This window comes from Diabrotica virgifera, chromosome 5, assembly GCF_917563875.1.
Source record: "Diabrotica virgifera virgifera chromosome 5, PGI_DIABVI_V3a".
Classification (NCBI taxonomy): Eukaryota; Metazoa; Arthropoda; class Insecta; order Coleoptera; family Chrysomelidae; genus Diabrotica; species Diabrotica virgifera.
Genome location: NC_065447.1, coordinates 248,896,086 through 249,016,305, shown reverse-complemented (window position 1 = coordinate 249,016,305; position 120,220 = coordinate 248,896,086). Strand labels below are relative to the sequence as shown.

Here is a 120,220-nt window from a genome sequence, read left to right as displayed (position 1 = left end):
GCTTATTAAGGCTGTCTAGTCGGACAAACTTTGATATATGCGAACACTGGAACAGGGGAAGTTTTAATTGTGGAACAGGTTAAAAATTTGGAACGGTCAGACCACGAAAACGTCACATGTATTTCGTCCTACAGAACTTCCAATTGATTTGTTACCCTTTCATTAAACTCTCATGCAAAAATCAGACTGCTATTTATCACCTGTCATAATTCCTGTCATTTGACATGTTATACGTGTTCCACTCATTATAATGCCCATTTGGTGATAAATAGCAGACTGATTTTTGCATGAGAGTTTAATGAAACGGTAACAGATCAATTGGAAGTTCTGTCGGACAAAATACATGTGACTTTTCCGGGGTCTGACCATTCCAAATTTTTAACCTGTTCCACAATTAAAAATTCCCCTGTTTCAGTGTTCCCATATATCAAAGTTTGTCCGACTAGACACTCTTAGCTATTAACAAATTTTCAGCTTGCTTTTAATCAACTTTTTGTTCATACACGGGATCCAGACCTACTAATATTGTTGATGGAAGGTATATTGAGCAGACTGTATCCTACACTAGGTTCGCTTTCAAGATGCAGTAGAAATAAACAAACCAAGACACGTTAAATGCTACTAGGAGCACTCCCGAATCATAATTTACAATGTATAAACGTTGGAAATCATGATTTGGGATTTACAATGTATACACATTGTAAATTATTATTCGGTTGTGCTCCTGGTGGCATTTAACGTGTTTATTTCTACTGCATCTTGAAAGCGAACCTAGTGTATATATGTAGTAAAGAGAAATTCTAAGAAATTCGGTTGCTAAGAGATAACCAACCAGGCATGTGAGCTCCCACATGTCTCATAGGATTAGCCTGGACAGCGTTTGGTAAATTAAACTATGAATTTAAATCGTACCTACCCATATATTTCAAAAAAAAAATCTTTGACCATTGTGTCTTTTAGGTACCTGGTGAAACATTAAAACCCACAAAAAGGAAAATTAGTAAGATTCGCATGACTCAGAGGGCTATAGATCACCACATGTTGGGTGTCTCTGTGAGTGATCGAATTCCAAATGAAGAAATACGTCGTAGAACAATATCAACAGACACCATCGAAAAAATCGCATCGCTAAAATGGAATTACGCAGGGCACGTCGCCAGATTATCAGACAACCAATGGACAAAAGCACCATCACCAAGCTCAAATAGAACTGGGCAGGACACGTCGCCAGGCTGAAGGACTTAGATGGACACTAAAGCTAGTGGAATGAAGACAAAGAGAAGATATACGCAGTAAAAGAAGGCCGCGTACACGATAGACTGGATAGACATATGATATCAGGCGGATTAGTAAAAACTGGCAACAATCAGCACAAAACCGTGAAGTGTAGAAACAATTGGGGGAGACCTTGTCCAGCAGTGGACGTAAATTGGTTGGATGATGGTGATGGACAAAACGTATCGTCGAGTGGACTGACGACCTGAAACGTGTTAGCAGTAACTTAATACGAGACAGATGAAAAAAGCTATGAGTGACCTATGTCCAGGAGTGCAACCATACATGTTGATGCTGATGATGATCTAGCTGGCTCGCTAGTACTTATGATAAAAAATTATTTTGAGTGTAATAAAACTGCTTATTATCATTTATATTTATTTAATATTTGTTTTATCGAAAGCTTTTGGTAATAGTGACACGAATGATCCTTAAAAGAATAAAATACAAATTGGTCTCTTCAATGGTTTTTAAACCTACTTAAAATCTTATATTGTCTATCTATATCTGTATAAATATATAAATTGTTGATGTTATAAATATGCCAAAGTTTTGACCAAAGAAATAATTTCATTGACACCTTCCAAGGAAGAATAATATAATTCATTATAGTATTCATTATGTTATATTCATTATTATATTATTATGACCAGGGACGTATTTAGGGGTTGGCGAAAGAGGCGCCCGCCAAGGGCGCAAGAGTGAGGGGGCGCAAAATTAGTGGAAGAAAAACTTTTAGGAAATCCAAGATTTTAATTTTATAAACTTGGCATTTTTCATACTTTAGATGAAAAAAAAATGATGCCGTATTCTAGCAAAATTAAAAAGATAAGAGACTACATAAATACCGGTACGGTGTCAGTAATAGTATAAAAATAATTGTAATATGTAGGTATATAAAGGGTTTTAAGCTTCAAAACTTAACTTTGACGATGGCATAAATGAATTCGCATCTATTAAAGCACGCAAAGTGAAATTTTAACAATAATAAAAGATACCAGGTTAATTCAACAAAATTAAATTGACTAAAAATTTAAATTTTAAATCAAAACTTCATGAACTGTTGTAGGCTATTATTTATTATTATATATGTATCAATATGTTTTCGCTTAAAGTAATGTAACATAAGTGCATAGTTATGATAGTTTATTTACCTAAGTATGTAAGTACATTTTGTCATGAATGTAACATATTCACAAATTGTGAATCACAATATTACATGTAAAGTAGTAGTGAGTAAAATAATTTTATAAGTAAGTAAAATAAATAATGTTTCAAAAATACCTCCTTTATTGTTATTGTTTTTTGAACCCATAGCCCGATCAGAGAACACACAATTTTACGAAAACCTCCAAAAAATAAAGGAAGGATGAAAATTTGGGAATAGGTAGTTGAAATTGTCTATTATTATATAAGAAAAAGTTTACAATTCTACATCCCCTCCATTTTACAAAAATTGGGAAATACGGGGTGAAAAATATTTTCTCGGGGGTGAAAAAATATACGTTCAAAATAAGTTTGAAATTGTATAAAATGACTAATTCCAAGTAACTTTTATTCTATAGAGTTTTTTTCACTAAGTTAATACTTTTCGAGTTATTTGCGAGTGAATATGTTCATTTTTGACAAAAAAAAACATGTTTTTGGACGATTTTTCGCAGATAACTTAAAAAGTAAGTACCTATTGTAGCGAAAAAAAATTTTCAGCAAAAATATAGCTTGAAAAAAACTGAAAAAAATGGTGTATGCATGAGGTCTGTAGACCCAGCAGGAGCAGAGTTGTAGCTAATGAAAAATAGGTTCTTCTTCGTCAAATTCCAAATCAAATATTTCAATTTGAAATAACGCAAAAACGGAGCTCTTTTCGGGGAAAATTCATTACAACTTTTTTAAAGTGGTTAAAAAAATGTTTATTTGTGTTTTCTAAAAAAAACTTCTAACATTATAAGTAAGTGAGTTACGCTTAAAATATTGCTGGTCTTTTTTATTTTTTGCTAAAAAAATCGCGAAAATCACCCCTTAATTAGCTTCTCAAATAAAATTAATCGTTACCGCTTCACAAGTTACGTTACTTATGTATTTTTTATATTTCTACCTATAAGTTTCATTGTTTCAAAGTACATACTCATTTTTGAAAAAAAATGGGTTTAAAATAAAACATTTTTTTAATGTTGAAAAAAATTGAATTTTTTATGGAATTAACTTAAAAATTATTAGTAATACCAAAAATCTTAAAGAGTAATAAAATGTTCGTCTTGCTTTTCTGAATATTTTTGATTTTTTGTTTTCTTGCTAGACAAAAATTGGATATGCTATGGCTGTTCAAAATTTGCCTAAACTCGTGATTAGTTACTCGTTTAAGCCATTTTAACAACAGCTTTTTCAAAAATAAGCACTTTGAACCGATGAAACTTACAGATCATATAAATAATACATAAGCAAAGTAACTTGTCAAGTGGTAATGATAAAATTTATTTCTGATGCTAATTAGGGGGCGATTTTCGCGATTTTTTTTTACCAAAAAATAAAAGGGACCAACAATATTTTGAGCGTAACTCACTTACTTTTAATGTTAGAAGTTTTTTTAGAAAACAAAAGTAAACCTTTTTTTAACCACTTTAAAAAAGTTCACATGAATTATCCCCGAAGAGTGCTCCGTTTTTTGAGTTATTTCACATTGAAATATTCGATTTGAAATTTGACGAAGAAGAACCTACTTTTCATTAGCTGCAACTCTGCTTCTACTTTGTCTACCGACCTCATGCATACACCGGTTTTTCAATTTTTTATAATCTATGTTTTTGCTATGAATATAGTTTGGCGAGAAAACTCTATAGAACAAAAGTTGTTTTGAATTAGTCATTTTATTCAATTCCGGTTTTATTTTGAATGTATATTTTTCACCTTCGAGAGGGGGTATTCCCCTCAATTTTTGTAAAATGGAGGGGATGTAGAATTGTAAACTTTTTCTTATATATAATAATAGACAATTTCAACTACCTATTGCCAAATTTTCATCCTTTCTTTATTTTTTTGGGGGTCAGATTGTTCTTTGATCGGGCTACCAGGCCTAATATATTTTAAAGTAGTAGTTGTAGTAATTTGCCTACAACTATTGAAAAATTATTACATTACAGTCCTGTGAATTGTGGTTGCAATTAATTGGAGTCTCGTTTTATGTGGGAAGGGTGGGGGGGCGGGGGCATTGAATTTCGCCAAGGACGCAGGAATGGCAAGATACGTCCCTGATTATGACCAGAACTAAAGAGGTATGTACCATAAATTCTTATAGTTTAATATTATTCGTGAACAATATATCAGAACTAGAGAGCTATTAAAAAATTAAAATCGTGTAGAACAATATAAAGAGGTATTTTCAGAATTCCAGAAGAAATAGGTAGTCTGGGCCTTCGAATAAATAAAGAGAAGACGAAATACATGCTCGTAACCAAAAATCCAAGACTAAGAGTTAGGCAGAACATACATAACTATTAATGACCACAACTTCGAAGTAGTAAAAGACAACCACATAGAAAAAGAGGTCTCAGCAAGGATAGCTGCGGGGAATACAGCATGATTTCCATATCATCATTATTAAGATCTAAGCTGCTAAAATGAAAATCTAAATTAATACTGTGCATGTCAATTATTCTCCCAGTTGTTCCATATAGAAGTGAAAAGTAAGTGGACTCTACATCAGCGGGAAATAAATAAGCTGCTGGTATTTGGGTTCTCAGAATGATATTTGACCCTCAAAGAGATGAATTGACAGGAGAATGGAGAAGGTCCCGCAAGGCTGATGTATGGAACTGAAAATATCGTCAGACATATAGAAGCTAACCAGATAAGATGGACAGGTCATGTGGTAAGATCAGATGAAGGCATAATGCTAAAGACAGTATTTTTTGAGAGTCCAAGCGGTAGATGATCCAAGAAAAAGATGGAAGAATGATGTTGCAGCCGATTTATCTAGGATTGAAATAACACAATGATAAATGAAAGCGCAAGATTGTAGAAGATGGAGGACTATAGTGAATGCGGCGAAGTCTCGCTCCGAGTTGTAAAGCCAGTCAAAAAACAGAAAAAGAAGATAAGGCAATAAACAGTTGGAATAATTTGAGAAAAACTCATGTTCAGAACTTAACACGATCTAAAAAATCAATCTTCGAAGCGGTGCCGAACTAACACTGATTCTTCTAGAAGGAAAACGGGTGGGAACTTTACTGTTTGGAATTGAAGTGGATAAGACTTGAGCTTCTAAAATGGCTCTTATCATTCCACGAATTTGCTTATTTTCTAATTCGAGCTGTTTCTTTTCTTGCATTATCTCAGCACAGTCTACTTCGGCTCTATTATAACCAGACCAGAAGTTTTCCATCGGCTCCAATTGTTTTAGACATTGATCTATAAATCCGGAAAATAAGGGTTCTGGTTCTGGTAGTGACGTTTGTGGATGTGTGTCCAGTTCGTTGGGTTTATCCTGGACCGTTATATGTTGAAGAGTGGTTATAAGTGATTCTGGTGATACTTTTTCTGATTCTTTGGATTCTTTTTTGTTCAAATCTATAAACAAACAAAAAAATTATTGAAAAAAGTATCATAAAACAGTAGATATAGAAAAAAATTACTTGAATGAAAATACAGGTATCTTAATTCTTTTTATTTGGTGTTCTTATTTTTTAAATAGAGAAGAAATATACTCTTGAAACTTAATACATAGTTATTACACGGTTAGTTCACCATATAGGTACGTATGCAAATACACGGTATGTTATAATGTTATATTTGCTATGAAAGAATACAGTTTTTCTCTGTATGTTAGACATTTGGCACAGGCTTATTGTATTTTTCTTTTTTGGTTATTATTATTTGTGCTGTCTTTTTCTTTGCACTTTCTTGATACACTTGCATCTTCAAATGCCTTCTTATTGGAAATCCAGGCTACATTTTCATACTTTTATTTGCATTGCCATAATTATTCTGTGATTGTTCCACATTTCTGTCCAGGATCCAGTTGTCTATATTCTCTATATCACCTATACCTTTAAATGATATGAGCCTTAAATCAATTTAAAGTAAGAAAAATATTTACTTACCTAATTCTAATTGATTATTAGCAGAATCAGAGCTACCTTCTGAATTTTCGTCTAAACCTTCCAAATAATCCCCAAAAGGCATACTATCCAAGTTCTTCACATTCTTGGAAGTACCTGAAAACCATTTTGACAGCTTTTCACGGTCAGTTTCTAATTTCTTGCACGTTTTCACAAGGAACAATATCTCATTTCCTTTTCGAAGTAGATTTTCCAAATAGTCTTTGGTGCTCGAAGCTTCGTCCACAAGTAATTTTAATTTTTTATCATCGAGTTGTAAATCACGATGAAGATTGGTACGAACGTTGTTAAATTGTTTCTGTAAAACGTCTAATTCTTCGTTGAGTGTTGTTAATTGTTGTTCCTGTGCAACTTGAACCTCTTCGAGTTCTTTATTTAATTGGTCCTTTAATACCTAGAATCAAAAAAGACTGAAGAAATAAACATTTTTACTTGAAAATGAGCATGTTTTATTGGGAAAGGATCGCTACATCTTCAATGTTTTTGGCAATAATATTAAAAAACCCTGAGGACTCGGGGCAACAACTAACAATCCATTGAGATACAGCTACCTCAGGAAACAAATGCCAAACGTTTGAAACGTAATTACGTATATTACATCTACTTTTCGCATATAACCAAATCATCTTTGCACAAGACAGGGAGGAAATGAAATATTTGCTAAGGAAATTAAGGAAGGATCCTTATGTATTGGACCTGAGGTTGAAGATTTGAACTTGAGTTTAGAAGAAGAGACTATTCAAAGTTATATAGAAATGAAAATAGCACAGTAAATAGTAACGAATATTACCCTATATGAAGCGGAAATATGGCCAATGACAACATCAATACCAAATAAAATAAGAACAGCTGAATAGACCAGGGCGCATCTGTAAATATATTACTACATTTGGACGTTGAGAGGTGACTCAATTTTTTTTGCAGAAATTGCTTGAAAATAACTCAAATAATAATATTTGAGTTATCCTCCCTCCCAAAAAGGTCCGGAACATTGTTTAAATAATCAAAATGTCAAAAAATTAAGGAAAAATTCGATTTTTTTGTTCGTTTTTTGATTATAACTTTAAAAGTGTTCATTTCCGAGAAAATTTGTACTGACATAAAAGTTGCGTAATTATATTTAATATAGAATTGGTTAAAAATTTAAAAAATAGTCACCCTTGTTGCAAAATAGCAATAATTGCGAAAAAATATACAAAAACAAGTATTCGCATTTTCCATTTTTCAACCATTTATGGTACGCTTAGGACTTTCATATTTCACCCAGAAAAACTTTATGACACAGTAACATAATACTGTAAATTTCATTAAGATCGGTTCAATAGATTTTGCAAAATAAATTTTGCAATCCAGCTTTCGCAAAAAAAATTCATTTTTTCAAAATGTTACAGGACTGAACATAAAGCAGATAGCAAGTTAAAAATTTTTTTGCTAATAGAAGTGCACTGTACCTTTCATTTGCAATTTGCAAAACTAAAATCGATTAACTACCACGGCGTCAGGAATTTTTTTTAAATAAACATTAGTTATTGGTTCTACGCGCACGACAGCGGATAGTTTGCTCTGATTGGGCATTCCAATGATCGCTGATAATGATTGATACATTTCTACTAAATTTGTTTATTGCAAAATAAAAACACATACTATATCCTTTGAAATAACACTTTTTTTACCAAAAACTTTTTTTGTTCATATATTTTAACTTATAGAATAAAAGTTTATTATTTTTAAACATATGCAATTGTTTAAACAATATTTCACAAACAAAAATTAAATTAATTTGATTTTTGTGGAATTAAAATATTAAAATACAACAAAATATAGAGTAAGAAAATAATATATTAGATACATATTGGAAGAAATTTTAGTGGAAATCAACTTGTTAATAACACGTGAATCTAACACCGCTGTCCTGCGCGTAGCACCAAAAATTATTGTTTATTTAAAAAATTTCCTGACGCCGTGGTAATTAATAGATTTTAATTTTGCAAATTGCAGATGAAAGGTACAGTACACTTCTACAACCAAAAAAAAATTCAATTTGCTATCTACTTTATTTTCAGTCCTGCAACATTTTAAAAAAATTAATTTTGTTTGCGAAAGCTGGATTTCAAAATTTATTTTGCAAAATGTATTAAACCGATCTTAATGAAATTTACAGTGTTGTTTTACTATATCATAAAGTTTTTCTGTGTAAAATATGAAGGTCGTAAGTGGAGAATAAATGGTTGAAAAACGTAAAATGCGAATACTTGTTTTTGTATGGTTTTTTTCGCATTGATTGCTATTTTGGAACAAGGGTGACTATTTTTTAAATTTTTAACTAATTTTATATTGTAGAAAATTAAATTTTACAACGTTTATGTTAGAGCAACTTTTCTCAGAAATGAATAGTTTTAAAGTTATAATCAAAAAACCAATAAAAAAATCGAATTTTTCCTTCATATTTTGACATTTTGATTATTTAAACAATGTTCCGGACCATTTTGAGTGGGAGGATAACTCAAATATTATTATTTAAGATATTTTCAAGCAATTTATGCAAAAAAATTTGAGTCACCTCTCAACGTCCATCTCAAAACAGATGCGCCCTAGACTAGAACTGGACTTTATGAGAACATGTCTACAAATCATCAGAAAGGATATAATAAGAACAGAGGAAATATGGAACAGAATGGAAGTAGAATTCTCAACTACAAAAAACTTGGAAAACAGAGCCCTGCAGTGGTATGAGCATGTACAAAGAATTCTAGACCGAAGGTGGCCGAAAAGAATATTGAACTGGGACCCGCCGGGAAGAAGACTGAGGCTAAGACCTGCTACAAGGTGGAAAACGTACGACTGGGAAAATAGAGTGATGTGGGGATGAGAACAGAAAAGTCATAATGGAAAAAATCCGAGGAAGAAGAAGAAGAAATAAACTGGCAACAAACATTCATTTTAACGATTTAAAAAGGATGATAATGGTTTTACCTCTTCTTGTTGAATTCGTTCCTTATTTTGAACAACTTCGATTGCTGTTTCGGAATCCAGAATCTTCAGTTCAGCAAGATGCATCCGTCTTGGATCTGTTCTTTCGATATATTCTTGAACCATGGCTTCGATATCATTCCAAATGAAACTGCAGACCTCCTCTCGATCTTGTCGCATCTGATCTATTTTCGACTGCAGCTACAAGTAAAAAAATGTGTGAAGGTGGATTATTAACTAAAATAAGTAAAAATAGTTTAAAAATATCCAAAAATTAATTAAAACCCTTTATAAAAGGTATATAATTTATTAAAATTCTCTTAAAGGGCTACATCACATATGTAGAACGTTTTCGATTTTAATACAGATCATCATCAGTGCTGACCCTAAAATAAGTATAACCTATGAAGTTTAGGATATACTCACAGGATGCTCACATGCCAAGCTACCAAAATTGAAAATATATGGGTAAAGACCCTTTAAAATGTTGACATACATTGTTTTAAAGAACATGTATGTTTTAAATAATCCTAGATTAAAAGACCAAATTTTCAATCCAATGGCATATAAAACAACATAATGTTATTCTACATCTCACCCGACTGAAAACAATGGGAACCTTCTCTGGTTACACCTCCGAGGCTTCTACAATTTGCAAGCCATAACGGATGCTGAGACTAAGGAAGATGAGGGAATTTTAAGAAGAGGAAGATGGTACGTGAATTATAAATGGTAAAATTCCCTCATCTTCCTTAGTCTCAGCATCCGTTATGGCTTGCAAATTGTAGAAGCCTCGGAGGTGTAACCAGAGAAGGTTCCCATTGTTTTCAGTCTAGTGGGCTGTAGAATAACATTATGTTGTTTTATATGCCATTGGATTGAAAACTTAGTCTTTTGTTAGCAGTTGCCGCTAGGGCATCTATGCCATTTCGTTCGTTGCAATCCGTGACTGCACACCGGGGTTTGTTTTGGTTGGATCAGAGAGAGCAGCATATGTGCCTCCTGATGAGAGACTAATAAGTTTCGAAACCGGTAGAGGTGCTTGCTGCAGTCTCTGATTGGACTAGAATATGATGCGGCTGTATTTTCGTTTTGCAACGAAATTGAAAATGGTTTTTGGTAGCTTAGCATGTGAGTTATACTTAAGTTAGCCAATGTAACAAAAAAGAAAGCTTCTGTTGGAGTGAAAGTAAAGAGAATGATAAACTCCAACAGAAGTAAGAAAAAAGAAAAAACTAATGAGTAGCAAAATTAACAAAAATGAAAAGAGAAAGAAAACTAGATGTAACTAATGGAAGAAAAAATGAAAATAGAAAGAAAATAGCTTCTCGTTGGAGAAGCTAAAGTAACAAAATAGACAGAGGCAAACTGAATGGAGTTAGGCTAGCGATATATGTAAGAGAACGACAACTTGACACTCAAGGATGGATACGGCCAATCTGCATGCCTGTCGAAGACGGTAGCTGAAAGTAGATAGTGATGTTGACTAAGAATGGAAATATTAAGATAAGAATGATGTACTGAAGATGAATAAAGATGAATAATTGTTAATGATGAACAAATTTAATAAAATCAAACAAATCATTGGCGCTTGGAAATGATCTCCGATCACTTTCCCAGGTATCTTACACTGCTGCCAAATATTAAATATATTAAATCAGCAAATGTGAACATAAAGGAATAATAAGAATAAATGATATACAAAATAAGTAAATATTTATTAAAAATAACTACCTATACTCCGTCTACCCAACAGACGGAGTAATCACGTGAATAAATCACAATATTTCTTCCAAATACCTTAACGCACGGCCTTCTACACAATACCGATAACAAGGTATTCGGTAATTAGTGTTATCGGCATTGTGTACAAGGCCGTGAGTTAAGGTATTTTGAAGAAATATTATGATTTATTCACTTGATTACTCCGTCTGTTCGGTAGACAGAGTATAGATTTGCACAATCTCCGAGTTAAAAATTGAATAGTATGTGACTCTAACATGACAAGGTTATACTTTAACAGGATATACAATATTACAACAGTCCTGTTATAATATGTATGTTACAAAATTTAATACCTCTTACTTACATAATATAGGGTACAACTCACATGAGACTACCTGTACCAAATGGTTAAGTACGCTTGCTACGTACAACTAAATTAAATACCGACAAATATAAATAATAATATGAATAAGAAGGCACAAGCCTGACTAAGGGAAATACAATAGAATGAATTAAGCAAAGTTAATGAATAAACGTTAAATAAATTGAAGTTAAGATAAAGATACAAACGACTTAAAATGACCGAATAAATGAAGTAAAGCGAATAGACAACAAAATATCTGGGAAACAAGCAATTACTATTACAACCTAAATAAATCCGAATAAAAGCAAACAAATAAAAGCAATAATAAAGTATGAAAACCTAATTTTCTGGGCTTATTCCTTGTGCACAAGTACCTGATTACAAGTGATATTCTCCCTTTTTGTATTTGTTTTGTCTTGTTGGGTTTCTGTTATCTATATATGTATACTTTCATATCTTATAATACTTTTACACATAACACGAACTCACGGCTTAAGGGATTTCATTATTCTCCTACTCTTGCTCTTTCTTCTTCTTATTGTAGTGCTGTCTCCTTTAGTGGAGGTTAGTGACTACATTGGCAAATCTGTTTCTATCTAAACTCGGCTCTAAATAAATATCTTGCTCTTTCTTTCAAGTTCATTAAACACATATTCCAGTAGAATTAGGACCAATTTTGGTGAGATCTTATCACCGTGTTGTCCTCCGCGATTCTTTTGTATCTGTCGTATTTATTCTGAAGTTTCAAACGTATTAGTCTGTGGTTTACAAAGAAGTTGAAGGAACACCGATAGGTTCACCACTGTCACCCGTAATAGCAAAATTTTTTATATTATCTGGACACATTTAGAAGAAAATTGAACACATTCTTGCAACACATATCCACCACAAAATACAGTTTACCAAAGAACGGGAGAATAATCAAACAACTTCCATTCTTATTCCATGTATCGGAGGAAGACGAAAGCAAAGGAAGTACAGTATATCTAAAAACCACCCCATACTGGTTTTTTACTTTGGTTTTTTGTTCTTTCCTTTTGTTTAAATCTTCTGTGACAAAACTTTATCAATCGATTACACATCTATCCCTAACCTATAGTTATCCACGTGTTGGCCAACTTTACCCTATCCCATCCTAACGTTTTTACTGTTGTACGGAGTTGAGTCGTGGGCTCTCACAGACACCACCTGCAAGAAAATTGAGGCTTTCGAAATGTGGCTTTATCGTCGAATCCTAAAGGTATCTTACACCGACCACGTTACTAATCAGGGTGTCTTGCTGAGAATGCAAAAAAGAAAAAGAGCTGTTAACCACAATAAAGGCAGCCAAAATCGAATACCTCGGCCACATCATGAGAAACAGCGAAAGATATGGACTGCTGCAACTAATCTTACAAGGAAAAGTGGAAGGAAAACGAGGACCAGGAAGGCGAAGAATTTCCTGGCTGAAGAATCTACGTACCTGGTTCAACACAACAACTACAAATATTTCCAAAGTAGCAGTGTGTAAAGTACAGATTGCCATGATGGTCGCCAACATCCGAAAGATAGGCACTACAAGAAGAAGAATCCTAACGTTCTGGTAGCCCATTACTACATTGCTACGTGAATGTGTTGATCCTCTGTTGTCCTCACCAACATCCTTCTACGTTCTAGACGAAATCCTAATTATATATTAATTGGATTTCTGTAATACATTAAATGTAACAACAATAGAAGACCTTAAATTTTTAACCAATATACACAAACAGCTTAATTTAACAAGTTTAATGGAATAATGACCGGATGTATCAATATTGTATCTGAAAGAAATTGATTGACAAATTGGTCTCGCGTTCATTATCCATTCCTGATCTCATTAGTGTTTGTTTATTCTGTTAATTTGGCATAGATCCTATTATAATTGAAATAAATATCTGATAAGTGAGCTTCTTCTCACTATAAAACAAATATCTGCTCTCGTGGTTTGCATTGCACCTTTCTTGACTGTGTTGAATCATGGAATATTTTGTTGTTTTTTTAGTGTTATGTGTTGCAGGATCTTTAGAGGTAAGTAAAAAAATAAGTATAATAATCAGTGTTATACAGAGTCAGTTTTATATATGGAACGCCTCAATTAACCCAGAAACGGCTTGCAGGATTTTTATAGGTTTTAGTTAGTACGGCTCTTGCAATGCTGCCGATATTATGATGGTATTTACATTGTTGTCAGATCTTCCGTTGTTCTGGAAATCTAATGAACTTTATTTGTTTTTTACTTTTGCACGATTTTTATACGTTTTAGTTAGTACGGCTCTTGCAATGCAGCCGATATTATGATGGTATTTACATTGTTGTCAGATATTTCGTTTTTTTTTGGAAATCTAATGAACTTTCTTATTGTAAATGGAACACCCTGTAATTTTTTTTCGTTTTGAAGTCCTTAAGATACTGATTATTTGTCGTGTAATGTTCCTTATATCAAATGGAATATTGGAGGAGTTGCATGGTTACAGAAATGGATAAAATCAGAAGGGAGAAATTAAAAGGTTAATGGGGTTGACTAAGTAAAGGAGAATGTGGTAGAATGTATTCATGAAAAAAACTAAATTGGTATGGGCATGTCAGAAGAACAGATAGGAATATATGTATTTCTAAAATAACAGGTTGTGTCCAATGAGGAGAAAAAGTGGCAGACCCATGCAGGGGGTCGTGGAAGTAGAAGGGCAGAACAGAGATAGATAGCGAGAAGTCGTGAGAATGGGAAGACAGTGACAGCTGTAGAATCTTTCTTCTTTTCTTCTTCGTGCGACTAGGATTACTCCTGTTTGTCTCCCTCTTATTTTGTTTCAGTTGTTGTTGACAGTTGACGGTACATTGTCTTTTCACCTTTTCAGCGGCCTTCCAACGGGTCTTCTGCTATACAGCTTGTTGTTTTTACAGATGTTCGCTAATCTATCTGGTCCCATTCGGTTTACATGTTCGTTCAATTTTGTTTTCTTGTTTTTATCCGCCTGTTAATATTTTGAATTTTGCATTGTTTGAGTATACTTCTGTTGCTTTGTCTGTCTCTTAATGTTATGTCCACTATTGATCTTAATACTTTCATTTCGATATTGTTGATTTGTTGTTTCGTCTTTCTTGTATCGGTCCCTGTCTCCGCTGCATATGTTAGGATTGGTTTTACTGTTGTATTGTTTACTTTCATTTTGCCTTCCATGGTCAGATATTTGTTTCTCCATATAGTTTCTCGGAGGCAACCACTGACTCTTGCTGCTTTTACTGTTTGGTATCTGTTCTTATATTCCTGTCACTACTGATCTCTACTCCTAGGTGATTAAAGTTCATTACTTGTTCTACAATTTTGCCGTCTATTTCTAGTTTGCATCTACTCGGCTCTTTACTGATCACTATACATTTAGTTTTTTCTACTGATATTCTCATATTAAGTTTGTTTGCTGTGATATTAAAAGTGTGGAGCTGCCTTTGCAGGTCATTCTCATTATCAGCAATTAGTACTGCATCATCGGCATAGCATACTATCGTAATTTTATGCGCTTCCATGTGGTACTCATGTCTTTTCTTCCTTCGTGAATTATTTCATTTATCACCATATTCAATAACAATGGGCTGAACGAGTCTCGTTGGCAGATTTCTCCATTTAGTTCTATGCATTATGTTTCTCATGTTGACGTTATAACTCTGGCCTTGTTGTTCTTGTTAATTTCATTAATTATTAATTAGCTTTCTTAATTTATTATTTCAGTTATTTTTCTGTTATAAAATTTTCTCTCACAATAAAACACTGAAAAACGTTTGTTTTCTATACTTCCACAAAATTTATTACAACTATGTTATTACTACAGCTGTTTCGGCAAAGTGCCTTTCTCAAGTGAAACTTTGCCAAAACAGCTGTAGTAATAACATAGTTGTAATAAATTTTGTGGAAGTATAGAAAACAAACGTTTTTCAGTGTTTTATTGTGAGATAAAATGAACTTCCATCAAGTAACGGTCGAATCCATCAATTATAAAATTTTCTGTTCCTTCCGTAGCTTCCTTTTCTAGTTTTCCTAGATAATTTTATTGCTTTCCTTTTACTTTTTTTTTTTGGTGTCTTACTAATAAACATGTTTATGATTTCACTAACTACCTCTAATTCTAATTGTTCTCCAAACTCCTTCCCTGTTTTTTCTTTTACTTATAACACAGATTTATTAAATTTGCAATATTCGCTTTCTTCTTTTCATACATTAAAAAAAATGTTGTTCTGTAGGCTCTTAAATGTGAATTTGGAAATAACAACGGAGAGAATGTTCGGCAAGCACTAAGCCAATGTTTAAACAGTAATGAAACTGAGCATTTCTGGAAGATGGCAATGATGGATGAATCAGATGAGGGTTCGTCTGAGGAAGGTGAACATTCCATGACCAACAGCATGAACGGTAAGCTAAATCAATATTAAGAAGACTAAATATTAATTGTCTTATTGTTTCTTAAAAATATTTATTTAATGATATTTTTATGATTTAGGTTCCAACTCCAGTACAGTGGCTAAAACAAAAAGAGCTGTCGATGATAAAATGACCAAACCAGGAACTGATACAGATAGTAACACAACTGAGGAACCAGATAATGGAGATTCAAACGAAGCTTGCCTCATTCAATGTGTTTTCACTAATATGGATCTGGTAAAATATATCTTTTATTCATAAATAATAATAAATAAATAAATAATTTATTCACCTTTTGTTTCATACAAGTATGAAGGTAAGTCAATATAGAATTACATAATAAATATTACATAATAAAGCATAAAAATTTCACAAATAACTTGCACACTTAAAATACAACAAAAAAACAGAAATTATACAATACTCTCATATCCGCGACTACCCAGATGTCTCTTGGATGAATTCTTCCAAGGAATAAAATGCATTATTCAACAAAAACTCTTTCAGCTCTTTTTGAAATTTTCTTAAGTTATTTTGATTTTTTAAACTTAGCGGTAGTCTATTAAATAGAGAAGGGCCAGTATAGTGAGGGGATTTTTTAAAACCGGCATGGTTACATTTCATCAAACGAATTTTTTTTTATTTATTTATTATTCATTTACGGACCGAAGTCCATTAGTACATGATACAATTAAAATTTTTTACAATTAAAATGTCACACAAATTAGAAAAATAAGATCTAGTAGATACAAAATTGGTAAATACATAACAAACAATAATAAGAATAAACTTACTTGCTCTCATTCAACAATTGAGAGCTAGAACATTTTGAAATTGACAAATACAACTTATCCTAGAACAAAGACAATAACAGTAGTTGACAAATCAGTCTTGAAATTAGAACATTAAGTTAAGTATAAATATAATTGTGTGGAAAACGCAGTAAAGTCGTTCACAAAGAAATCAATTTGCGGAGATAATGTGTTTGCTAATTTAAGAGTTTTAGAGAGATAGGAACTTGAACTATAATTTGTGCGGTTAATGACCTCGTGGAAGGTGGTCACAGAACGGGTGGTTCTTGAAGGTACATGTAGACCAATTTTATTTAAAAGTGGGATACAGAATTTATGACCATGAATTAAGTTATATAAGAAGCAAAGATCTTTATGTTGACGACGACTCTGTAATGAGTCAAGTCGAATAATTTGCAGTAAAAACTCATAACTTTGACCAGTGAGATGCATCTTATAAGCATAATAACGTAAGAATTTACGCTGAACTTGTTCGATTTTATTAATATGACAGTTATATTGAGGTGACCAAACACATGATGCATAATCTAAATGTGGTCTAACCAAAGAACAATAAAGAAATTTTAAAGAACGACCAGTCGTAAAGTCATAGCTGCATCTTTTAACAAAGCCAAGCATCTTTAATGACTTAGAAACTATGCTATTAATGTGTAGGTTGAAATTTAAGTTAGTATCAAGAATAACACCCAGATCTATAACTGAGTCAACTAATTGTAACCTAGTGTCCCGTATAAAGTAAGAATTATTCTCAAAGTGTCTTAGTCGAGTAAAAGTTATAGCATGGCATTTGTTTGCATTTAAGTCCATACCATTAAGTGAGCACCATTCCACAAGACCATTAAGATCTGATTGCAAATTGTAGTGATCCAAATCAGAGGTAATTATGTGAAATAATTTAAGGTCATCAGCAAATAGAAGAAATTGAGCAAAATTGAAGCTTTTATTTATGTCATTTATAAATAAATTAAAAAGGATAGGTCCTAAGTGGGAGCCTTGAGGTACACCCGATGTAACTATAATTTCATTAGAGAAATAATTCTTAATACGAACTATCTGCCTTCTATCTAATAGATAATTTCGAATCCAACTAAGCAGAGGATCAGAGAAACCCAACTGTTCGATCTTATGTAACAATAACGTATGGTTGACTCTATCGAATGCCTTGGAAAAATCTGTATAAATCGCATCTACCTGTTGTTTACTTTCCAATGCTTCATTTAAGAAGGAGGTATAATTTAACAAGTTCATTTCAGTTGATCTCCCCATAACAAAACCATACTGTTGTTCAATGATTACATTTTGTATAGTAGGCTTAATTTTGTCACATATTAAACTCTCGAATAGTTTAGGTATAGTATTAAGGATACTAATAGGTCTGTAGCTCTGTACCCCGCTTCTATCTCCATTCTTGAATATCGGTGATATAAAACTAACTTTCCAAACGGGAGGGAATTCACTCGTTTGTAATGATTTTTGAAAAATAAAGAATAAGGGACGAGCAAGATTAAAACTACAGTATTTCAGTAACTTGGGTGGGATTCCATCAGGCCCTGGACCCTTATGTATGTTTAGCTGGGATAATTTGGTATATACCTCTGAAATAGATAAGTCACAACCAGTAATGTTGAAACTAGTGTTAGCCCTTGCACTATTTGGAATAGGACATTCGTCCTCACTATATACTGCAGCAAAGTACTGAGCAAACATCTTGGCTATGGTAGGACCATCGGAACTGGTTTGGCCATTATGGTTTAAAGTGTTCGGAATGCTATTATTGTTCCTTTTAGAATTTACGAACCTCCAGAAGCTTTTAATGTTACTAGGAAGTGTATGTTCAACGTTTGCTACAAACTGATTGTATGCTTGACCTGATAAGGACTTGCATATCGACCTCAATCTAGAAAATTCATTATAGTCTTGAGGTAACCTGGTCACTTTAAATTTCTTATGAGCTTTCTTTTTAGCAATGATGCAGTTTCTTAACTCTCGGGTATACCATTTAGGAAAATTGCCGGTATAAAACTTTTTCATTGGTACATAAACATCGATAGCGCCATATAAGACATCATAAAGTATATTGACCATATCATCTAAACTTTTGTCTCTGAAAATTTCATCCCAGTATATTGTGTCTAAGTAATCAGAAATACCTTGAAAATTTGCTGATTTAAAGTCGTAGAAAAAGCCTTCAGCTTTCATTTCATCAGTTAAAACATCTCCGCGGTTTAAATTAAAGCATAAAGGAGGGTGGAAACTATCGGGGTCAACTAATCCCTCATCAGCTTCTGCGACAATGCAATTTTCATCATGAACCAAAACTAGATCAAGTAATGAGTTTACATTATTATAGATGTTATTGCGTTGGAAAAGATTTTGATAGGAACATATATGATTCATAATATTTATAGCATCTTCTTCGATTAAAGGAACGTCTGGAGCAGAAATTGCCGTAGAACAAAAATTATCATGAGACCAAGTACAGTGTAGGTTGAAGTCCCCTGCAATACAGAAATGAGAGTCACAATTTTGTCACAGTTCCTCGTAAAGTGTGAATGAAGAACGCTATTTTTCTTAAACAGTTCAACCTTCTGGAAAATAAAAGTTAACAGTTTATATAATATATACACGGAAGGTACCGTAAGAATTCTTTTCTTTCTGAAAACTTCCCGACAACTGTCACGGTAATTTATGTCAAAAATTCGTCTGATAATACGCTTCTGTAAGAGAAAAATGCGCAGACTTTCGGAAGCTCTGCCCCAAATAATGATGTTCTGCGCGATACGAGAATATACCTGCGCATAGTAAACAGAGATCAATGTACTTGATGGCATATCATTTTTTAATGCCGCTATCGCAAAATACGTCTTATTAAGCTGCTTACACAAATGATCTATGTGTTTATCGAAACTTAAATTAGCGTCTATAACTGTGCCTAAAAATGTTGTATGTGTTGCTGTGCTGACTACCACATCTCTGTTACTGATTTTAAGTTCAAAAACGGGTTGGGTCGTTCTTCTCTCACCGTATGAAAAGTTTACCTATATCCCTCTAACCAGTCAAGAACTTCCATATTTTTTATCCCTCTAATCAGCCAAGAACTTCCATATTTGATCATAGTGGGTTATGTGCATTCACCTTGTTCATATTATTCGTAATTTTTTTTTAAATCAACGATAGGCCTAAGAAAATATAAATCTAAGAACTGGTTACTTTAGAGTCATTTACTACTACGTTCCTCACTCTTTATCGCTTTCCTTCTTTTTTCTTTCTCTTTCTCAATGCCAAATAAATTTTTGAGACACATTATATGAAACGTTCAATATTTAAGACATCCCAAGTAGCAATTTTACGACCTGCAACCAATTTTGTCTTAATGGGACGTTAAATTTAAGGACAAAATTGGTTCAGAATAAGCCTTAACCAAGGACAACGTCTGTTTTTCCTATGGACCAACGTTGCTGCTAATAAGTCATATAATCTGATGACCAACCGACATCGGGAATAACGACGTCAATTATTAGGATAAGGTTTGACGTTAAGCTGACGTCGGTCTTAACCTATCTGTACTATAAGTGCAATTAAGTGGCATACATCAACGACTACTCAACGTCGGGAATTACAACGTATTTTTTAGGATAGATGCCAACGTTCACAGGACGTTGGTGTTTTATCGAGTATGGTAGAGGTATTTTTCGGGAAGACGACAACGACAATCCAACGTTGAGAATACCAACGTTAATTATTAGGTTAAGGTTTAACGTTAAGCTGACGTCGGGTATAACCTCTATACTACAATGTAATTTACTGGAAGACATTTAACGACTGCTCAACGTCGGGGATTACAGAGTATTTATTAGTATCGAACCCAACGTTCAGGAGACGTCGGGTGTTTTCTCAGTAGGTATATGGTAGATTGCTGCGTGTACTTGCGGGAAGGTGAGAACGACAATACAACGTAGGTAATAACAACGTAATACTTAAGTAAAGTTGTATACGTTAACCTGAGTCAAAGTTTTTTTATAAGATACCTGTAATTTACTAAAAAACGTCGACGACTTCCAACGTCGTAAAGTAAATTTTCGACAATTGGTTGTTTAGTTTCCAACTAAAAAACGACGTAAAAATTTGCTCTTGCTGATTAGGGCCTATCTGACTTGACTTGTATGACTATAATATGACAGATATTACATTGCATAACATAACCTTACTTTTTTACACTTGGTTTTTCTAGTTTTTCTATAAACAGTATATTAACAATAACAATTTATTGAATGAAAAACCTATATAGTTAAACAATATATAGTTGTTATTTGAGAAAAAGAATGTCTCAAAATGAAGGGGAAATGCATGGAAAAAAGAAATCAAAAGCTTTTAGACATTCAACATCCTTTTACAGACAAAAAGCTAAACTTTTGAAAATGGCACATACAGAACCTGAACAGCTAATTACTCAAAATGGGACTAAAGATTTTCATGAGGTAAACATATGCAACAAATAAAAATAACCAACTATAAGTAGATTAATAAATGCATTCATAAAACCCTTTGGTGCTGCCTGATGTACATACACAAGCATCTACCACCAGATTAAGGCGTGTTCACGACGACGACCGGTCGTCGGGAGTCTGTCGTCAAGACCAGGTTGTTTGCACTTACTTTAGGACGTATTAGGTATACCAATAGGTAAATTCGAGGTGTGCAACGTAAAAATAGGTTATACTAAAGGTCGGCAGGGGGTGTCCTTGTCCAAATCAGTTAAAATGTAGTGCAATTTTGGTCGCGAGTCAAATCCGCCATTAATGAAAGATCCCCATGGTTCAGCCATTTTTTGAAACATAATGTTTGGCAAATTTTTTGCTAGATTTTAATGAATATTTGATTTTAATTAAGGAATTTTGTTTATATATAAATCAAGGATAATTTTGTATGAGTCTCGACATAATAATAGGTTTTTATAATTACGATGGTTATTTCTATTTTTACCGTTTTGTTCGATTTAACCTGTAAATTTCTGAGGCGCTTTCAGTTTTTAGCAATTTTTATACCTAGTTTAACAGTACACTTCCTTGCGTTTGTAAATTTTCGACCGCATTATGCAATGAGGCAGATGATTAATAAAATAATTATACAAGTCACTTAGGTTATATTCTGAATAGAGTAGGAACCTACTTAAATAAGTATCAACAGGCCGTCATGAATCTTAGTTTGTGATGATTTAATATCCTCCAAGATTATTAACCTATTTGGTAACAATTAGGTGTGTCGGCCGTACTTCTGTGGTAGAGAATATTATACTATTACTTTTCAAGACCAAAGTCCTAAAAAACCAACGTAATTTGACGATAAAATTTCTCGAGCTGAGAAGTCGAGAGGGGGACGTGGGACGTCGAGGCAACCCGTATTTCTATTCCCCACTTAGGTGCAAATAGCGGTTTTCTGACCGTCGTCGCAACGTCGCGTATTAACGTTGGGGCATTTAATCCAACGTTAAGACGTCGTAATATTACGTCCAATTGCTTCTTGGGATGGTTTAGAACAAAGCTGTTAAATGAATCTAGTTGCTGTACTTATATCGAAATCTTCTTTCACTCATTTTATGAATATGTGATAAAATAATAATTGTGCAGGTAACTTGTGTAATTTTTTTTTGCTTTCTTCTTAGCATATCAAATCACTTGTTTTTGTGTTTAGCGGCATATTTAGATATTATTATTGTCTTCTAACTTCCTCTATATAACCAGCTTCTAATTCAGATATTTTCTAATCTTTTAAACACAGTCAATTGTCAGAAAACTATCTACTAGAACAGAAAGAAAAACAATATACTTTGAATTGACATTGTAGGTACTTTCAAAGTATTTAAATGTGCTCTAAAGACAATATTCTTTTTGTTTTCTAAATTCAGCAATTACTAAACAATCTAAGTGCTCAATATCTATAAAAATATCATTTTTGGGAACACAAACATATCTATCTAACTCAACGTTTGTGTTGCTTAAACTTTCTTGAGTGCTAATATATTCCATTTGGTGAGACCGCTCCCGTCCGAAAAAATTACTGATTCGGTTTCTTTGTGGATTCCTATTCAAAAATGTCCCCTTTAAACAAATCTGAAGGGTGCCGGGCGGAATTTTTGGGCAGAAATTGTTTACAAAAATTTTTTAAGCAAATACAATAGATCACCTTTTTTGACCTGGAAATTAGGAAATTTTTTTAGGTTTTTTAGGTCATTCTAAACAAGAAAGTTATCTTGTGGTTTTTCTCAAAAATGGATAGTTTTCGAGTTATAGACGATTTAAAATCTGAAAAATGCTAAAATACGCATTTTCAAGGCCTAAAAACTCATATTTAAATTAGTATATTTTAGGTAGTCAAGTACTTAAATTGTAGTTTAAACATTCATTCACCGTTGTTATTTAATTGTTAATTATGCGTGTCCATCCGGATTTTTTTGCCGTTGCGGCGCGTACTATTTCCAAAAATCTTCTATTTTCCTCCAAAAAATATATTTTTTAGATTCTTTGGAACATTCTAAATAAAATAGGTTTTCTTGTCATTTTTCTCAAAAGTTAATAGTTTTAAAGTTATAAGCGATTTAAAATCCGAAAATGCGTATTTTCGCATTTTTCGAATTTTAAATCGCTTATAACTTTAAAACTATTAACTTTTGAGAAAAATAACAAAACACATATTTTATTTATAATGTCCCAAAGAATCTAAAAAATATATTTTTAGAAGGAAAATAGGAGATTTTTGAAATAGAGCGCGCCGCACCGGCAAAAAAATCGGATGGACACGCATAATTAACAACTAAAAAACGGCGGTCTAAATTAAGGTTACACCCGATAACTCTTCATTGTCTTGAAAATGAATTTTTAAACTACAATTTAAGTACCTACTGGGCAACCTCAATAGTTATTTATGATATAAGTGTTAAAAGTACACGTTTAAGACACGCATGTGAAAGTTTGCAGAATGAGCGAAAGCGAGTTCTGCAATTCACATGAGTGCCTTAAAAATGTACTTTTTAACACGCATATCATACAATATTTTTTCTACAAACGTAATTACAGGACAATATCTACAAAAACTTTTACTTGAACTTGACTGACATTCCAATTTTATATTTTTTTGACATTACATCAAAATTGCATATACGGTCAATACGAACTGCAGTGCCTTAAAAAAATTTTAAAGCACTAGTGCCTTAAAGTAGCATTTTTAACGCTCGTATGGAGTGCTAAAAATTGCATTTTTAACGCGGTTGTAGAAAAAAATACTAATTTATATAATATGAGTTTTTAAGCCCTTAAAATGCGTATTTTCGCATTTTTCAGATTTTAAATCGTCTATAACTCGAAAATTATCAATTTTTGGGGAAAACTAAAACATACCTTTCTTGTTTAGAATAGCCCAAAAAACCTAAAAAATTATTCTTCTTGTCAAAAAAGTGATATTTTGTAATTATTTAAATAAATAATTGTTTAAACAATTTCTGCCCAAAAATTCCACCCGGTACCCTTCAGATTTGTTTAAAGGGGACATTTTTGAATAGGAATCCACAAAGAAACCGAATCAGAAATTTTTCCAGATGGGAGCGGTCTCACCACATGGACTAATAAGGCTTTTAACCATATGACACTGTATTTATAATTTATTAGAGAAAATACTTTAATTTTCAGATGGACACCAACGGTATGCCAGACCATTCTAAACTTCTGGAAGGACTTTTGAAAACAGCAACGTCTCGTGAACTACGAAATTTTTTTCAAGATACAGTAGATGAATGCTATCAAGAACTAAACGAAGGTAAGTACAGAACAGAGGCTCTAAGAGTGTCAAAGAAGAATGACGTCTTGTTCTTGATGTGTCTATCCGTAACGAATGTTGGTGATCATCATAGCAATCTTCACTTTATCTGCAGCAACACGGAAAAGTTCCACAGATGTTGTGTTGAATCAGGTTCTGAGGTTCGTTAACCAGGATGGTCTTCTTCTTCCTGGACCTCGCTTTCCAAATATTTTTCCTTGAAAGATGGCTTGTAGGAGGGCATATCTGGAATTATTTCGCATAATGTGTCCAAAGTATTCCAACTTTCGAGATTTGATGGCGGTTAGTACCTCTCGGTTCTTCCCCATTCTTCTAAGGATCTCCTCATTTGTGACCCGAGCAGTCCATGGGATTTTAAGAATTCTCCGATATAGCCGTATCTCAAATGCTTTCAATTTTCGGCACACATCTTCGTTCAAGGTCCATGATTCAACACCAGGAAAAGGGACAGAGAAGAAGTACCATCTCAGCATTCTTACTTTTATACCAAGAGAAAGGTTGTGGCTCTTGAAAAAGGCCCCCATACGGTTGAAGGTTGATCTAGCTTTTCCGATGCGCGCTCTTATTTCTTGGTTATTGGTCCATTCTTCATTTATTATGGTGCCGAGGTAGTTGTAGTGCCTCACTCTTTCTACAGGTGTTCGGTTGATGTAGAGTTGACCTCACTATAAGAATGACGTGTGTGCAAAATATTATAGTTGGTGTCTGAGAACGAACAGGTGTATAGTGTGGTTTAGTGTGAAGCACCCACGTCCAGATTATTGGGCTTCTACTGTCTTATCACTTCATATTGCGAATCACTCAATATTTTCTTCCTCGTGCTTCTTTTCGTCTGGTGTGCTTTTTAGCGTTCTTTATAATTATATCTACGCTTAACACCCTCTCCAATAGTTTTAACCCCCCACTTAGGATCATCCTGGTTACGCCGTTGCATATATCTATTGCCGTATCCATTACATCTTTATAACTTACTCTTTTCTCTTATTTTAGGACTATCTTTATGTCGATAGATAGGGGAGTGCATATAGATTTTCACTTTGGAAAAAATCAAACAAGACAGAACTTTTTGTAATTTCATTAAGAAATGTTTAATAAACAACATATCAAAAAGTTCTACTCGAGAAGTGGGTGCTTCATTTTTTATTAAACAAATGAACTACGAAATTAGATGTTTTTTAAATAACTCCGAAAATATAAATTAAAAAAAAACTGACTTGACCATTGAAAAATTCAGAAAATTTTACAAAAAAAAACCTTATATAAAGAATTTTCTAAAATTAAATCTGTATCTTCTAGAACTTTTTATTTATAACGCTAAAGTCACCCTTCTCACAAACATTGGCGCACTGTAAACTAACGTACGGCGAAGTGCACGGTTGAGTTATTTTAAAGTAATTTTTTAACTAATGGATTAAATGAAATTTTATAAATTGAACATGAAAGAAGAATAATTAAGCTATCTTATGGTTATAATAGAAAGAAATAAAATGTATGGGCATAAGTACGGTGTGGGCGGAAAATGAGCCTTACATGAATTTTGTTTAAAAATTATTTAAAAATGTGTAACTAACACAATTTTTCTTATAAAACTCTCAATTTTCCACAACTTACCTTTCAAGTATCTTACTAAATGATGTTTCATTCAAAAAAAATCTCAAAAATTTAATTCAAATGATATGACGTCTCAAAAATGTGTAATTTTTGAAATCTTCGTAGTTTTATAGAATTACCAGCATTTTAAGACGGTATTACTCAAGTTTGAACAGATCTATTACAGTTTTATAAGTGCTTTTTTAAAGCTTAGGATGTAATCTTTAAAATGCACTTAATTATTTTACTTTAGAAATTAAATAAACTGTTTCCTTTTAAGAAAATTAAGAAAGACAACAAAAATGTAATACAAAAACCGAAAATTACTAGCTAAAAAAATGTTTATACAAAGTGATCAAAACTTTTTTCTGTAAAAATTACCTATAATACATTTAATAAGAAGCTTCAACAATAATAAATGTTCAGCAAAAAAATTTTTTAGCTCTTATACAGTATGTCTGCGTAACTTGGAACCTATTGATAACTTTTTTATTATCAGTTTTACGAAAAAAAGATATTCTTTATAAAATACTCTAAAAAATCTAAGATGCAATCATCAAATATCAAATTTAATTAATGTTATACGAGGTATGTCAAAAAATATGAATTTCACTCAAGAGTAAAGTACCTTTAGGTACATTTCACAATATCGAAAATTGTTATTAAAAAAAGTTGTTTGGAATTAAAAATTTTGTTTTATTGTTCAGTTACATCCTTCTAATTAAAATATTGTGAATAATAAAGCCACTTAACTCTTAATAAAAATTTATATTTTTTATATACCTCGTATAAAATTAAAAAAGTTTGAGATCTGATGGTTGTATCTTAGATTTTAGATCAGGGAGAGCATTTTATGAAGAATAACTTTTTTTCGAAAAAGTGATAATAAAATAGTTATCATAATTGTAATAAAATGATGATGCGTATCCATAATTTGAGAAAAAATTGAAAAAAAAATTTTTCGATTAGAATGATGTAATTGTATATTTAGACATAATTTCTAATTTCAAACAACTTTTCATAATAGCATTTTTTGATATTCTGGAATATAAAGGTATTTTACTCTTTAACGAAATTCATATTTTTGACATAACTCGTATAAAATTGATAAAATTTGATATCTGATGGTTGAATTTTAGATTTTTGACTATCCAGAGCATTTTATTAAGAATAACTTTTTTTGTAAAATTGATAATAAAAAAGTTTTCCATGTGGTTCCTAGCTACGCAGACACACTGTATAAGAGCTTCTGTATAAGAATTTTCAAATTGCAATGCCATATTCGGATTCAGCATAATCAAAAACAAAATAGAAACATATTTGATCAAAGTAAAATGATGAATTTAACAATATTTTTAAAATTATTTTTACAAAATAATTGTTATTCTTTAAACAATTAATAAACAATTAGCGGCCAAATCTGCGAGTAGAACTTTTTATTTTAACACGTATATAAACTAACAAAAAAAGTTTTAGAGAAATATAAGCTTGTTTGAATTTTTCCGAAACAATGCATGTTTTTGTTCTAATTGCACTCCCCTAAGATGGCTGTTGTCCTTTTCGTGGATATTGTTATATGGTTTCTTTCTTGTCTCTGCTCAAATGCTTATGCCATTGTAGTTTGAATTTCTATTTCTTCTCCTCTATTTCTTATTATTATTTTATTTGTTGTTATAGGTAATAAAATGGACAGCTGTTCTTTTTCAACGAAATTGGTCAAATGTTTGGTAGAAAAAGGAAAAGCAAATTGTGCTGATTGGCCTGCTGGAGGTTTGCCGTTTTAGTAGTTTAAATGGATCTTATAATAGGCTGATATGTATATAATTTATGTTATTGTTTTCAATAAAATTTTAAGTTCGCATCTACAAGTTATTTAAAATAAAACAGTTTCTACAATTTAGGCCGCTTACAAACGAACCACTTTTTGAAGTCGAAGTCGGCAGCAAAAAGTCAAGCGTTTGTGGTTGTCTGTCGCTACTTTAAGTCGTCATTTAACAACAATGCATAACGAATTGTCAAAACACAGGCATTTTCTCGACTGCTTACAACCTCTACGCCAGGGAAATAATGCAAAAATATACCATGTTCGAGACACTTGAGCAGCCAGATTGCAAATAGGTTTTTTGGGTACTATATACCTAATGCACTATAAATACAAAAATTCCCCTCACAGTTCAGACGAGAATTTTAGTTATTAACAAATAAGCGTCAAAAATGGCAGTTTTTTCGTTTAAATCGCTACAGGTAAAAATACGGTAATTAAATATCTTATTTATAGTATCCTCCTTTTAGTAGATGAGCAATGGTTAAAAATGACAGTTTTTGAATTTTGGTAAGATTATTTGTTGCTTCGGAAATTTCAAAATAAAACTAAAATTTCGAAAATAAAAAATTTGCTATAACTTTTGCGAAAATGGCCTTTAGACTTTCATATTGCATGAAAAGTTGAGTCAAACAGTCCATATAATGCTCAAAAAAGTTTAAGATGATTCGTCAATTACTTTAAATTTTATTTAATTTATTTATCCCAAAGAGCTTTTTTTGCAATGTGATTGTTCAGAAAATAAGAATGATATAGCAGTTCTGTGGAAACCACGTGAAGAAAGAATAGTTACGTTTTCAACGAATTTAAAAAAAATCAATAAAAAGTCATTTTTATCATTCTGAAAACATTTTACTAATGTAAAATGTTTGAATATCTTTGTTAAGATTGACTCGAGATTAAAACTACTTTAGGATTTGAAAAGCTAGTATTTTTAGACGAATTTTCAAAAAAAAAACTTTTCGTCTAAGTTAATTACGGTCAAAGTTAGCCACTTTTTGTATTTAATGCACAGCTACTTTGTTTATAACAATTAAGCAACCTAACTAGCGCCATTTTGAAGCTCAAGGTATATAGTTTATGTGTAAAAGTTTGAGTGAACTTTGAACTTCAACAAAGTGGTTAATAAAGCTTTAAAAATTACGTCCTAACGAAATCGATCCGTGGTCGGTGGAGGGGAATTAATCCGTGCACTCAAAAAATGAAATTGATTCTTCAAATATAGATATGCTGCGATTAATATCTCCGGAGCTTGTTGATGGATTTTGATCATAAGTTTGTCAATTTGTATGTACTCGTAGTTTTTTAGAGTACGGTATGTACACATATCCCCACCTAACATTACAAAAAGTTAGGGTGAACCCCCCTTATCACTCAGGGATATGAAAAATAGATTACGACCGATTCTAAGACCTACCAAATATTCATATATAATTTCATAAAAATCGGTCAAGCGGTCTCAGAGGAGTATGTCAACTAACACTGTGACAGGAGAATTTTATAGATGTAAATATATAGATGGCTATTAAAAAATGGGGGTTGGTGATAGAAGAGTGAAAATTAAGAGTTGTATGTATTTTTTAATTCTACACCATATAGAATTAAAGCAGACAATTTTTTTCAAAAAAATTTAAAAAAAGGGTCAGGGAAGCAACCCCTCTTTAAATTTATGGGTATTAAAAATATATTAAAACCTATTCTCAGTCCTACAGGATATACGTGTGAAATTTCATAAAAATTGGTCTAGCCGTTTCGGAGGAGTATGGTAACAAATACTGTTACAGGAGAATTTTATGTATATACAAGTAACTGTGAATTAAATAATAAAAGTGGCTAACTTTGACCGCATTTAACCTAGGCGAAAAGTTTTTTTTTTAAATTCGTGTAAAAATACCAGCTTGTGAAATCCCAAAGTAGATTTACTCTACAGTCAATATTAACAACTCTATTCAAATTGATTTTAAGCCAAAAATGACTGTAAATTAGGAAAATGTTTTCGGAATGATAAAAATGACTTTTGATCAATTTTTTTAAATTCTTTGAAAATATAAGTATTCTTCTTTCATGTAGTTTCCACAGAATTGCTGTATCGTTATTATTTTCTGAACAATAACATTGCAAAAAAAAAGCTCTTTATGATAAACGAATTGAATAAAATTTAAACTATTGACGAATCGTCTTTAAATTTTTTGTGCATGATACGTACTGGTCGTCTCAACTTTTAGTTCAATATTAAAGTCTTAAATTCATTTTTGCAAAAGTTATACCTAGCAAGTTGTTTATTTTCGAAATTTTAGTCTTATTTTGCAATTAGCGAAGCAACAAATGGTCGGACCAAAATTCAAAAACTGCCATTTTGAACCTTTGCTCATCTACTAAAAGATGAATGCTCTAAATAAGATATTTAATGAGCCTATTTTCCCTGTGCGATTTAAACGAAAAAAAACTGCCGTTCTTGATACTTATTTGTTAATAACTAAAATTCTCGTCCGAACTGTGATGGACATTTTTGTATTTATAATGTATTAGGTATATAGTAACCAAAAAACCCATTTGCAACCTGGCTGCTCAAGTGTCCTGACAAAAACCTTATTTCTCTGGACTACTCTTTCGCCCGTGCGAAAAGGAAATTCGTTTTGCATTGTTGTTAAAAAATGACGACTTGAAGTAGCGACAGACAACCACAAACGCTCGACTTTTTGCTGCCGACTTCGACCTCAAAAAGTGGTTCGTCTGTAAGCGGCCTAATAATAAGACGACTTACTGAGACTGAGACTACGCAGAAATAGAACAACTAAAAAAATAACAAACAATGAAAGAAAATTAATTAAATTGGATGTATATTAGATTAAAATAATTAAATCATCATCAAGGCATCTACACTCCCAGCGGAGTGATTGCCACCCTCTTTGGGAGCTTCCGATTAATTTGTGGTGGGGAATCAGTTTGCATTTAGATTTTTGTTTTACAATTGGTAATATGACTTGCAGCCTTCTATAATAATTCTCCATTTGTTCCTTTTTTTGCTTATGGTTATTCATTCTCTATGCAATACAATTTGGAGAAAAATGGCCAATATTATTAGAGAGACGGCTATTGAAATACTTGGGAAAACGTCAGGAAAGAAATTTGAGGATAAAGAGACTTGGTGGTGGTCAAATGAAGTACAAGGAAAAATAAAAGAGAAGTGAAAATTATATAAAAAGTGGCAAGAAACCAGATCGGACATAGATCTTCAAAACTATATGGCCGCCAAAAAGGAAGCGAAAGTAGCAGTAGCAAAAGCTAAAGCAGAAGCGTATTCAAACCTATACGATCAACTTGATATCAGGGAAGGCGAAGCAAAGATATACAGAGTGAGTTTTATGTAGGGAGACACTCAATTATCTCAAAAACGGCTTGGACGATTTTTATAGATTTTGGTAGGTAGGGATTTTCTAATGCGGCTGATATTATAGTGCTAATTACATTGTTGTCATATTTTCCGTTTTTCTGGAAATCTAATGAACTTTCTTATTTCAAATAGAACACCCAGTATATTTTTTGCGTTTTGTAGTCCTTAAGAAATACTAATTATTTTTCATGTTATATTCTCTATACCTAAATGCCATAATTTCGGAGTTATTGCTACATTTATTTTCAAAAAAAAAATTAAACAAATTATAAAAATCAATTTTTTTGGCCCTGGTAAACACTATTTTAGGTTCTTTGGATCATTGGGAAGAGAAAAGATCTTTTGTAAAATTGTTCTCTAAAATTAATCGTTTCCGAGTTATAAACAATTTAAAACTGAAAAAAATCGGATAATGACGATTTTTAAGGTTCAAGAACACAAGTAAAAAATATGATTTTTGAAATTACAAAGTACGTACATTCAAGCCCAACTCTTCTTCTAATGGCTTGCCATAATATTTTTTGCCTCATTTTATAGGTCTGGATCCCGCAATGAAAAAAAAGTTGATTAATAGCAAGCTGAGAATTTGTTAATAGCTTAAGGGTGTCCAGTCGAATAAACTTTGATATGTGTGAACACTGGAACAGGGGCAGTTTTAATTGTGGAACAGGTTAAAAATTTGGAATGGTCACAGCACGAAAACGGCACATTTATTTTGTCCGACAGAACAGACTTAAACTCTTCGAACAGAGATTAAACTCTCATGCAAAAATCAGACTGCTGTTTATCACCGAATGGGCGTTTTAATGAGTGGAACATGTAGAATATGTCAAATGACAGGAATTATGACAGGTAATAAATAGCAGTCTGATTTTTTCATGAGAGTTTAATCTCTGTTCGGAGAGTTTAAGTCTGTTCTGTCGGACAAAATAAATGTGCCGTTTTCGTGCTATGACCGTTCCAAATTTTTAACCTGTTTCAGTGTTCCCATATATTAAAGTTTATTTGACTAGACACCCTTAAGCTATTAACAAATTTTCAGCTTGCTATTATTCAACTTTTTTTTTCATACGCGGGATCCAGACCTATTATTCTACAATATTGCTTTTTAATTTTTAATGATGTGCATATGGGAGGACGGGCATTAACAACTAAAAAACAATGTTTTAAAATGAAACAATCTCAAATTACTTATCGGTAGCTGATAAAATAAAGCTTGAGGTTGATTTGGGTACTCCTCAGCTTCAAAAATAACATTGTTAATTTGTGTTCTTCAACCTTGAAAATCGTCATTATTCGATTTTTTTCAGTTTTAAATTGTTTATAACTCGGAAACGATTAATTTTAGAGAAAAATTAAAAAAATCTTTTTGTTCCCAATGATCCAAATAACCTAAAATAGTGTTTACCCGGGCGAAAAAAATTTATTTTTATAATTTGTTTAAAATTTTTTAAATAAATGTAGCAATAACTCCGAAATTATGACATTTAGGTATAGAGAATATAAAATGAAAAATAATCAGTATTTCTTAAGGAATTCAAAATGCAAAAAATATACAGGGTGTTCTATTTGAAATAAGAAAGTTCATTAGATTTCCAGAAAAACGGAAAATATGACAACAATGTAATTAGCACTATAATAACGGCCGCATTACCAAACCCCTACCTACCAAAACCTATAAAAATCGTGGAAGCCGTTTTCGAGATAATTGAGTGTTTCCATACATAAAACTCACTCTGTATAAAATAGCCAAACAGAGCAAAGAAAGCAAGAGATTTTAATCAGGTTAGATGTATTCGAGATGAAAATACTAATTCACGAAAAGGATGTCAAAAAGAGATGGAGAAAGTATTTTGACAGTTAATTAAATGAAGAATTTGACAGACAGCCTGTGGAGTTGACAGTAACAGCAATGGTTAGCAGAATAACAAACGAGGAAATGGCTCAAGCGCTTCAAAAATTAAAGAAAGGAAAAGCAGTCGGACCAGATGAGATTCCTGGGAAAGTATGGAGAGCATTGGGAGAGACAGGAATAATTTGGCTAGCAGGTCTGTTTAATAGAATTATGGAAGTTGGACAAATGCCAGACGAATGGAGGAGCATATTAGTACCTGTCTACAAAAACAAGAGAGACATACAATAATGTACAAACTACAGGGCTACAAAACTACTTAGCTACACCATGAAAATATGGGAGACCGTAATTGATAGATGGATACGTGAAGAAACCGAATTATCCGATAATCAATTTGGCTTTATGCAGGGCAGATCAACAACAGATGCAATTATCATTGTAAGGTAACATGGAAAAAATACAGGAATAAAGAGACAAACGCTCATATGGTAATCATTGATCTTGAGAAAGCATATGATAGAGTTCCTCGATAAATTCTGTGATGGGCACTCAATAAGAAAGAAGTCCCTGGCGAATATGTAAAGATTGTGAGAGATATGTATAAGGGAGTAACGACTAGTGTTAGGGCAGGTGTGGGAGAGACTGATAAATTTCAGGTGAAAGCAGTGGTGCAATCCTTTGCACCAAGGCTCGGTGCTTAGTCCTTATTTATTCTCATTAGTTTTGGACCAGATAACAGCGAAACTACAGGGTAGCATTCCATGGTGACTAATGTATGCTGATGATATAGTGTTAATAGGAAATAGTGAAAGAGACTTAGAACAAAAACTGGAACAGTGGAGACAAGCTCTGGAGGAAAAAGGTTTAAAACTTAGTAGGACAAAAACAGAGTATTTGGAATGTCCATTTAAAGATGGAGTTACTACAAATAAAATGGTATGTTTGGATGGCGAAATGATTGTGAAAACCAATAATTTTAAGTACCTAGGATCGATATTACAGAGTAATGTAGAAATAGATGGAGATGCATGCAGTAGAATTAGGGCTGAATGGATGAAGTGGAAAGAAGCGAGTGGTGTGTTGTGTGACAGAAAAATTCCAATAAAACTGAAAGGAAAATTCTATAAAACAGCCATTAGACCGGCTATGATGTACGGAACTGAATGGTGGGCAGTGAAAAAGAGAGAGGAACGAATGCATGTGGCGGAAATGAGAATGCTTAGATGGATGAGTGGAGTGACAAAGAAGGATAAAATTATAAATGAGTATATTAGGGGAAGTCTAGGTGTGGCACCAATTGATGCCAAAATGAGAGAGCATAGGTTAAGATGGTTTGGTCATGTTCAACGTCGAGACGTTAATCACCCAATACGAAGAATAGCTGAAGTGTAGATTCCTGGAAGGAGTAGGAAAGGAAGACCAAAGAAGACCTGGGGGGAGACGATAAGACAGGACCTGTTGATAAAGGGGATTAACATTGATATGACCCAAGATAGAATTGTGTTGAGAAATGCAATTAGGGAAACCGACCCCTCATAGGGATAAAAGGCAAAGAGAATGATGATGATGATGGTTATTCATTCTCTAATTTCCATCTTCTTGAGGTCCGTAATTATCTGGTTCTCTCATCTCGTTTTCGGTCTTCTTCGTGGTCTGCCTGATACTAGTCTCTATTTGGTGATTTTTTTGATAGCTGCTTCTGTATGTCTCCTTTTTATTAGGCTCAATCCATCTGAGTCTCTGTGTGCCTTGATAAATCTGATGATGTTTTCTCTTTTTAAGAGTTCTCTTACTTAGTAGTTTATCTGCTTCTTCTTCTTATATTAGGCCTCTTGACCTATTCTTAACCTATTTTGAGCTTGTATACGTATGTAGCTGTGATGTTGACTGCCAGCTATCTCGCCACCTTTTAAAGGGCCTTCCTGTTCAGGGCCGGTGATAGCGGGCCTGCAAGGGATGCACTGCAGGCGGGCGCCCCTGTTTGGGGGGCGCCAAAATGAGCTTTTTTCTGCGGGTGCTATACAAAATATTAATTTAAAAGAAACCGAAGGGCGCCTATGCAAGTTTTGCAGGCGGGCGCCCCTGTTTGGGGGGCGCCAAAATGAGCTTTTTTCTGCGGGTGCTATACAAAATATTAATTTAAAAGAAACCGAAGGGCGCCTATGCAAGTTTTGCAGGCGGGCGCCTTATACCCTAGCGCCGGTACTGTTCCTGTTGGTCTCTTATTAGTAGTAGTTCATCAGTTTTCTAAATTCATTATTATCTAAGTTTATTGTGTTAGTCTTCGAATGATTTTTTTCTCTAGGATCCTCAATATTTCTATCTTTTTCTGTGTCAGGCACATTACTTCATACTGTATGAACGCCATCTACCATATGTGATTAAAATAATTAATATTACTTAAATAATAACGCAAAAAAGCATTTAATATAAACTAAATAAAAAAATAGGTATGCGTTACAACCGTCATGAAATACCTACAAATATTTTAGACGTATATAGCCACAGATATAGCTATAGTTTATTTTTCCAATTTATTAAAAATACTTCAAATGTCACGTAAATGCATCAAGATAAGAAAAATTTGTATACGGAATGTTCTAGTAACGTCACGTTCGACAAACGTATGTTTATTTTTCTCGTGCAATTGCATCATTTGTCATAAATTTTGTTAAAATAATTTAACTACATGATTAAAAGAGAATTAATTGATAGTTGGTATAAATTATTAAAAAAACCTGTAGATTTTATCGATTTTAAAATTTTTCCAAATTTATTGTTTCTCAATATTGTCATTAGGAATTTTACGACACAGGCGTAGTAAAAAATTTAATTCCTAATTTAATAGTCGTTATCAATCGTTGGATCTGGGTACCACATCCGCTATCATGATTTTACTGACAATAATTCTAAATTAATAATGGATTCAGGGGATGGGTACGTATTTTCGGCTGCAATGCTATTCAAATGGGGATTCATTTTTTTCGAATCCTGAGAAAACTAATAAGTATTTTTGAAAAATTAAACGCAGAATGAAAGATTACGTTCTTACCGAGGGCAGAAAGTCCCTGAAAACTTCTCTAATGTTTATTTTAATAAATTACAGGGATGAAAAACTAAGAGAAAATGTAGTGTGATTTTTAATTTCAAATATCTCATTCAAAACAAACTTTTTATTTATTCTAAGGGACTTTCGGCCCTCGATAATAATTTAGTCTTTTTAATTTTTTTTTTAATATTTATTAGTTTTTCCAGGATTCGAAAAAATGGACACAATGTCCGTGGTGATATTTTCCAAATTGAACATTCGCTATCTTTGTCATACAACGCACTGAGTCAAATAGAAGATGATGACAAGACAGTGACAGTTTTAAATATTTGACATGACATTGGGAATATTTTGAGTTGTTGATCAAATAATATTGATAGTGTATTTGATAAATAATTGATTTAAGACGTGAACTTAATAAAAAGTTATTTATTTTTTATTATTTATTGAAGATCCAAGCAGAGAATACATCAGGATATATTCTGTGATCCAAGTATTTTTTGTTAAAGATGTTCAAAATTGTAAGCGTTCCATAGTAACAATATATTATTAAAAAATCACTTTAACACTTTTCCTCTTTTCTCGATTGAGTATTAGTTTTTGTTGTACATATAAATTATTACAATCACTGAATACATAGTTAGTGAAAAAATTATCACATTTATTAACTGAATTAATAATTTTGCAATTATAAAAAAAAACAGTTATACAAGAACATTCAAAAGCCATCTTTAAAGTTAATGATGACATTGCCAAGTAGAATGACATTCTAGTAATGTTTACATATCCATACCAGTGTGAATTTTACTACACGTAATTTGTCGTGTAAAGACAGAAAAAGTAGGGATAACCGTAAAATATTTACGAATTATGTACCGATGGCCTTAATAAATATATCTCATTTCCTATACCTTTGTGCTGTTTTAAGCCACGTTGTTCTTCTTTAGACAGGACCTAGACTAAAGATCTTTTCAGACCAAAGATCCTTGTTAGGATGGACGATAAGATGTCCAATCCTTTTTGTAGTAGGGAGTAGGGTAGGAAATATTCAATCCTCCCCTGTAGATAAAAATGAATCAAAGTAATATATGGCCCACTTTATATTCTCCAGGTTGATGCTTGTTGCGGAGGATTACCAGTTTTCTTTCCTAGGACGTTCAGACCGTTCTAGGTTTTCAGCCTGAGTCAATAATTGTTTGTGTTGTTATTGTCACTTGCTTGTTACAGTACAGTAACAAATATTTTTAAATAACTACGAAAAGGTTTTGTTGACTTGTTTGAAAAAGGCAAATAATATCAAGACAGAAGAAGTATTATTCATGAATTTCAAGATATGATTTTACCAGATATTGGTAGGGAACATTAATTAGAATAAATTAATGCTAACAATTTTGACCTATTACCAAAGCAGTTGCCCTTGAAGCTTAAGGGATTATCAAAGATATAGTGAATGTTTTACTTACCTCATGCTGATCTTCATAATACTTTTGCATATAGAGATCCGCCTCCTTTTTCATAGACTTCTCATTCAATTCTTGCCTATACAGAATCGTTTGTAAATACCTTCGTTCTTCATCTGCATTCTCTAAAATATTACTTTGTTCTTTTTCGGCGCATCTCAGCAGCTCATTTAAGTCGTCCTGATATTGATTGTTCAGTTTATCTATATAATTGTTCTGTTTGTCTAAGATGGTGTTGATGTGGTTTGAATGCGACGTATAGTTGCTTAGATAGTCATCTTCTGCTTCGTCCAGCTCTTTGACAAGTCTTGAGATTGTCTGGTTTTTATAACGTACCACTCTTTCTATCCATTTCCTTAAATGCTAAAAAAATATTGACGAGATTTGATTTATATGTAATTTCCTTGAATTTCACTAATTTTATCTTTTATACCGTATGTTTACCTCAACATTGTCTTTCATTTCTTGGCATTTTGTTCGTCTTAATATCTGATGCCAGTTTTGATTAATTTTCGCAAGATTTAGCCTTGAAAATGCTTCCTCCTTTTTTACTTTTTTCTGAAAATAAAACTCATAATTAGAAAACTAACTGATCATGACAAAAAAACTAAAATTATAAAATTTCAAAAATGTTTTAAAACATTTCTTCTTAAAAGAGTTCCAAAAACAAAAATAATGAGTTAGTACCAGACAAATACAATAATACAAAGCCATGCCATAGAAAATGTTGAATATTATATGGGTCATGCCATCAAGCTATGAAAACCAAATCAAGACGCTGAGATTTGAAATTAATAGAAGAACACAACTGACATTGGCCGCTTTCGACATAGTAACATCTATCTTGAATAACGCCTCAATTCCTATAAACTTACAGAAAAAGTTTTACTAAAAATCTTTTATAAAAGGTACATTTATTAAAAAGACCCTTTTGGGATACATCACAGAACGATTTCGGAATGGCAATTCCATCATCAGTGCTGCAAACGAGGTATGCATGGTTGAATGACTAAAAATATCTTGGTGAAAACCCTTTAAATTGTGTAAAGTTCTTATAATGTTAAATCGTTAGATAATATGTTGTGATGTTTGAACTTTTACTTGACTTTACATCATATCCCTCAAACTTTCAGATGTGGCCACCTTCAAGCCATATATTTTGGTAAAAGTGGGAAAACTGGCACGTACAGAAATACCTCCAAATATAAATTAATATATTTTATAAACAATCCTTGAGAACCATGTAGACTACAAACAATTTAGAGTAGTTATATTTTGATTAAATGCTATTTATAATTGATTAAATAAATGATAAGGATACTTGTATTTGTTTTGACAATATGTTTATTTATTTAATTCTAATCTTTTAGCTTATTCTGCTAAATTTGCTTAGATAAAATATATAGGTTTTGGAAAGTTTTAAGTATCTCGTAATTATTTTTGTACAAAAAAAAATAAATATAAAGCAAGACGAGTGTAGGACAAACCATTTGTGTATAGAAAACCTTTTTCTTCTGTTATACCGTATGCCTATTTTCAATGATCCTCCAGAATATTATTATTTCAGCATTTTCGTGGCCGTCTTTTCTGAGGAGTAATATTTCGCTGTTTTTATTACTCCGGGCGTAACCCCAAAGGGGCACCAAACCGAAGATTTGGTAAATAAGAAATATGTATTTTAAATGAGATAATCATTTTTTATATACAATTTTAATTATTTCATGAACAGCTAGAGAAATCTCAAAAATCAAATATTGCGCTATTACTGAAAAAATAATTATTCCATTCCTGAAATATTAAACTTACTCCGCCAAAAATATATCATTTTGTCATTTTGTTGTTCCTTCCTAATCTTTTTCTTTGAAGTAGATTGAACTACGCTTGGCATATCTAATCTATTTTATGTCGTAAACTAAAGCGACACACGAAATAGTCAAATAAACATCAAATCACAGTCCTTGACGAGTAGAAACATAAATTAACACCCATAAAACGCAACTTAGCAGTTTTACTCCAACAAAAACACAACTTACTGGATCAAGCAGTTTTACTCGTATAAAGTGAATCTTTTATTCGAATTTATGATCATCATCATAGTCATTAACATCTTAGTAGATGTGTTGTGGTTCATAATTGGGCTTCAGCAGCTCGGACAGTTTGATTGATAATATTTCTCCACTGGTCGCGGTCATCAGTTACATGTATTGCCTCAGTATACTGTTTGTTGAGAAGCTTTTTAGTAATGTCCGCCCATCGCTGTGGATATCTTCCGCGTTGGCGTTGAGTCTGAGGCCTTCCTTGGACCACCAACCGCTCCATTTTGTGATCACTCCGATGGATATGACCAAAGAACTTTAAAATTCTAGAGTAAACGGTACTGGAGAGACGCTGATCCGGTTTAATTTCATCCAGAACCGAGACATTTGTACGGCGAGCCGTCCATGGAATTCGAAGCAGGCGTCTCCATGTCCACATTTCAAAGGCGTCTATACGTCGTCTATCTGATTCTTTGACTGTCCATGTCTCGCATGATTAGTAAAATATGGAAAAGACCAGAGTTGAAACGAGTCTCTTTTTGTTTGTCATAGTAATGTGACGATCACGCCAGACCCCGTTTAGTTCACTCATTGCTGCTCTTGCTAGTTGAATGCGTCTTCTAATTTCGGGTTCACAACTGCCTGTGTTGTTAACTAGAGCTCCAAGATATATCATAGATGAGACTACCTCGCATCCCGCAATAGTTTGGGTTTCAGGAAACTGTTGTTGGCGATCAATAACCATGATTTTGGTTTTGTTGTAGTTAACCATAATTTATGATAATTACCCGTAAACAAATACTCTATGAATTATGATTATGTATTTGACTTGAGTATCTTTTCCCTTCTCGTCTATGCGTTTATTAGGCAAAAACATTATTTACTGTTGCTGGTGAACGGGTGGTTTCCTGCAGTGAAAGGTTTAAAATTTTATTTTATATTGGTGTTAATAATTTACCTACGACTATTATTACAATTCCGGGTTTGTTCTGCCCTGATTTTAAACTTTTTTTTTCGTGTAAAAAATATTGGACAATCTTTTTTATTTGTTGTTATTTTAAGTGGTGTGGAAATTAAATTAATTGTGAAAATGGTAAGTATCATAATCATTGCATAGAATAATAATAATTCATTTTAAACTGTTATAATAGGGTTTCCTCTAATAAAATCCACAATTTACAATTTATTTAAAAAAAAAGAAAATAATTAAGACATTGTTTCTGCGTAACTTGAAACCATATGGGAATGCAACCAAATATAAAATTGTGTCAATCTTATATTTCACAATATCGAAAATTATTATTATGAAAACATGTTTGCAATTAATTAAAAACTATGTTTTGATATGCAATTACATCCCTTTAATTGAATTTTTTCTCTCAAATTACAGATACCCGACGCACTGTTCATTTAATACGAATAATGCGATAACTCTTTTATTGTTATTGCTTAATTAATTAATAATAATAAAAGAGTTATCACATTATTTGTAATAACAGAAAAGGGCTAATTATTAATAATAAAAGACTTATCACATTATTTCTAATAAATGAGAAGGGAGTTGTTGAAAAGTAAAATGAATGTAAGATAAAAATTTCTTTCTAAAAAGTTTTGCATGGTCTAAAATCTAAGATGCAACCATCAAATCCTATCAAATTTTTTCAATTTTATATGAGATATATAAAATATGAGTTTGGATCAAAAGTAAAGTGTCTTTCTAGATCACAATATATTTCAATTAGAAGGATGTAGTTGCATATAGAAACACTGTTTTTAATGCTGAACAACTTTTCATAATAACTTTTCAATATTGTGAAACTAAACGTACTTTGCTCTTGACCGAAATTCATATTTTTTGACATACCTCGTATAAGATTCATAAAATTTTATATTTAATGGTTGCATTCTGAGTTCAATACAATGCAGAACTTTTTATGAAGAATAACTTTTTCTCGTAAAATTAATAATAAAACAGTTTCCCATATGGTTCCTAGTTCTGTAGACACCCTGTATAAAATTTGTTTGAAAACTTTGAAATGACAAAATATTATTGTTTATTTACTTAAATGTATATTTTTAATTTAATATGTAGGGTGCTTCATTGATGTTGCAAAAACTTTAAGGGGAAAGGGCAAAACGTCGGCTGTTAAAAATGTTCAATGTGTTTTAAATGTATTCATTTCTTTTTCGAATCCTGAGAAAACTAATAAGTATTTTTTAAAAATTTAAACGCACAATGAAAGATAACGTTATTGCCGAGGGCCGACAGTCCCTTAAAATAAATAAAAAGTTTATTTTGAATTAAACATTTGCAATTATTAAAAATCACACCAAGTTTTCTCTTTAATTTTCACCCCTGTAACTTATTAAAATAAACATTATAGAATTTTTCTGGAACTCTCGGCATCGGTAATAATGTAGTCTTTCATTCTGGGTTTAAATTTTTCAAAAATATTTATTAGTTTTATACATATAGTAGATTTAAAGGGCGCTAAAATATGTCCCGCACGCGGGCGCCAATCAGCTTTGCGGGGGCCATGTATTTTATCTTTTTCCTGGAGATCTCTGAATAAATATCTCATTATGTAAACTATCAACGTACCTGTTTTTGTTTATTGATTTTTTTATTGTTGACGTGTTTATTAAACTTGATTACAGTTACTTCGTACAGTTTTTATTTATCAAAGTAAATAACACACATATGCGAAGATCATCAGTTTTAATAATATAATCATTAATTTGCAAATCGCCCACGTGATATTATATAACTAATTTAAACGAACAATAACAAAATAGGTTTTTAAACGATAAAGTCTGAAAACGCTTTTGGAAATAAAAATAAAACAAAACAAATAAGTTTTAATCTGAATTGAGAAAAGTTATTGGAAATTTTATTTATTTAATTAATATTTTTCTTGTCATATAAAGAAGAATTAATTCTTCTTGTCATACCTTTTCCAGTGAGGTCTATTTTTTATCATGGCTGTTGTATTTGTCTGTTCCACTGTAATTTAGGAGGTCCTCTTTTGCTCCTTGTATTTGTTTCCATTACTACGTTCAATCGGTATTTTTATCTCATCCATCTGTCGTATGTGAAATTATGAAATCGCACTTCTCTGAGCCATATAGTGAGCAGGCTTTCACTATTGCCTTAAAGATTTATTATTTAGTTTTTACCTTGTAATATCTTTTCTATATTAATACGACCAGAAGGGATATACGGAAGTGAAACAAGGACATTGAGAAAGAAAGAAATCAATAAACTATTAGTATATAGGAACGGAAAATCCTGCGAATTCTATATGGTGCTTGCAGGGACAGAGTTACAAATAAATGGAGGAGTAGATACAACAATGAATTAGAGACTCTCTTCTAGTAGAAAAATATCGTGAGATACATAAAAGCCAATAGACTAAGATGGGTAAGCCACGTGGTACGGAGTGATGACGACAGACTGATTAGCAATGTCTTTTGGGAAAGACCAGATGGACCAGATAGAAGATGGGCAGGACGGCCTAGAAAAAGGTGGATAGATGCAGTGAGAGATGACCTGGAGAAGATGGAAATGAGACCATGGGAACAGGGCCGTAACTACCATTGGGGCAACCGGGGCAGTGCCCCGGGGCCCCAAGCTAAGAGGTTGGTTGGCCGTGCATAGATTGTAAAGAGGTCAAATAAACTTTTTAAAGTACTTTCAGTCAAGTTCTACTTCCAGTTGTCCAATTGTAATAAGTACTTATTCTTCTTCAGTGCCTTATCCGGTCCGGATGTTGGCGATCATCAAGGGTATCATTGTTTTGTTGACTGCTCTGCGAAACAGCTCCGCGGAGGTTATCCCAAACCATTGTCGGAGGTTTTTCAACCACGAGATACGACGGCGTCCCGGTCCTCTGCTGCCAAATACTGTAATAAGTAATACGTGTAATAAGTACACAGTATATTAATTCTAACCACTTCAATGATCGATTTTAACCTGCTTCACCTGCACCATTATAAAAAATTATGTCTCAAAATCTCTCCATGAAGTCACCTCATTTTCTTTGCTTTCAAACTACACAGCAGCTCCGTCTTTTAGATGGCTTTTTATAATCTATTTGCAGTCTTCAAAGTTCTGCATATGTTGGAATTTGTTTTTTAAGATTTTAATGAAAGGTACTGGATGTCGTTTTCTAATATCCCCGCTAAATTGGATTCTGCTCTCATTAGAGTTGTATACAATAATTGTAATTATTACTTCTCGACGGTCTCCTCCTTTTTGACATTTTTCTATCTCCTTCAATTTTTCTTCCATCTTTTCAATTTCGTGTATCTTCTCAGCAATCTGGCTTACCTTCTGCATTTTCTCTAAATAAACCTTTATATCTTCATATTTTTCCAACTTCCAACAAACAGTATCGTTCGTTGGGAGGCACGGAAGTCCTCATACCAACCTCAAAGAATTCCTCAAAAGTTACTCTAAAACCTCTCAATCCAATACGCTGGGCTGAAAGATTTGATGCAGTTAATACATTGGAACACAGATTTTGCGATGTTTTGAAGTGCCTTTCAAGTCTAGTTCTGACAAGTAACAAAAGAAATGAAAGAGACGAAGCAGCACAACTGAAAAATAGAAAATAGAATCATTCAAATTTGTTTTGTTACTAGTTGTGCAAAATAAAATCCTTGAAACCCTCAACATAGTCTCGAAACCATTCCAATCAAAATCTTTGGACCTTTTAAGAGCTTACAGTTTACTTGCAGAGAGTCTCTTAAAACTAACTGAAATGAGAGGATAATTTGAAACCTTCTTTGAAGTGGCTTCAAATAATACAGGGTGAGGCAGATAACAGGCCTATTAGAAATATCTCGAGAACTAAAGGCAACAGAATCATGAAATTTGGAGTACAGGGGTTTTGAAGGATGATCTATTAAATGAAAATATTTTCATCTCTTTGCAACTTCCGGTTATACCGGAAGTTGCTTATAACTTCGTTTTTTTAATGGGACACCCTGTATATTTCTACATTTTTGGATTCTCTTTGATGTCTTCTTTCTTAAAATGTGAGGTTTTGTAATGTTATACAGGGTATTTTAAAAGATAATTACGTTTTTTTATTAATTTCGTAGCAATATTCACACCCTGTAGAATTGTAGCAGTTTGACAACTAAAACTCTACTTACGTTCAAATGATTTTTAATATAGTCTACTATTGTTAAGAATCATTGGCGTATCTATATTTTCAATTTTAGTATACAGGGTTGGTCGAAACTCAGAATGAGTATTTTCTGAGTTTTCTTAAATGGAACACCCTATATTTTAGTATTGTTATGAAATGATATTTTATGGTACTTTTTTATTTCTTAAGCATTCCCTATACCTAACTGCTTTAATTTGTGCTTAATTGTTAATCACACCAATAATCTTAACTACGTAGGTATTTTGATAGCTAAACCATTATTGGTAATTTTAAGAATCAGTCTGGATTAATATGTATTTATTTCTGAAAAATTATATATAATTGAACATTTTCACGGCCAACCTAATAAAATTTTACGTATTTTTTATTGCAGTTAATGTTTAGCTTGAATCACCAATAACTCACAAATTAAAGCAGTTAGGTATAGAGAATACTTATAAAATAAAAAAGTACTATGAAATATCATTTCATTACAATACTAAAATACAGGATGTTCTATTTAAGAAAACTCAGAAAATATTCATTCCGAGTTTCGGCCAACCCTGTATACTTAAATTTCAAAATTAGCTATACTAATGATTCTTAACAATAATAGACTATGTTAAAAATCACTTGAACCTAAGCAGAGTTTTTAGTGTTAAACTATTACAATTCTACAGGGTGTGAATTTTGCTACGAAATTAATAAAAAAACGTAAATATATTTTAAAATACCCTGTATAATATTACAAAATCTCATATTTTAAGAAAGAAGATATTGAGGAGAATCCAAAAATGTAAAAATATACAGGGTGTCTCATTTAAAAAAACGAAGTTATAAGCAACTTCCGGTATAACCGGAAGTTGCAAAGAGATGAAAATATTTTCATTTAATAGATCATCCTTCAAAACCCCTTTATTCCAATTTTCATGATTCTGTTGCCTTTAGTTCTCGAGATATTTCTAATAGGCCAGTTATCTGCCTCACCCTATATATGTGTTAACGTTGGGGAATACCAGTAGGGTTCGCTTCAAAAAGAATGGAGAAGATGAAAAAACATTTCGATGAACTGTGCGAAGATGAAAGTCTTTAAGATCCCAAGTTATGATTTTGAGTAACTGTGTCTTACTCAATGATCGACACAGCATGCAATCAGCTATACACTCGCTTTCAAGGAATGAGAGGAGTGTTAGATACGTACCGAATTGTTCAACCTGATTTTATTTTGAACGCAAATGAACAAGACCTTCAAAACAAAGCAATCAACTTCGTAAATCGTTTTCCAGATGAGAGATGGGGGTTTCCCCCCTCCTCTGGGGGGTAAACCCCCGAGAGCCACCGGTAGGGGGACCAGATCACGTTTGCCCCGGGGGCCCCCAACATCGTACTTACGGCCCTGCATGGCAAATAGTAGCACAGGAACGGAACCAATGGAAGACAATAGTAAACGCGGTAATGACTCACGAAGAATTGAAAAACCCAAAAATGAGGATTGTATCTATAGCCCAGTAAATGAACGGGAAATTCGGCGATACCGTGTAATTTTCAGGGGCAACTCTGAATTGCATGAAAAGTTGGATTTAGGTTCTACTTACCCTTCGCTTTAAAGTTGAAATTGTGCCGTTGGTTGCTTTTACTTGGGGGGTCACAGTCACCCCTTCTCGGGGGTGAAAAAACATACGTGCAAGATAAGACCGGAAATGGATAAATTGACTGATTTTAAGCAACTTTTGTTCTATAGATTTTTTTACGTAAGTCAATACTTTTCGAGTTATTTGCCATTGAAAATGTTGATTTTTCGACAAAAAAACTACGTTTTCAGACGGTTTTTCGCGAATATCTCAAAAAGTAAATATTTTATCGAAAAAAATATTCTTAGCAAAAGTGTAGCTTATAAAAATCCCAAAAATGGTGTATCAGTAAAGTCTATCAATCACATACAAACAAAGTTGTAGCTCATGAAAAATACGTTCTTATTCGTCTAATTCCAAATCGAATATTTCAAGGTGAAATCACCGAAAAATTAAGCACTTTTCGGGAAAAATATATTTAAACTTTTTTAAAGTGTTTATAAAAAGCTTTGTTTTAATTGTTAACAAAAGTTTTAGCATTAAAAATAAGCAAGTTACGCTCAAAATAAAGTTGGCCCTCTTTTTTTTTGTAAAAAATCATGAAAATCTCGCCGTGTTTAGCTCCCCAAATAAAATTAATCGCTACCGCTTTACAAACAATTTACTTACCTATCTATGTTTTATATGATCTGTCAGTCCCACCGGTTTAAAGTGTTTATTTTTGAAAGGGTTATAATTGAGAAAGCTTGAATGAGTCACTAATCACTAGTGTATGCAAATTTTGAACAGCCATATCTTAACCAATTTTTGTCTTGGAGAAACAAAATAAACCAGCATATTTATAATAGCAAAACCTACATTTTTTTACTCTTTAAGATTTTTCTTATCACTAATACTTTTTAAGTTATTTTTAAAAAATGAAATTTTTCAAAAATTTTTATAATTTTTTTTACTATAAAACCAAATGTTTTTAAAAATAATCACTTCAAACCGATCAAACTTACAGATCATATAAACAATACACATACAGTTAAAATAGATGGTAAAGCCAAACGATTAATTTCATTTAGGGTGCTAAATAGAGGAAGGTTTTCACGGTTTTTTTTACCAAAAAAAGGGACCAACTTTTTTTTCAGTGTAACTCGTTTATTTTTGATGCTGTAAACTTTTGTAAAAAAACAAATAATAAGCTTTTTCTCGATACTTTAAAAAATTTTTCCCGAAAAACGCTTCTTTCTTCGGTGATTTCGCGTTGAATTATTCGATTTGGAATTAGACGAATAAGAACGTATTTTTCATGAGCTACAACTTTGCTTCTACTCAATTTGTAGACTTTTCTGGTACACCATTTTTTTCGTTTTTTTATAGGTTACACTTTTGCTGCAAATATTTTTTCGACAAAATATTTACTTTTTGAGTTATTTAGGAAAAACGGTCTGAAAACGTAGTTTTTTGTCGAAAAATCAACATTTTAAATCGCGAATAATTCGAAAAGTATTAACTTACATAAAAAACTTTATAGAACAAAAGGTGCTTAAAATAAGTCAATTTATCCATTTCCGGCCTTATTTTAAACAGGCGTTTTTCACCCCCGAGAAGGGGTAAATGTCACCCCCCAAGTAAAAGCAACCAACGGCACAAATTCAACTTTGAAGTGGAGGGTAAGTAGAATCTAAATCCAAATTTTCATGCAATTCGGAGTTGCCCCTGGAAATTACACTCCAAAAGGGTTATTTATTGGGCTACTAATATATTCGCCCCATATAGTCGAGTTTAATTGTCGTATTGTTGTCTTTCCTTTCTTTATTTTATTTATTATGTCCGTTTCATCTAATCCTGTATTTGGTAAAATTACCGTCAAGTATTTACATTCATTTGTTTGTTTTATTAAGTTGTTATTTACCTTCAGGTTTCCTGCGGTGTTTCCAATGACCATTTTATCACAATTATTAATTTCCAAACCCCAGCTTCCAAATTATTGTTCCAGCTTTTCTATCATTATAGATGATGCCGTCTTGGTCTTCTGCTAAAATTATTTGTGGATATAGTTGTCGTCAATTTTTACTCCCATCCGTCCATGTCTCTTGTGCCAATTTTTTGCTGTTTAATCTACAGAAAATTTAAATAAGGCCAGTGGTAGGCAGCATCCTTGTCGAAGAATTTAATCGACATAAAATGGTCCTGAGTAATTTTGTCCGACTTTTATTTTGCATTCATTTATCATTCTCTTTGCCTTATCCCTATGCGGGGTTGGCTTCCCTAATTGCATATCTCCACACAATTCTATCTTGGGTCATATCAATGTTAATCCCCTTTACCAACATGTCCTGTCTTATCGTCTCCCCCCAGGTCTTTTATTTTGCATTCATTGTCTTCATAAAATGATTTCACGACATTTATGTAGGTGTTATATATCTAATCAGCCCTAAACATCCATCCTTGGATATAGGCCTCCTCTTCCTTTTTCCATGCCTCTCTATCTTGGGCAATTTGCATCAATTTTGACCCAGTGTGTTTCTTCAGGTCATCTGACCATTGCATATGTGGCCTTCCCCTTTTTCGTTTGTGGTTCCACGGTCTCCAATGTATAATCATCTTAGTCCATCTTTCATCCTTCTGCCGTAGGGTGTGTCCGGCGAACTTCCATTTAAGCTTTGCTACTTGGGTAGAGACATCTTTCACTTTTATTTTGTTACGGTTCCATTCGTTTCTTTTCCTGTCTGATAGTTTAATGTTCAGCATTTGTCTTTCCATGGCTCTTTCTGTCTTTGCTATTTTTTTTTCGTATTCTCTTTTGTAAACGTTCATGTCTGAGAGCCATATATTAAAACAGGGAGTATATATTGATTGAAGACTCTTGTTTTTAGGTATTGCGGGTATTTTCTGTTCTTTTCCGACAGTTTTCCGAATGATGCCCAGGCCAATCTTATTCTTCTCTTTATTTCTTCAGTCTGATTTTCTTTATTTAATCTAGTGATTTGTTTTATCTACTCCATGATTTTCCATTGCTTTCCAAAGGTTGTTGACGGGGATACTACCAAAGGCCTTTCAAAGGTTCACGAATACAATGTGCAATTTAACGTTAAGTGCTATTGTTTTTTCTATAATCTATTTTATAGAGGTTCTTATAATGATTATTGGGGTCTTCTTTGTTTCCCTTTTTAATGGAGATAAAGTAGCCCATTTCTGAAATAATAAGGATACGATATGATAATAATCATAATCAGCAAGAACAAGGGTATGAGATTAGATGGAAATGTACGTATATATTTCAAGGCATAAAGGCATTCAGTCATAAAACGTTTCAAAATATTTTCAGGCCATAAAAATGACAAGAACTTTCTCCAATATAATAAAAATTATACTGAAATGGTGGGCATCTTCTGAGATCAACTACTCTGGAAGCAAACTGAGTCTTCTTTCGGATTTCCGAATGAGGACTATTTCAGGAATTTAGAAATTTCAGGAATTCAGGAATTTAGAAATATTGGAAGAAATCACGATCCTCAGTAATGGGGAAACGACAAGAGAGAGGTATTTCAGGAGGAACGCCATTGCAGGCTACAAAAATTAGGATAGGATCTTGGAGGTAAGAGTGTGGAGTCAGTAGATGCGCTTATCAGAAGGAGAGTACAAACTTGCATTCAAGAGATTAGTTGGAAAGGACAAATAAATGGCGAAGGGACTAGGTGAAGGATACAAATTCTGGTGTATAGGGAAAAATAACATCAAGAATAGCCCTTTCAGGGCTGAATTTTTTTTGAGTGAAAATGAAGTTTCCCTTTGAATAAATACGATATACGGTATCTAAAAAAGGTGTAAAAAATGCAGAAAAAAAAATTCATTGTTTGAATCTGTCACAAATGACATGTCACGTTCGTGCGCTCTGGGCTTATGTTCTATGAATGCAGGATCGTAAGTGTATGAAAAAATTCATTTTTATTAAACATAAAACACCATTAGGGCCAAATAAAAATTATTTTTATAATTGTCTAATATGCTATTACATATTAACTAAAATAGAACAAACATTTTTTGCTGAAATGCCATGTATTTCCATAGCCTCTTTGCTGAAGAAGAGCTCGTTGAAGGAACAGGTTCTTCATCCAATACAGGTTCTTCATCTAATACAGTTTCTTCAATATCCTTGTCATTGGTGTTATTTTTAAACATTTGAACGTCAAAAGTAACATCATTTTCGCCATCTAAATCTTCGATTTCGGACTAGTAACCATCATTTTACACCTCTAGATCCAAATCGTGCGTGAGAGGCACACCTGTAATAATTAGAAAAACTACTTTTATCATTAAAATATAGAAAAATTAATAAAAAGTCAAACCAATAAATATTTAGTATTTTAATTTCCTGCATTGAAAATTGAATGTGTGACAGAAACTCACTATCGTGCTATTCAAACATTAAGGGACAAGATCTCTACAAACAAACCAATAATTTCTTAAATCTTGTTTATTATCTTGAAGTTGAAGCTTTATCTATACCACAACCCCGTTACAATAGCATAAACACTTATAAAAAAAACAAGATATCTTTTACTTACCTTTACCGGTGTATTCTCCTCGGGCAGGACTTGGTGAAAGTGAAAGAAAAGCTTCCTATGATCAATTAGGGGACATGCTGAGTGATATTCCGTCAGAGGAGAAAGTCATAATAAGAGGTGATTCTAATGGATATGATGATATCAAGAAATACGTAGAGGACTATTTTTTGGAACTAGAAAAGAATCTGCAAATGATATGCTTGAATTAGCAACAGCATTAGATTTGAAGATTGTCAACACGTTCTTTCCAGAGAGAGAAACTCATCTTTTTATATACAAACGTGGACAAAATTATTTCCAAATAGACTTATGACAAGAAAAGAAGATATAGGTATAATACATGAATGTAAGGACTGCAAGGTAACAGTTAGTGAGACAGTAAGCCAACAACCTAAGTTTCTTTTGCTGGACATCGAAGTAAAAAGAAACAGAACCAAAATATTGAAGAAAGTTTAGGGCAAAAATAGTAGAAAAAATGTTTTGGAACTTGAAAGTAAGAAGTCCTACTATAATTTAGAAGAAGATGGCCAGTACCAGTACAGATACTGCTATTGAAATACTTGGAAAAACGCCAGGAAAGAAGTTTGAGAGTAAAAAGACCTTGTGGAGGTCAAACGAAGGTCAAGAAAAAATAAAAGAGAAGAGATAATGATAATTGCATAAATAATGACAAGAACAGGTCAAACGTAGATCTTCAAAACCATACGGTCGTCAAAAAGAAATCGAAAGTAGCAGCAGCAAATCGGGCAAAGAAAGCAAAAGATTTTTTTACTTCACAAAAAGGATATAAAAACGAGATGGAAAAGTAGGTACATTGACAGTTTATTAAATGAAAAATTTGACAGAAAACCAGATGAAATTTTTTACTTCATAACCTACCTACTTCCCACATAACAATTTCATGTTCTTAGTAGATTCATAGAACATACTTTTCAGAAAAAGTATATACTTAGAATATGCGTAATTACCATTGTGAATGTGCAGAGCATATACTGAGTATATACTACATTACAGTACTTAAACGTTCTATGTATATACTTAGAATGTACTACCGCACTTCTTTTCAGTATATACCAAGAACATACTTTTTAGAAGATTCTAAGGAGGTGCTATAAACCTTCTATTTATATACTTAGAATGTACTATCGCACATATTTTTAATATATGGGAAGAATATTCCAAGGAAGTGCTATATACCTTCTAGTTACATACTTAGAATGTACTAGGGCACATATTTTTAGTATATGGGAAGAATATTCCAAGGAAGTGCTATATACCTTCTATATATATACTTAGAATGTACTATCGCACATATTTTTAGTATATGGGAAGAATATTCCAAGGAAGTGCTATATACCTTCTAGTTACATACTTAGAATGTACTAGGGCACATATTTTTAGTATATGGGAAGAATATTCTAAGGAAGTGCTATATACCTTCTATATATATACTTAGAATGTACTATCGCACATATTTTTAGTATATGGGAAGAATATTCCAAGGATGTGCTATATTTCTCAGAAGTATGTTTTCAACATCACCCAATCTCATCCTAGGTTCTACTAATATATTATATTTACATATTCTAATTGCATATGAGAATGTATAGTTATTACATTCTACAATATTACGTAAAAAGTAAGTATAAAATATATAAACTTTAGTTAGTTATATAGGTACCTATGTATAATAAATATTATATGGGTAAGTAGCCTATATTATAAAATATAAGTAATATATTTAGTTATTATGTGCCAAATATATAATATAATATGTATGTAAATTACTAAAATTTATAGGTATCTATATACATTATACATACTTTTACTTACTAGGTATTTAGGAAATATTGAAGTACCAATATGAATTTATTATTTTCAAGCTGCTTTTTATGTTCTTAAAATGTTTTAGTCCTTGTAGCTAGAAATACAGTCGCTTCTTCCTCACAGCGTAGACATAAATGCCTTAACTGTACTGGAAACTATTTTCATATTTTGCCTTTTTGTTACTACCCCCTTCCCTTGTGCAGGTATAAAATATGCAATGCAAGGGTCAGAATAACAATGAATGGCCGTTTCCGGATTCCCGAAAATTATAGGTAAAAATATTTTTATGGTATAAACTCAAATCAAAATGGTGTATTCATTTCAATTGAAAACGAAACGAGAATTTCTCATTTTTCTTCAATAGAATTAAGTTTTAAACTTTTTTACCATACAATTAAAACGGTTTAAAAAAATGATGAATTAGATAGTTCAGTAGTACCTACCAAAATACCTAAATTTTATTAATTATTCTTAACGCGAAGTTGATAATCCATAGGCTAACATTATTCTTCTTCCTATAGGTACATACAGTATATTCTTTTTAAGATATTTTAAAAGTATATACAAGTATGTGTTAAGCATATACTTTTGCATATACTTACGCATATATTAAGAATATTCGATTAAGGTATATTCTAAGAATAAACTTTTACGAACATTCCGAGATACTACGTACACGAATGTGCTCAGTATATTCGGTGCAAGAATATTCTTCGAAGCACATGCAAAGAACATGAAATTTAGAATGTTTTTTATGGTACATGCTATGCTTGTACTACGCATATACTAAAAAGGATATACTTCGACGAATGTTGGCAGGATATGCTTAGAACATGATGCGAACATCATTGTTATGTGGGTTACAACAACTTGTTGGTTTATATTTTCCTATAATTTTTAAAATTACCCTTTTGAAAACGATTTCAAAACGATGTCAAACATTAGTTAAAAATGTAATTTTTTTGTGGTTTAATCAACAAGCATATTTATACTTTTAAGACTTTTTATGCTTATTATTTGTAAAAAAATTGTAAAAGTACATAAACTGAAATTGTAAATTATTGTAAAAATATTCATAAAATGAAAGTATTGTCATTATTATTTAATCAAAAAATAATAAAAATATTGGCAGAGTTACTGGCATACAGAAGCACCTGTAAATACAAAAAAAAACTGTTTAAAAACACAAACTGAAACAGTTCATTTGAAGGCAATTAATATTTAATTATAGGTAATCATTATGTCATTTCTTTCCAATTGCACAGTATTTTGATGTAAAAATAGAAAAATAAATGCGAGATTATTAAAAATTGACGGTTTCAACAATAACAAGATTTTATTGACATTTCACCAATAATATCTTGTTATACCCACTCATTTAGCTAATAAACAGATTATAACTGATAAACATGAAAAAACATTAATAATTAATCTAAAGGTTAGCAAAAATCCTTGACGCTTAACGATAATGTCGTCTTTGTTTGAAAATATTAATTACCTTGAAAACCAGTTCGAGGCAGTTTATTTATAGCAGTTGACAACCATTTTGTGTGTAGGTCGAAAAAAAAACAAACCAATCAATAGATTTCATTACAATTTATTGAAAAAAGTAAAAGAAAACCTTTTTAAATACCTTAACAATCTATCAATCACATATAAAAAGAGTTTTTATTGTCTCATAGAGAGAGTTTTTTTATTCTACAATGTTATTTTCGAATCCGCAATCGATTTTACCCAGAAATAAGTCCAATTGATTATTTTTTCGGCACTGTCACACTGCTGATTTCTTCTTGTTGGCTTCTGAGTTCATGAATTTGGTGGCGATTTTTCTAGAATGTCCAGAGGGGTCGAAATGGTTGGTGTGTTCACTAGCTTCTTTCTTGCTCCTTTGTTTGCCGCTATGGCTGCTTGGCATATGCTTCTCATGTTCAAAATTATAGTGTTCGTACTCATCGAAGTGTTGTTCGGACATTTTGTTAGAAACTTCACAAACTGACTTGTTTTCACGACAATTTACTTGAAAATACTAAATCAAGAACGCTGTTAATACTACTGTGATTCTATTATCCGTGGTTATTTATATTTTCCAATCAGCTGACGTCAGGTTAACGAACCAACCACATAGGCGGAGAAGTAGAAGGCGAAGGCTGGAACTGTCAATGTTGTTTTTTTTTAAAAACATAGTCGCTTCAACCTCTGAGCTTATTAGTGACATATACAGGGTGGCCTGTATATTAGGGTGGTTCGAAAAAAAAATTTATTTTAGATCGCTATAGTGCGCAAAAGTTGCCATTGGTATAGACTTGAAAAAAACACTAATTATTATTTTTTATTAATTTATCTTCCGGTCGCGCAATGCCATCGAAGTTGGCAAAAATTGTGAAAATCCTTAATTTTTCATATTTTTTTAAACAGGCCAGATGGTTTTAATTACGTTCCTATACTAAAAGTATGTAAAACTATGTAGGTATGTTAACTACTAAAAGTATGTAAAATCAATATAAAGGCACTTATTATACATTAATTTGTTTAATATCTTCCGGTCGCGCAACATAATACAAAATGAATAAAATTAGTAGTTTTTGCAAAATTTCAAAGTTTGACTGTTTGGTACAATTTAATCATACGACGTTCACGCCCGGTTCCACCAACGTGATCTAAGTAAAATCTTAGGTAAGTTTTGCTTAGTCAAAAAAATTTTTTAGTAAAAATTTGCGTTCCACCATACAAGTTTTTACTTAACTTAGCCAAGAAAAAACTTAAATTATCAGAGATACCAACTTTGCCAAATTGTCAAAAGTTCTTAACCTTTTGACTCGTTTTTAATGAAAAAAAAAAACACCAAAAAAGAAGAAAATTTGTGCCATTTTTGACATTAATGTCATTAGACATTAGAAAATGTCATTTCAATATTTATTGTAAATTGTTATTAGGTATATGATTCTTGTCATGTTCTTGTGTATTTTTCGAAATTATTTGCCCATTTAAAATTAATCTAGTTGAGAATTACTAATTAGTTTAGCATTAATTTAGTTGCTAGTTTTAAAATATAATTGATGTATGTAATATTTTTGATTTGTCAGAGTATAGAAATGGTTTATAAGAATATGAAAAAATTAAAAAAAGAGTAAACTTTTCTGATCAAAAAACGGGGAATAGGTTTCCTTGGTGTCCAAATACAAGGACATCATTGAAAATAAAAAAACCAATGGTGTGTATACCAAAGATAAAGAGACTACACTACACTATATTATATACTATAAACTATGATATACTACTTTATACCATGATACTCTTTATACTATATATTACGGTAGAATTTACAAAAAATAGGAATATATAAATCAAAATAGATCGCAAAAATGCGAGTTATCCTAACGTAATATCAACAGAAGAAATTTAACCTCACTTATTTGTCAATATATGACAGAAGATGAATTTCAATGCATGCGTCAAGTTAAAATTTTTACTTAAGTCGTCATAATAGGTGACTTAAGCTTAAGCAAAAATATTTGTTCTTAAGTAAATATTTTTCGTTGTTGGAACGAAACTCAACGGGACTTAAGTAAAAATTGTTTCTTAAGATCAAATTTTCACTTAAGTCACGTTGGTGGAACTGGGCGTTAGAGATGCCTATAATTTAATTCAATTACAATAATATATTTAAAATCCAAGCATATAAGATAAATTTTAATATTCCAGTAGAATTCGGTCGTGCAGCTTCGTCAAAAACGGCAGACTAACGAACTGCCATTTCACCACCTTTTCCAACACTTAGATGAAAATACAACAGGCCCAATAGGATATTCCGGATCAATTGGAAAGGCCCTACCTGATTGTGAAAGACTACCACTTATTGATTTTAATCCTATTGATTGTGAGATTCCAAAAGTTGACAAGCGTATTCTTAGCAAGCAACAATAATTGTACTTGCTTGAGATATCAGAAGTCATCAAGTCAGGACATTGTTCAGACGACTTTGTAGTGGGTACGTGATCCTAGCCCAACGTCACATTCAAGATGGCTTACTACTGCAAACCGAGTTTTGCGTTTCTACATCAGCGTGTCCAACCCTTCTGAAAATCTGAGAGAGATTGTCACATTCATTCTCAAATGTTATAATTTGCCTATGTGATTTGCCACAAAAATAAACCACAAATTCACAGATAAGCCTAGACATGATTACAAAATCATTGAATCTTCAAGGTACTTACCAGAAGAGCTTCTTTTTGATCCCGTTTTACAACGGAATGCTTACTTTGCCCATCCCGAAAATTTACTTTTGGCTATGGTAACTGATGAAAGAAACCATATCCGAGAGCTAAGCTTTAGGCGTATCACGAAGGAAAAGCAAGCAATATCTGAAAGTGACTCTATCAGAATCTTTAAACTACCAAACTTAAACTTTGAATATGTACATGAAACACCAGTACCTACACTGACTCCCCTCCACTGATAAGAATATTGACTAATGAAGAGATAATCCACTGATAAGAATATTGACTAATGAAGAGATAAAACAGTATGTGAGCAATGACTTCAAGTTATGAGTATAGATACTTTCCCATGCCATACACAGACAGTTGAAAGATGCGTTAAGCTAGTGACCGAAGCTTCAAGTAAAGTGTATGGACACAGTTCCAGAGACGGCTATATTAGAACCACATTATTGCACCGCTCAGCGATGCCAGCTTTGACATTGGGCCAGGATCACGTACTACAAAGTCTTCTGAACAATGTCCTAACTTGACGAATTCTCATATCTCAAGCAAGTACAACCGGTCCTTGCTATGAATACGCTTTGCAACTTTTTGAATCTCACAATCGATAAGATTAAAATCAACAACAACTGGTAGTCTTTCACAATCAGGTAGGGTCTTTCCAATCGGTCCGGATATCCTATTGTGCCTGTTGTATTTCCATCTAAGTGTTGGAAAAGGTGTGGCGGAATGGCAGTTCGTTGTAATGGAGAAGACAAATACTCCATTGTAGAGGTCTTCCCACATGCATCTCTATTTGTGGCTGCGCGCGCTTCGCTGCCATTCGTCACTTTCGCCTCGCCTCTCGGTAGTCTGCTATTTTTGAAGAAGCTGCGCGACCGAATTCCATTTGAATATCAAAATTTATCTTATATATTTGGATTTTAAATATATTATTGTAATTGAATTAAACTATAGCATCTCTAAAAGTCGTATGATTAAATTGTACTAAACAGTCAAACTTTGAAATTTTGCAAAAACTACTAATTTTACTCATTTTGTAATGTGTCTCGAGACCGTAAGATATGAAACAAATGTATAATAAAAGCATTTATATTGATTTTACATACTTTTAGTAGTTAATTCATGGTATAGGAACGCAATTAAAACCATCTGGCCTGTTTAAAAAAATATGAAAAATTAAGGTTTTTCACAATTTTTGCTAACTTCAATGGCATTGCGCGACCGGAAGACAAATTAATAAAAAAATAATAATTAGTACTTTTTTAAGTCTATTCGCAAAATTAAATTCCAACAGAAGGCGCTCAAAATTTCAAAGATGGACGACAACGCTAGGAAAACAATTCATTTTGTCATTTGAATTCACAGTTCTAAAACGTTAAATTAAAATCATTTACAGGAGTGTTTTGCCAAAGTAACCACTAAGTTTTGCAACTAAGATATCTTATAACTTAAAGACGACTCAAAATTATGTTTAATCTGTATGCATTCAATAAAATTTTATGCTAACTACTGATTTGATTTTACCTTTTTTTCATAAAAAAATCTGTCCCCCGATAATCACACAGCGTTCTAAAAATTATTAATCTATCTTAGGATTTCTAATTTTGTTTTTAATTTAATTAATAGGTGCACTACAGCTTATTTTACACCGACAGATAACAATTTTTAATTAAATAAAAGCTGGAAACTTGGAAACTAAGTAGGTGAATTTATTTTATAATAATTGTGTTCTGGAAATTACGAAGTGGTCGGGATATTTTTCATAATAATGTACATTCTATGTACAGAATATATACTACATTTTATTCATTTATTTAATTTTGCAGTCGCTTAAACATTAAAAAATACTACGTTTACTACAAACGTTAAATTAACAAAATGTGTGATTTGGCATTGGTTAATTTAGGTCTTTACGTAGAGTATAATAGGAATGAATACTGAGGAACACTGCAATAGTTTTTTTAAGTCGAAATTATTGTTAATTACAACATAAACTGACCGCAAATATGTACACAAGTTAATGGCAAAGTCAATGTTTTCCTTGAGTTGATGCTTTTCAAATTTGCCACCAGGCGTCGCCCACTTTGCGGTTCCTCGCCATTACCAATGGCAAATTTTGCGCACTATAGCGATCTGAAATAAAAAAAAAAGTTTTTTTCGAACCACCCTACTGTATATGTCACTAATTTTAATTAAAAAAAAATGTATACCACAATTATGTTTGAGAGTTATTTATTAATTAGGTATTTATTTATCTAAAACAGTGCTTTTCAATCTAAGACTTACTCGGGGGGTGGCCGACTGAAAGAAAAATTAAAACACAATTTTAGTGGGAAGGATGTGCTTGTTTTTTTTTCAAAAGTTTATCAAATTGTGGCACTATTTTTGAAAGGTTCCTAATCAAATCATTTTCTAATTGAAGTCTATTTCTCTTTTTAGTTTTAATGCCTACTATTGAAGAAAATGTCAGTTCACACAAGTATGAAGTTGCGAAATGCACTAATAATAATTTAAAAGCTTCCCTTGCCACTGTGGATATTAGTGTTTTATTTTTATCCAAAATACGTCGACACTTTGCGAATAAAATTCTATTGTAAGCATGTCATCAGCAGCTAAATCTAGAAGACATTCTTTCATTTTTTTGTTGACATCAGTCAGATCTATTGATTTGCCCAAAAAAAAAGAGTTTAGAATCCATCTACGCCTATTGTCAGCTTCAGAGTCCAACTCTGGAAAGTATGTCAAAAGTTGCTCTTGTAAATTATGCAATAGGGTAAATACACCAGTTGTTGGCCATGTGCTAGTTATTGGCCTACTAATATGTTTTGATTAGAATTAGGAAAATTTTGGTATTTTGTTAATTCTAACTACTCTTTTTAAGTTTGGAAACTTGTCTCCTAGAGTATTACACATCTAGTTTCAAGGTAACCATTACATTTTGGTCAGTATGCTATGTTGAACGAGACACTGTTCTGTGCCGCTAGTGTGCAACCGAAATTTTGTTATTTACCTAGAAAAACCTGCGTTGGTCGGTAAGTACTATATACTGCAATTCACTTTCTATTTTATCTTTCTTTCATAACGAATATAACGTTATTTATTCAAATAACGTAAATTTTAAGGTGGCCAACTACTAATGCATGAAATTATCAATGTATCAGTTATTGGCCTCGATGGCCAATAACTGAAACATTAGATTTTGTAAGAATCTAGTGATTGACATATGTTAATAACTAGTGTTTTATGTGTGGCCAATAACTAATTATTATAAATTGTTTTAGAAAATATGCGAAAACGATCTAAAACTGAAAACAATTATAAAAAAAGTATTCCGAAGACTATGTTAAAAAAGCGTTAGAGTTAATTAAAAATGGTATGAGTGAGCGAGAAGCCTTAAGAATTTTTAATATTCGCAGAGACACCATAAGTTACCGGAAAAGTGAAAAATTTCATAACAAGATAACGCATGGACCAGATCCATTTCTTTCGAAGGATGAAGAGGAACAACTGAAACGCTGAATTTTTCATTGTCAAAATAGAGGATTTCCTGTTCGTGTTGACGATATTAAGGACTCCGTTAAATCATTTTTAGAGAGTAACCCTAGAGGTAATCCATTTGTTGAAAATAGACCAGGTAGAACATGGCTATCAGCATTTCTAAAGCGCAATCCCAACATTTCGCTAAGGACTTCAGAGGAAGTGACTTTAGCAAGTTCAAACATTAATCAAATAGATATTACCAAATGGTTTGACGACATAAAATCTTAACTAGATAAAAAAAGAATTTCAGACGTTCTTCAAGACCCAACAAGAATCTTCAATGGTGACAAGACATGTTTTTATTTATGTCCCAAAAATAAAAAGTTTTGGCTATGAAGGGTTCCAGAAACGTCTATGAAATTGAATATAACCCAAAGGCTAACTTAACAGTTATGTTCACATTTTCTGCAATAGGCAATATTTTACCTCCTATGATAATTTATCCCCATAAAAGATTGCCAAATGATATATTAAGTGCTGTGCCAAATTCGTGGGGTATTGGTTTAACAGAAAATGGATGGATGGACAACAAAAACTTCTATGAATATATTGGAAATATATTTAACCCTTATTTAGATCGAAATAATATTACACGTCTGGTGATACTTTTTGTTTATGGGCATAAAACCCATTTAACTGTACAAGTCACCTTTGTACAGATTTGAAAACTATTTTAGTAGGTGGCTTTATATCCTAATGCCACGAGATTAATGAAACCAGCGGATGTGACTGCATTTAAGCCTCTGCAAAAAACATTTTGGAACAAATCTGTGCTTCAGTTTAGGAGAGACAGCCTCCAAAAAGTGTTAACGAAAGTATAGCTTGCCCCTGTTTTAAATCCAGATGTTATGAGAAGTGGGTTTAGGGCATGCGGTATATTTCCTTGGAATTCTTCTGCTCTTTACTATTCAAAATGTCTTGGGAAAGAATTTGAGAGAAAGAGATTTACCAACACTTATTGATCCAAATACAATAATTTCTTATAAACAATGTTGTGAAATAGTTGGCAAAAATTAAAAAAAGGTTTCAAAGTTTACTTTCCTATTGAAAAATATCAAGAAAAGACAAAAAAAGCATTGAAAGTGTGTTCTCCTCTAAACCAGGAAAGTAGAAGTAACAATACTGAGGTTTTTGAGCCACCACTACCTGAATTTGTCAAAGTTCCTACACCAGAATTTCATTCTCACACAAAATCATCAAGCTCTGTAAATAACCAAGATAATATTGACATTTTTAAGCATTCACCTACACCAGAAGCGGATTTGAGATTATGTCCGAAAATATTTCTCGCTCACACTAAATCTCCAAGCCCTGAGAAAAAAATTGTACCCAAACGGAAATTATTTGATGATAATACAAATCAGTCCTCAACAAAAATTACAATTTTGTCTAATAATTTATTATCAAATATTCCTTCACACTTCGAAAATCGAAACTTGGTATCAAATGTTTTTCCGCGTTTTAAAAATACATACAAACTTGGTATCAAACATTCGATCACATTTTAAAAAGCAAAAAGTTTCTAAAGGTGTGTGTTATTTATATGTGTACTATGTTACAGAGTGTAAGGAAGGCATTAGATGCCAAATGTGTCTTAGAACGTAATATCACGTAACTTGCATAACAAGATTCTATGGCGACACAGATCAAGTATATGTTTGCGAATCTTGTCAGAATAAAAGATAAAAATTTACTTTGAATTATCTTTTTTTGTGTCCACACTTAACACAAAATCCTTGCTTACCCAAACACCTACCTATCTACCTATTTTAACTTACGAATTATTTGGTAAAATATCACTTTAAAAAATGATGGTCAATCACTAACACATATGGTGTCAATAACTGGAACAGGGTGGCCAATAACTGGTTCATTTGCACATTTACAAAAGAACACATATAAAATATTTTCAGACATGAAAGATTAACATAATAAAATTTTGCAATATGTAGAAATAATAATAAAATTCCATGATGTTAAAAATAGTTATAATAGGCCACAGTGACAAAACATCTCATAGATATATTGGCGTGCTCTCCTTAAGAGGCCAATAACTGGTGCTTTTACCCTATCTGTATAATGCAAGGAATATGAGCCGATACTGCAAAACTTTGGTCTGTTGCATTATCTTCATCAATCTTCTGAACACAGAGAAAAGACTCATTGTTTTGCAGAGAGGTTGGCCACAAACGAAGTTTTGCGTGAAATACTTTTACTTTATCTTTAACTGTTAAAATATTCTCTTCTCTTCCTTGAAGGTTTCTGTTCAAATTGTTAAGGTGACTAAAAAGATCTGCCAAAATGCTAATTTCAACAGCCAATAGGGTCAGAAAAACCGTAAGCATATTTAGATTTTGCATCTTGTAAGAACATTAACAATTTCAGCCCTCAGTTCCAGAACTCTTATCAATACCTTTCTTTTGGATAGCCAACTGACCACTGTGTGATAAAGGAGATTTTTATAAGGCGGGTCCATATCTTCACAAACGATTCTGAATAGCCGGGTTTGCAAAGCTTTACCTTTGATAGAATTTACAATTTTTATTAGCTCCTTGAGCACGTTATTTATATCAGAAGGTACTACCCTAGAGCCTGTCGATGAAGAAAACAGTGTGTCTAGGATATAATTGGCATTATCGGTTTTATTTTTTCAATGAGCCCGCTATTTTTGCCATTCATAGTTTTAACGTCGTCCCTACAAATAGCGATATATTTTCCCAATCAATATTGTAGTTGCAAGTGCTTTCTAAAAACGTATCGTACAAACACTGGCCAGTAGTGTTTGCAGGAAGTGCTTGCAAAAAGAGATTTCTTCCATGATATTGTCATCTGATTCAAAGCGCACAAATACTGCAAACTGTGCACAGTCGGAAACACCTGTAGATTCTTCAAACTGAAAAGCAAAATGTTGGCTGTTCTTTAATTTTTGGCCCGCGTGAATAAAAGATAAATTTACCAAATTAGGAAAAAATTATTACCTAACGTATGTAGTTTTTAATTAAATTATTTCTTTGGCTTGCTATCACACCAGGGGGTCACCAGAATATTTCAACATCTAAAGGGGTCGAAAATTCAAAATGATTGAAAAACACTGATCTAAAACATCGGTGTCCATACCCCCATTGTCGTAACAAAACTTGATACGACACCCTGTTCGTATGTTCATCCATCTCAGCATGCCCGGAGCCACTGACGTAAAAGCTTGACGAACTCCATTTCGCAAGTCCTCATTAGAAACATATCTTTCTAACCTAATCTTTAATAAAACCCCACAGTGCATTGTCCAGCGTTGTCAAATCTAAACTTCTTGGGGCAAAGCATTGGCACAGGAAAGTTTGAAGAACCAAGCGGTTGCACAGCGGAAGCAGAATGTGATGGAACCCCATTTTGTTGAAAATAAACAGTGTCAGAAGGTGCGAGCATGCATCGGAGTCAACAAACATTAGCACGGTGTTACAATATTATTAATATTACTGTAAATGGACTTGTCGGTGTCGGCCACCTTGTATATTATACATGGATAATTATTTCCTAGCCTAGACGAAGCCAAATGCACCCGTTGTTTCTTTTTCTTTTTAACTGCCCAACATTCAGTTCCGTACATCATAGCTGGTCTCATTTATAGAATTTGAACTCTTTAATGGAATTTTTCTCATTGGACACATCACACACTTCCTTCCAGTTCATCCATCCAACCTCAATTGCACTACATTCATCTCCATCTTTTCACAAGCATGTTACCATCCAAAGATATAATTTTTTTGTAGTAACTCCATCTTTAAATGAACGTTCCCAGTACATACTCTTTTTGTTCTATTCAGTTTTAAACATTTTTCCTCAAGAGCTTGTCTCCACTATTTCAGATTTATTTTCGTTGTAAGTCGCTTTCACTATTTACTATAAACACTTCATCACCAGCATACATTAAGCACCAGGGAAAGTTACCTTGTGTGTTTAAAGATAAAATTTATAGGTCATTAAAAATAACAAAAACAGCAAAGCAGTAGGTCTAGCCCAAATCCCAGTAGAAAGCTTAAAATGCATAAATAATGAAACCTTGTGATAACTCAAAGATGCATGGATATGAATGTGAACATCCATGTTTGTTATGTTGATTTTGAAAAAGCATTTGACAAAGTAGGACATGAAAAATTGGTCAAAATTCTAAATAAAAAAAAATATAGACAAGCGGAACTTTACGACTAAAAACAAACCTTTACTGGACTCAAAGAGCACACATTGTAATAGATATCTAACCCAGTTCAGAAATTGAAATCAGGAGAGGAGTTAGGCAGGGATCTATTGTCTCCGTTACTGTTCAATGTATATAGTAAATACATTTTTAAAGAAGCATTGCTATCCGAAAGTGGAGGTATAATATAATTAACGGAACAACTTTTAACATAAGATAAAGATACCGTAATTATGGCAAGCTCTGCGGGACAACTCCAACTACAAACAAGACAAACAGTTTCTGAGAAAAATATGAGCTAAAAATTAATATAAAAAAGACCAAATATGTGATAATAACAAAGGAAACAAACATACATTTCTGTACCTCAGAACCAGACAAACGTAAGTCACGTTTAGCCAGCTTGTCAGGAGAGAGTAAAAACTAAATAAGTTACCTAAATTGCTTAATTACAAAGCTGTCACTTTAATTTAACTTCAAACTATTGTTTCTATTATTAACAAATTAGTATCCTGTATTTATTGTTTGATTTTTTTTTACTAAATATCCCATTTTGTAAAAAGTGGACCTATGTTATTGTGGCTTCACACAAAACCCTACTGTAGGATTTACTCCTGGACTTGCGTTATTTTGGCTCTACAAAAATCCCTCATAGGACTTACTTATCTAGGAAAAGGTGTTTAGAAATAAACTTCATATGCTACTATTAAAAACATGTAATTATAATAAACAAACATGGATGAAAAATTAGCATTTAGTCAATGTTTTTCAATTAATTTTGAACATTATTGTCAAAGAGGTAAGGAGAAAAAAATCATTCAAGAGCAGTCGAGTCATCCTCAGGGAAGTTGCCTTCGTGTTCACCATGTGGAAGGTTTTCAAAGAAAGATTTGTATTCTTTAGGGATCCATTGCATCAGGTTCATGAGGTCGTTGTACTTTTCATTGCTTATTTTCTTTTTGTGTGCCCGTATTTGTGGAATTGCCAATGGCATATTAATCCTTTCTTGCCTCCGATTTCTTTTCAGTTCAACACTTTTGAATGAATCTTCCTCAAAACTGATTTTGTAGTATAGCTTTCTGTCCCCTTTTCGAAGCTGTAACCACACTGCATTGGATATTAGAAATGGTTCGTTGTTTGTATTCTTCTTCCTTGATATAAATGGGGCGTCTTTGCTCCTCAAGAAGAGAAAATCAAATAAGTCTTTAATGCACATCTATCTGACAACAAATAGATTTTTTTGAGCATGTAGCAATAAAGTTTGCCCAATCATTTGTAGTGAAAATGGTGTTAGATTTTATTTATTTTTTAGCTCTCTCTATTATGCTGTGTTTTCCATCAACCTCCATGTGGGTGTGTCCGGCCAATAAGAACTTGTGATTGACTGTCTTTACAGTAGGAACTTTTTCCAAGAGCCACAAATACATAAAAACCATATTCATATTTCTGTTTTGTCCACTGCAATTATCTGTCCAAATAGTCAGTACATCAGTAGGCTGATTATTAGTAATTTCTTCACTTGCCCATGTAAATAAGCAAGACGCTATTTCATTTTCTCCTCGACCCGCTCTAACTTCATTCTAGATCATGCACCAAGTTTTATCAGTTGTTGCATCATAAATAGTACTATTTTACTTCCAGAGTTTTCTTGAGCAAAAACTTTTGGTGTTTTTTAAGTCTGGTATTGGAAGGCACTTTTGGAGATCTGACATAATCACTCTTGATCCTATGTTAGCACTTCTTTCAATTTTGCCTTTTTTCTTTAACTCATGTCTTAATGAGGCATCTTCGAGGTGTTTATTTTTTTTAATTTCAGTTCATTGAGTAGTTCACCATTTTTTTCATTTTTCATTTCACAATTTAGTCTATCACAAACATCACATGTATCGTTGCCTGGTGAATGAAAAGACAAGTTGAAATCTTCATTAAAAATTTTAGAATAAATCCACTTTAAAATAAAAATGTATACCATTTTTATTCAGTTACAATGCGAAGGCAAAACAATCTTACTTTTCAATTAGAATACGGAGTGCAGTCCAGTCCCTTGAATCGCGATTTTCGGCTCTTATTGGAGCCTTCATCGGAAGGAACGTATGCACTGTTCTCCATATTTTAACTGATTCGTATCGAGAGGTTTTCCCACCCATTGCAACTGAAGTGATGATAGTAGGTGGCTAGCGCCATCTGGCATTGAAAGACGAAGTAGTTTTCAATCCTAATAGTAAATTAATAATATTGAAATTATTAAAAATGTTACTAAAAGATTTTTAAATTGAAAACTTATTGGTACATTTTCCTGGTGACACCTCCAAGACTTCTACAATTTGCAAGTCAAATGGATGCTGCAGTGAAGACGAGAGGGAAGGAATTCTACACTATGCAATTCATATCCCCCGTCTGCAGCTGGTAAAGTTCCAACGGAAAAAATGCACCTAGTTACTGTACGGAGTAATACGACTATAAAATAAAAATGTATACCATTTTTATTCAGTTGCAATGCGAAGGCAAAACAATCTTACTTTTCAATTAGAATACGGAGTGCAGTCCAGTCCCTTGAATCGCGATTTTCGGCTCTTATTGGAGCCTTCATCATTGGGGGATATGAATTGCATAGTGTAGAATTCCTTTCCTCTCGTCTTCACTGCAGCATCCATTTGACTTGCAAATTGTAGAAGTCTTGGAGGTGTCACCAGGAAAATGTACCAATAAGTTTTCAATTTAAAAATCTTTTAGTAATATTTTTAATAATTTCAATATTAATAATTTACTATTAGGATTGAAAACTACTTCGTCTTTCAATGCCAGATGGCGCTAGCCACCTACTATCATCACTTCAGTTGCAATGGGTGGGAAAACCTCTCGATACGAATCAGTTAAAATATGGAGAACAGTGCATACGCTCCTTCCGATGAAGGCTCCAATAAGAGCCGAAAATCGCGATTCAAGGGACTGGACTGCACTCCGTATTCTAATTGAAAAGTAAGATTGTTTTGCCTTCGCATTGCAACTAAATAAAAATGGTATACATTTTTATTTTATAGTCGTATTACTCCGTACAGTAACTAGGTGCATTTTTCCGTTGGAACTTTACCAGCTGCAGACGGGGGATATGAATTGCATAGTGTAGAATTCCTTCCCTCTCGTCTTCACTGCAGCATCCATTTGACTTGCAAATTGTAGAAGTCTTGGAGGTGTCACCAGGAAAATGTACCAATAAGTTTTCAATTTAAAAATCTTTTAGTAATATTTTTAATAATTTCAATATTAATAATTTACTATTAGGATTGAAAACTACTTCGTAAATCCACTTTATTTTTGGTTTAACTTGTTCTTTTTTACACTCTTCCTCATTAAATGAGTACATTGTAGAAATGTTCAAGTGATTTCCCAAATATTTTCGTTGAGACCTTTCCCTGCTGTAGTGGCTTTCATATATACAGGGAACTTTGAAATATAATTTTTGTTTCGTTGTAGTCTATTTATAGGTATATTATATCTATATAGGGTGTTTCATTAATAATTGTCCATATAGTAACTGGAGAAACCTTAGCACAAAATACAAAAATTTAACCTAAAACACTTAAATAAAATGTGGTTCCTTACTGAGTTACAGGGTGTTTTATCTAAAAATTTAAAAATTATTTTTGCTCAGCATTTTAAACTATTCGACGTATCCTTTTCATAGTTGGCAAAAAGTGCGACTACTAGACACCCTACTAAATTATGATAAACAAACGTCTCTAGCTACTACCAGAGGCGTACGACAGGGAATGATGAATGGTTGACCTTTCTCAAATTCTACGCCACTGGAGAAATTACTATTTTAGTGCCATACAATACTTTCTACGTAAATAATATACACTTCATTGGTAACGATAAAGTCATTAGTTTTCGAGATATTTGAAGTTAAATATGAAACGGCACAGTTATTTTGATTAATTTATGATATAAAATATGATTCATATGATTAAAATTTAAAAATTATTTGTACCCAGTACTTTAAAGCTATTTGGCGTATCCTTATCATACTTGGCAGACAGTGTAGGTACTGTACATTCTACTAAATTAAGATAAATAAACGTTTCTAGCTACTACCAGAGGCGTACGACAGGGGATAGTGACTGGTTGACCCTTCCCAAATTCTACGCCACTGACGAAATTGCTATTTTAGTGTAATTTTTGATTTTGCAATACTTTTTATGTAATTAATATACTCTTTTTTCGTAACGATAAAATTATTAGTTTTCGAGATATTTGAAATTAAAAATTAAGCGACACAATACACTGATCAAAATAACCGTGTCGTTTCATTTTTAACTTAATAACTCAATAAATATCTCGAAAACTAATGACTTTATCGTTACGAATGAAGAGCATATTATTTTCATAGAAAGTATTGGAGAATCCAAAAATTTAACGAAAATAGCAATTTCGCCAGTGGCGTAGAATTTGGAAAGGGTCAATTATTCACTTTCCCCCGACCTACGCCTCTGGTAATAGCCATAAACGTTTGTTTAACATAATTTAGTAATTTGTATAGTACCTAAACTTCTTGCCAAGTATGAAAAGGATACTTCGAATAGTTTTAAAATGCTGAGCAAAAATAATTTTTAAATTTTTAGATAAAACACCCTGTAACTCGGTAAGGAACCACATTTGATATAAGTGTTTTAGGTTAAATCTTCGTATTTTGTGCTAAGGTTTCTTCAGTTACTATATGGACAATTATTAATGAAACACCCTGTATACATACAGCGTGGACTTACGTTTTACAGGTTTCAAGCAAAACCTCAGAGCCATAATGTAGTAAGTGGAGTTACGTTTCTCTGGCTCTGATATGGGTAAGCACTTACGCTCTTATAACCTTGGCTAATTTGGATAGTATAATTTTTAAAGGAGTTACGTTATTATGGCTCGATGTAGAATTAAATTTTGCACACAAAACATCAAAAACCCGAAAATCACAATTTTTGGACTTACGTTGTCTGACTCTGAGGTACAGATTTGGCAGATGTACCAATAGAAATGGTTGAAAAATAAAAATACTCATGATCCTGGATTTTAGAAAATAATGATCAAACAGCAGAAATAAGGGCCAGGTTAGAAATAGCAAGAAATACGTTTGTAAAAATGAAAACAATTATATACAAAAAAGACTCTTGAGGTGTTACGTGTTTTCGATAATATATGGACTGGAAAGCTGGACACTGTCCAGCAATAATACATAAATACGCTACAGCCATGCAATGTGGTGTTACAAAAGGATACTGGAATAGCATGGACACAGAAGAAAACAAACACGGAGGTATTTCGAGAATGGGCAAAGAATACGAAATAATAAACACAATAAAAGTAAGAAAGTTACAATATCCAGTACATGTAATGAGGGGACAGTAATATGAAATAGTAAGATTGATAATAAAGGGAAAAATCCGAAAGATAAGATCAGTTCACTCTTCAGAGACTTCAAAACTCATCAGAGCAGCAAAGTAAAGATAGTGATGATGGTATCCAACCACCAGTTCTCTAGTCTTTTCTAGTCTGCTTTATGTGTTGGAGCCGTGGACACCAAAACAAGTACATATAAATAGATTCCCGCCTTTTAATTTTGGTGTTACAGAAGAATCCTGGGAATCAATGATAACATGGAATGCTTATGAAATACGATGTATTGTTGGAAATCCCTCTATGATATAATTTTGCAACAGAATGCAGAATGTTCTGTAGACATTAAATAAATACAAATCATAATTTTTGCGTTATCCACGCCTTATTCTTTTGTGGTCACTATAATATAAGATTCCCGTTTATCTGTTTGGAAGTTGGTTGAAATATTATTTTTAATATATTTTGACTTCCGCAAAACAAAAACATCCGCCACCTCTGTTACACTGCTGATAAATTATTTCTCATATAGACACAAACAACATTGTATTTTTAAAACCTACTGATATAATATTTTGTTGAATAACTATATTTTTTATTAAATTAGTCTTTTTATCAATATTATATGCGAATTTTATAAAACTTTAGAATAATTTAATATCACGGATTTTATATGTTATATTTTATTTATATTTTGTTACCTTCAAAAAAATGGTAATTTACATAATTAAAAATAATAATGTGTTCAAAATTCTTTTATATTGTCTGTTATAATATTGTCTAAAGCAGTGATGACGAACCCATGACACGCGTGTCAGTATTGAGACGCGAGCTTATTTTTGGCGACAAGTATCTTCAAAGATAACAAATTTTCTAATTCTAATATTTGTCTCTCATAGCGGCCAGAGTTGGTTATTAATAATGGTTTATGGAAACTATTGTATATCCAGTTGTTCCTTTTCAATGCATTATCCGTCAGGAAGTGTTGTGTGCCAAATCTGAACTAAAAAACTAAAATTTCCATATTTTCGCTTATAAATCGAGAGATATTTCTCTTCTACAAAAAAATTATTATAGAAGGTAAAAGTTTCGTTTTGGAAGGTTTGGAACTGGTACATATCGTGATTATTGATACAAGGTACACAGGTACATGCTGAAGTGATTCCAGCAAAAAATAGACCTATATGGAAAATGTTCACATAACTGGAGACAGTTAACCCTTAAGCTCCTAGTGTTACATATATGTAACGCAGAAACCGGTAAAATCTTAAGCCTTAAATTCGGGAAGTGATCCTAATTTTAATAACTATGTGATGATACAAAACTTTCAAGGGACACTTATTTACTAATTTTCAGCAGTTGGTTCGAGGATTTGATCTAACCTGTTTATTTAGTTGCGTGTTTTATGTGACGGTGTTTATTATTTATGGTAAAAATGGATCTCAAGTTTGAGTAACTTTATTTTTACTAGATATTCTTTTGTTATTATATTTTGTTTAAAGTGTTTTCAATTGAGAATAAATTAATGTTTTTTCTTATTGATAATATAAATTTTTAGAAATTTTATCCTGGTTTTTTAAAAAATTCCTTTAATTTTTGGTATTACATATATGTAAGGCTAGGAACATATGGGAGCAAAAATCGGAACTTTTGGAATTGTAACGTATTGTTTGTTCCAGAAAAGGATTTTCTCTTCAAAAGGCGCTGGAGATAATTGATGCCGTTGAAACTTTAGACGTTGATGCTATATATAGGTACTGAAACCCTAGAATTGAGTGTGCTTACAGACGAGGAGTTTGGTGATGAGGAATATAATGATTTTAACAGGCTGTCCGAGAGAATTCTAAGAGCTGTTGAACTTGTTTTACAAAATAGTGAAAGAGATTTCGAAATATATGATCATATTGACGAGGCTAAGCCTTCCAGATCATCAGCAAAAGCTAAAATACTAGTGAAAGGAAAGTTGAAGTTGATCTTATGGACCAGAATGTAGCTAGATACCAAGTAGGAATTTACTCTAAAAAATGATTGTAGTGTCTATTTACATTGATGCTGGACATAACTATGGACGTAATGGTCTATTTACATTGATGCTAGACATAACTGGACATAATAGATCCTATTATCCTATGCCACAACTAGAATTTCGAATATATCTAGTAACATCGTGTCTTACGAAATATGGTACCAAACCAAAATATGCAGTCAGGCCATGTTCGTCCAAAGTAGTCGTAGATATAAGATATGATAATATTGATTATCCCCTGACCTACATTCCTGATAAGAAAAGGAGACGTTTTGCAGATGAATGCTGTAGTTCATATGTGCGTACCACGGGTTGTAAGTGCAGTGTGGGAGTGTGCATTAAGTGCAACATAGATTTTAATCTACAATAACTTAATTATGATTTTTCATTGATCTAGTTTTGTATTTGTTTGTTATTTTGAAATTTATAATCGGAAATATTTTAAATATGTTTGCTCCTATATCGTCCTAGCGTTACATATATGTAACAGCAATTTTCTAAAAAATCAAAAATAATTAAGAAAAAAATGTATGTATTTTGTTTTAAAACCTTCTCCTGAATACATAAAAATCAAAAAAGAAATAAAATTTTCTAAATAAATTAATTCAGGATCTTAAGGATTAATATACAGGGTGTTTCATTAATAATTGTCCATATAGTAACTGGAGAAACCTTAGCACAAAATACTAAGATTTAACCAAAAACACTTAAATAAAATGTGGTTCCTTACTGAGTTACAGGGTGTTTTATCTAAAAATTTAAAAACTATTTTTGCTCAGCATTTTAAAACTATTCGCCTTATCCTTTTCATACTAGGCAGAAAGTGTGACTACTATACACCCTACTAAATTATGATAAACCAACGTTTCTAGCTACTACCAGAGGCGTACGACAAGGGATAGTAAATGGTTGACCCTTCTCAAATTCTACGCCACTGGTGGAATTACTATTTTAGTGCCATTTTTAGATTCTCCAATACTTTCTACGTAAATAACATACTCCACATTGGTAACGATAAAGTCATTAGTTTTCTAGATATTTGAAGTTAAATATGAAACGGCACAGTTATTTTGATTAATTTTATGATGTGATTGATATGATTAAAATTTAAAAATTATTTGTACCCAGTACTCTAAAACTATTTGGTGTATCCTTATAATACTTTCCAGAAAGTGTAGGTACTGTACACCCTACTAAATTAAGATAAATATACGTTTCTAGCTACTACCAGAGGCGTACGACAGGGAATAGTGGCTGGTTGACCCTTCCCAAATTCTACGCCACTGACGAAATTGCTATTTTAGTGTTATTTTTGGATTTTTCAATACTTTTTGTGTAAATAATATACTTCTCATTCGTAACGATAAAATGATTAGTTTTCGAGATATTTGAAATTAAAAATGAAGGGACACAATACATTAATCTAAATAACCGTGTCTTTTCATTTTTAACTTCAAAGATCTCGAAAACTAATGACTTTATCGTTACGAATGAAGAGTATATTATTTTCATGGAAAGTATTGGAGAATCCAAAAATTGAACTAAAATAGCAATTCCGCCAGTGGCGTAGAATTTGGAAAGGGTCAACCATTCACTTTCACCCGTCGTACGCATCTGGTAATAGACAGAAACGTTTGTTTAACATAATTTAGTAGTTTGTACAGTACCTATACTTCCTCATCATCATCAATGGTGCTACAGCCCTATGAAAGAGCCTCGACCTTCCCAAGTCTATTACGCCAGTCAGTCCTATCCATTGCCAACCGTTGCCAGTTTGCTGCGCCTATTTTTCTCCCATCCTCATCTACACCATCTTTCCATCTAAGTTTTGGCCTACCCCTATTTCTACTTCCCACAGGTTGTGACATAAGGATTCTTCTAGGAGGGTTGTTATGCTGTGATCTTGCTAGATGTCCTGCATATCTTAGTCGTCCTATTCTTATAAGAGATACTATCTACGTCTTTTCCACCAAATATATGTTTATATCTGTGGTATACCTCGTAGTTGTCAGGATCCTTCGTTCAAATATAAGCAGAAGGTTTTCATCTGCCTTGGAGATGGTCCATGTCTCCGATCCATATGTCAACACTGGTTGTATAAGGGTTTTGTATATGGTTATTTTTGTTTTTTGGCTTAAGTTTCTGCTTCTCGTATGTCTACTAAGTCCAAAATAGCATTTGTTCGCTAGGATTATCCTTCGCTTGATTTCTTCTGTCATGACGTTTTACTTGGTGATCAGGGAGCCTAAGTATGTGAATTTGTCCACCACTTCAAAGGTAGAGTTATCAACAGAGAATTGGTGACCGATGTTTATGGCTCTATTGTTGGGTGTTGATGCCACCATCTTAGTTTTCTCCTCGTTTACTGTCAGGCCCATATTTTTTGAGGCATTTGAGAAGGTGGTATACATTTCTTCTAGTTTGCGTGTTGTGCGGGCAACTAGGTCCACGTCATCGGCATATGCCAAAATTTGGGATGATTTATTAAAAATATTTCCTCTGTTGTCTATTCGGGCATCTCTGACCGCCTTTTCCAGAGCTATGTTGAAGAGGAGACACGCCAGCGCATCTCCCTGTCGCAGCCCAATATTCGTTTCAAACGCCTGTGATTGTTCGCCCTGTATTTCGACTTTGCAAACGACTTTACACATTGTAGCCTTAACCAATCTTATCAGTTTGTTAGGGATGTGGAATTCATCCATGGCTTCATACAATTTATTTCTTAGGACACTATCATAGGCCGATTTAAAATCTACGAAAAGATGGTATGTGTCGATATTGAATTCATTGGTTTTTTCCAGTATTTGTATTACCTATACTTCCTGCCAAGTATGAAAAGGATACGTCGGATAGTTTTAAAATGCTGAGCAAAAATAGTTTTTAAATTTTTAGATAAAACACTATAAAAATATATTGACAATTATTAATGAAACACCCTGTATAGTTAATTTATTTGTCTCGTTAAAACAATTCATAATACATAGTTAATTGTGATATATTCTGAAGATTTTTTAATATTTTCATTTTAGTACTACTAAAAACTATGATACATTATTAATCGTACCTTCATAAACGTTGCGATTAACTGTTCCTTTCTTCTCTTCGCTTCCTCTTCCATTTCAGCCCGATGCTGCATGTACCTCGCCCGTTCTTCGTCTGACATTTTAGCTAATTTATTAGCCACAGATTTCTTTTTCTTGCCTCCCATATTTTATAAATAATATGTAAAGTATTTTATGATAAAAAATATATGTTTCACGTTAAAGATTCTTTGTTTTTGAAGTTGCTAAGGCCGCGAAACGGATCGATCTAACAGTAATGGTTACCAAGTTACAGTTAGGCGTTATAAGCTAAAAGAGATTAAAAGCCGTATACATAGAAATAGCAAGGGCAAAATTTGTGAAAATGAAACATCTACTATGTAGTAGAGACTTAAGAATGGATCTAAAGATAAGGTTGTTGCGCTGCTAGGTTTTTACAGCTTTGCTCTACATATCTGAGACCTGGACATTGAAGTAGTACCTAATTAGAGATTAAGAAAATAGAAACTTTTGAGCGTAGGTGTTATTGAAGAATGCTACGAATATCATGGGTAGACAAAATTTGCAATATTGAAGTCCTTGGTAGGATTAATAAGTGGGAAGAAATTAAACAGACAATTGCGAGGCGGAACATTGAATATTTCGGTCATAGAGTAAGATTTCCTCGTTATAGTCTGCTACGTTTGATTATAGAGTGCAAAATAAAAGAGATGTTTACGAAATCTAAGGGAATGGTTTATTCTGAGCTCTAAACAACTATTTAGAGTCACTGTAAGTAAAATAAGAATTGCCACGTTGATATCCAACCATCGATAAAAGATGGAACCATAAAAAGAAGAAAGAAATAGTGAAAGCTACTTTAAACAAAAGCTGGAACAGTGGAAACAAGTTCCTGAGAAAAAAAAGTTTAAAGCTTAGTAGGACAAAACAACATTATTTGGAAAGTTCATTTAAAGATGAAGTTACTACAAATAAAATGATATCTCTGGATGGTGAAATGATTGTGAAAAGTAATGTTTTAATTACCAAGGATCGGTATTATAGAGCATGGAGATGAATGTAGTAGAATTGGAGTTGGATGCATAAAATGGAAGGAAGCGAGTGGTATGTTCTGTGACAGAAAAAGTTCAATGAAGCTGAAAGGAAAATTCTATAAAATTCTTCTACCTGATCCTCTCTTCATATCCTGGAAAGTTTCAGCAAGTCACGTATCAGCTCATTGTTCATAATATGCCCAGATATTCCAAAGACACAAAAATTAAATAAAGGTGCATACTTTAAAATTTTATTAGTAAAAAAATATCGATTAAAAATATAAATAAAATAAATACATATTACATGAAGCTATGAATGAAACGGTCTTTTTAAAGTTGCTGCTCTGACTTCGAATATTACTGGTTTCTCCTTAGTGCTCGGCATAAAAGACTGTGCCCTTCTGATCCTTTCCCCTTCTCTTATGACAGGAGTAGCCTGGAATAGCTTTGACTCCAACATTTCCTTCCGGTCTTCTGCGACTTTCATTTTCTCATTAGCGATTCTTAATTGATTGTCTAAATGCAATCGTTCTTTTTCAAGTTGTGCCAAGCGTTGTTCTGCACCTAAAAAAATAATTTTAGTAGATGTAATAGCTCAGTCGGAATAGCATTTGACCTTGCATTACGAGCTGCCCAAATTTTATTTTTCCAATCTTTAGAAGGGTCAATAGTAATATAAATTTAAAATCTCGACTGAATTTGACCGTTGTGTTAACCTCCATCTTGATTTTAAACGAGAACTGTTTTTGCTCAATATCTCCGCCATTTTCAACTTTTTGACAAAAAATGTAAAAACTGAAATTGTTGAAAATTGGATTTTCTATCATTTTGTTTATAATAATTTTTTTCGTTCGGTAGATATTTTTCGAGATATGGGGAAAAATAGTGACAGTTAGAGCATAATATTATTGATTTATTGAATTATCTCGTTTATTATCAGTTTTACAACAAATTTGAACCTATACAAAAATGAAGAGGATTAAATTTTGATCTCTTTCATTTTTTTGATAACATCTATATTTAAGGTAGTACGTATGCGGTAAAGGCGCGAGCGTAAGACCTGATTGATTTTATAGCAATAATTTTTGTTCAATATCTCCGCCATTTCAACTTTTCGACAAAAAGTGTAAGGACTGAAATTATTGCAATTACGATTACAACAATTTTTCGAGAGAACCAGTGGCGGGTCTACGAGGGAGGGATGGGAAAATTCCCCCAACAGGGTCCACAATTAAAAAAAATTCTTGAAATATTAAAATATGTTAGCGACATGAAACTTAATTATCGACAGACAAATTCAACCAATAAAGCCCGCTAGTTAATAAAATTAAGTGAACTTAATGCATATTAGTTATTATTTATGTCTTTCATGTACTTAGTTTGGCTGGTGTTTCATTGGAAGTTTCAAAAATTGTATAAAATATAATTCTCTTTATTTTTGTTTATGTACAATTATGTCGTAAAGTTAATAATAAATGAGACAATTCAATAATTATACTTCCCCTCCGCTTCCACTATTTTCTCCCTTAAATCATAGAATATTGATCGCATAAAAAAATTGTGGAAAAGAAATTGTAGGAAATTGCGTCTCCAACAATTTTAGTTCCTACCATTTTTGTCGAAAAGTTGAAAATGGCGTAGATATTAAGCAACAACGGTTCTACTTTAAAATCAATATGGCGGCTAACACAACCACGCAATTCAGTCGAGATTTTAAATTTACACTACTATTGATCTCCCCTAAAGGATAGAATTATAAAATTTGGGGCAGCTCAGAAACAAGATTCAATTCAGTAATTATGCTCCCCCCACCACTTTTTACTATTTTCCCACTTAACTCGGAAAATATCAACCGCATGAAAAAAATTGTTAAAAAGAAATTGTAGGAAATCATATGCGTAGATATTGAACAAAAACAATTGCTACAAAATCAATCGGGTCTTACGCTCGCGCCATTATCGCATACGTACTACCTTAAATATTAACTTTAGCAAAAAAAATGAAAGAAATTAAAATTGTGTAGAATTAATTCTCTCTATTTTTGTATAGCAACATTTTGGTCGTAAATCTAACAATAAACGAGATAATTAAATAATTATGCTCTAACTGTCACTATTTTCCGCCATAACTCGGAAAATATCGACGGCACGAAAAAATTGTAAGAATATAAATGATAGAAAATCACATTTTCAACAATTTTTCTTGTTATACTTTTGGTCTAAAAGTTGAAAGTGGCGGAGATATTGAGCAAAAACGGTTCTCGTTTAAAATCAAGATGGCGGCTAACGCAACGGCGGAATTCAGTCGAGATTTTAAATTTACACTACTATTGACCCCCTAAAGATTAGAAAAATAAAATTTGGGGCAGCTCCTAATGCAAGGTTAGGCCTGTTATTCGTTTAACCCGACTGGACTATAACCAAGAAGTCCCTGGTGTAAAAAAAACAATATGTAATGAGTATAGGTAATGCACATGAGGTAGCCCTGACGGGATTACAAAAAATGCAATTGATCTCAAACTCACAAACCACAAGTAAACGATCAAAAACGTCACAGTGTTCTTCTTCATCTTTAGCTCATTTCTATCGAAATTTGGACATAGGCCTTCCTCAAATCTTTCCATATCTGTCTGTCCTTGGCTGCGCTTTTTCAGTGAGTTCCTGCAGCTTTTACGCTATCGTCATTTCCTAGCGTCTGACGTCTTCCTATTCCTCTTTTCCTGTCCTCGGTCTCCAGTTTTGTATTTCAGCATTCCAACTTTTATCTTCCTATCTCGCATTGTGGCCCGCAAATCTCCACTTTAACCCTGTTATATTATCTCTCTTATCCATTTATTTGGTTTTCTGTCTTGCAGTTTTATTCCCAACATGGATCTTTCCATTTTTCTTTGAGTTATTTTTATTTTGTTTATATTATTGGCCTTTGTTAATGTCTATTTTTCTGAGCCATACGTCAGAACAAGAAGGATGCACTGATCAAATACAGCGGTTTTAGGTACTGTTGTATCTTTGTGCTTTTTAGTATCTATCTTAACTTTCCAAACGCTGTCCACTGCTACATTGTTACATTGCCCAGTGTTACATTTGCCCCAACATAGGAGCTGACAACTATCTAAGCTGGGAAAACTCAAAAATAACATAATTAACGCAGCAAGAGAATCATTTGGAAAGAGAAAATTATCGAAAACTAACGTATCAAAAAAGAAAACCCCATGGTTTAGAGATGAAGTGAAGACAAAATGTGAAGTAAAGAAGAAAAGATTTTTGCAATACAAAAAAACAACAAACATAACAGGCATATAACCACTATAAACGGATCAAAAATAAAAAGAATAATTTAGTCAAACAAACAAAAAGGAAAACATTGACTCAAAACAGATGTAACACGAGTTCTATGGAATAAAAAGAAAATAGAAAATGATTAGAGTACGCAGAAAAGAGATGAAGAACTAATAAAAACGAAACACATTCAGAAGGAAACATAGCAGACTACTTTCGAGCCCTATTTGCTAAAAGTGACGATAATGAACCACCAACACCATAAGTGAGAGCAAACGAATCAATAAATTAGGTAAAGATAAAATAGAGGTAAAGGAAGCATGTGCTAAGATTGCTAAAAGGAGACAAATCAGCCCAACAAGATGATCAGGATAATTAAAGACATTAATACGAAGAACAAAACCAGAATAAAAGTCGAGAATGAACTAACATCGGAAACATAAATCCAGGGCCCCCGTAAGAACTACTGGCGCCTGTGTGCAAAAAAGGATTTTTGCGCCCCTTAAGGCATTTTGATAATGTTTTTTATTTATTTTCTTTTAAGCTAGGTAGGTACGTGCTTTAAATAAAGCAAAATAGGTACAAATAACACCACAGCAAACCTTAATTGAATAAGGTTTAAGGGGCTTTATTGAATAAATTCTGCTAGACCATCTTGTCACACTTAGAGGGTTTAAACTTAATCCAAAAACATTTTTTCTCACCCCACCCACAACATCTCACCTTTTTGTGGATGACGAACCCAGAGTACCGCGATTTTCAAATTTTGTCCATTTAGACGGGACTATATCGTCGCCCCCGTTAGCGAAATTATTCCGATTCGATTTTTTGCACAATTTTACTCAAAAAGAGGTCCCTTATAACAAATCCAAAGGGTGCCAAGCGGTGCTGTGGTCGAAAAATTGTTTAAGCACATTTTTTTAAACAAATTCACAATTTTTTTTTTTTCATTTCGAACAGATTTTTTTTTGATATTGTAGGCCTGGATCTCGCGTACCAAAAAAAGTTGATTAATAGCAAGCTCAAAATTTGTTAATAGCTTAACAGTGTATAGTCAGACAAACTTTGATGTACGGGAACACTGGAACAGGGGATGTTTTAATTGTGGAACAGGTTAAAAATTTGGAACGTTAGACTATGAAAATGTCCCATGTATTTTGTCGGATAGAACTTCCAATTGATTTGTTTCCTTCCATTAAACTCTCATGCAAAAATGCTATTTATCACCAACATAATTCCAGTCATTTAACTAGTTCTACGTGTCGGACTTATTAAAATGCCCAGTTGGTGATAATTACCAGTCTGATTTTTGCATAAGAATTTAATGAATGGGTAACAAATCAATTGGAAGTTCTGTCCGACAAAATACATGTGACGTTTTCGTAGTCTGACGTTTCAAATTTTTAACCTGTTCCACATTTTAAACTTTCCCTGCTCCAGTGTTCCCACACATCAAAGTTTATCCGAGTAGACACCGTTAAACTATTAACAAAGTTTATCCGACTAGACACCGTTAAACTATTAACAAATTTTCAGCTTTAATCAACTTTTTTTGGTACGCGGGATCCAGGTCTAATGAGTCATTCTGAGTAAAAAAGGTCCCTTGTCATTTTTCTCTAAAATTGATTGTTGTCGAGTTATACGCGATTTAAGATTTGAAAAATGCGAAATATAACTCGACAACAATCAATTTTAGAGAAAAATCACAAGATACCTTTTTTGTTCAGAATGACCCAAATAAAAGAAATTGTTCAAAGTGAAAAAATTATTTTTGTGAATTTGTTTTAAAAAAATTGTTTAAACAATTTTTCGCCAAGGTACCGCCTGGAACCCTCAGAATTTGTTATAATAACGTCTTTTTGTGTAAGTTTTTGCAAAAAAATCTAACCGAAATAATTTCGCTAACGTGGGCAACGATACAGCCTGGACGCTTTGTAATAAAATAATGACAAAAATTGCTTCAGGATCCTCATGGAGGCGTTTTAAACTTTGATTTGACTTTATAATTCACTTTTTGACTTTCATAATAATTATAATTTTTAATCGAGTTATTAAGCCTTGAAAATGGCCATTTTCGCATTTTTTAAATTTTCAATCGCGTATAACTCGACAACAATCAATTTTAGTGAAAAATGACAAGAGACCTTTTTACTCAAAATGACCCAAGTGATCTAAAAAAATTGTTCGAAATGAAAACATTATTTTCGTGAATTTGTTTTAACAATTTTTCAACCACGGCAACGCCTCGCACCCTGTGGATTTGTTATAAGGACCTCTTTTTGAGTAAGTTTATGCAAAAAATCGAATCGGAGTAATTTCGCTAACGGGGGCGACGATACAGCTCGGTATAATTAGTTATTTGATAGGTATGCGATTTTTAAATCTTCGATTCATCATTTGAGCGTCACATAATCGTTCGCTTATCCATGAGATGGAATTACCGCTATGTCTGGAATTTTTCCACGAAATCAGGGTATAGTTAGGTATTTGTTATCTACAGAATGGGTGTTTGTTATTTTTATAGCGGGATTTTTTATTTTATATCTATAGAAAGACTAATAATACCATATGCCATCCAAAAAAAGTAAAACTGAACTATTTAATTTTTACAACTTTTATTTTAAAATTAATTTTTGCTTTTTGATTTTTTTGTAAATATTTTTGCAATTTTTGACCCTCTGTTTAGGCGCCCCTAAAGGATGGCGCCCGTGTGCATTGCACACTTTGCACATATGGTAGCGGGGGCCCTGCATAAATCAACTCTGGAATCCGACAAGGAGATAGCTTGAGCCCATCGGTTTTTAATTTTTCGATAAGGAGAATAACCTACAGCGAATGGCACAAACTTTCAATACAGTGGCGAAGAACTACAGCATGGAAATGTCAACAGCTAAGACCAAATCCCTGGTAGTGTCAAGGGAACCCATAAGATCTTAGGTACGAGATAGAAACAAGATGTGACACAGTAGAAAGCAAGAGGATACTGAAAACATTAGAAATGACAGCGTTGAGGTCAATAACTGGGAAAACACTTAGAGACAGAATACCGAACGACAGAATAAGAGATCTCTGTAATAAACAAGACAAAGTGCGGTGGGGAAGATAGAGAAGAGCACTTTTCCCGCACTAGTGCGAGAAAGTGCAACTTTCGGAAAGGAAATGCGTACGGGAAAGTGGCTGTTTTAGCAAGGCCGTAGAAAAAAGTATTTAGGCACATTATTATATGCACAAACCTCGTAATTTCTAAAAATATAATTATTGATGTTTGTATAATGAACAATTTCGCAATATGTTTATTCATACAAATTCCAAGTATCTGTTTAAATATATATCATTGGGATATAATAATGTATAGTATTATTTATAAGTTTGACCAGCTATTCAACGTAAAACGAATATTAATAACTAAAACCTGGAAGCACATATAGATATCTACCAAATCTTTGTAAATTTTCGAAAAACCTATGACAACATAAAAAGAGGGACAACAAATAAAGGAATGGCAATTGGACACATACTCTTCAATTGGTATTCCTTTTCTTTCTGAAGATCCTCATACTCCTTTCTTTTTTGAATTTCCTCTTCTAGTAATAATTTTTGTTCTGCCTGCAATCTTTCGAGTTCTTCACGCTTTTCCCATTCTTCTGCTAACACTCGCGCTTGTAATCTGAAACATAGATGATTGAGTTAATAATGTGAAGAATTTTATCTAAATTTTTATATAGAGTTATTAGAGTTATCAGAGTTAGATAAATTATTGTAATAGAATTGTACTTACTTACCCTCTTACTATTTCTTCGTCCCGCTTAGCTTGAGTCTCTTCTTCTAACAATTTCTCAAGCTTGGATCGTAATTGTTCCAATTCCGTTAATTTTTTAGCTTCTTCCTTCATAACGACTTCAAGTTCCTTTGCATGCCCCTCCGCAGCTTCTCTAGCGTTTCTCTCCTGTTGCAATTGATATTTGGCTCTTATCATCTCTTGCACCCTTCCTTGTCTCTGTAGTCTTCTCTTTGTAGCTTGAAGACGTTGGAAACTTTGATACTTCCCTTGAAAAATATAAAATATTAGAAACAATAATAAATGGATTTATAACATAGGAAAGCATCTACAATACCGGGTGTCCACTTATATTTTCCCCCATTTTAACTGCTAGTCCAGGAACCGAAGCTTTTCACCCCGCAATTTTTACAGAATGGATCGATTTGCTTGAAAATTTGAGAATAAGTAGTGGATGGTCCAAGGATCAAAATCTATATGATACCGAAAGGCGCTTTTATTATGGGGGTGGTTGCCACCCCATCTCGGGGGTGGAAATTTTTTATTATATTTTGACAGCAAAAGTTGATAAAAACATTCATTCTAAGCAAAAAATGTTGTATACATTTTTTTGATAAGACTAATAGTTTTCGATTTATTCGCTATCGAAAGTGTTAGCTTTATATGGAAAAATCAATGTTCTTCTATAGTATACTCATTTACTACTCACTCAATTTTTGTCGTAAAAAAAATTTTTTACACCAAATTCTTAAGAATTAAATAACCTACAATTTCATATTTAAACATTTTTTCTTATCTTTGATGCTAATCTTTCGTTTCTGAAGAAAATGGCATTTTTTACAAAGCTACAAAAATTCTTTATTCGCTTTTAACTTCAGTTTTTTAAATCTAATCATTTTCAGCCAGTCAAACTTCTAGAATCTATTAATAATACACAAATAAAGAAGAATGAATAAGGCTAATGACTAAAAATATAGCTAACTTACATTATTATGCTTACAATTGGATTCCTCCTTTTTTTTTTTCTCAAAAAAATATATTGATTTTTTAACCGTAACTTTTTTATTTTGTATCTTAGAAAGTTTGGTATAAAATAATTTTGTAGGTTTTTACAAGATCTACAAGCCTATTAATATTAAATCTTATTAAAATCCTTAGTCTCAAAAAGAGGTGACTTTGAAAGGGTTGGTAAAGGTGGTTTTTGCATGCTATTATAAGTTTTAATTGTCAATAGCTCAGTTAATTTTTGTCATAGAAAAATTTTTTTCATACCAAATTCTTGTGATTTAAATTAGCTACAATTTAATATTTAAACATTTTTTCACATCTCTGATGCCAATCTTTCTATTCAGACGAAAAGCCATTTTTTCCAAACTACAAAAATTCGTTAATCGCTGTTAACTTAATTTTTTTAAAAACGAATTATTCTAAGTCGGTCAAACTTCTCGAACCTATTAATAATATATAAATAAATAATACCAAGTAAGGTCAATGACTAGTTTTAATTAGTGTGGTGATTACGGGGTTGCTTCCGACCACTTTTGCGCTGAAAAAAATAGGGACTGACATTCTTTTCATTATAAGTCACTTAATTTTTGAGCTAGAGACTTCTTTTTATTTCTAGAGATAGATATTTTTAAATTATTTAAATTAGTTTTAACAAGTTATTCTCGAAAAATGCATATTTTCCCCGTCTTTTGACTTTGAAACTACAATATTTAGCATTTGACAAAGGAGAGCTAAGATATAATAAAGTATATCTTGATTACTGTTGGTCGTAAAGAAAATTAAAAAACACGGTTTTGTTTATTATTTCAAATAGTACATTTTTGTTAAGTGAGGTAGTTTTGATAAAACGAAAACTTTTGGAGTTGTTAGCAGAAAACTGATTAAAAACATTGATTTTTCGATAAAATACTAACACTTTCGATAGCGAATAAATCGAAAACTATTAATTTTATCAAAAAAATGTATAGAACATTTTTTGCTTAGAATGAACGTTTTTACCAACTTTTGCGGTCCAAATATAATAAAAAATTTCCACCCCCAACAGGGGGTGGCAAGCACCCCCATGATAAAAGCGCCTTTCGGCATCATATAGATTTTGATCATTGGACTATTCACTACTTATTCTCAAATTTTCAAGCAAATCGATCCATTCTGTAAAAATTGCGAGGTTTTGTCCTATTTCAAGCTTCATTACTTGGACTATGCCTATAACTTCTAAACGGCTTAAGATAGAAATATGCGGTTTTCGACGAAATCTTTTATTTTAGTAAAAGTTTTGTCCGAATCGATTGAATTTCTTATATCGCTTTCAAATACGAAAAGAAAAATGGCGGATTTTTGAAAAAAACGTTGTTGATTTTTTTTAATGGAACACCCAGTATATTTTTTCGTAAATTGAAAGAAAGGTCATTCACTTATCCAGCGATATAAAGTTTTTCAAAATCGGTTGTCAAATCACTAAGTAATTAATTTTTAAAATGAGCGGTGCAACGTGGATATCACATACCTAAATAACATAACTAAGCAAAATGATATTATGTTATGTGATTTCCACATTGCATCTGTCATTTTAAAAATTATTTGCTCAGTAATTTGACAACCGATTTTAAAAAATTTAATATCGCTGGATAGGTAAATGACCGTTTTTTCAAGCTACAAAAAAATATACTGGGTGTTTCAATAAAAAAGCCAACATCTTTTTTTTTCAAAAATCCGCCATTTTTTATTTAAAAGCGACGTAAAAAATGGTCATTTACCTAAAAACTTGAAAAAACGGTCATTTCCCTATCCAACGATATAATTTTTATTAAAATCGGTGATCAAATGAGTGAGCAATTAATTTTTAAAATGAGAGATGCAATGTGGAAATCAAATAACATCATATCAATTTGCTTAGTTATGTTATTTAGATATGTGATATCCGCGTTGCACCTCTCATGTTAAAAATTAATTACTCAGTGATTTGACAACCGATTTTGAAAAACTTTATATCGCTGGATAGGTGAATGACCTTTCTTTCAATTTATAAAAAATGTACTGGGTGTTCCATTAAAAAAAAGTCAACAACGTTTTTTTTCAAAAATCCGCCATTTTTCTTTTTGGAATTGAAAGCGATATAAAAAATTCAGTCCATTCAGACAAAAATTTTACTAAAATAAAACATTTTAGCGAAAACCGCATATTTCTATCTTGAGCCGTTTAGAAGTTATAGGCAGTTAAAATGGGGGAAAATATAAGTGGACACCCGGTATATGAAACGAACATTCAATAGGTGGTACTAGATTCTTTGAAACATCAAGATAGTGATTTTTATGTTCATAAAATGAATTCCCTTAGAGTTGCACATTTAATACTCAAAAAAAGCTATAACATAAAGATGGCAAAGTCTATTCACCAACTTCATCCCATTCCGATGAAAAAATCAAGAATTTTATGACGGAAAGACACATACACACAATGGTATGAATGTATGTACATACATGTTTTTCGTATCTCTTCTTGTCTGTTAGCTCTAAAATTCTGAGTCTTTTCTTCCACTTGTAAGAAGTGGAAGTGAAAAAAAAATGGAACATGATTATTATGGTTTGCAAAAGGAAATATGGCGCTATATGGGAGGGACAAAAGAAAAAGTTAATATAAATACACAGGAAGTTCTAAAAACAATTGAAAAGCTGAAGAAGAAAAATCTGCTGGTAAAGATGGAATATCAAACGAACTACTGAAACATTATGGCAGATGCAATTCGTCAAGAAACAAATTACTGAGAATATGAGAAGTGCTAAAGAAGTGTATATGTAATAGACTAGCATTTCTGTGTCTGATTGACTTGAAGAAATCATTTGACAGAGTAAGACTCGAATATGTAATCCGTCTTCTTTATAATAGGGAAGTCCCCTTAAATATCATAAAACTATTGAAAACATATACCAAAACAACAAAATGGAAATCAGAATAGATAAACAGCTTACAGAACCTATAAACATAGACAGCGGAATAACACAGGGTGACTCATTGACCCCTTTGCCCTTCAATTTAATCATGGATAAAATTATCAAAAGTTTTAACAAAGAAAGAGGATACAGAATAGAAAACAAAGCAGTAAAAATATTCTGTTACACAGACGACGCAATATTGATAGCTCAAGATGAAGATATAGTCTACAGATTTAATACATGAGCAAAAGAATTTAATATGACAATTTTAACTAAGAACAATAGTAATTAGCAAAGAATCAAACATATGTAAAGTAGAATTTGATAGCATCAGTAAATCAGTATCGAACAAGTAATGGAAATAAAATACCTTTGAATTACACTGTCCAGCTATGAAGATCTGGATAAAGATATGAGAGATTAAGTACAAAAGCAAATGGACTGGCAGGATGGCTTAATAACATTAGGTATATGGCAAAACCGACATATTAACACTAAGATAAAGTAAAGAATTTAAGTCAGTGTACGACCAATAATGACATATGCATCAGAAACAAGATCTGACACAGCCACAAGACAAGGACTACTGGCAGCGACAGATATAAGAGTACTTAGAAGATTGAGAGGAAATAGGCTGAGAGATCGAAAAAGTGAAGACATTAAAAGAAAATATAACTTACAGTTTATACAGGAATGCACGCTGAATATAAAAAAGAGAATGTGTGTATACTTTGTACGCACGTAAGAAGTTATACTTCTATTATAATATAATCTCACTTCATATTATGATTTCAACGAAATCAATATACCTATCTACTTTAGGTATAGAACAAAAAGAATTTTAGAAAGAACAAAAAGAATACCAAAAATTAAAATAAAAAAAAAGATATTACATACTTTGTCAGGATTTGAACAGGGAATTCTCGATCCCTATTCGAATGCTCTACCGATCAGCTACCAAGGCTTTTGTATTCAGTGGATCATTTCTCGGACATAATTACAATCTCGGTGACAGATACTTTAAATGAAAATAAACATTTTCAATAATACTTATTAGGAGGAAGACAAATCCACAGACATAAAAATTATAATGAATATATTTACTAAAAACACTAATAATATATTCTTTTCACGCACACCTTATTTGCGCTACATAACTTAAAAGATGTAGCGACTATTTAATACCATTCTGTTTGTGTGCGCATGCGCCGGGGAATGTAAAAATTCACCCTCGTGTCTAAAATAAGTATAACTTCAATAATGGAATAATCACATAAGCAGAATGGGGAGCCACGTGTAGTCAAAATATCAAGAGATAAATCACCAATAGGTAGAAGAATATCGGATGACCTCGCAAAAGATGGAGTGAAAACCTTCCATATAGGTATCAATCCGTCAATAAACAAGCAGAATTGTTTGTAAAGAGATAGAAACAGAAAAAGAAATCAAAGCACAGTCCAAACAAAACATATTTATGTATAATTGTTATATTTATTAAATAATAATAATAATGACTTCAAAGATCATTACTCTTGGTGAGAAGCATATCTTATCTAACACAAACATTTGCAAAAGATGTTAATAATTGAATACATGTTTACCTGAATGTTCCGAAGCCAATTGTAACGCTGATATCCACTGCAATCTACTCATATGATCCGTCGTGCCCAGCTCGTAAGTTCTCTCAGAACTGTGTAACAAGATTTTATACCCAGCCTTCGGTTCTACTTTACAGCGAGGTTCTAAAGTTAAGGATCCCCTTCTGTCTTTTTCGTTTCTTCCTGTGTAATAGGTCAGTTCAGAGGGTCGCAGGACGAACCAGTACTCTCTCATAGTTGGAAATATGTATCCCTTTTTAGTTAAAAAACCTTTTTTGATTACGTCTTCTACGATTTTCTGGTATATGTTGTTTACTGATTCTTCTAAGGCCACAGTATCGCTTATTTCATTCAAACATCTAAAATATCAAATTAAATTTAATCATTTCTTGGAAACAGGGTTTTTTGGTATGGTTATGTGAGAAGAATGAAAAGGGAAAACCAAAAAAATACAAACAAAAGTTGTATATAAATCTACACTTTTTGTCCACTTTTTTAATGTCCTTTTTAATGGAAAATTTCTATCTGAAAATAGTTATACTGATTGCATACCTAGTAATTACGATATATTAAACAGCCGAATACCGAATACCATTCATACTACAAGAATTGTACGTCTTTAACGACAGGTACCTCTGGACACGCATAAAGGGCACAGCTATGACGTGATTCCGGAAGGGGACGTCACTTGCGGACAGCTGGTGATGTAGATTAGATATGAACCCCGGCCCCTCCAAGTACTTTAACGAGTAAGAGTACATTATTTCCCCTATGTCGGGACCTTCAGGCTGTTGCCACTTAATTGGCACCCAAGGATGCCACACCCAAATGGCACCCAAGGTTGCCGCAAACAAATGGCGCCCAACGTGGAGCCGGGCCCAGATCTAGTTTGCTTCACCACCTGTCCGCAAGTGACGTCTCTTTAATATTGGTAAAATTAAAAATATAAACAGATTCTATTGTATCCAGGGTGTTTCATTAATAATTGTCCATATAGTAACTGGAGAAGCCTTAGCACAAAATACGAAGATTTAACCTAAAACACTTAAATAAAATGTGGTTTCTTACTGAGTTACAGGGTGTTTTATCTAAAAATTTAAAAATTATTTTTGCTCAGCATTTTCAAACTATTTGATGTATACTTTTCATACTTGGCAGAAAGTATAGGTACTGTAGAAACTACTAAATTATGTTAAACAAACTTTTCTGGCTGTTACCGGAGGCGTACGACGGGGGAAAGTGAATGGTTGACCCTTTCCAAATTCTACGGCACGGGAGGAATTGCTATTTTAGTTCAATTTTTGGATTCTCCGATACTTTCTATGAAAATAATTTACTCTTCATTCGTAACGTCGTAACTAACGACGTAAAGTCGTTAGTATTCGAGATCTTTGAAGTTAAAAATGAAACGACACGGTTATTTTGATTAATATATTGTGTCGCTTCATTTTTAATTTCAAATATCTCGAAAACTAATCATTTTATCGTTACGAATGAAGAGTATATTATTTACATAAAAAGTATTGGAAAATCAAAAAATAACACTAAAACAGCAATTTCGTCAGTGGCGTAGAATTTGGGAAGGGCCAACCAGCCACTATCTCCTGTCGTACGGCTCTGGTAGTAGCTGGAAACGTTTGTTTATCTTAATTTAGTAGGGTGTACAGTACCTACACTTTCTGCCAAGTATGATAAGTATATCCCAAATAGTTTTAAAGTAATGGGTACAAATAATTTTAAAATTTTAATCATATGAATCATATCATAAATTAATCAAAATAACTATGCCGTTTCATATTTAGCTTCAAATATCTCGAAAACTAATAACATTATCGTTACCAATGAAGAGTGTATTATTTATGTAGAAAGTATTGGAGAATCTAAAAATGGAACTAAAATAGTAATCCTTCCAGTGGCGTAGAATTTGAGAAGGGTCGACCATTCACTATCCCCTGTCGTACGCCTCTGGTAGTAGCTAGAAACGTTTGTTTATCATAATTTAGTAGGATGTATAGTAGTCGCACTTTCTGCCAAGTACGAAAAGGATACGTTGAATAGTTTTTAAATGCTGAGCAAAAATAGTTTTTAAATTTTTAGATAAAACACCCTGTAACTCAGTAAGGAATCACATTTTATTTAAGTGTTTTAGGTTAAATCTTCGTATTTTGAGCTAAGGATTCTCCACTTACTATATGGACAATTATTAATGAAACACCCTGTATAAAAACAATACAAACCTGGATTCTAGGACAGCAATAAACGGTGCAAATCTAAAGTTTCCCATAGAAATACTGAGACTGGTAAAATCCTCTTCGTCAAAGTAGCACCCCAACGACGACGCAATACTTTGAGCAATATTACAAACTTCTGAAGGATGTAACAAAACTTGATAAACATTTTCGTTGTACTGATCGGGTACCAGTTCAGCCAACACGCAAAAAATTCGAAAAATTTGGAACATCGAATCGTCGGAAAAGATTCTGTTGTCTCTTGGTAAATACCTCGTTCTGCAGATCAGCCAACATACTTCTGCGATTTTACTTTCGAATAACCTTAATTCGTGATGCTGTAAGGTTTTCGGTAGGGAAGAGAATACCTCTTGTTGTAGATAATACTTAAACTGGTTAAAATTTAATACTGATGTGCTGCGAAAGTGTTCCAGGCCTCTTTCTACTCCGTAAAGATCTAAGAGTGTTCCAATATTGGCCGTCAGTACCTGAAAATTAATAGAATTATCTAAGAATAAATGACTGAAAATGTTGGCTTTCTACACTTCCACAAAATTTATTACAATTTATTTTCGCTACAGCTGTTTAGCTGTTTCAAAGAACACAGCGTTGATGAATACTTGCAAAAGAATCCTAGCGCAGAGGAACAATGCAAAAATGGTAGGTAAATATTAGACGTGAACATAAAACCAAAAGGAAAAAAGCTAAACAATTTTGCAGGCAAAAGAACAGATACTACTAGGTACATGTCGGTTTATAACGTTCTCAACCGTTTTCCGACTTCCAATCGCCACTTCGTCAGGTTGTTGCATAGGTCCTCTTCTATGTCTCCTTCTTTCAGTTCTTTGTTTATTCCTTCACTCCAACTTTTCCTCGGTCTACCTCGTTTTCTCTTTCCTTCTGGTTGCCATTTTAGTATTTCTAGTGTTATAATTAAAGCTCGGATTTATAGGCAACAAAAATTGAAGAAAAAGGCGCCTATATAGGCAAAGATTTTTATTAAAAAAGGCAGGAATATTAACATTTAGGCAAAATATAGGCAATAAAGGAATATAACTTATTATTTATTGTACAAAGTGAATTAACGTAATATTAACTTAAGGCAGGTATATTTACACATCATAATCATAACATTAGTATAAATAAACTATGTAGTAACTAAATAACTGTTAATTAATAATTAAACATTGTAACCACTTAAAATTTTATCATTAATAGAAACAACTAAATGTTTTTCAATATTTTCGGTCTTAAAACTATGTCTTCGATCACTTAAAATTAATTTATACATTGAAAACGAACGCTCGACGTAGACAGATGTAATTGGAGCATATTTCAGAGCGGATAATAAATCTGGCATAATTTGTAATTCCTCGGAAAATGTCCCATTCAAAACTTTAGCAACATTAGATAAAAACGAAAAACCTTCATTCTTGTCGAAAACATATTTCATTTTTTTTTTAAATTAATTGACCGTTACTTCCAGGTGCCGATTTAATTTTCGTCTTTAAATTATCTATTAATTTTACTGACTCACATAAATTTATCTCTTATTTTTCTAATAAGGTAATTGTGGTAACTATTAATTTATAATTGTCATTGATATAAGCGAGTTCCTGTTTCAATTTGGGATTTTTTAATATTTTTTTGCTTCTCGAATGGCTTCGGAAATATCATCATCAAATTCTGACATAACTAGTTCTATTTCATTGCATTGTTCAAAGTAAAAAAACTGCTTCGAGCCAGGTTCCCCACCTTGTAATTACTGGTTTAGGTGGCAAAGGGACACCGGGAAGTCTTTCTTTATATATTTGCACCCTCAACGGAGCCTTTACAAAAAAAATTTTCATAAAATTTATAAAATTATTTACCAACGGAAACAGATTTCTTATTTCTTCAGCAATTCTATTTACCCCGTGGGCTACACAAGTACAATGAATTAAATTAAGATAAAAAATCTTTAAATTAACAGCAGCTTTTAACATATATGCCGCAGCATCTGAAAGCATTAAAACTATTATATTCACTGGTATAGGGTTGGGTAAAAAGAGGTTTGTTAAACTATCTTGTATAAATCGACTTATTGTTAAATTGTTTGTTTTTTCCAATTCTTTAACGGCAACTAAATAAGGTTTTCTCGCAAAGTTTTCGTTCAAAATTCCAATCATTAAATTAGCTATATACCTGCCGCATACATCTGTCGTTTCATCCACGATAATATACAAAAAATTGCCCTCTAACTCCCGCTTAATTTTTGAAATACATTCTACATAACATTTTTCCACAGTATGTTTTCTCAATGTACTCTCGTCCGGTAAGGATTTATTAAGATATTTTTCGAAAAAGCATTTAAAACTAGGGTTATTAACTTTATATAGAGGAATGTTGGATGCAATCAACATCTGGCATAAATCAAATTTTTGCAGAAAAAAAGAGAAAAAATAAAACTTACCGATTTACCGCATGGTTTACAAAATGCTCCATCTCCTTCTAGAGAAAGTTCCGAATAAGGTGCGATCCATAGCCTTAATTTAGATGTCATCTTTTCACACAAATGTCTAAAACGTTTTAAAACGTGTTCTTTGCTTTTCGGTATACGCAACAAAACTAAACTAGGATATAGCAATTTGTGACTAAACTCTGATACAGTAACCGACTGTACAACTGATAATAAACTAATAAAGCTTAGGGATTTCCAAATCGTTAACCCTCAAGTCTCGATCAGGTACATTTTCCTAGAAATCTGTTATATAAACAAACCATTGATATTTTATTATTGACCCAAAATTTTATTACAGAATGGTTTAGTAATAGAATAATATCATGGGTAGTACCATGAAATTTTAAAAAAGGCACAAATAGGCGGAATTTACTAAAAAAAGGAAAAAAGTGCAAAAAACAATTATAATAGGCAAAATAGGCAAAAAAAGGCATTTTGCCTATAATCCGAGCTTTAATTATAATTTAGTACTTCTAATGCGTTCGTTGGTAATCCTTTCTCTTCTAGATCTTCCTGCTGCTCTTCTCCAAAAATCCATTTCCATTGCTCTCAGCGTTGCCAGTGTTCTTTTTTTCAGTGGTCATACCTCACAGCTATACAGAGTGTAACAAAAATACAGGTCATAAATTAAATCACATATTCTGGGACCAAAAGTAGTTCGAATGAACCTAACTTACCTTAGTACAAATATGCACATAAAAAAAGTGGCAGCCCTTTGAAATTACAAAATGAAAATCAATTGTTTAGAATATATCGAAAACTATGGGAGATTTTTTATTGAAAATGGACATGTGGCATTCTTATGGCAGAAACATCTTCCTTAGATGAGTGAAAAATTATAGTGAAAATTGTGCACCCTATAAAAATTTTATGGGGGTTTTGTTCCCTTAAACCCCCTAAACTTTTGTGTACGTCTCAATTAAATTATTATTGTGGTACCATTAGTTAAATTCAATATTCTTAAAACTTTTTTGCCTCTTAGTATTTTTTCGATAAGGTAGTTTTTATCGAGTTGAGGCTTATTTTTTAATATGTTTACAAAAAAATTTTATAGGGGTTTTGTTCTTTTAAACCCCCAAATGTTTGTGTACGTTCCAATTAAAATATTACTGCGGTACCATTGGTTAAACACAGTGTTTTTAAAACTTTTTTGCTACTTTGTATTTTTTCGAGAAGGCACCTTTTATCGAGATGTGGCGTCCTTTTTAATATGTTTACAAAAAAATTTTATAGGGGTTTTGTTCTTTTAAAACCCCAAATGTTTGTGTACGTAACAATTAAAATATTACTGCGGTACCATTGGTTAAACACAGTGTTTTTAAAACTTTTTTGCTTCTTTGGATTTTTTCGAGAAGGCACCTTTTATCGAGATGTGGCGTCTTTTTTAATATGGTTTAAAATATACCTAAAAATGTAAATCATAAATACATTTTCATATTATTACCAAGTCTCCATAATCGTACTTATAACCATATACAAATATGTGGTGGATATGAAAATTATTCAAAATATCTCGAAAAAAACTGACTTTTCGAAAAAGTACTATGAGGCAAAAAAGTCTTAAAAACAATGTTTTTAACTAATGGTACTACAATGATAATTTAATTGGAACGTACACAAAAGTTTGGGGGGTTTAAAAGAACAAAACCCCCATAAAATTTTTATGGGGTGTCCAAATTTTGCTGCCTATACCTAGTTTTTTCGTAAGATGCTACTGCCATAAGAATGCCACATGTCCATTTTCAATAAAAAATCTCTAGTAGTTTTCGATATATTGGAAAAAATCGATTTTAATTTTGTAACTTCAAAGGGCTGTAACTTTTTTTATGTGCACATTTGTACTAAGGTAAGTTAGATTCAATCGAACTATTTTTGGTCCCAGAATATGTAATTAAATTTATGAGCTGTATTTTTGTTACACCCTGTATAGAGTGATACTTTTCACTATAGTCTCATATTATATCCTCTTTTTATTTTCCTTTCTGATTGGTCCCATAAAATGTTTAACATTTTGATGGCTACCTGACGTATATAGAGACTCTTATGGCTTTGTCTAAAGTACCAGCGTGCGAAATATTGATACCTTGATACTTGTAGTCATAGCAGTATTTTAAAATAAAAGATAATTACTGGAAAAATAACTATAAATAATAAAAGATAACTATGTCCAAAAAGAAGTTAGAATTTTTTATCAAGGAGTAAAAGAGACACGAGTGACACAAAAGCACAATGTTTTGCAGAAATAAAGATGGTATGTTACTAAAGACGGAGGCAACTCTGGATGTGACACAGTGGGCAAAATCACTCATACTGGACCTGAAGACGTGGCTCGAATATGGGCACCGGCGGCGTTTGGATTATTGCCTGTCGCAGGTGCTCACCGATCACAATTGTTTCCTCTCGTACTTCTTCAGGTTCAAGAAAGCGGTTACAGATAACTGCCTTTACTATGGTTGGTTTACACTGTGTTATATCCACTATTGGAATGTGCAAAATGGGGTATGGATACTGGATAGATTAGAATTCGAGAAAAGGAATGGTGTTATTCACGCTATTCATGTACTGCGCTAGTAGTCCATGTGGTGAGACCGCTCCCGTCTGAAAAAAATTTCTGATTCGGTTTCTTTGTGGATTCCTATTCAAAAATGTCCCCTTTAAATAAATCTGAAGGGTGCCGGGAGAAATTTTTGGGCAGAAATTGTTTAAACAATTTTTTTAAACAAATACAAAAGATCATGTTTTTCTTGCTCTGTAACATATATTTTTAGATTTTTTGGGTCAATCTAAACAAGAAAGGTATCTTGTAATTTTTCTCAGAAATTGATAGTTTTGGAGTTATAGGCGATTTAAAATCTGAAAAATGCGAAAATACGCATTTTCGAGGCTTAAAAACTCATATTTAAATTAGTATTTTTGAGGTTGCCAGATACTTAGATTGAAGACTGAACATTCAGCTTCAAGATTCTGAAGAGTGATCGCGTCTAACTTTAATTTGTACCGTTGTTTTTTAATTGTTAAATATGCGTGTTTATCCGATTTTTTTGCCGGTGCGGGATAAATGTTTAACAGATAAATCTGGAAGCTGAATATTTAGTCTTCAATTTAAGTATCTGACAACCTCAAAAATACTAATTTCAATATGAGTTTTTAAGCCTCGAAAATGCGTATTTTCGCATTTTTCGGATTTTAAATCGCCTAACTCGAAAACTATCAATTTTTGAGAAACTTTACAAGATACCTTTCTTGTTGAGAATGACCGACAAAACTTAAAATATATGTTCCGGGGCAAAAAAACGTGATCTTTTGTATTTGTTTAAAAAAATTGTTTAAACAATTTTTGCCCAAAAATTCCGCTCGGCACCCTTTAGATTTGTTTAAAGGGGACATTTTTGAATAGGAATCCACAAAGAAACCGAATCAGAAATTTATCCAGACGGGAGCGGTCTCACCACATGGACTGTAGTAAGTTGTTACGAGTGTAAGCAGGACAAACATATATTACGATTTCGCAATGCGCGCACCCGCTTTTAGTCAACAGACTGTTTTGACCGTTGCTTTGTGCGGCAGTCGACAATGGAGCCATTTCTTATTGAATGTGAGAGACGGTTACATATTTATTGGAATAATTGCAGTTTTCTTTATAAAACTTTATAAAACCATTAAATAAACTAATTATCAATAAAAAAGCTGCATTGAATTAGTGATTTAGCCAAGGTAAGTTAAATTCCTTAAGTTGCGGTTGTTTCACCAAATTTTCTAACCACTATCACCAATATACCTTACCGTGTCACCAACTTACCTGGCATAAGTTTATATGCCAATTTGACATCTACTATCATTATTATTCATTTTTTGTTAAATTAACTCTTTTAAGCATTTACTTCAAACAATAAGTAACATAATAAACCTAAACTTATTTCTTGCTTAGTTGTCAAATTCCTATATTATTAGTTTTTTTCATTTTTATCACCAACATACCTTCCTTACCCTATTTCGACGAATTATTAAACCATTAAGGCCAAACAGAAATACAACAACGAACACAAGAAACATGACAACAACAAACAGAAGAACCAATAGAAAAGGAAGTTAAAGAAGTAAATAGCTCTAAAAAATAACAAGAGTGTGAGTGAAAGCGGAGTACCAGCAGTAATATTAAAAGTTAGAGGAGATAAACTGCAGCAGAAGATAACTCGACTTATAAGAATATGAAAAAACGAAAAAATGTCAGAGCAATGAAACACAGCACCCATCTGCCCAATTCAAAAGAAAGGTGATAAAACTGTCTATGAAAATTACAGAGGAATCGCACTATTTTAAGCAGTATATAAGGTATTGGCAAAAATTATAAGAAGTAGAATAAAAACCTATGAGACAGAGCTAATAGGAGAATACCAGACTAGTTTCAGACAGGGAAGAACCACTACCGACCAAATTTTTATGCTAAAATTATATGCTCTTTATTATTTTTAAACAGACTTACTACTATATCTCACAAAACTGACTAATTGAAGCAATAAAATCACTAGGAAAACTTCAATAGTGGATTAAAACAGGGAGACCCCGTGCCAACAGACTTATTCAGCCTAGTACTAGAAAAATTAATTAGAGGAGTCTAGATCCAGACAAGAAGCACGATTCTGAATAAAAGACAACAGTACATAGGTTTCGCAGTGTAATTTGTTCACAAAAAGATATAAAGAATTAGTGATTCTTTATATAGACATGGGTCTGAAGAAATCCTTAATAGTTGAGTCAAATTAAAATAAGACACAAACAAATTTGGTAACTTGTTCTTCGTGAGAATAACGAAAAAAAAACAAATCTCAAATATATATGGGTTGTCCATTTACATTTTTATAGCGACAAACGTTATATTTCAAAAACATACTTTTTCTCCTTTTGTTTTCATGCTATCTAAAAATTAAATCAACTGCTGTCGTACTTTCATGTAGCATGAGTTGATATCTTCATTAGAATTTTCAATTTTCATGAAAATGTCGACAGGTGTTCGTAATAGCTCTGTCTACCTCGCCAAATACAGAAAAATTCAGGTTGTTTTGATTTTGTGTGAATGTGAAAACTTGTAGTGTGTCAAGGCTGGACATCGGTGTTGAAAAAGTTACACGAATATAATATATGTATGTATTTATATTACATACATTCAATACTGTATTTACTCTTTATAAATAGTTGATTAAATGCTTTCATAAACAAAAATATTTCATAGAATATTTGTAAATAATCACTTCGGGCAATTTGAAGGCAAAATAAAAAAAATTAAAAATAACTATTTTCTATGAAAATTTATGTTTAATATTATATTTTGACTACAACATAAAATATACTAATATTCTTATTATATCTTATCTAATCACTTATTTTAAAAACAGTAAACAATATTAAAATACTCGATAAAATGAAAGAACTATTCGAACATTCCACTACTACCTACTTAAACTGTCAACTTCTTATATGCATTTTCTGACGTACCAAATTACATTAACAATAAACGAAATTTTAAACCAAAACTGCATGAGAGATCCCTGAAATTAATCTTTCCACCACCAGAAAAAATCTCAGTACTTTTGCTCGATTACAGATTACATATACATGTAAAGGATAACATAAAAAAGAAAGAAATAATGCCATGAAGAAAACGAGCCAAAAGAAAAAGCACTTACACAGTGGTGTATTTAAATTTATATGTGGTAACCAAAAAATTTACATCCGTCAAACTTAACAAATGTCTAAAACCTCTTTATAGCAGAACGCAAAAAGACTATATTCTACGAAAACATTTCACCTTTCTATACTAAATTTACAATCAAGATGCAGTAGAAATAAACAAACCAAGACACGTTAAATGCTACTAGGAGCACTCCCAAATCATAATTTACAATGTATATAATGTTACCGGCCAAACCCGATTTCAGGACAAACTAGTTTATCCTGATATAAATACACACACTTCAGGCCAAACTAGTTTATCCTGATATAAAGACGCACACTTCAGGCCAAACTAGTTTATCCTGAAGTGTATGTTTTTATATCAGGATAAACTAGTTTAGCCTAGTGTAAACCAATTTAATCTAGTCTAGTCTAAGTTTAGAAAACACTATTAAGAGTTGTAAAACTTTTAAGTATTTAGGGTAAATGATAAACCGAGATGGCACTTGTATAAAAGATATAGAAATGAAAATAGTATTGAGAAAACAAGCCACGAAAGCACTCCATGCAGTGATATAGAAGAACTTCTTCTTCTTACGAATGTATCAATATCTTGTCCTTACATGTCCTTACATGTTCGCTAAATTACTTTCGACTCGGCTAAACTAGGCCAGACTAGGCCATACTAGTTTATCCTGAAGTGTGAGTCTTTATTATATTAGGATAAACTAGTTTGGCCTGAAATGTGTGTATTTATATCAGGATAAACTAGTTTGGCCTACGCGCGATAGGACAAACTAGTTTGGCCTAGGCCATACTATTTTATCCTAACGTGCTTAGGACAAACTAGTTTGTCCTGAAATCGGGTTTGGCCGGTAACATATAGGTATATATTGTAAATCCCAAATCATGATTTCTAGTGCTCCTAGTAGCATTTAACGTGTCTTGGTTTATTTATTTCTACTGTATCTTGATTGTAAATTTAGTATAGATCATAATCATTCTTTTAGTGATCAATTTCTCAAATTCATCATCAGTGTCATCGCAGCTAATTATGAGTCAAAGCTTTCTTCAGAACTCTCTTTCATTCACCCCTGTTTCTGTCAATTCTTCTCCATGCTGCCCAATTCCATTTTAGTGACACGATTTTTTCGATAGCTTCTGTTGTTTTTTATTCTTGTTCTGATTCGGTCTCTCAGGGAAACACCCAACAGCTGGCGTTCCGTAGTCCTCTGAACAAGGGCGGATCCAGCAATCTTGCAAGGTGGGGACAATGAAATAAAAAAAATTTCGTCACTGGCGTACGCAAGATTCTTTTTTGGAATGGGCTGTTATTTTCTTTTTCTTCATGTACCATGTCCTTTCAGAACGTTGGTTACCATCATAGCTATCTTAATTTTATTTACTGCCACCCTAAATCAACCACGAAGTGTTTCTTCGTCCTGCACTGAGTTTTCCTTCTATTTTCACTTGCATAATATTTTGTAGCAACCTATATTTGAGACCTCTCATTACATGTCCGAAATACTCCAGCTTGCTCTTCTTGATGCCTTTTATAATCTCAGTAGTCTTGCTGAGACGTTCTAGTATTGTGGAGTTTCGAATCTTTTCCACCCAAGAAACTCTTATCACATCTCGAAAGCTTCAAGCCGATTTAGATCGATTTTATTCACAGTCCAAGACTCGACACTCGACACCATACAATAAGACCGAGAACACGTACTTCCCTTTTAGCAGCGAAGTAGGCGGATCCTTGGTAAAGTTTATCAGTAGTACCTACCATAAAAACCAACTATATTAATTGTTATTTAATCACTATTAGACGAAGACGCAGTATTGCCCGAAATCTTTCACATAAATAAATTAAATAAATTGTGGCAATATAAGTGAAATTAATTTCATTTTATCATTCATTAATTATACAACAAATTCTAGTCTATGACTTATAGTTTGGGCAAATCTATTAATAATATTTTCTATATTAATTTCTAAATCAAAATGAACATGGAGTAAAGTTAGACCTAACAATCGATCCTGACTTTTGTTGCTAAGCCAAGTTATTTGGCCAAGGCATTTGAAAGCAGAAAACAATCGTTTTGCAGGCGATGTACTAAAAGGCAAAGTGAGCAATATTTGTAATAGTATTTTACAATGTGGAAATACGTCTTCATCGCAAAATTTAAAGCTTTGCATGGATGAATTTTTACTGTTTGTACTTCAGATCTTAAAATAGCCTCAGATGAGAATGAAATTATTTTTTGAGACCAAACTGACTCATTAATTTGCCACAAAGAAAAAACAAATTACTATTGTTATCTGGTATCTGGCATTAGGTGGTAATAAACAGATTTATTATGGAAATTTTTCATTAATTATGTTCCAAAGACTTTTAATAATTTTCGATTCCAAGGAATTCTGTTTTATGTTTCGGTTATTCAGTTATCAACAGGACTCAAAACTCACTATTTATTTTCAATCGTAATTATCTCTTTCTTAAAAAAGTGTCAGTAGACACCAGGCGATGTCTCAAGGAGGGGGCAATTGACTCCATTGACCCCCCTTGGATCCGCGCCTGCCTCTGAACATGCGAATCTTGTTAACCATCTTCTTGTGAGTGATAATGTTTTTGCTCCATAAGTGAGTACAGGTAAAACACATTGGTCAACAATGTTCCTTTTGATGCATATGAGTAGGTCCGATTTAAGTCATAGTTTAATTTACAAAACGCTGCCCAGGCTAATCATGTTCTGGTTATCTTTGCCCAGTCGAATTTCATATCCTAAATAAGGCTAAATACTTATACTATGAGGTCTGCTCAATATCCTTTCCATCAAGAGCAATATTTTGATTTAGCACCAGCTTAGTCATTATTTGCGTGTTGTTCATATTAATCTCTAGTCCGATCTCCAAAGAAGCATGCTATAATGTTTACAACATTAATATTGCATCGTTCATAGATCGTCTATAAGGTAGGGATGGGAAAAACCTACCGTTTATAACCTAAAACCAGTTTTTTCACTTCGCAATAACCGGTTTTGCCGGTCGTTTTTTTGTCACGGTTATTACGGGATTTTTCTTTTTAATGTAATAACCGCTGAAAAACCGGATAAGTTATCTTAGATAATAAAACCTTAATAGTTAGCGGATAATAAAAAAATAATGAATTCCGAGAAAAAAACTGTTTGTTTAAATTCATCAATAATTCTTGATTTTTTTTTTGTTTATATTCGTTAATGACTCTCACGCTCACTAAAATTTGTTTAAGAAATGTTATAAGCTGAACTAGCTATTTTGATGAAATTGATACTAAGCAGGTCATGTTTGCTGAATTAGGGATCCTATTAAAAACAGATATTAAAAGATATTAGTATAAATATCAATCAGCTGTGTGGTGTGCAGAATGTGCAGTCATAGTTGCATTATTTATAATAAATGCTATACCTACACAAACGAGCCTGTGGGATCACTTTAAAAAATGAAAAAAAAAATAGTTTTGTGTATCTTGTATAAAATGTGATTTTTTCGGATATATAATAAATTTGCAAAACATTTAGGACAATAATACATCCAGTTCAGAATTTTAACAATGATTCATTATTTGTTTTTACTAGTTTTACTATTTTTGATGTTACATTTTTGTTTTTATAATTAATATACACGTATACACGTTATAGTCTTATTTACTTCATAATTACGTTTGTAGTCTTATTAATTTCACTACTTTTGTATTTTTTAATTATTTGGTATTATGTATTTGAACCCGAAACTTTCATTGGGTTAGTTTATTATTATAAAGGTTGTAACAAAAAAGTAGATCATAAATTAAATCACATATTCTGGGACCAAAAATAGATCGATTTAACCTAATTTACCTTAGTACAAATGTCCACTTAAAAAAGTTACAGCTCTTTGAAGTTACCAAATGAAAATTGATGTTTTCCAATATATCGAAAATTGTGAGATTTTATATTGAAAATAGACATTATGGAGTATCACAAACTAAAGTACAATGTAAATGTGACATTGTAACTTACTGAGTATTGAATATTGATTCAAAAAACCTAAAACCGGTTTTTGGAATAACCGGTTTTTTTACCGGTTATAACCTTTAGGTTAAACCGTAAGTTAAAAAAAACGGTTTAACCGAAAACCGGTGTTTTGTCAACAACTGCCATCCCTACTATAAGGTGGATGACATCTGCGAATCTCAAATGGGTGAGCTTCTCTCCATTTATGTTGATACCATATTCATTCAGATCTGCCTTAACAAGTATGTTCTAACTAAACGGATCGTGAAACTGGAGAGACGGTGTCTCAACGCCGTACTCCTCGCTATATTCAGAATTTATTTGTTTCTTGTTGTGGCATTTTGGGAGAAATATTTGATTATGTTAATTCAGATAAAAAATGAAACGATTGGATCAAATAAATCTTCGCAAGTCACACTGCTAGACAAAAAGACCAACGTTGGAACGCCACATTACAACATTGGAGACTTTACTAAAGGAAACGACCAAGAGGAAAATAACAGATGTGATGGGTAGATGACATCAAAAAATACCGGGAACAGATTGAAGTGTATTGCTCGGGATAGAGATACATGGAATGAGTTGGGATGCCTATGTCCAAACATGGACGATAGCAAATTAAGAAGAAAAATAGTCATGCTTATTAACACCCTAGTAAATGCTCAGCAGTGCTAAATTTTTGTTTTTGTGTGTCCAATAACGATGTATGTAGTGTATAATTCAACATTGATTCATAATAATCTTTGTTTATATTTTAACTGCGTTTTTAAATATGTTTGTTTTTAATTTTGCAATGTTTGATAACACCCTACAAAAGAATTGTTGAAAAACACGAAGTTCATTTGCACGAAAAAGGTTCAGAATTAAAAATCTGAAAAAATGTCCTTTTTTAGTTGTATAAAAAACAGTGTAAAATATAGATCATGAATACAAAGATAAGAAAATACTATATCTATTTTTATCAAATGTTACATAGCTACGTGTGGTAGAGAACGAAATATTGTTTACAGATATGGTTAAAATGGTTAACATTATTGGATGACTCATGGACATAACTTTTTCTCTACGTCAAAAAATGTTTTCATAATGTTTATGCAAAATTTAAATGTACTTATACAAGTTATTAACATTTTAAATTAGCATAAAGTGAAGATTAGTATAACGGAATATTTTTTCAGAAAATATTTTAACATTAGTAAGAATGTTGAATTTTTTTCAAGACAAAGGTAGATTTTGGCCTGAATTGGAAAGGAAAGAACATGTTTTATTATTTTTCAAGCTGAAGCTGAATAAGCAGTGGCGTGCTGGAACTTTTCAAGCGGCCCGGTGATTTTATAGAAAAGCGGCCTCCCATCATCATTTTACCTTCTATTATCAGAATTTTTTATTCGTTATTTATAAAACAAAAATACCAAAATATAAATTATTTTTAAATCAAACATAAGACTTTGAATTCAATGAAATTTTTTAAGATTTGCTATATTTTATTATCACCTATCATCACATATCACATAAAATATAGTTTCAAAAGTTATGCATTACCTAAAATTATGCTCATTTTCATAGTTGATTTTTTCGTGAACAGATTAACGGATTCCGCTATTTTTTTTACTATTTTAGATTTTTCTTTGGTATTTACCCAGTTGGGCAAAGGTTTACTCAAACTTCTTTTTTTTTAACTTATACCGGGTAGAAGAAAAGATATGTTTTTCTGATGTTAAGTTTGAAACACCCTGTAGGGAGGACAGGAGGACAAGGATAAATGTTGATATACATCGAAATCGTATTGTACCTAGTCTTATATTTTATGAACATTTTGTTTTTTGAATGTCCCTGATATCTTTAGAAACATAGAAAATGGACGGTTTAATTCGTTAACATGACATGTTTTGTCTGAAACAAAACTAAATTAACAATAAAAAATAACAGCTAACAAACCTTTAAAAACAGAGAGGCATATAACGTTAACAATTCTGGTCGAAACCTTAAGATATATTTATCGACCAAGTGAGCGGCATGCACAGCGCAACATAAGAGAGACGAGATTGTTTAATAGAGGCTCTGTGATGTTTGGGGTGGACTTTCCTTGAGAGTGAGTACGGATTTTGTGTCTACGTGGAGGCTCTTTAAATAGCGAGGGGTACATTGCACAGATTTTCTTTATTTGAACACTTTGTTCCTTTCGCACTATATATAGAAAATAATTTCATCTTAGTGTATGATAAGACATAACCTCCTCACGTGTCGCATGTCATCAGTTAAAACACATATTAAAGAGTAAAATCGTCTAGTTTCTTTGTTATTAAAGATATCAGAGAAACTAAAAAAATAAAATGTTCACAAAATATGGGACTACAACATAACTTCGATGTATACCTACCCACCCTTGTACGTTTTCCTTCCTACTTCCTACAACTTCCTGAAACTTTTGTTTCAGTTAAAACACATGTTAAAGAATAAAACCGTCTATGTTCCTTGTTTCTAAAGATATCAGTGACATTCAAAACAAAATGTTTTTGAAATATTTTCTTAATATCATTCGATTAGAAATAAAAAAAAAATGTTTGTTACATCTAAAATTTTTTGGTAAAAAATCTAATTTGAGCGGCCTCAAGAGGCCGCAGCCTTTCGGTGATTGCACCGATTCATTTATATGGCCAGCACGCCACTGTGAATAAGTTATGAAAGGACTTTTATGATTATTTTGCTCAATTTTTCTGAAAGACAAGAATCTTCGTCTCACTGCCTTTCCCAAACGCGAGTAATAGGCCTGTCACCCACCCCCGTAAAGAAAAATGTGAATACAAAACCTTTAAACAAGCCTCTGATAGGAAAATTTTTTCGTCTGGGAAAATATAACATAAAACTAACCGCTGCGTACAAGAAACTAAAGTAGAACAGTGATCAAGAGTAAATAATTTGGAATAGCTTTTGTAGCTGATAATAATGTAAAGCACAGTATGCTATCACGACGACCTAGATGCATTCCTGAACATAAAGAATCGTCCCCTAACAGGACCGATAGAGTTACAAACAGAAATGGAAGAATAATTATAGAAGACGAATAATTATCTAACGAACACCTAAGACACCATGAAAATTGGGCTCATTGGCCCAACCCACTTTCCAGAACTCATTTGGATATAGTAGTAGTAGCTAAAAACCAAGGACTACAAACAGATATCCGAACCTTAAACGAAGGATCAGAAGACCACAACTCCGTACTCCTAGAAATAGACACATGGAAAGTAGATAACATCACAACAAAGAAACGAAACAAAACAAAATGATGGTCAAACTCCAAACGACAAGTGAGCAATGGGATTGAAAACGTTCCTACAATCCTACAATAAATAGAAGAAAAAGTCGTACAGCTCGATAACATCATAAAAGAAGCACTAAGGAATAGATATCAAAAGTTAACCATTTTAAATACCTAGAATGTTGGATAAACGAGACACTAAATCCGGATGAAAAAATTAAAACTCGTATAGAAATAATTGCAAGAGGAGCATTTATGAAACTTAGATCTATTTAAAAAAAAAAGTGAAAGAACTTGCAGGTACACAAAAACGTAAGCAGCCAAATACCCTGTATAATGTCAACGGAAACATAATAACAGAACTAGAAGAACAGTTGAAGACATGGAAAAACTATGTTGAAGAACTCTTTGCAGATGATAGACAACAATCTGAACTAAGTAACATCGAAACGAAAGGAGACGAAGGTCCAGAAATAACGGAAGAGGAAGTAATATACGCACTAAAAAGAATGAAAAACGGTAAAGCCCCAGGTCCAGATGAAATACCAACGGAAATCCTTAAACTGATAGAAGAAGACTCGATCCACATTTTAATTGAACTTTTCAATAGCATTTATACATCAGGAAAAATACCACAAGAATGGCTTTTATCCACCTTTGTTATTATTCCAAAAAAGATGAATGCCAAACAATGTAGTGATTACCGTACAATCAGTTTGATGAGCCATGTACTGAAAATTATACACACTAGAGTACACAGAAAACTGGAAATGGACATCAATGGGACTCGGAACAAGAGAGGCGTTGTTTGCACTGAACGTTATGTCTCAAAGATGTCTTGACATAAACCAAGATGTATTCATGTGTTTCATAGATTATAACAAGGCCTTTGATAAAGTGCGGCATGATCATCTAATCAGACTCCTGGCAGAAAAGAATTTAGATAAACGAGACATTCGACTAATAGCAAATATGTACTACAATCAGAAAGTAGTAGTGAGAGTAGAGAATAATACCACTGAAGAAATTGAAATAAAGCGGGGTGTGAGACAAGGGTGTATACTGTCACCAACCCTGTTTAATCTCTACTCCGAAGACGTAATGAATAGAACACTCTCTGAGCAATCCATAGGTATTAAAATAAATGGTGTTAGATTAAACAATCTGAGATTTGCTGACGACACTGTTCTGATCGCAGAAACACTTGAAGAGTTACAGACAATGGTGAATAAGATAGCAGACTGCAGCGAAGAATATGGACTATCTGTAAACATAAAGAAAACTAAATTTATGGTAATATCGAAATCAACACGAAATGTCCAAAATTTATATTTACACAATGAAATTATCGATCTAGTTGGCAAATACAAATATTTAGGCACTTTTGTAAATGAAGACAACGATAGCTCAGCAGAAATCAAAATAAGAATAGAAAAAGCCAGATCCATATTCACTAAAATGAAAAGAGTGTTCTGTGGAAGAGATTTGAGCCTTGAAATGAAACTTCGCCTGATAAGATGTTACGTACTTTCTGTGCTGTTCTACGGAATGGAGTCATGGGACGCTGAAAAAGATTGATATCAAAAAATTGGAGGCATTTGAACTGTGGATGTATCGCAGAATCTTGAGAATAGCATGGACGGAGAGAGTCACAAACGTCGAGGTCTTGAGAAGAATGAATAAAGAAAATGAAGTCATATTTACGATAAAAAAAAACGAAAACTGCAATACTTGGGACACATTACAACAGGCGAAAGATATGAACTGCTTCGAATAATTATGCAGGGGAAGATAGCAGGAAAAAGATCCATAGGAAGAAGACGAAACTCCTGGCTAAAGAATCTACGGGAATGGTATAGCTGTAGCAACAACGAATTGTTTCGGTCAGCAGTTTCGAAAATACGTATAGCCCTGATGATCGCCAACCTTCGGAACGAAGATTGCACTTGAAGAAGAAGATCTATTCTGAGCAATTCTCAGCTGAACTTACAACTAAGAATCAAGTCCCTAAAATGTTATATGTGTATCCTGTATTACTAGAATGTGAAACGTGGATCATGTAGGTTAACATGATGAACATATTAGAAGCCTTCGAGATGTGGTCATTTCCTAGAATGTTCAGAATATCATGGGTTCAACTCATTTCAAACAGATAAGTCTTAAACAGAGTAGGTCAAGGCGAAGGTGACTTAATGAAGATGATAAAAAAGAGAAAACTTAAACATCTGGGGCATATAATGAGAGGTAGCAGATACTGAAATGAATACTCAACGGATAGATCGACGGAAAAAGAGGAATTGGTAGGAAGAAATAATAGGCATGGCTCCGAAACCTTCGTCAATGGACTGGCTTATTAGCAGATGAATTATTACATGACGGGCAAGATCGAGAGAACGATATCGGCAATTTATCAAGGAAGCTACCCACGCCTAAAATTTGGGCACGGTATTTAAAGAAGAAGGAATAGCACTACTGAATTAGAATATGAAGTTCATATGAAAAGATTTAGAACATTAATCAGGAAAAAAAGAAATCATTAGGAGAACGAACAGAGCCAAAAAGAGAGCCATAAGAACAAGAAATCAGGAAGGCCATAATAGAGGAAACCAACTAAATCGACAAGTCAAACATTTTACACAGGACAATACGTAAAAGAAATGGAGGAAGGGAGCCAAAATATGCTAGAAATATGGAGGCTCTAAATAATATTACTCTATGGAAGAGATAGCCCAGATGATGAGAAGGACTCTTGAGAGAGAGTGTACGCTAATTTTATCACCAAGACGAAAATATACACTTTATCAAAGACCTCAATAAAAAAACAGAACTAGAAACACCCGAAAAATAAGACGAAATCCATCAGAGAAATAAGTAAACTCATCAGAAAAATTTCAGTAAGGAATGCACGTGTTCCAGAGGAAATCACTAACAGGATTCTGAAGTATCTTCCTTTGAAAACATTTGTTAATTTAAAAAATTTAACAAACGCAATACTAAGCTCTTCCCAAACCGATGGAAGGAAGCCCGTGCAATCATGATACCCAAGCCAGGAAAGGGCAAAGAATTTCGGCAATATTACAGGCCGATTCCAGCAATCAGCAAGATAGTAGAGCGAGTCATCCAAACCAGACTCCAATGAGAGACAGATAGGCTAGGCATAATCTCAAAAGCATAATTCATACAGATCGCTGGATTCAACGACAAGCAATATACAGGAGACGTCTGAACCAGGAGGTTCATGGTCTAGATAGAATCAGTTCTATCTGAACACGGAGCCCAGGATGCTGGAGAGCCACAAGGGGTGGTGTTTCCCACCTTTTTGTATAGCATATTATTATGTATCACTTTATCAATCAAAGATAGAGTAAAAATTTTAATTTTTTAATTATAACGCGGGCACATAAATTTGATACACCCTGTATATTGATTTGTAACTATTTAGTAGAAGGTAGCTTTTACGCAGTGGGTTCATCCTTAATGAGTTTTTCCCTGACGACTTAAAGACATTTGTAAACAAAGTGAAGTGAAAATACAATTTATTTCGGATTATAATTTAAAAAGATTGTTTGTTATGGGAAAGGTAAGATCCACAGGTAGCTGTAATTATTAGTTTTTAGGAAAATAAAGGTAGAGAGATTTGGAATTTTAAGTCTGTTTGTTTAAGCACAAGAATATTTGTATAATTTCCGGAAAGTGATTAGTTTGAGTAGAAGTATTGTTTGAAAGAATGCCTGGGTTTTTTCGAATGAAAAAGAGGAAGGTGTAAAGAGAAATGTTTCTGATTGGCTTGGCCATTTGGAATGGGGAAAGGGAGGTTGAAATGTTGAGACAGTTTGGAAAAGAAAGATCATTGTGTGGCCGGCATCCGAGAAGGGCAGTCGAAAGTTTTCGCGGATAGTTCAGAAGCAAGTACTAGTGGTTGTTTGTTAGTGGAGAGTAGCTGAATAGTGGAACGAGAGACAAATCAAATCGAGAAGCAATACCTCTTTGATTCTGTAAAGTCCAAGAGAGTAAGTTACAACAATTATAGTTATTAAAATTATTTGTGATACCAAGTAAAAAAGATACTTGGGTCTCAGGAGATTATTGTTGAGATAAAGAGAGTTTTGGAGTTTATTGAACGAGTACTGGTCAAAAGCGGCCTGGCTTGTGTTTTGGAGAAATAGTTGCTGGTATGCTGCTGGATTGATGCTGAGAACGGAGAGGGATTTGATTGGTAGCCTAACATAATCAACAAGAAAGATCTGTTTGGGACAAGAGGAGACATCATTGTGTGTGAATCAAAAAGGTCAGTCAATAACTTATGTGATAGATGTTCTTTATAATCAGAAGTTAAAAATTTTGCGTAAAAGCGTATGAGTTAAGATTCCAACATTTCAAAAATTTACTAGGAAGTATAAGTAGTTTTGCAAATACCTAAATTTGTTTGTTTAGCTTATTTTATTTATGGTATCAGGAACAAAGCGATAAATATTTGCTTGAATTAGAGTAATTATATGGTAAAAGTTTCATTTGGACAATTATGCCCACAGGATTTAATTGATAGATTTTCAGAGCATTGCTTTTGATAATAAAGGTATTTGTATGTGCTTATTTATGATTTTTCTATTTATTTCCTTTTCCTATTTTATCCGATAAGGATCAACTAAGAGATACTGAAGCCACGAGAAAGGATAAGTATAACCTAAGATAATTTTAGTTATTTTTTTATGAGAAAAAGGCACCCTGAGATTTTTTCTTAATTTTTTTTTGTATGATTTGCGTCAATTCAATAATTAATTAAATAAATTCTAATTAAAATAAAAGTAATAGAAAGCAGATCATAACAATATATACAGCAGACGTTCCAACAATACTCGGAACACTACTCAGCCTTTATGAAGACGACGCAGCAATTGCGTTAAAACACATGAACATGGTTGTAGAAAGAATAGCTAGATACAGTAGAAAACATGAGGAAAAATACTGGACATGGAAAAATACAGAAATCATACTGGACCCACGTGCCAATAAAAAAACAGAGAAAGTCAGAGCCGTGATAAGAGGACGCACAGAAAGAAGAATCAAATTAGCAATGAAAACAAAATTAAGACTGATAAACTTAATCACAATATCCATCACTTGCATGGGGACAGAGGACAGACTGTAACACCAATAAAAAGAAGATACAAACCTCACACAACATATGCTCAAAGAAGCTGCAATTGTGTCTAAATCCGAACCGTACGAACAGATGATCCAGTTATAAGTAACGATGAACACCGCAAAGGGACTTTTTTGTGTCTTGGAAAATTAGCTGTGATTGGCTCAATTTTTAATATTTTTGTACCAAAATTTCATAAAATACTCTTGAAATGTTGTACTGTAATGTACCAATGTTATAAATACATTTATATAACACAAATTTTCAAAAACAACTCTTAAAAATATGTTTAGAATATTGAAACTAAAGCCTGACTCCCCCTTAAGTCAAAGCTCTCATCCCTAATCCAAAATAGTTGCAAATTCGTGAAATATACTATAAATTTAAAAAAAAAATTAAAAAATATGTTCAAATCTTACCTTTAACTTTGATTTGTGTACCAATCCAGAGCGATCTTGCTGCAACGCCTCAAAAGCCAGCCACAAACAATTAGCAGTATTTTCCAATACCACTGCCATCATACACAATCACCTAATCTACCACTTATTTTGTTATCCAACTTGGTTCACTGAGATGGTATGACTCATTTGCCGAAGCGTTTTATCTTTTAGTAGCCCACATTCGACTGACTGCGGCTGGAGTCAACCTCGAACACAACTCAACTAACTCGAGACGATAATTGTTTGTAAAATAACAACTATTATTCTAATAACTTTTATTTAAATATGGAGCGGTAAAATGTCCATGAAAGAAAAATTAATCAAGTTTACACTACACACAACCAAACTTATATGGAACCATCTATTTCAAGCCAATTTCAAAAAACTAATATACGAGGTCAAACCATAATTATTATTTTAACGCAATTTAATCACCAGTACATATAAGTCCATTTTTTCACGGATTTTGCTCTAAATTTTAAAGAACCGCTTGGATTGACATGAAATTTGGCATACGTATAGCTTGCATGCCAAAGAAAAATAGTGATATTGTGCCGATGTGTGCTTTTGCCCTGGGGGTGACTTTCACCCCCTCTTGGGGGTGAAAAAATATATGTCCAAAATAAGTCCGGAAATGGGTAAACTGACTAATTTTAAGTAACTTTTGTTCCATAGAGCTTTTTCGCCAAGTCAACACTTTTCGAGTTATTTGCGAGTGAATATGTTCATTTTTCAACAAAATAACCACATTTTTAGACGGTTTTCACAAATAACTCAAAAAGTAAGTAATTTGTCGAAAAAAACGTTCTTAGCAAAAATATAGCCTATAAAAAAGTAAAAAAAATGGTGTACGAGTTAGGTCTCTGGATCTCGTAGAACCAGAGTTATAGCCAATGAAAAATAGATTCATATTCACCAAATTTCAAATAGAATATTTCGACGTGAAATATCCAAAAAATTAAGCACTTTTTGGGGAAAATCCATTATAACCTTTTTAAAGTGTTTAAAAAAAGCTTTATTTCTGTTTTCACAAAAAGTTTCTAGCATTAAATTTAAGCAAGTTATGCTCAAAATAAAGTTGGTCCCTTTTGTTTTTGCAAAAAAAAAATCGGGAAGACCACCCCATAATTAGCAAATTAAATGAAATTAATCGTTACCGCTCCACAAATTATTTTACTTATGTTGTTTTTATATGATCTGTAAGTCTCATCGATTTAAAGTGCTTATTTTTGAGAAAATTTGGTTTCAAAGTAAAATTTTTAAAAATTTAAATTTTGAAAAATATGCTTTTTTTCAGAATAACTTAAAAATTGTTAGAGATACCAAAAATCTCGAAAAACAAAAAAAGCCAGATTTGGTTTTCTGAATATCATGTATTTTTTTGTTTTTCTGTTAGACAAAAAATTTATTAAGATTTGGTGTTTCTAAATTAGCATACATTCGTGATCGGTGACTCGTTCAACCCCTTTTAACTACAGCCCTTTCAATAATAAGGACTTTGAACCGATGAAACTTACAGGACATATAAACAATATATACACGAGTCAAGAAACTTGTGAACTCGTAACGATTAAGTTCATTTCAGATACTAATTAGGGGGTGATTTTCTCGATTTTTTTACCAAAACCAAAAGGGACTAACTTTATTTTGAGCGTAACTTGTTTAATTTTGATGCTAGAAATTTTTTTTATAAAACAAAAATGAAGATATTTTTAAACACTTTAAATAAGTTGTAATAAGTTTTCCCCGAAATGTGCTTCATTTTTGGTTATTTCACGTTAAACTATTCCATTTGGAATTTGACGAATATGAACCTATTTTTCATTAGCTATAACTCTGCTTCTACTAGGTGTAGAGACATCATATATACATTATTATTTAAAATTTTTTACAGGCTATATTTTTGCTAAGAATGTATTTTCGACAAAATACCTACTATTTGAGTTATTTGCGAAAAACCGTCTAAAAGCGTGGTTATTTTGTTGAAAAACTGAACGTATTCACTGCCCAATAACTCGAAAAGTATTGACTTAGTGAAAAAACTCTATAAAACAAAAGTTACTTAAAATTAGCCAGTTTATCCATTTCCTGACTTTCTTTGGACGAATATTTTTTCACCCCCAGATGGGGGTGAAATGCACCCCCACAAGGGGGTGAAAACCACCCCCGGGGCAAAAGCACATATCGGCACAACATCACTTTTTTCTTTGACTTGTTAGCTATGTGTATGCCAAATATCATGTCAATCCAAGCGGTTTTTTAAAATTTAGAGGTTTTGCAATATTTTACCGTTAAAGAACGGACTAATAATGTAATATCTAACTAAAAGAATACTACTACTACTACTACTACCGCTTTACAGCATTCTTCGACGCCTTGCGACTCCTAACCGCCATTCTTCTCTGTTTTTCTTCTCTATTTAACCATAGACCTGGAGAAATTTCCCTTTCCTCTAATTGCTTTTCAATTCCCTCTCTTCAGCTTCTTCTCGGCCTTCCTTTTTTCCTTCTTCTTTAGGGTGTCCACGTCTAAATTTGTTTAGGGATCTTGTTATTAGTTGTTTACATTATGCCATTAATTACTATTGTATGACTCCCGTTATTTCTCGTATTTGAAAAAAGAATAAAGCATTGAATTAACAAATTCAAACTATTTATTAAAGTAAATAGCATAAATCTTCCCATATATAATGGGGAAGGACCGAGAGGTACTAACCACCGTCAAATCTCGAAAGTTGAAATACTTAGGTACTTTAGACACATTATGCGAAATTAATCCAGATATGCCCTCCTACAAGCCATCCTGCCAGGCAAAATATTTGGAAAGCTAGCTCCAGGAAGAAGAAGAACATCCTGGTTAAAGAACCTTAGAATCTGATTCAACACAACATCAGTGCAGCTTTTTCACGTTGCTGCAGGTAAAATAAAGATTGTCGTGATAATCGCCAACATTCGTCACGGATAGGCACATCAAAAAGAAAAATAGCATAAAAAGTTCCAATGTAGAACGAGTAATGTTTAAATTATCTTTATTTCTTTATATTTTTTTAATAGTCAATGTTACCACCCTTAGCCCTTATGTAAGCTTCAATTTGCGTGGGTATATATACACCGGTATTAGGCGTCAACGCCCTTCCAGTAGGGATCTATGAAGGAGTATCACCAAGCCGCAAGTCCTTATCCCTTGCCGTACCGCTCCTCCATAGGCCGATCAGTCACCTAGCTTATTCGAAACCAAGCCGTAGATTATATATATATATATATATATATATATATATATATATATATATATATATATTGTACAAATATTTTCGACCGTACTGTATATATATATATATATATATATATATATATATATATATATATATATATATATATATATATAGAATTTTATACTATGAGTTTGACCTTTTTATTTTTTAATGTCCGGGCCGGGAATCGAACCTCCACCTCAAAATTTGCGTGAGTATGCTCGTAATAAAGTTATCAATATTTTGTTGTGATAAGTTGTTCCATTCTTCAAGACCAGCTTGTACTAGCCACGCGGTGTTTTGTGGATTACCCGACAAGCTCTAACTTTTCTTTTAAACATATCCCACAAATGATCTGTGGGGTTAAGACCGGGTGAGCAAGCAGACCAGTCCAGAACAGTGATATCTTCTGCTTCAAGAAAATTTGTAGTCACTCTGTTGGTATGGAGAGGTGCATTGCCATAATCATGCACGACAATAATTAAATTTTCTCCCATTGCACCTCTCCAGAGCCTAACTGCAGGTTCTAGAACCACATCAACGTACCCGTGAGCTGTTAAGGTTGGTTGGATGAAAATTAAAGAATTTTTTACCGATCATAATGCCACCCTAGAACATGACACTTCGTCACACGAATTCGTCAGTCATCTGATTTTACACAAATCCTGGTTTCTTTTTAAAATATCATATTTTGCCACTTTCCAATGTTCCAGTTTTGGTGTTGAAGAGACCAATTTATTCAGTAAATCCTGTCTCCTGTTGAATAATATTCCTTGGCACGAACTCTTCTTCTTATCGTTTCAACTGAAACACTTAAACGTCCACTATAATATTACTCGCGAAGTCGATCGAAGTTCAGCGAGTACGAGAGTGTAGACAGGTACTTCATGCGACTTCGCTTCGCTTCGGCCTACTTCCATTCTGTGGCGGTTTTTGCGTCCGAGTCAAAGGAAGCGAAGTCGGTATCGCCCCGCGTGAATGTGTTCCTCGCGAAGTTGAACGAGTGTGTAGTGATGGGTACTTTGGACTTCGGTCAACTTCCCGAAGTAACTTCGCGAGAGTGTGGAGCTTGCTTAGCTTCCAAAAGCTGTCTTTGGAGCTGCAGGAGAGAAATTGTTTCTCTCTCTTCCAGCTGCTTTAACAATGAAATGATCGTGGCGAGCCGTTGTTACTTTTTGTAGTCTTTTGACTTTTCTGGGTCTATTTTTTCCTAATTCCTTATACCTAGCTTAGGTTTTTGACACAATGCCCTATCTGACGCCTACTTCATTTGTGTACCTCTGAGGTATTCTTTGCTCCACAAGACCAATATTATCTTTCAGAGTGATTTGTATGTATTCGTTGAAAATTCAATGAAAAAAATCCAGGATAGACAAATCTGGTTACTGAGGAAGACATTCGATACTGCCTCTCCTTTTAATCCAATAGCATGAAAAATTTTGGTGTAAATATTGACGAACAAGAAAAGCATAATGCGGAGAAGCACCGTCCTATTGAAAAATCACATGATCTTCATCATATAGTTATTGTTGATCATTTTCAATAATATATGTCAAAACAATGTTTTATCTTTTGGTAGACCATCGAACAACACACTCGCGAAGATATTTGTTTGTAAAATAACAACTATTATTCTAATAACTTTTATTTAAATATGGAGCGCAAAAATGTCCATGAAAGAAAACTTTAAGTGAGTCTACACTATAAAATATGGAAGCTTGTTTTTTTTAATAACTGTCTCTAATTTTTGAATGCATTAAGATGTATGAATGCCAGAGACCTTGGTAACTAATAACATTAAAAGTAAATGTATTAATAATTAAAGATAAATTTAATGAATGTTTCTATTTATGGTTAGATCTACTAGACTTAATTATAGATTTAATTAAATCTAATTTTCTTTTGCTTTGGTATTACAGCTTCTTCAAAGGTTGAGATTGAATCACAAATTATCTTCTTTTCACAGAAGCAAGTTCACTCTTACCAAAAAGATTAGTAATTGCCTCATTTACAGTCAGTTTTATTTGACACATTTTACACATGTCATTTGCATATTATGATACCATAACTATACTCGACTTGGAAATGTATGATAGCACAGATTCGTGGTAGAAGATGACACGATTATAAAGGACTATTCACAATAAAACCAAAAATAACGATATCTTCGTGTCTCAGTTTTGTACCCGTATATGAATCGGTATCAGTTAAATGTTATAATCTTATTTCAGCATCCTTGTTTCATCAGACACTCGATCTTCCTAAGAAGGCAAACACTAAAGAATATAGCGATCACGGTACTATTAGTCTAATATCCCGTAGAATAAAGATGTTCGATAACACATACACAAACTTATGTACCAAAACCTCGACATGGATTTAGAGGAAACGCAGTTTGGATTCCGTAAAGGCCTTTGTAGACGAAAAGCTCTCTTTATATTTAATCTTAGTCGAGGTTACTTAAAATCCCTTGGACTAACCGAATCACAAATGAGGAGGTCCTCAGAAGAATGATGAATATCCCTGGCAAACATATTTGAATCGTACACCGAGAGAACAATTTCTTTTCTTCCAAAACACTGATTTCTTTGAGCTATCTTTCTTAAAAGTTACCATATCATATTAACTTAAACATACCGCATCACATATAAAGAAACGAGTTTTTTAAACACAACTCAATAATTTCTTACAGATAATTTCTTCAATGGAGTCCGGTCCTGATAGCAAGCAAATCTTACAGCTTTATATCACTCCTGACAAATTTATAAATTCAAGTAGTTAAAAGTTGAAATATAATTTAATTTTTACATTGTTTGCAAGATAAAGTTTAAATGTGACAGTGTGTTAAAAAACCAACGATTCTGTGAGTACAAAATTGCATTATTTATATCTAACCATAAAATCAGAAGTTAAAAGGCAATATTTTATCGATTTCAATCCAAATTATCGATTATCGACAACAACTTTTTGCTGATTCAAGTAATTAGGCTGCCGTCTAATTTTGTTAAGAGGCCAGGTCCGGCTTCAGATCCGCTGTTCCAATGCATGTAAATTTTCAACGGGACGATGGCTGAACCGGAATTAGCTACTACTTCACGAAATACACCGACTACGTCACATATCTCTTACTCTCATGCATTAAACAGTTTTAAACATCCTTCAAAAGACCAAGGTATCATACTTTCAACCATACAAGGAATACAAGTTTTCGAATATGTAAAAGCTGTTGGATCAATAGTACAGCCCAAAAACGTTATTTGGGCATCCAGAATCGCAAACAACCGCATCTGCATCTACCTCTCGTCTAAATATATAGTTGACCAATTTCTTAGCTCCCACAAACATGTAATTATTGACGGCAACCAAATTGAAGTAAGAAGATTAATAACTCCTGCCCAGAGATTAATCATATCAAGTGTATGTCCTACTATACCTAATAGCATAATTGAAGACCATCTAAAAACTATGGGTATAAAATCCGTCTCCAACATGACGTTTCTACGAGTAGGCATGCAAGACCCGGAATATAGCCACGTGCTTAGCTTTAGAAGGCAAATCTTCATAAGTCCTTTAGAAAATGCATCGATTCCTGACTCATTCCTAATTTCATTCGACAATACATCATATAGAATATACATTTCCATAGACGGTTTAAACTGCTCCAGATGCAAGACGGTCGGACATCAAGATTCTGACTGTCCTTCTTTATCATCATTAAGTAGTCCAATTAATCAAACGGAAACTGACCATCAAGTGAACGTACTCAACTCTGCCAATAAAGAATATAGCCAGCCAGAAGAACAACCACGGAAAGAACACGAAGAAGGTACCCAGACATTAAAGGAACCGAAACTTAACATTACAAAAAATCACGAATTAACATCAGCCACAAACGACCAAACCACTTCCATACAAACAAACAAAGAACTACAGATTTCGTCACAACCACAAATATCCCAAGATTCAGTAATTGAAAGCGATAGAAAAATCTCTGAAGCTATTCATGTTACTAAAAGACAAATTTCCACTTCTCCCGAAATCCTTGAAAATGACCTACCTCCTCCCACTACTGAAAAACAAAAAAATAAAAAGCCTAAAACTCAAGATTCTATTCCAGATATTCTCAATGAAATTAAAGAAAAAATTGAAAATAGAATCCCTTCCTTCACACTTTCTTTTCATGAAATATGTGATTTTCTGTCAAATTCCCTTCACTCAAAACATCCTGAACTTATTGCTAAAAATTATTCAAATGAAAGCGATGAAATCAAAGAACTTCTAAACTTTATATATTCTCAAACACAAAATAAAAGTTTAAAAAACAATATTACCAGATTGAAGAAGAAACTACTTCTAAGCAGTCTTTCTTCTACTGACGAAATTGACTACGAATCAAGTTCTCAAGTAAATAGTTAAAATGGCCAATAATACATTCATATTACAGTGGAACCTCAATGGTTATTTTACCCATATAGAATCCATCAAGCTTCTTATAAACGATTATCTTCCTTTAGTCATATGCATAGAAGAAACCCATTTCAAACATCAAAATGTAACATTAAAAAATTATGTTCCTTTTCTAAGAAACCGAGTTACAGATCATTCAAGCGGCGGAACAGCAATTTTCGTAAGGGATGACATAGAGTCAACCGAAATACAACTGCAAACAAACCTGGAAATAGTTGCAGTGTCAGTCACCCACAAAATGAAAATCAATATTTGCAACGTATACTTACCTCATCCTACTGATTTAGATATAACTGAACTAAGCAATGTTTTAAACCAAATTCCACACCCAAAAATAATATTAGGCGATTTTAAC

General features: G+C 32.8%; 4 protein-coding genes across 6 annotated transcripts; 1 reads left to right on the top strand and 3 right to left on the bottom strand.

The window, feature by feature from the left end:
* Positions 1–2,333: 2,333 nt before the first annotated feature.
* On the bottom strand, positions 2,334–75,449 carry LOC126884789 (dynein regulatory complex subunit 2). 3 transcript variants are annotated; one of them, XM_050651023.1, is made up of 6 exons: positions 75,272–75,449; positions 38,137–38,250; positions 37,696–38,055; positions 9,363–9,560; positions 6,372–6,783; positions 2,334–5,838 (listed from the first exon to the last, which is right to left on the bottom strand). In XM_050651023.1, exons 1-6 carry the CDS (start codon positions 75,413–75,415, stop codon positions 5,426–5,428), a joined length of 1,641 nt encoding a protein of 546 aa, XP_050506980.1. In that variant the 5' UTR covers positions 75,416–75,449; the 3' UTR covers positions 2,334–5,425. The 3 variants fall into 3 exon arrangements, with proteins under 3 accessions (XP_050506980.1, XP_050506978.1, XP_050506979.1); XM_050651021.1 differs by lacking the exon at positions 75,272–75,449 and adding an exon at positions 57,056–57,250; XM_050651022.1 differs by lacking the exon at positions 75,272–75,449 and adding an exon at positions 42,331–42,423.
* On the top strand, positions 13,330–27,980 carry LOC126884795 (odorant-binding protein 59a). Its single transcript, XM_050651031.1, has 5 exons — positions 13,330–13,497; positions 15,703–15,871; positions 15,960–16,117; positions 24,375–24,501; positions 27,790–27,980. The coding sequence occupies exons 1-5, from the start codon at positions 13,447–13,449 to the stop codon at positions 27,894–27,896; spliced, it is 612 nt and encodes a 203-aa protein (XP_050506988.1). The 5' UTR covers positions 13,330–13,446; the 3' UTR covers positions 27,897–27,980.
* On the bottom strand, positions 54,423–55,117 carry LOC126884800 (nuclear protein 1). The gene has a single exon (XM_050651039.1). The coding sequence runs from the start codon at positions 54,811–54,813 to the stop codon at positions 54,613–54,615; it is 201 nt and encodes a 66-aa protein (XP_050506996.1). The 5' UTR covers positions 54,814–55,117; the 3' UTR covers positions 54,423–54,612.
* Positions 75,450–76,519: 1,070 nt separating the features above from the next.
* Positions 76,520–112,380, bottom strand: LOC126884787 (switch-associated protein 70-like). Its single transcript, XM_050651013.1, has 6 exons — positions 112,128–112,380; positions 91,115–91,593; positions 88,881–89,236; positions 83,343–83,607; positions 83,079–83,227; positions 76,520–76,846 (listed from the first exon to the last, which is right to left on the bottom strand). The coding sequence occupies exons 1-6, from the start codon at positions 112,227–112,229 to the stop codon at positions 76,593–76,595; spliced, it is 1,605 nt and encodes a 534-aa protein (XP_050506970.1). The 5' UTR covers positions 112,230–112,380; the 3' UTR covers positions 76,520–76,592.
* Between the last annotated feature and the right edge of the window lie 7,840 nt (positions 112,381–120,220).

Coding starts and splice junctions, on each gene's coding strand:
- LOC126884795 (XM_050651031.1), top strand. CDS start 13,447: ATGGAATATTTTGTTGTTTTTTTAGTGTTATGTGTTGCAGGATCTTTA. Junction 15,872..15,959: donor CATGACCAACAGCATGAACG/GTAAGCTAAATC, acceptor TTTATGATTTAG/GTTCCAACTCCAGTACAGTG. Junction 24,502..27,789: donor CTATCAAGAACTAAACGAAG/GTAAGTACAGAA, acceptor TTGTTGTTATAG/GTAATAAAATGGACAGCTGT.
- LOC126884787 (XM_050651013.1), bottom strand. CDS start 112,229: ATGATGGCAGTGGTATTGGAAAATACTGCTAATTGTTTGTGGCTGGCT. Junction 91,594..112,127: donor TACACAAATCAAAGTTAAAG/GTAAGATTTGAA, acceptor ATTAATTTTCAG/GTACTGACGGCCAATATTGG. Junction 76,847..83,078: donor AAAGGAATACCAATTGAAGA/GTATGTGTCCAA, acceptor TTATTTTTTTAG/GTGCAGAACAACGCTTGGCA.
- LOC126884800 (XM_050651039.1), bottom strand. CDS start 54,813: ATGTCCGAACAACACTTCGATGAGTACGAACACTATAATTTTGAACAT.
- LOC126884789 (XM_050651023.1), bottom strand. CDS start 75,415: ATGGGAGGCAAGAAAAAGAAATCTGTGGCTAATAAATTAGCTAAAATG. Junction 38,251..75,271: donor TAATCGCAACGTTTATGAAG/GTACGATTAATA, acceptor TTTTATTTTCAG/AAAAAAGTAAAAAAGGAGGA. Junction 6,784..9,362: donor AACGAATTCAACAAGAAGAG/GTAAAACCATTA, acceptor TTTTGATTCTAG/GTATTAAAGGACCAATTAAA.